Below are 144,179 nucleotides of genomic sequence, written 5' to 3'. Positions count from 1 at the left end.
GGCATGAAAAATTCAGCCTCGAGTGAGATGTATGACTTAGGCTATCTTTATAGTGTTGTGTTATGGTTTTTCGTATCAGTGTTACCTCAATTGATGTTTCAAAGTGCATTTGGAAGCATTCTCCTTTGAATCGTATGACTCAGGATGTATTTAGAGTGTTGTCTCGTACTTTATCTTGTCAGTGTCAGCTCCCTTTATGTTTCAGCTCCCTTTAAGTGCATTTTTTTCATAGGAAACCTATGACTCAAGATACTTTTATAGTGTTGTATCATGATTTACCATGTCAGTGTTACCTCTGTTGATGTTTCAAATTGCATTTTGGAAGTTTTATCGTTTGAAAAATATGATTCAAGATATTTTTTTGTAGTGTAGTGTCAGGGTTTTTCTTGTCACTGTTACCTCAGTTGATGTTTTAAAGTTCCTTTTGGAAAGTTTCTCGTTTGAAACGAATCACTCAAAATATTTTTCTATTGTTGGGTCAGACTTTGACTCGTCAGTGTTACCTCAGTTGACGTTTTAAACTGCATCTTGAAAGTTTCTCGTTTGAAATGTATGATTCAGAATGCTCTTGTAGTGTTGTGTCGTGGTTTATCATGCCAGTCTTACCTCATTGGATCCTTTCAAAGTGCATTTTGAAAGTTTTTTCGTTTGAAACGTATGACTTGGGATATTTTTGTTGTGATGTGTCGTAACTTTTCTTTGTTACCTCTCTTGATGGTTTCAAAGTGCATTTTTTTTTATAGGAAACGTATGACTCAAGATATTTTTATAATGTTGTTTCATTTTTTATCATGTACCTCTGTTGATGTTTTCAAATTGCATTTTGGAAGTTTTCTCGTTTGAAACATATGATTCAAGATATTTTTCCTTAGTTTTGTGTCGTGCTTTATCTTGACTGTGTTATATCTGTTGATTTTTCAAAGTTCATTTTGGAAGTTTCCCGTTTGTACTTCTAAGAGAAATTTGTCATCTTCGACGGAAAACTTAATGCTATTATAAAAAATTGTTACTATTAAGAAAAAGCTGTTACCACTATGAGAAGTTTGATCGTATTCAGTAAAAATTAGTTAATATTAAAGAAAAAAGTTATAATTTCTAAGAACAATTTGCTAGTGTTAAGAGAAACCTGTTAGTTCTAAAAGAAAGCACGTTAGAATTAGTTGAAAGTTGTTACTTTAAGGGAAACTTGTTGACTTTGACGGAAAACTTGCTGCTATTAGAAAAAGTTTGTTACTATCAATAAAAAGGTGTTACCTCCGTGAAAAATTTGATCGAATTAAGTAAAAATTTGTTAGTATTAAGGTAAAAGTTGTTGTTTCGAAGAGAAAATTTGTTAGAATTAAGAAATATTTGTTACTTCTAACAGAAAAATTATTAGCATTAACGGAAAATTGTTGTTTCTAAGAGAAATTTGTTATCTTTGACGGAAGACTTGCTTCTATCTGAATAAATTTTTTACTATTAAGAAAAAAGTTGTTACTTCAAAGAAACAATATGTTAGAGTTGAGAAAACTTCCTCTTCTAACAGAAAACTTGTTAGCATAGACAGAAAATTGTTACTTCTAAGAGAAATTTCTCATCATAGACGGAAAACTTACTGCTATTAGAAATTTTTTTTTACTATTAAGAAAAAGTTGTTACTTTCAAGAGAAATTTGATTGTTTTAAGTAAAAATTTGTTAGTGTTGAAGAAAAAATTTGCTACTTCTAACGGAAAACTTGGTTGTATTAGCAGAAAATTGTTACTTCTAAGACAAAATTTGTAATCTTTGAACGAAAATTCGCTGCTATTAGAAAAAAATTTTTACTATTAAGAAAAAATTGTTACTTTCAAGAGAAATTTGATCGTATTTGGTAAAAATTTGTTAGTAATAAGGAAAAAAGTTGTTACTTCGGAGAGAAAATTTGTTAGTGTTAAGAAAAAGTTGCTACTTCTAACTGAAAACTTGGTAGCATTAACAGAAAATTGTTACTTCCAAGAGAAATTTTTTATCTTTGACGGAAAACTTGTTTATATTAGAAAATTTTTTTTACTGTTGAGAAAAACCTGTTACTTCCTAAAGAAATTTGATAGTATTAAGTAAAACTTTGTTAAACTGATAAGATAAACTACGATGCAACGCTACAAAAATATCTTGAGTCATGTGTTTCAAACGAAAAAATTTCCAAAATACCCTTTGAAACATCAAGGTAACAGTGACAAGACAAACCAGGGTAGTACAAAAATATCTTGAGTCATATGTTGCAAACGAAAAAAAAACAATTTCCGAATGAACTCTGAAAGATCAACTGAAGTACCAGTGACGAGATGCCATGACACAACACTATTAAAACATTCCGAGTAATATGTTTCAAATGATAAAACTTCCAAAATGCAATTTGAAACATTAACAGAGGTAACACTGACATGATAAACCATGACACAACACTATAAATACATCTTGAGTCATACGATTCAAACGACAAAACTTCCACATTGCACTTCGAAATCACCAAGAAAGGTAAAAAAAAAACAAGTCACGACACATTACTATAAAAATATCCTAAGTTATACTTTTCAAACGAGAAACCTCCAAAATTCACTTGAAAGCATCAAGTGAGGTAACGGTGACAAGAAAACCAAGGACAGTACAAAAATATCCTGATTAATAGGTTTCAAACGAGAAAAACGAAACACTTCAAAAATGAACTTTCAAACATCAAAAGAGGTGACACTGACATGATAAATCACGACACAACACTATAAATATATCCTGAGTCATGCGCTTCAAAGGAAAAAAACTTCCAAAATGCACCTTGAAAGCATCAAGGGAGGTAAAAAAGATAAGTCACGACACATCACAACAAAAATATTCCAAGTCATGCGTTTCAAACGAAAAACATCCAAAATGCACTTTGAAAGTATCAACTGAGGTAACACTGGCATGATAAACCACGACACAGCACTACAAGAACATTCTGAGTCATACCTTTCAAAGGAGAACTTCCAACATGCAGTTTGAAACATCAACTGAGGTAACACTGACAAGACAAACCCCGACACAACACTAGAAAAACATCTTGAGTGATACGTTTCCAACGAGAAAATTTCCAAAATGAACTTTGAAACATCAACAGATGTAACACAATCAACATAAAGCACGACACAAACTACAAAATATCTTGAATCATATTTTTCAAACGAGTAAACTTTCAAAATGCAATTTGAAACATCAATAGCGGTAACACTGACAAGATAAACCATTACACAATACTATAAAAATATCTTGAGTCACACGTTTTCTATGAAAAACTCCAAGTCACGACACATCACTACAAAAATATCCCAAGTCATACGTTTCAAACAAGAAACTTCCAAAATGCACTTTGAAAGGATCCACTGAGGTAAGACTGGCATGATGAACCACGACACAGCACTACAAGAAGATTTTGAATCATATGTTTCAAACAATAAACTTCCAAGATGCAGTTTGAAACATCAACTGAGGCAAAACTGACAAGTCACAGCCCGACACAACAACAGAAACACATCTTGAGTGATACGTTTCAAACGAGAAATTTTCCAAAATGAACTTCGAAACATCAACTGAGGTAAAAGTGGCAAGACAAACCCTGCAACACACTACAAAAACATCTTGAGTCATAGGTATCAAACGAGAAACTTCCAAAATGAACTTTGAAGCATCAACAGATGTAACACAGTCAAGATAAAGCACGACACAAAACTACAAAAAATATGCTGAATCATATTTTTGAAACGAGAAAACTTCCAAAATACAATTTGAAATATCAACATAAGTTACACTGACATGATAAACCATGACACAAACACTATAAAAACATCTTGAGTCATACATTTCCGATGAAAAAATAAAATATACTTTGAAACATCAAGAGAGGTAACACTGACAAGATAGAGCACGGTACAACACTATAAGTGCATCTTGAGTCGTACTATTCAAAGGAGAAAGCTTCCAAATGCACTTTGAAACATCAATGGAGGTAAAACTGATACGAAAAGCACGACACAACACTATAAGGATAGCCCAAGTATTACGTCTCATTCGAGGCTGAATTTTTTCATGTTCTGGATTCATTAACCCCCAGGAAAATAGTGGAAAATAGGTAAAAATAATAAGATATGGAAAATGATATCTTAAAATTCTCAAACTCGGTCCATAGGCCCTAGAAAATATTAAATATATGAAGTAAATGTTAAAATGTTGAAGATAATTGCTTAAACCCTTAAATGCTTAAATATTCATAGTAAAAATTTCCCCGCAGTAGGCCGAGCACGTAATGCCATGGTGGTGTGATGTATTTTGTGGAGCATCATGAATGGCTTGGCTTGCAAAAAACATGAATTAATGGGTTGAACCATAAATTTTAACAAGAAATGTCTGAAAAATGTCTTAGGAATGATGATATGATGTCAAAGGGTGCTGTAGAGCAATAGTAGTGGCGTATTGTGGCCTTAATTGGTCGGAATATCACGCTCTAGCAAAGAAATGGTGACTTTTCGTCTTTCAAAAATATACCGTTTAGTTTAGATTCTCTAGTTTATTTTCGGAGTGAAACGGTTGAAAATGTCCTAGGGGGGATGAGGGGTGGTGCCACGTGGATGACCGAGGTGGAGGTGTGTAATGCCACGGCGGTGTGAATTGACATGGTGTATCGTATAGGGATGGGTTGGGAAAACTTGAATCACCAGATTGAGGCATAATTTTTAACAAGAAATGTCTGAAAAATTTCTTAGGAATGATTGTTAGGGGGTGTGGGGGCAGTTAAGTAATGGTACTGTGGTGTGAATTGCATGGAGTAACGTGTTCTTTAGTTTGAAAGTTCAGATGGAGGTGTTGAAGAATTTTTACCTTGGAGGGTGGGGGGGGTCAAAAATCCAACTTACACTCAAAGAAACGCTGTGTTTTCTTTAAGGGTTCCCGGAAATACCTCAATAATGCCTAAAAAACTGCGTCTAATATCAATCCTGCCCTATGGAAATGATTGCTAGGGGGAGTTTTAGAACTCCAACTTCAGAGTCCTGTTTTAAAGATTCTTTTAACTAGATTTGCAATTTATAACCGATTTGTATCATTTTGAGGGTAGATTGCTAAAACATAAATAATTGGATTTAAAAGCATATTTTTATAATGAAAATATCTTTAAATGCCCTTGGAATAATAAGAGTGCCAGAGGATGCCCTACGCAATCCATAGTTCACCAGGATGCCGTGTATTGCTTTGTAGTAATATGGTTTCATACCTCAAAATTTTGGGGTGGGGTGTATTGTCAGAATGGTGTGAAATCTAACATCCCACTCAAAGAAACGATGCATTTTCGTTAAAAAGCTCTTAATAAGGTATAAATTTAACTCTAATATCAAAACGCCCTCTGGAAAAGATTACATAGGGGAGGGTGGTGCGTATTGTCAGGATATTGTGAAATATTCATAAGTTTAGCTCAAAGAAAACGGGGTGTTTCCTTAAAAGCTCTTAATATGTCTTAAATTTCCATGTAATATTAACCTTTTCCTCTGTAAATGATTGCTAGGGGGAGGGTGGGGTGTATTGTCACGATGGTGTGAAATCTAATATCCCACTCAAAGAAACGATGCATTTTTCGTTAAAAGTTCTTAATAAGGCTTAAATTTGTATCTAATATTAGGCATATCTCCTAGTATTGCATGCTCGGATCCCCGACATTCTATAATGCACGGTTCTTTTTGCATATACTAAGATAAACCTTTTTTCATGTTTTATTTCTGTTTGTCGTGTTTTTTAACTGTTTTTTCTGTGTTTTTAATGTTGTTTGTAAATTTGTTTGAAATAGTAAAACTTTTATTTACAAAGTTTGTGTTTTTAATATTTATTTTTTTCCACGATCAAGGTGTTTACACAATTTAGGCACCCCTTAGTCTTTATTACTAAAAATACATTTAGAGCAATTTGGTCTAAAAAATATATATTTCCTCTGTGTGTTTTGCATCATCAATTTTACACCTGGGCAGGAGAAGACTGGCTATATGAGCTTGCAATCCTGTCAGACGTGTCATGGAATAGTTAGAGGTGTGTCTTGTGACGTCACGGAAATGGGATATTTCTCGAAAGTATTTCCCTAATACAGTTAGTCGTGTTGCTTGGCGCGCTTTCTCATTGGAAGAAAATTGACCTTTCAAGTCCTAGCGAGGACAAAGAACTAGAGAATAAAAAAAGAAATAGTTTGAACATCTAAGGCAAAAAATAAAATTCCAAAAAAGGTATTATGTGACAGTGATGCGCGCCGTCAATAAATAAAAGTGTGTGCTGACCTGACATAAAGTGTGCACCATCATTAAGTTAAAAGAAAGAATAAAAATGCTTTGAATGTTTCGGTCGAAAAATAAAATACCAAGAAAGTATAACGCGACAGTGATGGTTGCGCAATCATTACGTAACATCACATAAGGTGTGTACTGTCGTTAAGTTACAATCAGAGATTCCCCATGGGTCCTGATGCTAGGTTACATCAAACTGTGTCATCCATATTAGACCTGACCGTCTAAAACGGGGTGTGTCGTGCGATGTCATTGAAGTCTAGAGGGGTGTGTCGTGGGAATCTTAGCAGCCCACCGCTAGAAGAAGGGACCGTCTTACACAGGTGCGAGGGGTTAGCACCTCCCCTCTCTGACCCTTTAAAATCCCATGTTAGTTAGTACGAGGTTGTGTCCTGACGTCAGAGGCCTCCCATAGGAATCCCATGTTTATTTTTCTATTTGAACATTTAAAAATACATGTTAATTTCCAATCTAACCGTTTAAAGGTGAGGGTGTGTCGTGTGACGCCAGAGGATGGGAATCTTGCTAGCTGGAAACAAAATATCGTCACCTGATCACGGAAAAGGAACGCGCCGTTAAACCTTCATCTTGCACCTTTAAACCATTGGAAGAAAGGAGTGGTGGCTATGGGTCCCTTGAAACCTGAAATGCCCCCACTAGTATCGGCAAAACATGATAATTTTGAAAAAAAACTAAGAGAAAAATTCAAAATAAAGGTGAGTGGGTAAGGCCCGAGCAGCTGTGGATTCTCAGATGGAAAATTCTTTAGTACACAAGATATTGTACAAAAAATGCAAATGCAGACGATCAAATTGACATTGGTTACTAGCGCTGCAATACAAGCTTCAAGTAAAGCAGTATGCATAAAACCAGGCTATTTCAATATTTGTTGCTTCAGGCCCGTCTCGAAGTTAGTTGTAGAGTTTAATATAAGGTGCAAAATGAGTTCTTGAGTTTAAGAAAACGAATACTCTGTCAGTGCGATTACTCAACGAGTTCTATCGAGATTTGTACTCTGGGACAGGGATAAAAAAAAAGTACTCTAAAATCTGCGAAAATGTATACAGTATTTGTTTTCTCTCATGAAACAACAGGTTGGAATAAAAACGCAGCGTTTTAGAGAAAAAATATGTCAATATGAATTTCAAGAGAAAAGAAGGGTAGAAGTCGTTTCAATTTCCTTTTTTGTATCTAGTGATGCAGATAAGTGCACAGAATTAGGTTCAGCTAGGGGGGGGGGGGGGAGTACAGCATCAGAGAAAGCCCAGTAATATGTAAAATACAAAATATCTAACACATTTCAAGATTTTATAGATAGGACACGAACCCACAGCCCTCTTCTCCCCACATGCATGCATTCCCTGGTCAGTCCTTTTACTGCGAGTACCATCCGTCAAAATAAATAAAGAAAAACAGGTGTGCGTTTTCTGAAGACTATTTAGTGATACTACACGTAACGATTTGTTCACTTTTTTTTCAAAATAAGTTTTTCTCCGTACCAATTGGCCTCATAAAAACACACATGGCATACATATACGCAAACATATAAAAAAAACATATTTGTATGCATATGTACATTATACATGCTATAACCCCTTGGATGATTTTAGCGGGTAATTTTTACCTTAAAACTATTCCTTTTTATTAATAAATCAATATTATTATTATTTATTATTAAAACCAGTAGTTTTTACCTTAAAACTATTCCTTTGTATTAATAAATTAATTTTATTATTAGGCTATTTATCATTAAATGAAACGATAGACAAAATTACGAAAACCGTTGAACCTTAAATATTATAATACTTACGTTTATTCTCAAGGATTTGGAAAAGAATCGCGTGAATACACCTCATGATATAGCTACAAAAGAAAATTGATTTACATATGACAAACCTCTTGTTTAGCCCGTATTTTCACGTTTAGCCGTGACTGTTGAATAATGGTGTATTTTAGACTGAACGTCTGATACGGTAATTTTTAATTATGAACATGGAGAGGTTCGTCTGATTTACGTAGTAAATTAATGTTAAGAAGGATGTAAAAATTAACTCTAATTTCAGGTTGGTTTACAAAGAAATGGGAAATGAGACCGACATTAACATACCTTTTAAATATTTGCTGAACAATTTTAATTAAAGTTCGGTTTTGGTTTAAATTTCGGTTTTGGTTAAAGTTCGGTTTTGGTTTAAATTAAAGTTCGGAAGTTTGAAGTTTGGTTAATGCTAATGAAATAAAACAAAGTATGATAAAAATATTAGAAATAAATAAACTATTAGAAATAGTTTAGAAATAAATTTGGGCTATATATTTGCACATTAGGGGGGGGGGGGTAAAGCATAGCATATATTAAATACGTAACCTAAACTAACATAATCTAACCTAGTTACCTTTTTTGCCCCTTCAACCCCAAAAAACTAAAGTTTGAGCAATAACTCACTAGACAGCGAAAACCTGTTTTTCATATAGCAACTTTGAGATTTCGATGCTGTTCTCCTCGCGTGTTTATTGGATACTAAATAAGTACCAATAGTGTAAAAATTTCACTTCAGAATACGATACATTCGAAATATGTAAAGAAACATTATAGCCTACGTTTTTTTTCTTTTAATTATCATTACATTAACATATAATTTTATCTTTTTCATTTCTTGCGGATATTTTGATTTCATAGTGTTTGGGGATTGTAAGTTTGATGCCCCTTAATGAATTGTCTCTTATAAACCTAAGGTGCTCCTGACGTTTGTAAGCCTATATAGAATGGTTGAGATCGGTATTGGTATTGCATTGCAAGTGTTATATCCATCATTTCAGTACCGAATATGATAGCTTAAAGTAATACCGAACTAGATTTACATTGCTAGGGCAACGTGAAGGGTAACAGTACGTAAAGTTGTTACGTAAAGATGAATGTTTTGGAAGAGTGTCAACAGGGAGCGAGTATTGGTTAATTGTGCGGATGTCTTTTAGAGGAATGCGTGTGCTGCTAAATAGTTGTGTAAGTTCGTTCCTACAGGGACTATACATAGGGAATTATGTTTGAGGGGATAGTTTTTCACGGTGTGTAGGCGTTGAGACTTACCATGTTGCTGTTGTCGGGTAAAAATGTTCACCTTGTTTTGTCTCTTGGTTTGTATTATTTAAAGTCGTATTTTGTTTTTAGGTGTTCTTCGGGCTTTTTTTGTATGCTGCTATACCCCATGGGCTTCTACAGTAAAAAAAAAAATTATTACCCCTGCAGCACCATTCCTCGCCGAAACTTTCGTATATTCATTCCCTATATCAAAGTAGTGTCGCTAACCCACGAACGAAGCCATTTCATTTCAGGATTGCTTTGTGGGTCACTAATACCCCAGCAATCTATATTGAACTATTACTATCTTCTTTAGGTTATAGACGACCAAAAGAAACGCATGATAAGACAATTGAATATAATATAGCCCTATCATTTATAGGTATCGCTATTGTGCGGCTTGTGATAATACTGGAGAAGAGCATGCCTTTTTCAACTTCTTCTTTAGAAATTAATAGGAATTAATCCCACAGTAACTGAAAGTTGAAAAACACGTTTTGAAAAAAAATTACCTAGTGAAAAAAATTGCCATGTAACACTAATTCAGGAAAGGTAACTTTTAGTTCGGTTTGTCTTAAAAGTAAAAGTTTATTGCAAAAAGAAATTTATGGTGATTTCGAAAATAAGCCTGAAACCCCTCAAAAATGGTGTCAGATAAAAATGAAAGTTGAAATGACCATTGAAATCAGCATGGTTGAAAACTTGAAAATGGGAAATTATAGTTCCCCTCCTTGAACAACAAGGAAAATCCCTTGGAGGGCAACTAGCCCCCCCACCTCCCTAAGGTCCTCCACCTCCCAAAGTCATCCAATCACAAGTTCGAGATAGCCATTTTGTTCAACATAGTTCAAAGGTCAAAATCTTTGGTTTTGGTGATGACATGACCTTCCATAGTCCCTGGGGAAAGGGCTGCACGCTGTATGGGTATCGGACGTATTTATATCACGCGTATTGGTATGAGCGTGTTGTTATTGGGCATATTGGTATCGCAGGTATCTAGGCAGATTTTTAATAGCTCATATAAAAGATATTTGTCATATCTACGTCCAGTGGTAGAACTTCGTAAAAATCCTGGGGGGGAGGGGCAAAGCGGGAACCAATGTTCCCAAATCAAGTGAAAATGATACTGAAAACTGAAAAATGAGCCATATATTATCATACAGACAAAGATATACTATAGAAAACTGGCCTGTTTCTTTGGATGCTTGAATTATGAAGGCTAATCTTCGTTTTGACGAGATTTTTTGCAGAAACTAAATTTCTGCTGGGGGAGAGGGGGGGCTCAAAATGAGGTCAAGGAGGGGGGGGGCAAACTTATGTCTGGAGGAGGCAGTTGGCCCCCACCCCTAGCCCATAACAAATTACACCCCTTTCTACGTTTTTCCTATAAATTACACCATCAGCAAATTCCAAATGGTACCATAAAGGGCATTTTTGGTGCCATGTCTCTAGTGGAAAAGCTGGGCTAGTGGGCTATTAGTAATTTCTAGAGCGACCTTTAATGACTCATTTGAAAGCTATTTTTCATATCTATGTGATGTTTATCAATTCTACCATCTATAAGTGTAATATAGCACTAAAAACAACACTTTTGATGTCACTTCTTAAGTAGAAACGCTAGGAAGTATAAAACAATATCATCATTGTAATAATTATGGTCAAAAACCCTTAACCGGAGGTTTTGAGGAACACCTCCCGTATTTTCCTCCTCCGATCCCCCTTAACAAGCTAGGCAATTAAGGTACAAGCACTAATATATCAAATAGGTTATTAGAAGTTTGGTTCTCTTGGTAAAGCATTCGACTTCGAATTAGAGTAGCTTGCGTTCAACTCCTGCTTGTTTTTTTAAACCTACGTAAACCTCCTCTAATGTGCAAATATATAGCCCAAGTTATATATTTTCAATGCATTATGTCACCCGTAACTTGTTTTTCCAGCTTTTGTTTCGTCAAAGTTGACTCCATTTACAGGTATACGGGTTGAAACAAGAGATAACGCATTCTGAGAATAGCTGGAAAATATATAATTTGGGCTATATATTTGCACATCAGGGGGGTTGCGGGTAAAGTGTAGCAGGGCTGCATGCAAAATGTGAAGCAACTCCCATGATTTGCTTTCTTTACCAAATAAGATAAAGTGTATTTAAAGCCAAGAAAACAGCCATATGCAGAAATAATATGAACTTACATCAGCGATGTTTATTCTTCTAAATTCCTATCAAAAAGAAAAACGCATAAATAAATCATATAGATGAAACACTAGTATTAATCAAGAAACTAAGACTTCCTTTTAACTCATTTTCGAGATGCGTTGCTATTCTACAGATAATTTGTGAAGAGGTACTTCTAATGACATCTGGAAATATCAACTCAATTTTCTGAAACATATAGAAGCAAGCCTTATAGAAGTAACAATCAAATTATCAAATACCACTAAACTGACATTAGTTCTGTTTTGTTATGCGGCACCGTGCGGTAGTATCAGTTGTGGATTAAAAAGTGGTGTTTACCCCTCTCATGGAGGCATGGGCTCCCATAAGCTGAATTCCAGGGGGGGCAAACCTCATCTAATTGGCACTTTTAATGCTATATAATAGAAATCTCAGAACAAAAATATAAAAATAAGGTCGCATCATTCATCCTGGGGGGGGCGGGAGACCCCCCTCCCTCTGCCCCCCCCCCATATGGGCGCCCATGCATGGAGGCAGTTTACATTTTTTAAGTTTGCACTTGCATCATTTAACAGAATCTATTGAGTAAAAGAAAAGTCTAGATAGCTCCCCTTCCTTCTCCAAATCTTGGATCCACCACTGAAAAGCCCAGAAAGCGACAATACCTTTAAAATATTGTTTCTTTTTTCATTATGATTGCCCATTTTGAACCTTTTAACATGTTAATTCAAACTTTTTTCCATACGCATAGTAACCTGGTCAATCTAACAAGAACGCAGAAAAATGCTCTGGCCATCCAATAATTTTTCGAAGATGCAGCTTCAAATCTCACCCTGCTAAATATTTTCTCTTTTTCATTTCTTTTCTTTCTTTTTCTGGTTTCTGTTTTTTTTTCCATCGTCACTTAGTTGTTCTTGCAGTAGCTAAATGATTTTTAAATTAAGATGTTTTTTCGATAACGCGAGTTCCAACGTTGTTGTTTTGATTGTTAATTTTTTTTTTTAAAGGCGGCGGTACAGGGGGTTAATATGACTTTTTAGACCAAACTAGTGGTCACCAAATACACGAAGTTGAGTCCTTACATACTAGGATTTTTATGTAGCAAGAGCAATGGGGCCAGAATTTATTATAGTGTTGGCAATTGAGTTCGAGTTTAGCTTGACCCTGTCTGATAGATATTCCAGTTTCGAGTTAAATCATGTTGTAAAAGTATTGAGTGTACTGGTCTAGAGCTGGAGCTTTTCTTGTTTCAACTTGAGCTCAGATCCAGTTCAAATTAGGCCTCATATTGATGCTGCCATCCTTTTTCTAAGATCACTAAGTTAAGCCAAGTAAAAAAGAGCAAAAGCTTGAAAATTCTGGTCTGAAATATCCTTAGCGTTTTAAAGCTTTCTACCATTGCTTTTTCCTCTTTAAGAAAGCCAACATAAATAAAAAAAAAATGGTGATCTGGGTTTAGGTATTAACTTCTCAAAAGCAGTAAATACAACAATCTTTTGCTCAATCCCCGAATTTCAACCAATAAAGAAGAAAGGGCATGGTATGTCTTTGTTTTGTCCTTCGTAAATCGTTTAATGTAAAGTCTTGAGAGAACGGTTTAACATTCTCACAAAAGTGTCCCGATCATTTCGGTCATTAACTTTATAACCCTCACACTGACAGATTTATTTTTTGTCGTAACATCTTACTAAAACCTTTACTATTGAAAAACTCTTAACTAAACAACCCTGCATTTATCTCATTGTCACCTTTTTATTGTTCAAGAACGAAAGAGAAAAGACCCTAGATGTAATCACTACTGGGACGGGTTCGTGTTGTAAGCAGTGTCAATAAAGTACCTTTCTAAACTGTTCTTTTCTAGTTGATCACAGCAATCGCTTGTCTCGAGTTAATGAGATGTATGGTATAGCCCTTTTTTATATCATGCTCGTGTAGTCCAAGCTGTAGATGGATTACCTCCTCCCCCTTTAAACAAAAATGTCGCACACTGGAATTACTAAATGGCCCATACAACTTACGCAAAGAATTTATGATCCTTTCCTTTCTATTAAATTTATTATAAATTCTTTTCTATTAAAATTATATTCCTTTCGGAAGAAATTATGATCACAGGTAAAAACTTTCATATTTCGTAAATGCTTTCATTCTTAAAGTTAAAACCAAAAGATTTTTAATAAATAGATAAATATAAATAGTATCTGAAATAAAAAAAGAGTAGTGAATTATGTACTTGAATTACATTTTTCACATTAGAGAGAGAGGAAGGACATGATCGCATCAAACCCTGTCCCTGACTACATCACGAATTCGGATTGCAATGCAAGGCCGTATCCAGGGGGTTTTCGTCCAACTCGCACCTAAATTTTCATCCAATTCGCAAACATGTAACAATAATGCATGGAAAAAAATTTGATTCGTTTTTAAAAGTTCTTTTGTAAGGACATCGACAAAATCGACAACATCGACAACATCCGTCATAACATCGACAAAAAATCCGTCAGAACCACTACTCGTCACAACATCGACAGTCATAACATCGACGCTCAGTTCATCGATAGTCACAATCGCTACCCGTCAGAACCTCGACAGTCATAACTCGACACGTCATAACATCTAAAAAAAATTTCATAACGAAAATCCGTCAGAACCACTAACCGTCAAAACGTCGACAGTCATAACATCGACACGTCATAACATCTAAAAATTTAGATGTTAAAAAGATATGTTATTACTGTCGACGTTCTGACGGGTAGCGATTGTGACTGTCGATGGACTGACGTGTCGATGTTATGACTGTCGACGTTCTGACGGTTAGTGGTTCTGAGGGATTTTCCTTGTCGACGAAATGACGTTTAGTGCTTGTGACGGTTGTTCGGAACGGTAGCACCCCGAATTAAAATCTAGGGCAGTTTGAACGGCTTTGTACCTAACGAGCATCTTCGCCTTTGAGTGTCACGTAACAACCCTTACATTCTTCAAATGTCAGCTTTTGACTATTCCAGAAGCTGATAAAAGCACCCCTGATGCAACAGCCTTCTGGATAAACTTGAGCGACACTTAAAGTTGAAAGCTGGCTATAAATTGGCTTTTAGACTGTCAGCCCTACTATATTCAGCAGTTCAATAAATCCAAAAAAGTGACAGTAGTATTCAATTGGACTTGCTAAAATAGCTTTTCAAGGGGATGGATTTGAAATTTGGTACTTGTGCATTATAACTAAACCAGCGCTATACACGAAAGAAGTCAAGTTTGGTTAATGTTAATGAAATAAAATAAAATAGGATGGAAATATAATTGTTTAGAAATAAATTTGGGCTATATACTTGCACATTAGTGGCGGGGGGGTGGGGTGGGGGTAAAGCATATCTTATATTAAATACGTAACCTAACCTAGGTACTTTTCCCCCACCCCCCTAAACTCCAAAAAACAATCGCTTAAATATTGTAAACTCAATGAGAAACCACGCTTTGCAATCCATCTATCTCTTGCAAATAGCCATTTGTCGGGTTTCGTGTCTGGTTTCCTTGTACAGTCTATAGCGCTGGTTTAGTTATAATGCACAAGTACCTGAAATTTTTATCAGGAGAAAATCCCTCTTCAATTTTTCTTTGTGGGATTTTCTTACCTTACTTAGGGTGTGAAGATTAAAACAAAATTATAAGTTTTTTGGAAAACTTTTCTCTTTGGGCACAGGTTTTCTGGAATTTTGAATTTACTCTATTTTCACTTACATGTTACATCACATGTTTTCCGATATGCGCTTTATTTAGTATGGGTACATTTTTCATTCTAATAAATTTAATTGTTACTCATATCTTTTCCTTTTCTTTAAGAGGAATGAACATAAAATTTCTCGAATTGTAACTCTTGTTTTTATTTTGTTTTTTCACAGTAATAACAATTTAAACCAGAAATTGGTGAATTCCTAACCATAAGAGAAAGATAATGACTCCAAGGAATAATTAAAATCAAAACTGCTTAAAACTAAAAGCTTTCTCTAAAATTTGTTATATAGCTGTGTAGATCTATTCCACATAAAATAAGTGCATTTCATCGGTACTTGTTTAGTATCCAGTAAACACGCGATAAGTGAAATTTCGTTAATTTTAATGAAATGAAAACAAAATAGGATGAAAATATAATAGTTCAGAAACAAATTTGGGCTATATATTTGCACATTAGCGGGAGGGGGGGGGGGGGGTAAAGCATACCATTTACTAAAAACGTAACCTAACCTAGGCACCTTTTTTTGCCCCTTCAATCCTAAAAAAATAAAGTTTAAATCTTTGTCACGGAGTGAACAATACCTCACTAGGCAGCAGAACCTGTTTTTCATACAACATCTTTGAGATTTCGATGCAGTCTTTCTCGCGTGTTTACTGGATTCTAAACAAGTACCTTTTCGTCTATGAGTATGCTATTATTTGGAAGAATCATTGGTACTTGTCGGTAATTCGAAACACACCCAAGAAGTGAAGTTAGGTTGATCCTAGTGAAATATAACAAAACATGATGATAAAATAATACTTTAGAAACAAAATTAGGGAAATTTAACCTTACCAAACCTAACCTACCCCCTCCTCTAATGTGCAAATATATAGCCCAAATTATACAAGTCCAGTGCATTGTATCATCCATCGCTTGTTTTCGTAGCTATGAAACCAGTTTTCTGAGATGTAACCTAAGCGCAATTCTTGAACGTGTTTCCAATAACCGACAAGTCCCGAATCACTGTTCTAAAAAAATGTCTTTTATTACACACGCATTAGCGAAATAACTGTCATTTTTGATTTTTGATTTAGTGTTGTTGATTTGTATTTATCGCTTACTGTTCAAACATACGAGTCAATCTTTTTCAACGTCTCTGCTAATCAAGCAGATGTTATTACCAGTTTTTAAAGGACCTTTAAAGGTAACCGCCCCTATCAACTGATGCTGATGGTACTACAAAGTTTCTAACGGAAATACGGGACCCAAAACATCTGCCCGGAGCAATGTATTATTCCTAAGCCAATCGACCGTTGCTCTAATGAATCGAACTGACTTGTTCTAGAGCTATTAAAAACCGATACCTTTATTTGAGAATAGATCAGTTTACTGAATCAAAACTCACTGAAAAATTAGTACGGTAACAGAAAAAAACTGCCATGAATTTTTCAGGTTAGATCATATTAGGTTGGGTGTTTTCAGGCTGCAATTTGTTTGTGGATCAGTGAGAGCCAAGTAAGACTTTCTGGGATAGGAGCCGTAACCAGTCCCCCTACAAACTATATAATGGTAAAGAACTTCGTCTGCTTACCATCATTACCACAAAGACTGTATTTCTTGGACCATGTTTAGGAACTTGATTCAGGTCCATTGCCCCTTTTCTTGGCAGTAGTTACATGATTTTGTCAGACAAAATAGGTTTGCTCTACTAAAAACAAGAAACGGCAAAATTTATCATTCCATTTGATCTACTTTTTCTTACATCTTTCGGATGAAATTATGGACAGAAACCGGTACTTGTGTCTTGTAGCTACCACACTCAAGATATTGTATCGCGAAAATGAGACAATAACCGGTTGCTAATAAAATGAAATAGGATGAATATATAATAGTTTTGAAACAAATTTGGGCTATATATTTGCACATTAGTGGGGGGGGGGGGGTATAGCATAGCATATATTAAATACGTAACCTAACCTAGGTACCTCCCCTCCCCCCTAAACCCCAAAAAACAATCGTTTAAATATTGTAAACTCGATAAGAAACCTCGCTTTGCAATCAATTTAGATAGTAAATACCCCTTTGACGGGACTCCATGTCTAGTTTGCTTGTACAGTCTATAGCGCTATGTGTCATATAATGCACCAGTACCCAGACAATATTAGCAACGGCCCGGTGGGAAACTAGATTGTAGCTATATTCAAATTAAATATTTGGTTGGTATTTTGGTTAGGCTAGTGCGGTCTGGGCGGCCCCCTTTCCATAATTCTTTGTTGTAGTTTTTATAATTTAGTTCATAAAGTATTATATTTCCATCATATTTTGTTTTATTTCATTAGCATTAACCAAACATCACTTCTCGACGGAACTAGTGTGCTGGCTATAAGACACAAGTACCCAGAAACCTGTCTATCACTAAATGTAATTCTAATAATCAAACAGTTCGTGGTAACGAACTGTAAGTAAGGAGCAACCCGGCTCAATGGTAACCAAAATTGTAAAAAACGGAATTTTGATACCAATAGATACATAAAAAGAATCAGATTTTAATTTTGATTTCAAATATATAAGTTTCATCAAGTTTAATTTTACCTGTCAAAAGTTACTGAGAAAATTTGGCTGATTTTGAAAAAAGGGGGAAAGACCCCCTAAAAAATTTAGAACCTTAATGAAAATCACACCATCATATTCAGCGCATCAGAGAGCCCTACTGTAGAGGTTTCAAGCTCCTATCTACAAAAATGTGGAATTTTCCATTTTTTTGCCAGAAGAAAGATCACGGATGTGTTTTTTTTTTTTATTTTACCCAGGGGTGATCGTATCGACCCAGTGGTCCTAGAATATCTTGGGAGGGCTCAATGGAACGGAAATTAAAATTCTAGTGCCCTTTTTAAGTGACCAAAAAAAATGGAGGGAAACTAGGCCCCCTCCCACGCTCATTTTTTCCCAAAGTCAGCCGATCCAAATTTTGAGATAGCCATTTTGTTCAGCATGGTCAAAAATATTACAACTATGTCTTTTAGGATGACTTAATCCCTCAAAGCCCCCAGGGGGAGGGCTGAAAGTTATGAACTTTACCCAATGTTAACATATAGTATTGGTTATTGGGAAGTATACAGATGTTTTCAGGGTTTTTTTTCTGGTAGTGGGGGGTGGGGGTGGGTCGGGGGTTATATGGGAGGATCTTTTCATGAAGGAAGTTTTCATGGAGGAAGGGACATTGCTATGAAGGGGGCGCCGGATTTCCCATCATTATTTAAAAAAAAATCAGAAATTAAATTAAAAAACAAGTTTTTTGACCGAAAGTAAGGAGTAACATCCAAACTTGAGACAAACAAAAAAATATTAGCTATATGATTGGGTTCACCTTGTAGTCAATGCCTCGCTCTTTAAGCCAAAGATTTTTTAGTACTTTCATAAGAGCTATTTATTCTAATTAAATAACCAAACAACATCTACGAAGTGTCAGTATCAAGCCGCAGCTTCCAAGGCCTTTGTGATTAAGGGGTTATTTTTAAAGAATTGGAACAAAATTCGAACTTTAGCTTAAAGAGCAAGGTATTGACTAGGAGGCAAATCCCTTAATTATACGTATTAAAAATATATGAATATAGAAGTTCGTTACGTAAGTTAATTCGTAAGTTACGTATATTTATTACTAATAAAAACGTTCTTAAACAAAATTCAACAGGTTTCGAGAAAGCCATTTAAGCAAATAAAAGTAAAATTAATATGCAAATTTCGTTTTAATTATTCATGCACGGTGAGCCAAAATCAACCCTGCATTAATTACAAAACGTTCACAAATGAAATAAAATTTTTTTTTTTAACTGAAAGCAAGGAAAGACGTTAAAACTTAAAACGAACAGAAATTATTCCGTATATGAAAGGGGCTGTCCCCTCCTCAAAGCCTCGCTCTTTACGCTAAAGTTTGACTTTCTCACAACTCAATTTTTTTTAAACAATAAAATTTTGTTTTAATTGCTAATTTTTTTAATTAACTTTAACGAAATTCACACCATCAGATTCAGCTTATCAACGAACATTATTAAAGAAGCTTCAAATTCCTATCTGCAAAAATGTGGAATTTTGCATTTTTAATTAGCTTTAACGAAAATCACACCATCACATTCAGCTTATCAGAGAACCATTTTAAGAAGTTTCACGCTCCTATCTGCAAAAATGTGGAAATTTGCATTTTTTTGCTCGAAAAAAGATCACGATGCGTGCCCTCAAAAAAATGGAGGGCCCCCTCCCACGCTCATGTTTTTCTCAAAGTCACCCAACTAAAATTTTGAGATAGCCATTTTGTTCAGCATAGTCGAAAATATAATAAATATGTTCTTTTAGGATGACTTAATCCCCCACAGTTCCCAGGGGAAGGGCTGCAAGATATGGACTTTGCCCATTGCTTACATATTGTATTGTTTATTGGGAAGTATACAGACATTTTCCGGATGTATTTTTTTTCGGGTGGGGGGGGGGGCTGGAGGAGGGCGTTTCTCGAGAGAATCTTTCCGTGGAGGATGTTTCTTTGGGGTAAGGGACATTTCTATGAAGGGTGCGCCGGATTTCCAAGCATTAAATTAAAAAACGATCAGAAATTAAATTAAAAAAAAAACAAGTTTTTTCAACTGAAAGTAAGAAGCAACATTAGAACTTAAAACGAACAGAAATTATGACGTATATGAGGGGGCTCTCCCCCAAGTCAATACCTCGCTCTCGCTATAGGAGCGACATTAAAACTTAAAACGAACAGAAATTTTTCCGTATATGAAAGGGACTGTCCCTTCCTCACCGCCTCGCTCTTTACGCTAAAGTTTGACTCTGTCTCACAACTTTATTTTTAAACAATAAAGAGCGAGGCGTTGAGGAGGGGACAGCCCCTTTCATATACGGAATACTTTCTGTTCGTTTTAAGTTAATGTCGCTCCTTACTTTCATTTAAAAAAACTTGTTTTTTTTTATTTAATCACCCTCAAAAGCGAATACTGACCAATGTTCAGTTGCTGAAAAACGGAATGGTGTATATTTTTGAACTAAACAAATAAGAAAACTAAACAAGTGTAGGAGGAGGTGCAAATGGAGAAAATTATACAAGTCATGAGATTTCTACTTCTTTTTATAGTTTCAAGAAAAAGCCAAAATAGCTTTCAGTGGTTGTATGTAATCTATTCATATTTTTGATCAGGTTAAAAATACATAGCTATACTTTTCTAGGTATTCATTCAAAACCTACTTAACTGAGATTTCAACACTAAAGTTCGTTTGAAAGAATTCATTGAATTGGAACAGTGAGTTTTGCTAAACAGGCTTCTTAAGGAACCCAATAGGGGTCATATCTCCTATTGAATAGAATGGTATACTGTTTACTATACAATAATTTCAAGGGCCTGCTGTGACGGCCTGTTGTATATCCTTTTGACAGGAAGCAGCATTTTGATATCAGGACATATCGCTGACTAGAGGAATTTAAGAAGTATAATAAAGGGAATGGATCAAAAATACTCTTTTATTAATATATCTTCCTTTGATAGTTTGTATGATTGATTCGAGTTTTCTGTGAAAGACTCTAAATGCACAAATAAATGAATTAAATTCATTTAAAAAATATGCAGAGAGCTTCAAAAATGTACTCTCGCTAATGATAACAAAACATTCATACAAAATGTAAGAAAAACAGATAATTGATGAGAATTTGACAATCGAAGCAACAAATTGGCTAGGGCTTGCGTCATGGAATTCCTTAGAAAGGTACTTAAAAGTATGTCTAAATATGTAAAACGAAAGTCATAACTTTTTAGGATCAATTTAAATGGGGATCTTTTTAGGATCAGCTTGAAACTCAATTCCAATTTGTCTTTTTTTCCAGAAAGATGAGACAACAGGGGGCTATTTTTATTCATTTTGTTGGTGTAACTCAGCACCTTCTAGTCCGACATTTTAATTTCTCTCTTCTTTAATTCTATATAACCTTACGTTTTCTTCAGCGTTTTTATAAGTGTAGGCAAACTCCTTCAAGACAACCTCTATTTTTAGGCTTATACGAAATGGTTTACTCATCCATGTTTGCGTTTTTTTTCCAATTTTATTTCATCTATAGAATAGGTCTTATTTTTCATGTATATTTATTGGAGAAAAATTTATTTTATATTTTCGGTATGTGTTCGTAACATCCACCTAATCACTAATCCGAAAACAATCAAATGATACAAAACAAAGGGTAACGGAATTCTCTGGAGTATTTCTACCATCAGCGTCAGCTGGTTTTCCAGAACTTAAAAGAAAGCATATCTTTTTTCTTCTTTATTTGGTCTGAAGACTAAATACAAGCTAGTATATCTCTTTATAGAGATTGTATTCATTTTTTAAGTTTCATAAAGGGAATGGAGTTTATCCGTAGTTTATAAGTAAACCTTGTTCTGTCTCATGACAGGGGCCGAGTCGAAATTTCCAGGAAAAGCTTTGTTATCTTTTTTTTGGGATGGGGGAGACTTCGAATTTTATATTTAGTCAAATTAATTTTTCTCTGGAGTTCACAAAAGAGTATATAATACGGTCTTTCTCTTTTTTCTGGCTGTCGTCCAACATTTTCTTAGGTTAGTTATGCATAACACCATTACAAGTGCCATAAGAGAAATGGTTAGGATACTTTTCCTCTGCAAGATTCTAAATATGATCGAAATTATTCATTCCAAAGTATACTAATCGATTTTAATAGTATTTTTGAATGAAAGCCCCCCTATATGTTCAAGGTGGTATAAGTTTCCAAAAAGACAAAGTAAGCAGTCTCTTTGGGAACTCGCTGTAAAAATGGATAATGAAAACACTGATGAATATATAAAAAACAGACAAGTGTTAGTTGGTATTGCTTCACGCGAGTAAAAATTTTAAGATACAGAGCAAATTTTTTAACCAATATTAGCTCAAAGCGATGGATGATCACCCAGTCCCTACCGTTTCATAATAATTAAGCTTGATCGATTAGTGAAAGTAATCATTTCCATAAAAGTTAATAAAAATCAGAGATCTGTGACTAGGCTATTTAGTAAATATGAAGCTAACAAACGCTAAAATGATGACCTTCTAAGGCAGGAATTTACGTCCTTTTAAAACACTGGTACTCCTTTGAATCGTATATTCCGATGTGGTATACCTCCGATCGCTTCCCCTCCTCTTATAAAAGGTAAAAAAAATCTGAAATTCCGCTTTGTAGAAGTATTTCATTACGTTACAATTTCCGTTCTAAAACCACCCCTATGGCGTACATGCAGACATGACTAAGAGCCTCTTGTTCTAGTAACTACTTGAGTAGGCTAAAATTTTGTCCTTTTAAGACAGATAAGGATGTATTCCTCGATCGTGCAGGATTAATAATAGGATAATTATTTTTATTTGTGTCCCTTAAAAAAAACGTATCTCTGTGACTTACGCTACCTCGTAAGAGGCTGCTGTAGTAGCCTCTTGTATTTGACTTCAAAAGGAAACCAACTTTTTTACCTGAAGCTGGTGACCCAGGAACATTTCGAGAGGGATTCGGGGGCTGACTTTTCCTGCCCCGAAATCCCAAAATTTCCTAAATTTATGGGCGCTGTTATTCGTATTGTTAAATTAAAGTGTGTTTTTAATTAATTATTGGCTCTCCCCGTGCAAAAACAAAGTGTGAATACGTACCTGTTCTTGCTAATGACATTTCAGAAAAAAAGCTGATGGAAGTGATCAAAACCACTCTTTTATTGTTTGAACTTCTCTATTCAAGCTGTCCATGGTAGTAAACCATGGACGGAGGCATTTTCGAACTTCCAAAAAGGAAGTTCGAAAATGGTATATACATTAAAAGAATCTAATTTGGGATGTTACCGATTTTTTTGTGAATAAATCCCATGTTAAGAGTTATTAGTATGAATAAAGTTGAGCAATTTATTAGACAAAAGGAGAAAGTACACACAATAAAAATTCGGCTTGCTGTTAAAATCAAACCTTCAAAATAAGTCATGAACATCATACCTCCAAAATAAGTATGTTCCATAACCATAAAGCAGAATTTTAAACCTTTATCTAAATTAAAAAAAAAATTGTAAATTACAAAACAAAATTCAACAGAAAATATTCCATATTGCTTTTACTTGTTTTTTTTTTCCAAAGATCGCATAGAATCTGTAATCATTGTAAACCAGGGGAGAGTATAGGGCGTTTTTTAAGCAACAAAAGAGGTCTTGCTAAAACAATGTAACACTAATAACGGTAGCGTTCAACTAATATTCGAATTAAACATACCAAAAAACTGACTTTAAGACTTTAACTTCATATGACTTTAAGGATTCAAATGGTATATCGAATAGTTAAATGACTATGAAATCCATTGACTAAATCCTTTTTTAATGAAAAGTGAAGGGATATACCCCTTGAAACGACTACTTCTGGTATAGAATAGAGTACCCCCTGAAACGACTACCCTATAGGAATAGAGCCTTCTGAATTTCTAAAATATTTCATTTACTTTATATTTTAGCCTTTTCTTTCTTCTAAGACAGGCCTGCTACTACTACTACCAACAACTCATCACAGACCAAGCCGCCTGAAGCTAACACAGCTACGCAAGATCCTCCTCCATCCCAATCTATTCAAAGCCTCCCTCTTTATACCCTTCAAAGAAGCTACCATTTCCCTTAAGTCTTTACTTACGACATCTTCCCACCCCAACCATGGACAACCTGCTTTTCGTTTAGTCCTTGACGGTTGGCCGAATCTGTCATACAATTTTTGGCAATCTGTTATCCTTCATCCGCCTAACGTGCCCTAGCCATCTCAACCTTTCTCTCATTATAGCCTTAGAAAGCAAGATTGAACCACACTTTTCGTACAGCCTACTGTATGAAACATGGTCAATCAGTCGGGTATCCAAAACTATCCCTAGGTAATTTCTCTGGAAAATATCTAGCAAATGTTGCTCCGTTTTTCGGAGTGCCCCTGCGTTAGAACCAAACTTGACCACTGTCATCACTGTAGCTTCCAATATTCTAATCTTGGTTCGCAGACTGATCTTCCTATCCTTCCAAACTTTTTTCAACTGCGAAAAAATACACTGGGCCTTGGCTATTCTGCTTTTAATATCTTCACTCCACCCACCATCTTTACTAATAATACTACCTATCTAAGTGAAGCTGTCCATTCGATCGATCTTTTTGTTACCCAACGTCCCCTTTTCAAACAAGTAAACGTTCAAATGGGAATAAGTCCATTTATTAGAAAGTGAAAACAGACACAAAAGTCTGGATATTTCGACCACATATACAGCAATCCTCATTAGCATAAATTACTACATCATCAAAATCAAAACTAACATACTTAAACAGAACAAAATAATAACTTCTGGGTCATTTACTAGATTTGTCTGAGAGAGTTCAATAACTGGGTTCATCCAAAATTTTGAGTTGTAAATTTTCTTCTCTAATATTGCCTAATGTAAGCTAAATTTCTAATGAAGGCGGCAAAATCTTCTTCTTCTTCTGTTAAAGAGAGAGAGGCAGAACATTTTTAGAATATACTAAACTGGGATGGAGTTGCAGGAAAAGATATAGAGGAAAAAGAAAAAGCTTGTGATACCTTGGATGTGAAGGAAGATTTGTTTTGTGAGGAAGAATTAGCGACAGCACTAAAAGGATTGAAAAATAATAAAGCCCCAGGTGCTGATAGTATGGTAAATGAGTTTCTTAAATATTGTGGCTCTGAGGTTAGAAATAAGTTACTGAAGATTATGAATAGGGTTTTTGAAAAAGGGGAAGTACCTAATGATTTTAAGAAAACCTTAATTAAACCACTATATAAGAAAGGTGATAAGAGTGAGTGGGTTAATTATCAAGGCATTAGTCTGGTCTCTGTAGATGGCAAATTACTTAGTAATATAACACTTTTTAGACTGAGAGTTGCCGTAGACAATGTTTGAAGAGAAGAACAGTGCAGTTTTAGGAAAGGTAGAGGATGTGTGGACCAAATTTTCACTCTTAGGTTAATTATTGAGAAGTGCCTGAATTGTCAAACACCCTTGGTTCTCATTTTTATAGATTACGACCAAGCGTTCGATTTGTGTTGATAGAAGAGCTTTAGTAAAGGTTTTATTCTTGTATGGTATATCAGATAAATACTTTAAAGTGATTTAGGTAGGAATTGAGGTTAACAGCAGGTTTTGTATTAAATCAGGAGCTAAGCAGGATTGTATTCATCCCCCTTTATATGGATTATTTTGATGGACTTTGTCTTAAGGAACACAGGAAAGGCAATGGGAGACCACGGAATCAAATGGGGAGGAAAAAGTCTCCTGGACTTAGATTGTGCTAATGATTTAAGCAACCTAGATGAAAGTGTGAGCAAAATGAATGAATTTTTAGAGGTTTTGCGAGTTCAGGGTGCTAGAATAGGTTTGAAAATTAATGTTAAGAAGACTAAGTCACTAAGGCTAGGAATAAGTGAAGATTAAAAGGTGACGTTGGGTAATGAAAAGATTGATCAGGTCAGCAGCTTCACTTGCCTTGGTAGTATTATTAGTAAAGATGATTGGAGCAGTAAGGATGTTAAAAGTAGAATAGTCAAGGCTCAGGGTGTTTTTTCACAGTTAAAAAAAATTTAGAAGAATAGAAAGATAAGTCTGCAAACCAAGATTATAATATTAGAAGCTACTGTGATTACAGTGGTCAAATATGGCTCTGAAGCATTGGCGCTCCGAAAAGCGGATGAAGATTTTGCTAGATGTTTTCCAGAGAAATTGCTTAAGGATTGTTTTGGGTACCCGGCTGACTAACCGTATTTAAAACAATCGGCTGCACGAAAAATGTGGTTCAATATCGCTCTCTAGGGCTAGAATGAAAGAAAGGTTGAGGCGGCTAGGGCACGTTGTGCGGATGAAGGATGACATATTGCCGGAGATTGTTCTTTTTGGCCAACCGTCTAGGGCTAAACGGAAAGCAGGTCGTCCTCGTTTGGGGTGGGAGGACGTCAAAAATAAAGATTTAAAGGAAATGGGAACTTCGTGGGAGGGTGTAAAAAGGGAGGCTTTAAAGAAATTTGGATGGAGGAGGAGCGTGCGTAGCTGCGTTGGCTTCAGGCGGCTTGGGGATGCGATGAGTTGTTAGTAGTAGTAGCAGTAGTAGCAATATCCATTCTTTTGTATCTTTCTTCCCTGTGTAATGAATGGACTTATTCCCATTTGAACGTTTATTTTTTCGTCATAGAAAGGCAGTGTACTCTTGAAAAAAAATAACATAATTTAAGATATTATGTCGAAATTACGTCACCTTTTCACCTTCTTTTATTCCTAGCCTTAGCAACTTAGCCTTCTTAACATTAATTTTCAAACCTATTTTAGCACCCTGAACTCGCAAAACCTCTACAAGTTTATTCATTTGGCTCACACTTTCATCTAGGATGCTAAAGTCATCAGCATAGTCTAAGTTCAGAAAAGTTTTACAAGTTTATTCATTTTGCTCACAATTTCATCTAGGATGCTTAAGTCATCAGCATAGTCTAAGTCCAGGAAAGTTTTACAAGTTTATCCATTTGGCTCACACTTTCATCTAGGATGCTTAAGTCACCAGCATAGTCTAAGTTCAGGAAAGTTTTACAAGTTTTTTCATTTGGCTCATACTTTCATCTAGGATGCTTAAGTCATCAGCATAGTCTAAGTCCAGGAAAGTTTTACAAGTTTATTCATTTGGCTCACACTTTCACCTAGGATACTGAAGTCATCAGAATAGTCTAAGTCCAGGATAGTTTCACCTCCCCATTTGATTCCGTGTTCTTCCATTACCTTTGCTGTGCTCCTTAAGACAAACTCCATCAAAATGATCCTTATAAATGGGAATAGAACACAACCCTGCTTAACTCCTGATTTATTAGGAAACTGGCCACTAACCTCATTTTCTACCTCAACCGCAGCAATGTTATTTTCGTGCATAGCACTTTAATGTATATATCTGATATACCATACAAGGATGAAACCTTCGCTAAAGCTCGTCTATGAGCTGAATCAAACCCTTGCTCATAATCTATAAAACTGAGGACTAAACGAGTTCGATGACTTAGACACTTCTCAATTATTAATCCAAGAGTGAAAATTTGGTCGACATATCCTCTACCCTTCCTAGAACCGCACTTTTCTTTTCTTGAAGCTTTGTCTACAGCATCTCTAAATCCAAAAAGTATCGTCATATTAATCTATTTTCTACCTACAAAAACCAGGCTAATACCTCTATAATTACCACACTCACTCTTATCAACTTTCTTATACAGGGATTTAATTAGGGTTTTTCTAAATTCGCTAGATACTTTCCTTTTTTCAAAAATCAAATTCATAATCTTCAGTAATTTATTTGTAACCTCATAACCATCATATTTAAGAAACTCAATTGCCAGATCGGAAAATAAATGGGAATTATAAAGCACATCTTGAAAAATATTATTTATGAATCTTCATTTGGGAATAAAATATAACAAAAATAGAAAAGGGTAATTTTTTTCTCAGCTCTTGTTTGCAAGAAAAAAAAACTACTGAAGACAGAAGGCACAAGTACCCCACCCCCTCATAACCAAGATTGCTGAAAAGAACAAATGAATTTGGATTGAGGGTTTAATAAATACCGATATTCATTCCTGGAAGTCTTGATAAATTAAAATTTATTAAAGTCATAGAAGAAAAAACGTTCAAAACGTATTTTGTTTCTTTTGTTCGTCACTGACCAATATGCTAACAAGAATACTATCTTGCCATTCTTGGAATGTTAACAAGAAACTGTGGATTATTCGGCCTACCAAAGGATACAGGCTACCAAAGGACACAAGTATAAAAAATCCAACCCTAAAGAGGGGGTAGGGCCACTTTCTCTTTGGAGGGAGAAGAAAGAATCCAGCAACAGTGCTTTTTTTGCCACTATTTTTCAATTTTTAGACTCCCCTTTTCTTGAGCAGGGACAAACTCATCCTCATATTTTTATGAAAACAAGGGCTACATTCTAGAACTTGATCATCATTAATAAGAGAGAATTGAATTATGTGTTATTGTTTTTATATCAAGATACAAATTATAAGCAAATAATACCAAAAAATTATAGGCAATTTATGTTACTGCACGTACAGAACAGACTACAGTGTTAGCCCTTTTTTGTATTACAAACATTTTTAGGGGCTAAAATTCCCGTTTCTAGCCATTTTTGGTTGAAGGTAATAACTAAAATTTAATTCTCTTATAATTGAGCTCTAGAAAACACTCAAAGCTACTGATTTGGACACAGATTTAGATCCTCAAAGACTACAAAATTTAAGGTAACTGAAATGAAGTAACTACTAAAAACTACTATTCAAAAGCTTAACAATTCTTTCAGACTAGGGTTTTATTCATAAGGCTGTATTAGAATTTGATATAGTTTCTACTCTTTAGTTTTGAGATTCAGATTAAGTTCCCCGTCAGCCCATAAACCTGAAGCTTTTAACTGCGGATACACATATCCTCGTGGAGCGATATCAAGAACGGGGGGGGGGGGAGTATTTTGGACAAATCTTATCGGAATTGCTTTGTATGGAACTTATATAAAGTAGTATTTCAGCAAACAATCGTTTATCTTGTTCCAAAGGAGGCACACAATCGTTTTATAATATTCAAAAAGAAGAAATCAGGTAACAGATTTAATCCTTTGCTACGAACTATTCAGTAAATTTTCATTCTAATGGTGGTTTAGTAAAAAGAAGAAGACGCTTTAATTCGAAAAGTTCTGGTGAAACTGAAACAGAAAACCGAGTAAAAATAGTCTATTGACAAATATAATCAAGTAGAAAATAGAATCAAACTCATCATAAGCAGAAACTAAATGTGACAGTACTTTAATCTGTTAGAAATAGGACGAAATAAAAATATATAAAAACGGGTACAACATTTCAAATAAGACAGTGAAAGATAACAAAGGAACAACCTTTTTTAAAACTAATAATAATAAAAGCCAGAATATTTCGGCTTTACGACCGGAAGCCTCTATCGACGTAAAAAAACGAAAGCTAAATTAAATGAAACATTTAAAGAAAATGAAGAAAAAAACCCACAAACGACGAAAAGCTCATATTTTAAAGACTTGACTTGCTTTATTTACTACTAATTACAAAATAAACTATATACAAGCAACCGCCCGGGGAAGGCTCAAAAAGCCTGATGAAGGACGGCTGCAATCCTCTAATTCTCAACCTTTTACAAATAAAGGTGTCCAATATGATAATATTCACCATGCTAAGAAATGGTTTAGTAGTTATAAAAATACCTTCGGTAAGTCCGATGAATCAATTTGAAGATACATTAACATGTAACAAATTAACAGTTTAAGAAATTAACATTAATTATTTAGGTTTTTCCCCTTAGTTATTTTACTTTTGATTTTTTGGCCGCTTGGCTGTATGCTCGTTTTTGTTTACATATTTGTATAGAAAGTTAAAAGACAAAATATAGATGGTGCGACGCACGTCTTTAATGCTAAGCTGAGAAAATACCGTTAAACCTGAAAACGAACCTTAAATGTATAAAAACAAGTTTAACTAAATTAGGTGTGGTACTAAAAGCAGCAGTATGAACATTTTATTTAAGAAATAGAATAATATATTTATCAATGCCTAATGTGTGAAAATCTCTGCAAAGAAAGGATTCTTGGTTATAAACTGATAAGTGCAGCGTTTTTCAACAGTGTGTTTCACAGACTTGGACTGATCCATAGAGATCTCCTGATCCGTGTCAAACTTGCACAAGTATTTACGTTTAAATTATTTTTTTGACCATTCTGATACAATGACCGTTGATGCGAAAGTAAATAAATGAATTATTCATTCTGTCTATTTAATTAGTCAGTTTTCAGTGCATCATTGTTTTCAATTTTCATGTTCTCGTCCTTTTTTTACTCTTAAGTAAAGATTCGACCCTTCAGGGCTAGTGATAGGGATTATTGAAATAGATATCTTACCTTGGGCAGAAGATCCTTCTTATTAATAATCTTTTCAGCTATGTGCACTTGATCACACCGAAAAAGACGAAAAGATAGAGAGTTCTTCCAACCTTACTATAATTTCCAGTCGTGAGATACAATAAATGTTTGATTTTTCTATTCTAGATATGATTAAAAAAAAGTAAAAATCGAATAGATGTTACCTCAAGTTTAAATTAATATACCATAAATTACAAAATCCCGTAAAATAAAATCCTACTCGCACCTAAAAGGATTTAGGGCTCAGCTATTTATTACTCTTATAATTGTGCCTCAATTGAATGCTTAAGGCCCATTTGACATTTGAGTCTAATTTAAAAAAATGAAAAAGTTATATAAGTAGTTAGACCGATGTACTTCTTTAAATAAAGGGATCTTAAAGAAAATTAACTACACATACTTTTTTTTAGAGAAACGAATTTTCATCTCAAGTATTAATAAAATATTAAATACAAAATAAATGGCATCGTGACACTTGTGATAACATTCTTAGGTAGTTAAAAAAAGTATTAACAGTGTATCATACAATAACAGTGTATTCAACGCCATGAGATTATTTACAACTCTGAATTATCCTTTAGATAGTTTTTTTCTTAGATCAGAGCCAATGCAATAGCGTTGTCATAGTCATTGTCACGCACTAGCGTTTACTATGTAAAAAAGTGACTAGTCACTTATTTGATTGTGGGCAAAACGGTTAGATTTAGTCAGTTTCACATGCAATTTATTAGTGGAGGAAAGATACGGAATAAAATGGTCAAACATCGGGGAACTGTCATAGAATTTTACACCTAAATGTTAAAAAAATCAGTTTATTTACACAAAAAAAACCACCCATATCACCCTTGCACAAGTATCGGAAAATTGCACTTGAATGAGGAAAATGAGAGGGGCAAATTGGTGTTTATAAATATTTTTGAGTTTAAGTAGTCGTTTCCTATCAAATCAAGAATACTGACACCAAGTCTGAATTCAGGTTTTCATTTTTCTGTACGAAAATTCGTACTATAACAAAATAGTACGAATTTTCCGTACTATTTCCACCCTAAGAGGATGTGGAGGGGATTAAAATTCAAAATTAAGAGGTGGTGAGGCTGTTTGGTTGTTTGTATGAAATCAAATTAGTTTCCTATGCGAATTCAAAAATTAAGTTAAAAACTTGAGTTTCGGTAGTAAAGTACCTCCTCTTATCTAAAACAGTTGTGAAAGCTGACCTACATGAATTAGTTATTTTAATAATTTCTCCCCTCCCCCTCCAGTTTGCGGCTTCCATTCTATAGTGAGATAGATGAGCTGGTCGACTTTTATGTTGTCAATATACCAAAAGCCACCTCATCCGGGAAAGTCAAATATTCGTTTTTTGCTATTGATTAACCACAACCTAAGCGACATCTCCTGTGGTAATCTACACTTATGCATGCTAACAAGCGTGCTAGTCAAGCTGGAAAAACTCTAGTCATTACCTTTGACCAACCACTTTACTGCAAGGCAAAGTGTATCGTCGATGCAAAGCCTGCCACAACTGCTTTGAAAAATTCTATTGTTGTCCCAGGTGGATTTCACACATACATGAGTTTCCAAGGAGCCATTGGCTTCCTTATGGCTTACTCGAGACTTTTGGAAATCCTAAGTCATTGAAATAGTTCACAATGTTCAGACTATGAAATAGTTCATAGTGTAAGAGAAGGATTATCCGGGTCCAAAGCTGCCCGGCTTTGATTTTAGTATCTGGGCCTACTTGGAGTCCTGTAATGAAACTTGAGAGCTGAACGAAGTGGAATGCTTGAGGTTTTATCAGTTGTTGTTAGAAATGCTTCCTTACTTTGCTGCTTCCGGCCACAATCTTTACACGAAGTCTATTTGGCTGTTCGTGCAGTCGATTTTCAGTCGAGGAAAGACAACCCAGAGCAGTATGGAACGTTACAGGAATACCTGTTCATTCTGAGAACTGAAAACTACCGGCCGGTACTTTCTCCTGATCTGGTGACCGAACAAGCTTTAATGAGAAGTATGAAAATGAGTGGCGGTCTGGCGATAGGTAGAGACATAACTGAATTGCAGCGGACACTTTGGACAACTGCTATGCCTACTTTGATTCTCGTTAACAAACGCATGCAGAATCTGACTGGTCTCGCGGAGTTGACTATGAAAAATCACGCAGAAGCGATACCTTGGAGGAGAGCTAGAGATCTGGCGAACATTTAAAAGATAATTCAATGCATTGAGCCCCTAGAACTTACAGGCAGGATTTACAGATGCTGATCGTGGTTACTGGTGGCTGCACTTCATCATGTGTAAACGCTGATGATGCCAAATCTGTGGGAAAAACGATTCTGAGAGACACGGATGCAACAGACGTTGGCAAATATATCATAGGCAGCGCGCTAGCGCTGCCTAAGTAAAGAACGATGTGGCCACGTTTTTTTCTTCTTTCTTCGACAGGCACTTCGTATCGAATGAGTTGTCGTAGAAACTTCGAAAAGGGCTCATTCGAATGGAATTGGGGTGGCTAGTGCCCTTTTTAATATTCGAAAGTGATTGGAGGGCAACTAGCCCCCTCTCCATGCCCTTTATTCCCCCAAACACATCCAATCAACATTTTGAGATAGCCATTTTGTTCAGCGTAGTTGATTTTAGATAGTAAGTATCTTTTTGAGGAGGACACTCCCCCACAACCCTTAGGGCAAGGGTTTTAAGTTATGCCCTGAGAGCATATAAGAACAATGTTGGTTCAATTTACCCTTTATTATTTTTTTACTTTAGAGCAGGGCACTTCATATGGAAGGGGTCGTCGTAGAGACTTCAAAAGGGACTCACCCGATTGGAAATCGAGAGTTCTAGGGCCCTTTTTAAAAGTCGTAAATGATTGGAGGGCAACTACCCCCCCTCCCTCCCAAGCCCATCATTCCCCAAAACACATCCAATCAAAATTTTGAGAGAGCCATTTTGTTCAGCGTAGTTGATTTCCAGATAGAAAATGTGTTTTTAAGGAGGACACTCCCCCACAACCCTCAGGGCAAGGGTTTTAAGCTATGCCCTGGGGGCATATAAGGTTTTTATAGGAGGTGTTGTCGTAGAAACTTCAAAAGAGATTCATTCGATTGGTAATTCAAAGGGCTAGTGCCTTTTTTAATAGTCAAAAGTGATTAGAGGGCAACTAGCCCCCCCCGCCCCACATTCCCCCACACACATCCAATTAAAATTTTGAGATAGCCATTTTGTTCAGCGTAGTTAATTTCCAGATAGAAAATATGTTTTTGAGGAGGACACTCCCCGACAACTAGACCCCGAAACCGCGCCGATGAGGGAAGAACGGCGGCGGTGGGGCAAAAAACAGCACGCCGCGCCGTACCACCGGTACGATGCCGGCGGCGCACCGCCGGTAAGATGTCGGCGGCGCGCCGCCGGTGCGATCAATGTTGACCTCAAACATTAATGTTTTCATCAGTCTTTCTCAAATCACAGCTTAAATTTGCAACAGATTCGAGCCTATTCATGAGTTTAAAAATTCAACCGCTGCTGGCTGGAAACTGGTCTTCTTTGTTAGCTATTAAGATACATAAAACCGGGGCAGGAACGAAATGTCTCGGGTTTTTCGGAACAACTGCATAGTAAAAGTAGTTAAATCACCTATTAGCTATTCCTTCTTAATATATACATTTTTCACAATTAATATTAATTTTCATGGAGTATTTCTGCATATAAAACTTCAAATACCGCATCACAAAATTCGTCAGTTATCTGGGTAAAAACTTTGAAAATAACTTTCAACTTAGAAGCTTAATTTTTTCATAATGCCCTTTGCCTATATCTGTTTTTTCAAATTTAAAAAAGTTGAAATGGGCGACTTTGATATTGATTGTTTTTTTTTTTGCTCTTTTGGATTCCTAAGAAGCCTTCTTTTATTAAAAAATTGTTTTTAATTAAAATTTTAAAAAAATTAATTTTAAAGTTTTTTTTGGCTTCTTTATAGAATATATTTCATGTAGGCTAAGGCTGAAATGCTGCTTTTTTATCGGTTTTGGCTGCTCTTTTGGATATCATTCATTTTTACTTTTGGGGATTCATTCCAAATTATAAACCCTAATATCAGTCAGATTATAAACTGTATCTAAAAGGAGTAAATTTATCAAATTGAAAAATAAATGATGAACACTTCACATGAGAACACTTCAATTCCAATGACACAAAAAACACTTAATAGTTGATTGCCTATTAAGAAAAATGAAGTACCATCTATTTTCTTAGGTAAAAAATGAAAAGCTTGTCCGTTTTAAGTGTAATTAAATGAAATAATATGCAGACTGAAGTAGTTCCAGGAAGATGTTGAAATGTTCATCCTAGTTCGTCGCTTTTAATCCAAGCAAAATGTTAGGACACTTAGTATCAGTTATTGAGTTTAAGCTTTGATTTCCAAATGCTCACAAGAATGACCAAATTTAAGAAAGTCGCAACAATAAGTCACCTGTGGTCAAAATACTTAGACTCTTAGACAAAATACTTAGGAAATTGGAGTGGCTAGTGCCATTTTTAATAGTCGAAAGTGATTGGAAGGCAAGTAACGCCCCTTCCACGCCCCCCATTTCCCCAAAGACATCAACTCCAAATTTTGAGATAGCCATTTGTATCAGCGTAGTTGATTTTTAGAGAGAAATTACGTTTTTGAGGAGGACAATCCCCCACAGCCTTCAGGGCAAGGGTTGTATGTTATGCCATGGGGGCATATAAGGTTTTTATAGAAGGCGTTGTAGTAGAAAGCTCAAAAAAGGCACGTTCGATTGGAAATTCAAAGGACTGGCGCCTTTTTTAATAGTCGAAAGTGATTGGAGGGCAACTAGCCCCCCCCCCCACCCATCATTCCCCCAAACACATCCAATCAAAATTTTGAGATAGCCATTTTGTTCAGCTTAGTTGATTTCCGGATAGAAAATATTTTTTGAGGAGCTCACTCCCCCAGAGCCTTCAGGGCAGGGGTTTTAAGTTATGCCCTGGGGGCATATAAGGTTTTTATAGAAGGTGTTGTCGTAAAAACTTCAAAAAAGGCTCATTCAATTGGAAATTCAAAGGACTATCGGCCTTTTTAACAATTGAAAGTGATTAGACGGGAACTTACCGCCTTCTCACGCCCATCTTTTCCCCAAACCCATCCAATCAAAATTGTGAGATAGCCATTTTATTCAGCGTAGTTTTAAGTTCTATAAATTAGGTCTTTGAGGAAGAAAACCCCTCAGAGCCCTCATGTCAAGGGTTGTAAGTTATGCCCTGGGGGTATATAAAGTTTTTATAGAACGAGTTGTCGTAGAAACTTCAAAAAGGGCTCATTCGATTAGAAATTGAAATGACTAGTGCCCTTTTTAATAGTCGAAAGTAATTGGAAGGCAAGTAACACCCTTTCCAAGCCCACCATTTCCCCAAACACATCCCATCAAAATTTTGAGATCGCCATTTTGTTCCACGTAGTTTAAAGTTCAGGAAATTATATCTTTGAGCAGGACACTCCTCCAACAGTTTTCAGGGCAAGGGTTTTAAGTTACACCCTGAGGGCATATAAGTTTATATTGAAATATTTGTCGTATAAACTTGAAAAGGGCTCATTCGATTTGAAATTCAAAGGTATAGTGCCCATTTTAATAGTCGAAAGTGATTTGAGGGCAACTAACCTCCCTCTCTCGCCCAACTTTTCCTCAACCACATCGAATCAACATTTTAAGATAGCTATTTTTTCAGTGTTGTGGATTTCCAGATAGAAATTATGTCTTTGAGAAAGACACTCCCCCAAAGCCCTTAGGGCAAGGGCTTTTAAGTTATGCCCTGGGGGCATATAAGGTTTTTATAGAACGCGTCGTCGTAGAAACTTCAAAAAGGGCTGCTTCGATTGGAAATTGAAATGGCTAGTGCCCTTTTTAATAGTCGAAAGTGATTGGAAGGCAACTAACACCCCTTCCACGCCCACCATTTCCCCAAACACATCCAATCAAAATTCTTAGATAGCCATTTTGTTCCACGCAGTTTAAAGTTCAGTATATTATACCCTGGAGCAGGACACTTCCCCCACAGTATTCAGGGCAAGGGTTATGCCCTGGGGCAATTGAGGTTTTTATTGAAATCTTTGTCGTAGAAACCTGAAAAAGTGCTCATTCGTTTGGAAATTCAAAGGACTAGTCCCCTTTTAATAGTCAAAAGCGATTTGAGGGCAACGAACCCCCCTCTCACGCTCACCTTTTCCCAACACACATTCAATCAAAATTTTTAGATAGCCATTTTATTCAACGTAGTTGAAAGTTTTGGAAATTAGGTCTTTAAGGATGACAACCCATCCCCCCTACAACCCACTGGGCAAGGGTTGTAAGTTATGCCCTGGGAACATGCAATGTTTTTATAAGAAGCGATGTTGTAGAAACTTCAAAAAATGCTCATTAGATTGGAAGTTGAAAGGACATGTGCCCTTTTAATAGTAAAAAGTGATTGCAGGACGATTAAACACCCTCTCACGCCTGTCATTTTCCCATAAATATCCAATGACAATTTGTAGATAGACATTCTGATCAACGTAGTAAAAAGTTGTGGTAATTAGGTCTTTTAGGATGATAACCCCATCAAAGCCCTCAGTGCAAGGGTTGTAAGTTATGCCTTGGGGGCATATAAGGTTTTTAATGATAGAGTTGTCGTAAAAACTTCAAAAAGGGCTCATTCAATTGGAAATTGAGAGGGCTAGTGCCCTTTTTAATACTTGAAAGTGACTGGAGGGTAACTAACACCCCTCTCACCCCACCATTCCCCCAAAAACATCCAATCAAAATTTTCAGATAACCATTTTGTTCAACGTAGTAGAAAGTTCTGAAAATTAGGTCTTTGAGGATGACAGCCCCCCCCCCATCCCGCAGGGCAATTGCTGTAAGTTATCACCTGGGGGCATAGAAGGTTTTAATTGAAAGCGTTGTTGTGGAAACTTCAAAAGTGCTCATTTGATTGGAAATTGAAAGGGCTAGTGCCTTTTTTAATAATTAAAAGTGATTGGAGAAAGACTAACACCCCTCTCACGCCCACCATTTTCCCATATACATCCAATTAAAATTTTGAGATAGCCATTTTGTTGAACGTAGTTGAAAGTTCTGGAAATTAGGTCTTTGAGGATGACAACCACCCTCACAGCCCTTAGAGTAAGGGTTGTAATTTATGCCCTGGGGGCATATAAGGTTTATATAGAAAGTGTTGTATTAGAAAATCAAAAAGGAGCTCATTCGATTGGAAATCGAAAGGGCTAGTGCCCTTTCTAATAGTTGAAGGTGATTGGAAGGCTTGACATTTTTATAGTAAAGATCGATGTGGGTATAATGTATTGTTTTTTTTGTTGTTCTTGTTCTTTAGACCAGGGCACTTTGTATCGAAGGAGTTGTCGTAGGAGCTTCGAAAAGGGCTTATACGATTGAAATTAGAAAGGGCTGATGCCTTTTTTAATAGTCGAAAGTGATTGGAGGGAAAGTAATACCGCTCCCACGCCCACCCTCCCATTTTACTTTATGTTTAAAAACTAAATGTTGCCATAAGATTAAATCAAAATGTACCGTGTCAATGCTATCTAAATTAAACACTACTATTTGTGTCCAGATTTTAAAAGGGTGCATGTTGTTAAAAATTGCTGAAAATTTTTCTCCAGTATACAAAAAGCAGGCCAAACTTTAAATTCTTAAAAAAAACGAAAAGATTTAAAGTATTATTTTCTTTTTCTCTGAAAAGACTATGTCAATATGGAACGAACAGAAATTAATTAAAAAAAAACTTTTTCCACAAAATAAGTTTTTCAAAGAAAAGTAAAGAACTCATTTAAACAAAATATGAGCAAAAATAAAATCAAATAATCTACCAAGCGTGAAACTACAACAAATCAGCATCGATAAATAAGTGAAACGCAAAACGAACAGAAATTACAATAAATAACCGAGTCAAACTCAAAACGAGCAGAAATTAACATAAGTTGGGCTCAAAACCCCTATGCCTTCCCATGGCCAGAACATAATTTGCACTTTGCTGAAAAAAATACAAATAAATGTGCATTGTCATTTTAATATGCGTATACTGATATTTAGAAATCAAAATGTTAATATTATTTGATTTATTAAAGTTATAAAAGTAAAAACATTCATATTTTTTCAGTAAAGTGCAAATTATGTTCTGGCCTTGGGAAGACTTAGGGGTTTTGAGCCCAACTTATGTTAATTTCTGCTCGTTTTGAGTTTGACTCGATTATTTATTGTAATTTCTGTTCGTTTTGGGTTTCATTTATTTATCGATGCTCATTTGTACTTTCCCATCATCGCTCTTTAGTTCGTTTCGAGGTGAAAAGGACAGCCGAGAAACCCTCCCTAACAAATGCGCTGATGGAATTTAAGCGGATCGATGGTCCAGTGACATTGCCAACCTCCCAGATAGTTTTGGAGGGTGACTGGCTAGTCCACAAAATCCCACGGACTGTCGGATCCACACACTCTGAGGTGAAAGGACCTTTTGTAGATCATGTCACAAGACATTTTTGCCAGGCAGTGGTATTTCTTTCTCTTACACTGATATACCAACGATGAGAAATTGCACACAGCTGAAGAGAAACAACGTTTTGTCGTGTCCAACAATTGAATTCTCTCCTAACATAAAAATCTTCAAAAGTAAGGAGAGATTTTTGAGAAATCCCCCCCCAAAAAAACAAAAAAACACCAGCCTACTTACTGAGGGGCAGGTGAACTCAGGAAGTAAAGTTCTACAAGCTCAGGATGATGTCGATGTCTTAGTTGTACAAACTGTAGTCAGCTGCGCTGAAACTTTGTGGAACACTTTAATTGGTACGATACAGACCTATTAGTCCTTCTGCTGTACAATGGCAAGCTTCATTCATGTGATGTCTTTATGCTGACAGACACGCATGAAAATAACCGATGAGTGTATGATATAAAAAGAATAAAGGAGAAGCTAGGAACCGAAGCAGCAGAAAATCTACTCGTTTACCACACAATGTCTGGCTGCAATACAACATCTAGACTTCACGGCGTAGGGAAACCGACAGTGGTTTCCTTGTCACTTAAAGATGGGATTTTTTAAGGATATTTGCATGATCTTCATGATACCAGGATGTAACCACTAGGAGATCGCCAAAGCTGGAGAGAAAGCTTAGCACCGCATATAGAAAGGGAAAAGTAATGAGAAGGACCCTTAAGGATGTCCTGGCGTGAGCATTTATGATGCGGAATACAGTTGCAGATGCTTTCGTTCAGGCAGATTTGCTTCCACCAACTCCGGCTGCCGCAAAGTACCACTTTTAAAGGTGCTATTTGCAAATAATAAAGTGGCAAGACACGTCCAATTCGCTAAAGCCCAAATAGTGGGGTTGGTGCCTTTCGTCGTCACGGAATTTATATCTTCCTATTATGACAGCTGCTTCACCAGCACCGAAAAATATGACGTCTGATTTGGATTCCTCGTGCTTGATTTGATTGAAGCAAAAAAACAAGTTTTTTTAAGTGAAAGTAAGGAGCGACATTAAAACTTAAAACGAAAAGAAATTATTCTGTATATGAAAGGGGCTGTCCCCTCCTCAACGCCTCGCTCTTTACGCTAAAGTTTTTTATTGTTTTAAAAAATAAAGTTGTGTGACAGGGCCAAACTTTAGCGTTAAGAGTGAGGCGTTGAGGAGGGGACCGCCCCTTTCATATACAGAATAATTTCTGTTCGTTTTAAGTTTTAATGTCGCTCCTTACTTTCACTTAAAATATCCTTTTTTTATGTAATTTCTGAAAGTTTTTGAATTAATGTAGCTTTGATTTTGGCTCACCGTAAATGAATAATCAGAATGAATTTTGCATATTAATTTTATTTGTTTTGGCTAAATGGGTTTCTCGAAATTTTGTTCTGACGTAACTTACGAATTAACTTATGTAACGAACTTCTATATTTGTATGTTTTTATTACATATCTTAGGGAATTTACCTCTAGTCAATACCTCGCTCTTTACGCTACAGTTCGAATTTTGTACGAATCACAAACCCCTGAATCACAAAGGCCGGTTAAATTAGAATAGATAGCTCTTTTGAAAGTACTAAAAAAAACTTTAGCGTAAAGGGCGAGGTATTGACAAGGGGGCGAACCCCCTTTACGTAATACTTTATGTTTGTTTTAAGTTTTAGTGTTGCTCCTTACTTTCACTTGAAAAAAAACTTGTTTTTTTATTTAATTTCTGATTGTTTTTTAAATAATGCTGGGAAATCCGGTGTCCCCTTTATAGCAATGTCCCTTTCCCCAAGGAAGCATCCTCCATGGAAAAATCCCACTCTGTAACTCCCTCCTCCGACACTTTCCCCCACTGAAAAAAATCTTTCTGAAACGTCTTTATACTTTCCATTAACTTTCCATACTGTATGTAAACAATGGGCAAAGAACTTGCAGCCCTTCCCCCGGGAACTGTGGGGGATGAAGTCATCCTGAAAGACATATTTATTAGATTGTAGAATATGCTGAACATAATGGCTATCTCGAAATTTTGATTGGGTGAATTCGGGAAAAAATGAGCGTGGGAGGGGGCCAAGTTGCCCTCCAATTTTTTTGGTCACTTATAAATGGCAATAGAACTTTTAATTTCCGTTCATATGAGCTCTCTCACGATATTCTAGGACTACAGGATGGTGCGATTTTCATTAAAGTTCTATGACTTTTAGAGGTTGTTTACCCCTTTTTTCGAAAATAAGACAAATTTTCTCAGCCGCGTAAATTTTGATGGGTAAGATTAAACTTAATAAAACTTATATATTGGAAATCAGCATACCAATCTGATTCTATTTATTTATCTATTGGTATCAAAACTCCGGTTTTTAGAGTTTTGGTTACTATTGAGCCGGGTCGATCCTTACTTACAGTTCGTTACCGCGAAAGAATGAGCCCTCTTCCGATATTATAGGACTACTGGATCGATACGATCACCCCTGGAAAAAAAAACAAATAAACACACGAGCGTGTTTTTCTTCTCTTTCACGAAGAAAGATCTGTCATCTTTCTTTTGGCAAAAAATACAAAATTCCACAATTTTGCAGATAGGAGCTTGAAACATCTACAGTAGGGTTTTCTGTTGCGCTGCATTTCATGGTTTAATTTTCATTAAGATTATGTCACGTTTAGGGGGATGCTTCTCCTTTTCTTCGAAAATAAGGCAATTTTTTCAGACTCGTAACTTTTGATGGGTAAGACCAAACTTGATGAAAGTTATATATTTGAAATCAGCATAAAAGTCCGATTCTGTTGATGTATCTATTGATATCAAAATTTCGTTTTTTAGAGTTTCGGTTACTACTTACCCAAGTCGCTCCTTACTTACAGTTCGTTACCACGAACTGTTTGATAGGAAACGACTATTTAAACTCCAAAATATTTATAAAAATATTAAAACCGATTTTCCCCTCTAATTTTCTCCCTTCAAGGGCAAATTTGGGACACTTGTGAAAAAGGGATTTGGTTGGATTTTTTTTGGTGTAATTAAGCTGATTTTTCTGAACATTTTGTTGTAAAATTAAAATCTGTGACAATTTTCCCGAGGTCAAACCGTGTTTTCATCCACTATATGCATATTCATTAGATAAATATCTATACCAGATTTTCTCGCTCAGATATTCCATCGATGTCTCTGAAGGAACTAACATATAAGCAATTATATGGGGGGGGGGGTCCTTCACGAACTGCAAATGTTCTAAAGATTCCGTTTTTAGAGTTTTAAAGATTTCGCTTTCAGAGAAACTGTTTCAAAGATTACGCTTTAGAGGCTACACTTGATCTTATAGAGATTAAATAAAAAGACAACTTTTTCTTTTAACAGAAAGTAAGGAGTGACATTAAAACTTTAGACGAACAGAAATTATTCCGTATATAAAAGGGGCTGTCCCCTCCTCAACGCCTCGCTCTTTATGCTAAATTTTTTTATTGTTTTAAAAAATAAAGTTGTGAGACAGAGTCAAACTTTATCGTAAAGAGCGAGGCGTTGAGGAGGCGACAGCCCTCCTCATTTAATTTCTGAACGTTTTTGAATTAATGCTCGTTTTGAAATTAGCTAACTGCAAATTAATAATTAAAATGAAATCTTCATGTCATCTTTACTTTGTTTTTGCTAAATGGCCCTCCGAAAATTCTTATCGTACGAATTTGAGAAAAAAAGGCGGGGATGGGTGCCTAGTTACCTTCTATCTTTTTGGTTCATTATTTATTTATACATTTAAAATCAGCATTATAAGCCCATTCTTATGGTATATTTGCTGACATCAAAATTCCGTTTTTTAAAGTTTCGATTACTATTGAGCCGTATCGCTTGTTTTTTTATTACATATATGTTATTACGTATATGAGGAGGTTCCTCCCCTAGTTTACGCTAAAGTTAGAATTTTGTTCGAATCACAAATCCCTGAATCACAAAGGTCGTTTAATTAGAATAGATAGCTCTTTTGAAAGTACTAAAAAAATTAGCGTAAAGAGCGAGGTAATGACTAGACGGTGAAACCCCTCATATACGAAATAATTACTGTTTGTTTTAAGTTTTAATGTTGTTCCTTACTTTCAGTTGAAAAAACTTGTTTTTTTTATTTAATTTCTGATCGTTGTTTTAATAATTCTGGGAAATCCGGCGCCCCCTTCATATAAGTGTCCCTTCCCCCAAGGAAATATCCTTCATGGAAAGATCCTCCCACGTAACCCCCTCATACGACCCCCCCCCCACCCGAAAAATCCCTCCTGAAAACGCCTATATACTTCCTAATAACCAATACTATATGTAAACAATGGACAAAGTTCACAACTTGCAGCCCTTTCCCTGGGAACTGTGGGGGATTAAGTCATCCTTAAAGACATATTTATTAGATTTTCGACTATGCTGAGCAAAATGGTTATCTCAAAATTTTGGCTGGATGACTTCTGGTAAAAATGAGCGTGGTAGGGGGTCAAGTTGCCCTCCATTTTTTTGGTCACTTAAAAAGGGCACTAGAACTTTTAATTTCCGTTCAAATGAGCCCTGTCTCAATATTATAGGACTGCTGGATCGACACGATCATCCCTGAAAAAAAAAACAAAAAAACAACAAAAACACATAAACACGCGAGCGTGTTTTTCTTCTCTTTCACGAAGAAAGTTCTGTGATCTTTCTTTTGGCAAAAAATACAAAATTCCATATTTTTGCAGATAGGAGCTTGAAACATCTACGGTAGGGTTTACTGTTACGCTGAATTTCGTAGCTTGATTTTCATTAAGATTCTATCACTTTTAGGGGGATGCTTCCCTCTTTCTTCGAAAATAAGGCAATTTTTTCAGACTTGTAACTTTTGATAGGTAAAACTTAACTTGATGAAACTTATATATTTGAAATCAGCATAAAAGTCCGAATCTTTTGATGTGTCCAATGCTATCAAAATTTCATTTTTTAGAGTTTCGGTTACTATTGAGCCAGGTCGCTCCTTACTTACAGTTCGTTACCACGAACTGTTTGATTACACTTGATCTTCCTTTACTGCTTTTGAGGACACTTTTAATCATATTAGGAAGTTTATTAACTTATTAGTTTATTAACATATTAACTTATTAGGAAGTGAGACTATGTAAATTTACTGTTTGATTTTAAACTGAAATATACTGATTTTTTCTGTCTGATCCTTCCTCCCCTAGAATACTTTTCAAACTAAAGCTGGTTTCCGACAAGAGTTCATTTTCACTTCAGCAGCCGGCTTCCACGTTACTCAGTGAAAATGAATATCAAAGCAGGGGAAAACTCGGTTCACTTCTGTTCCAGTTTAGAGTTTTCAAATTCGTTCTTTGGTTAGCAAAACCACTTTTAGTTTCAATACAGACTTTCTGTTCACGAACTGGTAAAGATTTGCTATCCTTTTTTAGACGGCCAATAAAAATGTGTTTTTTCTCGAGACTTTTCCAGTAACATTAGAGATTTCAATCAGACACACGAGCCGAAATTTTATACGGTACCGTTTCTTGGTCGTTCATAGTTTATACAATTTGGCACCTTCTTTCTGTACCTATTTTAAACTTTTACAAAACAAAAGACCAAGTGACATTGCTGTATAAATTCCGGTGGTGTCTCTACACTCTACACCTGGTGTCTCTAATAACTGGCAGCCTCTACGATTTTACTTCAAGAAAATTCCACAACGATTATGGAAGAAATTCTATATTAGCTTTTCTGATATTAAAGTAGTATTTACAACCTTTTTTGATTTGTATTTTTTGTAAGAAGCTTAGGTTAGTATTTAACGGTACAAACAAACAAACGTATTCTATTTTATATCAGTTAACTTTTAACTGTCTTTAAGATAAATTAAAGTTTTTTAAACTAAAAGTTTTTTAAATTAAATGTTTTTTTTTCAATAAATTTCTTAGTATCACTTCACAGAATTACAATTTCAAAAATAAATACACGCTGGCGGGAACTCGGGTAGCCTTTCTCGATTGCTTAGGATCACGTAGCCGTAACCAAATTATTTAGTTGTTTTCGATTGAAAAATTTTACCGCCTTCTATCAGAATTTAAGATTTAAGGTTTCAATTCCAAATAGTAGCATTAAAAAAATAAGGCCTTATCAAACCGGGTAACCCCCCCCCCCCCTCCTGGATACGGCCTTGTCAAAAGCATTAGAAGGTTAAAGCCAGCGGCACAGTGTGAGTGACAGCTATGAATACTAAATTTTTATATATACATTCTTACATTATAAGGGATCTAAACTCCACCCCCTCCTAAATCCCTGACAATGTTAACACATGTGTCATTACTGATGAATAAGTAAAAATAGGTTTGTTAGCGATTAATTTATTATTGGGGAAAAGAATATTCGTTAGAAAGACATGTCGCACAAAATTCTTAATACTTCATCAGCGTCTTAGGTTTGTCGGTCAATTTCATTAATAATGTATGGGATAATATCCACTGTATCTGTAGGCATAAGGTGAGTAGCCAAATGGTGATGTGTAAACATAAGAACGACCTGGGTAGCCATAACCGTGTCCATAATAGCCATAAAATGACTCTGATGAGCTCAAATCCTGAGTTGGCTCAGCTACTTTTTCTTCTGCTGTGCACAATGCAGCTGCTAATATAGCAACAAATATGAATATAACCTGAAAGAAAGTCAAGTTTCATTACCATAGGCAAGGCCGAACCCACGATTTTTTTTCGAAAGGGATTTTATTAAAAAAAAAAGATATTTGGGGGGGGGGGAGGGTTTACACAAAAAACTTCAAAAACGCATACAAAATTTGTTTATATCCATTTTTGTTACGTTTTTACGAGTCAGACAAATATTTCGATGGGGGGAGGGGGTTTAAAACCCCCCCTAATCCCCCCCACTAGGTACGGCCTTAACCATAGGATCAAATTTGACTAATTGAAAAACTGAAGAGACCACCGTTTTGCTTGTTTTTGAAATACGCTAAATGATTTAATTATATTTTTGTTTTTAACCGTTTTTAATCAGAACTGAAAAGTGAACGTAATCTATCCTCAATTCCTTTGTGAATATGTTCAAAATCAAAAATATAAAGAAAAATGGACTTTCTATGTTAAAGACCCTTCGAAAACTTCAGTAAGTTTATGTACAAGAAAGCAAAAATAGTATAATTTATCCTCAATTCTTTTGTGAATGTGTCCAACATAAACTATAATGAAAAATGGGCTTTCTATGTTAAAGACAATTGAAAAATTCAGTAAGTTTAAGTACAAGAAAGCAAAAATAGTACACAATAGTAATAAACAAAATTGTATTCCTAAAACGTTTTGACAAAAGTGCACGCAAAGTTTGAAAGGAAAGCCAGACCAGGCTGGATCAAGATTATAAAATGACTTTAAATTTTCGAAAATTTCTCGGAATGTGGCCAAAGCAAGAGCTTCGGAAATGATAAGACTGAGGAAGATTGTTTACTAGTTTATCACCGTGGGTCTACTTGCGGTAAAGTAGCTTTTTAGTAGTGGAATTTCTGATCTAAGCTTGACTTACTTTTGCATCGGAGTTATAAAGCCATATTTTTATTATTTTATTAGACTTTTATCATCTTTTAAAAAAATGGTTAGACAAAGAATTAGTAAGGAGTGTGAGTCGATCGGCTCAGTCATAAAGTTTGTCTCACTCAACCATATACATTTCACTATTCAACACTCCTCAGTTCAGATTCAACATCGTGTGTAATTGCTGTGGCTATGAATGCAAAAGCGGAAAAGAGCTAGCTATTGAACCGCGACTAATATAGATAGCAGCCTTGTACTTTTCCAAAAAGTAATATATTATATAACTTTCTCAAAGTTTAAGAGCTTAAAAACATATTCACTCTTTTACCTCAAATGTGTGCAATAAGGGTTTATTTTTCCAGACAATTTGATTTTCCGTAATCAGGGAAATGGTATGACACAAATCCTTTGATTGGAATTGTAAATAACTAAAAAATGTAGATGAATAATAATACAATAATAGATTATTGCATGTCAATTATCAGATAATACTAATTATTGGGAAAAGAATTGAAGCTTCTCAGTAGTTTCATTTCTCGCATCAATATGCGATGCATTTTAAATTAGCCAAAAAAGTGGCTCTTATTGATTTTTTAAACGCTAATTTTTGGCTAATTTAGTCTTTCTGTTTGTGCTCTATACTGCTCTATATCATATTGTTCTTATGGAAATCTTGCCAACGATTTTGTTTGTAATTCACTACAACACTAGATAATGTCGTTTTGGGCTGTCTAACTGGTGTAAATGTTATTTTTTTGTCCAGATTCAAGATGGGCAAGGGGTCCTTGTCGCCAACATCAACACGAAATTCTGGTTCAGCGTGGCCGATAGCAGAAGAGAGAGGTGGGAACACATCCATCAGGTTCCAGCACCTCCTTCGACCATGAGTGTGCCCTACACCCCTTTACTGAGTCGTATAAAAGGTAGAACATGGGAAATGCCAAAACATTAATTCACGCATCTTCGGCAGTGCTCTGGATCCATATTGTAGATGTCCTAATTCGACAAGGATTTCTGGAATACACCGTATAGAACGAATTCTGGAATAGAGTGTGCTTCGAGCAGACGTTTTTAGTGTAACCTAAAACTATTATGCAGAGAATGAGGCTTCTGAAACTGCCTATTGTCTAATGTTTTTTTGGTATTGAACGGCTTTTAATAAAGAAAGATAAACGCTTCTAAAAGGCTCTGATTCAATGAAACCTATACTTGAATTCTTTGTGAGTGAAGACAGAGGGTCGAGTTCTCTTGTCGCTGGTTATTTGGCTTAGAACGTCAGTTGCTTGCCTCTGTATGCTCAGGCAAAGTCAACCCCACTCTAAATGGGTACCTGGGGAAATCTAAGGAAGGTAAACAAAAAGGATGTGCGAAAGTACAGGATTCCTGGGCCACAACCCTCACATTGCACTTCCTGACTGAAGAGCCACGAAACTGAGATCAACGTCACCGGCGAAAGTCCAGTGTCATATTTTTTGTCTTTTTTTGCCTTTAACTATACTTTCCTTTTGAGCAATTCAAGGCGGTCCTGATATACCACTGCTATTACTAACAACTCACTGCAGCACCAAGCCACCTGAGGCCAACACAGCTACGCATGTTCCTTCTTCATAACAATCTATTCAAAGCCTCCCTTTTTACACCCTCCCACGAAGTTCCCATTTCCTTTCAATTTTTCTTTATGACGTCCTCCCACCCCAGACGAGATATCATTAGCATAAAATACCTTTTCCAGTTCGAGAATTTGTAAAGTATGTATGAACAACCATACCTTTTAACTTCACAGTCGAAGAATTCAAACGGTTGATTTCACGTTATTTTACCATAATTGTCTTGCTCAACGTTGCTTAAAAATAACATAGGAAAAAGAAGATACGAGATTCGGAAAGCCCTATCTGCGTTACTTATGCTTAAGTTGTACGATTTAATTTCTTCTGGTATGTGTTTAGAAATTTAAATTCCAAATCAGGAATATAAACCTTTTCATTGTAGAACATGCATAACTGTAGAAAATCCATAAAGTAAGGCAAGGGGCCTCGGAACAACTGTAAAGCAATGCCACCGTTCTGATGCTCTATATATTCCACGTTTTCCGTTAGACATTCTTTTGCAGATGAAACAGAAATCACATTCAATTATATCGTCGAAGCTTATAGGAAAAAAGCCAAAAGTAGCACTTACCAACTTTTGCATTATTTAACCTTGCTAGTTGAGATTCTATCTTGCTATTAAACTGTAAGACTTAGAGGATATCTGAATTGTGCAACTATTTATAGGCCATTTGCAGGGTGGTTCTATTAGCACTTCCGAGTTCCTTGACTTCTCTGGTGCTGAAATTTTGCTCTTTAGAAAAAAACTAAACAACTTAAAAATGTATTCTTTGTACTTTTTCACTCAAGCTTTGAGTTTTTTTAATACAAAGCAATTATTTCGAAACCTTTAGTTGTCAAGTTATTTGTTTGAACGATAGTACTTAACTTCAAACAATACCAACATAGTCTTTTGTTTTTACTTTTTTAAAGTGTTGAGAGGAAGAGATAAAGAAAAAGAGAGGAGACAAAGAAAGGGAAATTAGAGAGAGATATAAAGAAAAAGAGCGAGGGGAAAGAGAGTCTTTATAAAGTCATTACACGATATTAATATTTCAGTCTGTCACTCATTCTATTCTTAAAATTGTATTTTTTATTTTAACTGACCAGGGAGCAAAAGTTTTTTTGTCCGTTTCTGGACCCACTAGTCCCTGCTTAAATTGTTCTCCATTACGAGCGGAGCTGTCATCCCGTAGTACCTACATTACAGACTTATTCCAAAAATATTCTTCGGAGTGAACGGAGATTAGGGCGGGAAATCCCCTCTGCCTTCTTCTATTTTTATCTGAAAGATCACTGAAATTTCGAAGATCTGGGCCTAAAACTTGTATTCAAGACTTTAGACCCCCCCCCCTCCCAAACAGAAAGACCTACATATTCTATGTGTAGCCTAATTGAATAAGCCCAAATAATTGAAGCTACATTTATCGTTTATTTTGGAGACTACATGTATCTTTTGGTACAAATACGCCACCGTGCAGTCTCTGAAAGTAGAAAACTGGATATAAAGCTTCTCGATAGTTCCAAGTCGATTGGCTGTGTCGAAATTATCCCGAGATTGTCTTTCGGCTCACTTTCAGGCAAAATTGTTATTTAACACCATGAAATGGCAGAAAACACCAATTTGTTGTGGCGTTATTTCGTTTACATTTTTAAAAAGAAACGAGATACTCCATTTCAGGTTGAACGATTCCTCTTCTGATATTCTAGGACCTATGGCTTTACACAATCACCCCTGGGGAAAGAAAAACAAAACAAACAATGAAATAATCACGCATCCATGATCTAGCTTATAAAACAAAATAAAAAAAAACTTATTGTGCAAACGCAGGCTTTAAACGCATGTAATAAGATTCTCTGAAATCCTGAAGTTGATGGTGTAGTTTTCATCACAATCACTCCACTTCTTGAGAAATTACTTAAAGTTCTATATGTTGAGCCATCTACAATAAAACTGTTTATCAGTTTTATACTATTCTCAACCAAATATCAATAAACAAGTTTGATCAGGTGTCGTGGAGGTTTACTACAGCATTTCTAGGACGAAGATCGAACTTTCAATTCAACAGGTACTAGAATTTTCAGTTTCCAATTGAGCCAGTTCCATTGCAAACTTCTACAACCACTCTTTTTTAAAGTGAAAGGAGAAATATGTATATGGGTGGAGCATTACTCTTTACTAAGTCATTGCTATTGTGGTGACTCTGATGAATGCTTGAGGGGGAGAAAAAGAGACACAAATGCGAAAAATTTCAATGGATGAATGTAAAATCAGCGATCAATTTGAATAATATATATAAAGTATGATGGATGGATTCGTTTGAAACTCTAAAGTTTTAAAGTCATTCAAAATCACCCCCAGGGCCGTATCCAGGAGGGGGGGGGGTACCCGGTTTGACCCCCCCACCCCACCCGAAATTTTTTTCTGACTCGTAAAAACGCAACAAAAATGGATAAAAAAAATTTTCCATGGGATCTTTGAGGTTTTTTTGTAACCCCCCCCCCAAAAAAAATTTTTTTCGGGTAAAACCCATCCGAAAAAAAATCCTGGGTACGGCCTTGATCATCCTCTATGCTTACAGACAATATGTCAATTTTTTTATTACGTAAAAGAATTAGCAAAATACCTCCCTGTTTTGAGTTTTATATCCTACGGAACTTTATGCACTGGCCATAAAATAGGCTAACATCTGTTTTACTAAAGAATATCGCTAGTGTTCTTCGCTAACTTGATTTAGATAGAATGTTAATTCTATACTTAATCTTTTTATTTTTCAGTGACTTATTTGTGCAATGTGCCTATCACGATACCGATGAAAAGATAGTTGGCGGAGAATTAGCAAATCGAGGAGAACACCCTTTCATGGTATTATGTGTATAATAATCGACTTAATTGCAGTTCAATATTGCCATGCTGATTATTTCCTATAAGTCCCCATTTCCAAGACATCATCCCTGGTTACATAACCTCCATACTGATTCATACGACGAAAGATAAATTTAACACATATAACCTAACATTCAAATTGTTTAATTAAAACTGAACTTCCTTCTATTTCTCGCCGCAATGTATAAGATTGTATTCTAAAAATGTTCATTTTTCTGATCAAGGTCAATAATGAGGGGGGTGGGGTCTAATCGAAAGTGATCCTCTAGAGGTACTGACCATGTCTGAGGTCAATGACAGAAACGTGACAACTCGAGTTTTTTTGTTGACAGCAATGCAATACCCTTGTACGCACGGACTTGTCCCTCCATTGATTGGTATGACGTACCTTACAATTTCTGACATTATCCATATAGTTCTCCTATTTTTGGCAATATTTTCAAAGCTGTAGTACCCCCCCCCCCCCCCCTGAAACAAAATCTCTTGGCATGCCTGGTAACACCATTCATTGAACATATTAAAGCTAAAAACAGTATATGAGAACTAAATATTTAGATTCATTAGTACTTAGATCGGCTAACCAAGGCAGGTTTATGATACGATGCCAGAGAGCCTAGACCTTATAAAATACCCTCTTTTTGAAATAAGTTGTCCTGTTTATGGTCCATTGTTTTGGATAATTACCACCTCCTATGTTTTTGAAAGTTTACTTTTTTAGGCTTTTTTTTTCGTCTCAGATCCATCCCCCCCCCCCCTGATAATAGATTCGTATAAATTCATCTTTTTTTTTAAACCCGTTATACTTGATAGATTCTTTCAGTTCAGTTACAATTGAATTTAATTCCCTCGATACCTTGATTGCAGTAGTTGCTGCAGCTTAGTAAAGATCGAGCCATAGCCCATAGTGACAAAAATATAAAAATAGTTTTGGAAGAGACTGTCTGGTGCGAGATATTTGTTAAAGGTTATTATTTTTGAGAACTTTATAATATTAATATTTCAAGATTCAACTTGATAATTTTTAATACTAAAAAAGAAATTTGTGAGTGTTTCGAAAAGGAGGCTAAAATCCTTCGAAAGCGGCGTCATATCAAAAAAACTTTATCATCTGAATCCTTATTTTTGAGAAACATCGACCATAGACTTATACTTCCCCATCAAACATGGACTTTTGTTTTGACAAACGGTGCTTGAACATAGGAGAACAGAATAAAAACAGGTCCCCTCTGTTTCTGTTAGAAATTTAAAAGAGACGTTTTTTTTCTATTTTTTGGTAGTATGAAGACAAACAATTCTTGTAGATATGAGAGAGAGTCATTTATAACTTAAGAGCCATCTATAAAGAAGAATAAATTGAAAAACGTGTCACAGGTACACCCATTCACACGGCAAAGGTACTAAAGTCAGCAGCTTTTGTAGACGACACAGCTTTCTCAGCAATGTAAAAAACATCTTGACTTCAAGATGTTCTGGAAATACCCCTGACCTGAGATGGTACAAACAGCTTTATAATATAAGGGTTTACAAGAAAGTGCAATATCTTACCTCAAAGTGATAAAAAAGAATTGGAAAAACCTGCTTAGAAAATGTCTCGGTTACTAGTCATGTCGATCACGATAATTCTTGGAGTAAGCATTGTCACAGAGAGAAAAGTCTGGCAAAAAGCATCGTCTAAGAAAGTAGCAGAAAGGCAGTACACGTTACAGCACACAGTACACAGAGTTGTTTATTCGAACCTTAGAAATTACCACTTAGAAACATGGCCTTCCCAATATCTTGGCCTTTGTCGAGGGACACTCCTCTCTCATAATACCAGCGATCGAAAACACCAATTCGCTCGGCAAACTAATATCAGGTATGCTAAGATGTTTCAAAGCGATTCGTTGTGACTTGAGGAACTGAATGGGTCACCAATCTGAAAACAGTAACTTTGACTTCTCTCATTGAACTTGTTTTAATTTAATTTAAAATAAAGGGACGGAAACTTACTATATAGACAAGCATAGTCATCCTTTTTTACAAAATTAAATTAAAAAAACAAGTTTTTTTAACTGAAAGTAAGGAGCGACATTAAAACTTAAAACGAACAGAAATTATTCCGTATATGAGAGGGTTCGCCCCCTAGTCAATACCTCGCTGTTTACGCTAAAGTTTTTTATTGTTTAAAAAAATAATAGGCATTGTTTTTTTTAGTTAATTTCTGAACGTTTTTGAATTAATGGAGCTTTGATTTTGGCTCCCCGTAATTGAATAATTAAAACGAAATTCGCATATTAATTTTCCTTTTTTTTGGCTAAGTGGCTTTCTCGAAATTTTGTTCTGACGCAACTTGCGAATTAACTTATGCAGCGACTTTCTCTATTCGTTTGTTTTTACTACGTATATTAGGGAGTTCGCTCCCTAGTTAATACCTCGCTGTTTACCGTAAGTTCGAATTTTGTTTGAATCACAAACCCCTGAATCAAAAAGGCCGGTTTATTAGAATAGATAGCTCTTTTGAAAGTACTAAAAAACTTTAGCGTAAAGAGCGAGGTATTGACTAGGGGTCAACCCTCTCATATAGCCTAAGTAACAATTTCTATTCATTTTAAGTTTAAACGTTGCTCCTCACTTTTAGTTGAAAAAAACTTGTTTTTTTATTTAATTTCTGGTTGTTTTTTAAATAATGCCGCGATATTTAGCGCACTCGTCATAGAAATGTCCCTTCCCCTCAAGACATACCATCCATAGAAAGATCCAGCCCCATAGGCCGGACCCCTACTCCAACCCCGCCCCCCACTAGGAAAAAATTCCTCCTGGAAACACCTGTATACTTCCCAATAACCAATACTATATGTAAACAACGGGAAAAGCTTATAACTTGCAGCCCCTCCCCCAGGAACTGTGGGGTATTAAGTCATCCTCAAAGACATATTAATTAGATTTTCGACTATGCTGAACAAAATGGCTATCTCAAAATTTTGATTGGGTGACTTCGGGAAAAAAATGAGCGTGGGAGGGGGCCAAGTTGCCCTCCAATTGTTTTTGGTCACTTAAAAAGGGCACTAGAACTTTTAGCTTTCGTTCGAATGAGCCCTCTCACGATATTTTAGTACAACTGTATCGATAAGATCAACCCTGGGGAAAAAAAAAAAAAAACAAAAAACAATAAAAAACGCATCCGTGATCTTTCTTCTGGCATAAAATACAAAATTCCACATTATTGTAGATAGGAGCTTGAAACTTCTATAGTAGGGTTCTCTAATACGCTGAATCTGATGATGTGAATTTCATTAGAGTTCTATGACTTTTAGGGGTTGTTTCTCCCTTTTTTCGAAAATAAGGCAAACTTTCTCAGGCGCTTAACTATTGATGGGTAAGACTAAACTTGATGAAACTTATATATTTGACATCAGCATAAAAAAAATGATTCTTCTGATGTATCTATTGGTATCAAAATTTCGTTTTTTAGAGTTTCGGTTACTATTGAGCCGGGTCACTCCTTACTTACAGTTCGTTACCACGAACTGTTTGATTTCACACCTTTTCTTTCATCTACCGTCCCATTTTTCCAATAATACGATATTATGTGTATACAGCCACCCATCAAATCTCTTGCAAATGCATACTAGTTATTTGAGACATTTCGAAACTAAAACATTTTTTGGCATCAATTCATGCTATGAACTCAAAATCATTGGTGTTTCGGCAGGGTCTTGAGTTTCTATAGGGCTGAGGGAAATTGCCCCCCTCCCATGACCTTCGTTTAATCCGTCCTAGCGATAGCACAGTTTATTAAAGATAAACCAGAAACATTTTCATAATTTATGTTCAAAAACATGCATCAATGATAATACCCAGGGCTATTGCCTGTACGGGACTGACTTAACAACATTACAAAGAACAATTCAACAATTCAAAAACTGACATTTGTTTGCCCCAACAAACCTTCGTTTGCTCCTATTCCCATACTAAGGTTCGGAGGCTGTCTTATTAACTTTCCCCCCGCCGCTGCATCAGACACCCTTTTAAGATTAATTATTTCCTAGTTAATGTATGTCAGAGGCAAAAGAAAAGAAAAATCCACATCTTAATGGTAGCTCTAACAACTTTCACGGCGCTTTGAGCCAGAAAATACTGTTCTAGGCTATGCATCAAATTCGTTTAGAGAAAAGCAATGATAATTTATACAAATGTCATGTTTGAAAGCAAACATGAAAAAAAATGAAATAAGCAAACGAAATTTTTTAAATACTGAATTTCTAAGAAACTTAGACCATTTGCCGCACCAAATTTATCTAATGTGTTCACTTCTCTAAAATTGGGGCTTGAAGGGACGGAAATACAAGGAATATTACACATTGAGTCGCTTACTTCTAAACTTTCTGCTGCTTTACAGCAGAAGATGCTTTGGAAACTGAAATTTAAGAAATTTTGCAATAGCTCAACTTTTTGTAGATAAGAGTCGACATGCTGTTGATTTTGTCAACGCGTTTTTGTGATCCACTCCCAAAAGAAAAGGGACACCCTTTTCCATGACTAACTATAAACGGTAAATAAATTCAAAAATACTATCTTATTCACCCCTTCTCCCCCTCTCAAAATTTCGGATTGAATTTCAAAAGATTCAACCACCAGAATTTTTCCAAGTTTGTGCTACTGAATTTAAGGAAATTACTGAAAAATGGAAAGATTCCCGGATGGTCGGCCGAAGAAAATGCCTCACAGACTAAGGCCTTTTATTCGTATAGTTTTAAGGCAATTTTGATAGAGTGGCCGACGCTGCAGGAGCTTTTGATTGTTGAGAAACCTCTTGTGGCCAAAAATAACAGGAGCAACCTCTCCTCAATGAACTCACCATAGCCTCAGGAGCTTCAACTATACAATGCCGAGTCGAAATAGGCTTATCTGTACGAAAAATACAGATACAAGTCAAAAGAATAATATAAACAGACAAATCTTAAAAACAAACATTACGATAAAACAGGCCGTTTCTAAGCAACGGGCGAACGGGCAGGTTTCCCTTGAGCTGCTTGAAAAAGACCTCTTTTATCGTAGTGTTTATTTTTCAGGTTTGTCTTTTGAACTTTTCTTTCCTATTTTTTTATTCTTGATTCTGCACTGAGGATGGTTGATCGGATTTTTCAATCGAAATACTTGCATTCTTTTTTTTTCTTCCCTGGCTATGATTACCCTCGTTTTTCTTCTTCGTTGCAATTTTTTCTTTTGTCATGATGAGCCAGGGTTTCTCAGGAATCGTTTATCCTTTGATAAAAAAAAAAGTTTTAACAGGCTTGTTTTATTTTGAAAATCCATGTGCTACGTAACGTTGTCAAACAAAAAATAAAAAAAAAAAATTTGGAGAGTAAAAACAAGTAAAAAAAAACACACAAAATGGCTGTCATAAAAACAGAAACAGAAAAGAACAGGGAAATTAATAACAGGTCATATGTTTCAGTTCTTTTTCATTGTACAAAAAAAAAACGAAACAAAATTCAAAGAAAGTGGTATTTTAGGACGTAGGACGAATTTTTTTCTTGTCTCTTATTTTTTTTTCTACCCATGCAAGCAGCCTAACAGATGGTGGTAAGACTGTGGTGGTTCAGGACACATGCTAAAGACAAATTTTACCTCGTGCTTTTTAAAATGTTAAACTGACACTGGAAGGACAAAGTGACACAAGGACAGAATTAAAAAGGCGTTAAAAATCGCAATGGCATAGTAACGAATGGTGAATGGAGGCTGGTCTTTGTCAAAAGGAGCCAAGATCGTAAAAATCAGAATTTTGATAGGAATATGTACTCAGAACAAATGGTATTTTGCGCCTCTCCGGGTAAAAATTGCTGTTTTAATGGCAGAATTTGGCACTTTCCTGCCGTGTTATGACCTGTTTTGTCAGTTACAACGCTCCAACATAGCAGACAGTATATAGCCACATGTCTTCCATGTGTTATTCTTCCTCCCAACCCCCCACCAACCCCCGCTCCTACGTATGAAAGGGTGGCTATATGAACTTGGAAGGGGAATCATCCTGTTGGATCATCGAAAGTTCTAGTGCTCTTTTAAGAGTCGAAAGTGATAGAAGGACAAACAGCGTCCCTCCAGTTCAACAATTCACAATAGTCGAGAGGTCCAACAAATATGCCTCTGGGGAATACATTGTCGCTAAAGCCCTTGGGGGGGGGGGTATATTTGCAAATTGCCAATTGTTTAAAGATATGTGTTATATAGAAAAAGAGGTATATGTTTGATCTTGAATTTATTATCGGTTCGAATTTTTCAGGGATCGTTCTCTGGGTCAAGAGGACCACACGTTTTATGGGGTGGGGGGTATTGGGAGGCCTGGAAATGGGCCAAAAATCTGTTTTTTCCTGACTAGTTTGAAACTTACAGCCGTGAGTCCTCGGGGCAAGGAAAATACAATATAAGAAAAAACTGTTTTTGGGGCACGGGCCTCCAAAATAGGGCCTAAAATGGAACAAAAAATTTTTCTTTCTGATTGACTCAAAACATACGCCTATTCCTAGTTAGATGGCTATGGGAATCCAAACGTAAAAATAAAATTTGATGAAATATTGGTTCCCGCGAAAACAGGACCCAACTGTTTTTTAACAAAATCTTTTTTTCTGATCGACACGGAACTTAAAGCCATAAGTGCCTGGGCTAGAGGGATCAAGACGGCGAAAGCAAGAGGGATCAAGGCGAAACTTACGCCTATTCCTAGTTGGATTCCTATGGGAATCCAAAGGCGAAAATATTTTTTTTTTTATCTTTTTTTTCTGATCGACACTGAACTTAAAGCCACAAGTGCCTAGGCTAGAGGGATCCTGATACAAAAAATAACAATTTAATTTTGGGTAAAATAATAAATCGCAGAAATAAATCCTTAAAAAGGGTCAAATCTCACTCCAGCATGAAACTTATTCTTAAGCTCTTGGATGATCGGGACCTTGAATTCGGATCCCCTGAAAATAGGGCACCAAAAGGGCTAAAAATGCAAGGGCATAGGCCCTCTAAAAATGGAGCCAAAAAAGCTCTAGTATTTTTTTTTCGATTAGTTTGGTACTGTCAAGAATTTGTTGCCAGGACTGTGGGGATCAAACATTTATCTGGCAAGAAGAAGGGTGATTGTTCTGTTTCAATCAAAACCAATATTCTTAAATGCTTGGGCGTAAATGACATTTTACAAAACTCACATTTTCAGCCACTCCCTCAGACAAAGCAAATTCAATCAGTATGTCGAATTCGTTTTCTCCTATCTTGTTTGGTTCTCCATATGTCTGGAAGCGTCTGTCTTTTTTCCGATACGCATTATATCCTTTTCTCATATGTGTCTTGAATCACAGCTAAAAACCCTGAAAAACATTTAATATTTTTTCCAGATTCCTCTAAAATTTACGTGGCATGACATAATGTCTCTTGAGTTACTACACGTACTCTGATAATTTGATATCGTCAGGCTTAATTTGAGAAAAATTAGCTATTCCTTCCGCCTTTATCTTCGTTCATATTTTTCTTATATAGGATGCAATTTCAAATTGTAGGGAATATATGTGAAGAAAAGCCTTAGAGGGGTGTTTTTTCACCGAAATACCTGTATAATGATTTAAAACTAAAGAAATCGAAAGAAAAGTTATTTGCAGTGAAAAGAGGACAATATTAAAATTACTAAAATAAATAAAAATAAGTGAACTGATTGTCTAAGCCTTTTGAACGAGTATGTTAGATTAATAGCACTTATATTCGAGAGTTAAATATGAAATTGGGATCCTAGGATACGCAAGTAAAATTTTTCGAATGCAATACTTTTTTATTTCAATTTCTGAGATAAAAAAAAACCCTTTCAAATTTAATTTGACGTAATGTTTCTTTTGATTACTCCAATAGGTATCGCTACAGAAGATATCTCAAAAGGGTATGAGAAGTCATTTCTGTGGAGGAGCTTTGATAGAGCCAGGTTACGTTGCAACAGCTGCACATTGTGTCATGAGGTATGCTCCTTAATTTTGTCAACCCTACTAAAACGGCTTTCGTTAATAAGCTAGAATTGAAAATTGAAATACCTATACTGCCGTTTTTAAGAAAGTTGAAGCCAGACACTGGCTTCAACCTTTGAGATTTTAAAGCTAAATTTGTCTCAACCTGGCTTGAACACATCTTACAGAACAGGTGGTAGGCCTTGGGTCACAATGGTAGCTTAAGGGTTGTTCTATGCAAGTCAACGTCACGTTAAAGTTGTGCGAAAAAAATGAAGTGTTGACATCAATTGACGAGCTAAAAAGAGAAAATACTATGAAAACGTTTAAAAACTGGAATACAATTCTTAATAGAACGTAAAAGTGATCAAGACTTCCTTTTATGCCCAAGTCACACTATAATCACACCTAGAGGTAAAAAACCAGGAAAGCGGAAAACTGGAATGTCAAGGAAGTGGATTAAAATATTGTATCAACACTAATTTGTTCCCAACTTTTGCCTACTAATGTTATGTCTTTGTATATTTTGCCACAATGATCTTACAGATTGGAAAAACCACTATTTCAGGCTTCCGTCTTTTCTAATTTTAAAAAATTATGCCTTAAATCTTTACTCTGACTGGTCGATCACAAAGATTATGCCTAAAAGTTAAACGATGTTCAACTCAACAAATTACGAATCGAATTCATAAATGGTGTTGTATTCGTGAATAATCATGACTTTATACATAGTATGACATAATGGGACACAGGCATTAATATAAATTAATTAGTCAAAAAGAATATATAATTTTAATTCACCAATCAATTCCATTTCTAAGTGCTTTTTGTTGCTCTGTCGGCTATGCAGAAGTATTTGTAAACATAATTATTTGTACATATGCATCTAGTTGTAGAGACTCCACAACGTAGAGAACTTGGTGCTGTTCTATGTTGGAAAATACAGCTTTTGTGAATCTAAGGAAAGGAGATTTGTCAGTAATATTATTTTACCTTAAGTTAGTAGAGGTGTTTCCAACAAAGCTGTGAATTTTTAAATGAAAAAAATAAAACGGTTAAATACATAGTTTGGGTGCTTAAATGTGGTTTTTGAAACCATGTTACGGTATTTTAGCGATATATAATTAAAACAAAATATCCCGTTATTCTCCCTAAATCTTCAAGTGACAAAAATACAACATCAGGATTATCTCTGAAAATTGATAAAAATTTTGTAAAAAGAAATTCTTTTTTCAAACGGAAATATTTCAAACCAAACATAGTATTAAAAAAAACGAAACGAATGACTGATTCCTTTATTAATACCGCAACAAATATGAACTCAAATAAAGGCACACCCATTTATAATTGTAAAAAATCATGGAATAAACCAACCGAAACCGACAAGACCAATAGAATAGCCAAGAGGTTGTGATTACTAGTAGTAATGACACATTGAAGCATTAAGCTGCACGAGGTCAGCATTACTGCGCACACTATTCCTCCACACAAGTCTACTAAAACCCTCATTCTTTAATCCCTCAATAAAGTTCAATTTCCTTTCATTTTGCCTCTTTAATTCTTGCCACTTTCGAGTGGTCTACGTCAATGACCATCGTTGCTCATATTCAAAAAGAATTTAGAGAAGACGGTTCTTTCGGCTTACATTAGTGGGCTGTTCAAATACATTGTATATTTTTTGGTGATAATCATCCCTAAGTTCAGTTACTCTTTTTCTCCCATTACCTCCCCATAATTTTTATTTTTTTCTCTTCTTTTTTTTGAGAAGTGAATATTTTTTTCTGTTGTTCTTGTTCTTGGTTTATTTCTTGTGTTGAAAGAGACTATCAATTTCTACCTTTCCTTGTTATAAGTTGATATGTATAATATATATTATGTTAATTCAAATAAACTATTCAGCCTCAGGTAGACAGTCAAATGGTCAGTAAAATGTCTGTCAAAATCTGGCCTGAACTAACCTTTCTTTTATCATAACCCTAGAAAGTAGGATAGAACTAAGTTTTTGACCAGCTTATTGTAGAAATGTGGTCAGTCAAACTATCCTTAGAATATTCCTCTGGAAACAGTTAGCATATCTAATGGGTTGCCACCCCTAGTGATTTTTTTATTGCTTAAAGTAAAAAGTCACTAAATCAGCATATACATTCTAGATTCTTGAAGAAAACCACTAAATCAACTGCAAAATGACTAAAATCTAGTGATTTTTTTCACCGACCGGCAATCCTGCTTACGGGTCGTATTTGATAAGCGTGATAAGCGTAAAGAGACCAGGCATATAATATCAGAATGCTTTATAGAATAAATACACTATGTAATTGAAAATAAAAACATGGATGAACAAATAAATGCTAGCATTTAATGGCTGTATTAGTTTTGGCATTTTGGACCTGCTGAGATTATGTGAAATTGGTCTTTTTTTGAAACTGCTACTGTACTAATAGAGTTATTTGATTCTAGGACAACTGCAGGTGCAGTAAGAGTACTTGCAGGATTGCACGATTTGAACAAAAAGGAATTCTACACTCAAGAAAGAGCAGTCGCGGAGATTAGTATTCATCCTAACTATTCATTTAAAAAAATGTCGCACGATATTGCAATCATCAAGGCAAGTCATTACGAAGAAAACTATTTTTTACTTCTTAGAACTGGTTATGAGTATGATACAAAATGGGGCGTAGCCAGCTTTATTTCCCAAAATGAAAGAGATGGGCATTTTTTTTTTTTTTTACTGAAATTATCGTTCGTTATAGGAAGTAACTGAAAACGTACAGCAGTACACTTCTAACTTTATTACAAATACTCGAAGACCTTACCCTCCGGCACAAGTTGTTTTGGCGTCGAGATGATGCTATAGCAGGGACTTTTTGGGATATCATATAGGGCTTCCTGTGACTACAATTTCATTTTTTATAGGGACTCGTTATCTAAAGTGTGCGATTTTTTAAATAGTAACTTTAATTTTAGAAATAAAGAGTTCAGACATATAAAACAAAATGTTTTATTGTTATTTTGCATGGCACATATGCTTTAGCCAGACTATCACGTGCTTTTTCTGTTCTAATGAAATTTTCCTATAGAAAAATTGTAAGTTACACAGTGAAGTTCCAATCTTTAGGCTATAGTTATTTGAAATGAATCCACTAAACATGCAGTCACTTAGACTATTTTGTGCACTGTCACAACATTCGTCTAATCTCGGCAAATAGGCCACTTGGACATTCTGGGACGTGCTTGTTGACGTCAATAGCCTTCCGGATAGGAATCATCTTAGTTTTATTCCTGACTCTTCTGGACCGCAGGAACACTCATAGCATTAAAGTAGGCCGAGAGATTTAATCTTTGCAAATTCATTGGAGCATTTTACATGTTTTCATAAAGTAACATCGAATATAACTCAAATTTTACGACAACCATTTGTTCGCTGATATCATTCATAAAAAAAAGAAAAACTTCAACGATTTTAAATTTGTTTCTGCTTATTACATCTTAATATTTGCCCAGAAAAATAATTGAACCATAAAACTTTTAACATCCATGCTATTTTGGTCAAGTCTTGAAAAGTGGCGTCAATTGAAGGGGACTTGCATTCTGTTCCTCTTTGATCTACTTGAAAACCCCCCCCCCCCGTTGTATTTTAAAAATACCATTTTTGGGGTATTTTCATTGAAAACGCTTTTTTTAGTATTTTCATTGAAAGAATTGAAAAAACAGTAAGTTTTCTCAGATATTGAGAAACACATTTTGACCCCCCTCCCTCCTCCCAAATTTTCGTAAATTGAGGCTACTGACCATGAATATCTAGTAATACTTGGTATAAACTCAAAGCCAAAGGGTTTCACCTTTTTAAGTTAAATTTTAAGATGTTAAATACTGTTCACTTTGAATGTGGTTACACTCTCAAACTCAATTATTTTTGGGAAAAACTAGATGGCATAGAGGCATTTTTATTGAAAATGATAACACTTTACACTTGCAATTATTTTTGGGAAAACTAGATGGCATAGAGGCATTTTCATTGAAAATGACAACTGCTAGAATTAGTAGCACAGTCTATGTCTGAAAATTCTCACAATTATCTGTCACATCATTGCCAAAATTGACCAAGTTGCTCTCGCCATGTAACTTAAGAGGGCCATGTTTTGTGTTGTGAAAAAAGACGACATAAAAAAGGATCTTGACAATTATCGGTTAAATAGTATTATTATCAAGCTATCTTCTCTCTATATTACCAATAAAACTTGTCAGGGAAAAATAGGAATTAAAAATAAGAAAGGAAGTTTTATTACAAGCAGAAAGTAGTCAAGAGAAAAGTGTAAAGGGTTAAAAGAGGAAAGAAAGAATAGTGGAAAGAAGAGAAAGAGAGAAAAAAACTAGAGACTCGTTTGCATTTCAGAAGTGTCTACGGGTATGGAATACTGCAACGAGTTTTTTGTTAGTATTTATTGCGCTTTAGTAGTATTATTTTAGTAGTTTTAAGATTATGCTTTAGTCTCAAAACATCCTGCCATATCAGTGGAGAAAAGTTTCCTATATCAATCTATATGAGTTTTAAAAAGAGCAGGTTTTCTTCGAACACCAGAATTTTACATGCTCTCATTTCTATTTCTTTAGCTCGCAGCCCCTTTTCTTCTTGGAAAGGTTAATACAGTTGAGCTTCCAGAGAGTTGTGGTGAACGCGAAGATGATCAAAATTGCACAGTCTTTGGCTGGGGAGCAACATCGGTAACGTATATTTTCTCTATCAAAGGCTATGAATCTATTTATCGCTATTTTTCACACGGCCACCTCCTATGGAAAGCTTGGTCGTAACTTTTTATTTCTTTTTGGAACTTACAGCCGTAAGTCCTTGGGCCACGAGAAACCTAACGTAAAAAAAAATAATTCTGAGACACTGCTCCCACCTGAAAAAAGAGGGCTTGAAAAAGAGCCGATATAATAGTATCTGTTATCCTTATGTTTGATGTGCTTTATTAATTTTAATTTACATGCGTTTTGTGTTTCACTTATTCACTGATAATAATTTCTGTCCGTTATATGTTTGAATTAATATATTAGCTCGTTTCGCATTTCCCAAAGCTGCAACTTAGTACTAAAAGGATTAAAAAATAATAAGGGTCCAAGTGCTGATAGTGTGGTAAATGAGTTTCTTAAAAATGGCAGCTCTGAGGTTACAAATGAGTTACTAAAGATTATGAACATAATTTTTGAAGAAGTGGAAGTACCTAGCGATTTTAGGAAAACCTTACTTAAACCACTGCATGAGAAAGGTGAAAGAGTGAGTGTGGTTCAAGGTACTACCCAAATTTTCACACTTAGGTTAATAATTGAAAAGTGCCTGAGTTATCAAACATCGATGAAGCTTATTTTCTCCGTGCATATAAACTCGTATCATAATAGTGATTATAGTAGACAAGTTTTATCTTCATTAAAAAGGACGTAATTATAGATAATTTATAGCTCTAGCGACACCCTTACATGCCTCTAGTCTTAATAATTATCATTTTCTGACTGAACTAGTCTTAAAAGAGTTCAAATAATGCCTGGTGGTCAAATGGAGCTCAAAGTTCCCGCCGACAAATATACTTGTCAAGACAATTAGTGCGAGTAACCTCAAGACAAGAAGCATGAAAAATTTTCAAGGGTAACGCATAAACTTGCAGAAAACTGACACAATTGTTAGGTCAGAACACTTCTGTCACGCATAACCAAAGTAACCAAAGGGCAGATATCTTTGGGTATGATTTTTCAGTACCCTATTAGGACTATTTCAGTCTACTGCACCCCTGGAAAAAAGAAAAAGAAACCAGACTCAAACTTAAATCTGATGCAGGAGATACACAGTGAAGGAATAGAACCATCTAGGAGAAGAGTTTTATAACTCCAATAGATGATTATATCCTAGGAGACGGGTTTTATAAATTTAAATAGCTCTCACTTTTCACAAAAAGATGGGATGAACCAACTCTACTCACAAGGGGGGGGGGGGGAATCTGGATAAGAGATCCAAGCATAAATAGATTATTTCAAATCCAAGAATTTTGAATCAGTCAAATGAGAAATATTCTTCAATTAGTAGAAAAACGAATAATTCAAATCAAACATTAGTCTTGTTAATTCATTTTAAGCCTTATTGCCCTATAGGCAAACCCTTCTTGAAGTGTTCAAACTTGAATTTTATCATCTTAGACTAAACAGAATGGGAAAATAATTGGAGAGATAAAGGTTTCTGTAGAAGCTTTTTTAGACACCATAATACTGTGGTCGTCAAGTGCACATTCCTTATACAGATAAACTTAGTTTTCAGAATAGAAAAATGGCCGACATGGGCTTTCAACTGTTGGTCATACATAAGAATATTGAACCTAGAAATTTTAAAGAAATTTCCAAAAATTCATCCTTACAAAGGTTAAGCAGTTAAGCAGGAAAACCCGCAATGGGTTTGTTTTTACTTATTCGTCCTAACTGATAAAATTTTGGTCATTTACTTGCTTTCATTTGATTTTTAGATAATGAAAAATATTAAAACTTTGGTATAAATATCTGTATATGTATATTAAACTAACAATCCACGGTCATTTGTTTTTTATTCAGTAAGGTGCAGATTATGTTCTGGTCTTGAGAAAGCATGGGGTTTGTCAGCCCTACTCATGCTAATTTTTGCTCGACTTTTTAAAAAGGGGGTTAGAATTTCGATTTTACACTAAATGAGGCTTCTCCGAAGTCTTTATGACCATCTTTTCCAGAAAAACCTTAAACGTTAACAATGGACAGCTAGTATAGCTTATAGCCCTTACCCCGAGGTCCATAGGGGGTGGGGTTGTCACCCCGAAAGGCATAATTACTGGACCTTTCAAATATGCTTAACAAAATGGCGACATCAGAATTTTGATTTGATGTGTCTGAGGAAATGATGGGCGTGGTTGGGGGGAGGGGGCTGGTTGCCCTCCAATCACTTTCGAATATTAAAAAGGGCTCTAGCCCTCTCAATTTCCAATCGAATGAGTTCTTTTCGAAGTTCCTTCGATAACTCTTTCTATAGGAAGTGTCCTGGTCTAAAGAAAAACAAAATAGATAACACATTGTGCCCACATCGCTCTTTACTAAGGCAGCGCTATTGAGCTGCATATGATATGTTTTAGATTTGCTTTGCTTAAATAAAACATATAAAATTCTCCATCGGCGCTAAAACAACTTAAGTTCAAGCTTCGGTATTTTAATTTACTAATGATGCACAGCTAAACATCGTCCTGGCATCCAGTCCTAAATCTTAACTACGAATGGGGGTTACAGTTTGGATGCCACAAAATTGCAGAAAATAATGGTACTTACCAAATTCAGTGCTCAATGGAGAAAATTGAATGATGAATCCTGAATCATCTTCCCTTATTAGTCTCAAATTTTAACAAACATAATTCCAAATAAATCTTAAAAAACTAATTCTTATTAACGGAACTGAATGCTAAAAACTAAATTATGATTCTAAGCCATTAAGGGAAAATTATTTATTTTTAAGTCAAAATAATTGTGAATAATAAAGAGGACTACGACACGTTTTTGACGCAGCAGGGGAAGGGGGGGTATTGCGACCAATTACTTTGCCTTCAAAAGATCTATATTTAACGAAAGTTTTGTTGTGAAGTACGAAAAGTAAAGTAAAGGCCTAATTTTTAACTATGGCACTTCAGAATCATTGTTCATTTGATCGACATTATAATAAGAAATCTGAAAACACGAATATTTGTTTTATCTAATTTTTATTAACCAAAAAAAGATTTTTGATTTAGTTGAGCACAGCAATTCAATTAGTGAGCCTTATATCAAACTCCGAATTGACAATATTTTGATAAGTACATTCTGCCAAGTTTAACAAACTTAGTATTAGTTTTCTTAAATCTTTCCGTACCTTCCTCCATCCTACTCCACCTGAGATGACCCTGACTAGTATTAAACTTCTCGGTAATCTTGTATCTAGTCGGCTTAGGCTGAATCTTTGCAGTACAGAGGGGGGTGCTACTCCGAACAGTACATAATTTATGCATGTTTTTATGGTTTTCTCAGTGAGAATGAAAAAACAGGAATTTTCTCACTTGAAAAAACAGGAATTTTCTCACATTTATGTCTGTTTTCATGGATGGTTATGTGTGTTGGTCGATTTATTTGATGTTTTTCATGGTTGTCAAAATCAAATTATGGATTTTTTATGGTTTTTGTCAGTGAGAATTTGAAAAACAGGAACTTTCTCACATTTATGTCTGTTTTCATGGTTTTTGTCAGTGAGAATGGAAAAACAGGAACTTTCTCACATTTAAGGATGACAACAGCAATTTATATTCCTGTTTTATGTCTGTTCGTTGTCAGTGAGAATGGACATGCTTGACGCGAATGTTATGAGATTGTTTGGCTAACCTAACCTGAGAAATTGATTTACATAATCGCTAGGGAAAATTATTGATTCACGAAGGGGAAATTAAGAAACATTAAGGCTTCTTTAATCTTAGGTCTGTGGGATAAACGTTCTTTAGGTCAGAGAGAAAAATTAATATTCTGTTTTTAAATAGGGCTTCATTGATCGTTAGTGTCAGGAATTATAAATGACATCATTTGTTATCTTGGAATTATGCGGGAGTCTAAAGAGATAGAAATTCTATTTTTAAATACGGCTTCACGGAGCTTTAAGTCGGAGAGATAAATTGATATTCTAACGAAACCCTAATAGTTTAGCTAGGAAAATTTATGAGATGAAGAGATTAACGTAGGAAAGGGTTTCCTAGAAATTTGAAATGCGTTAGCGCAGAGATGCCAAACAAAAGGAACACGCTGAAATTACGTTTAGGGATTATTTGGGCGAAACCGTTTTATCCATTTTATGGGATTATTTCGGCGAAACAGTTAGAGACATTTTGAAAGAAGATTTTAGGAAAGGTTTTAGAAGAGAATTTGAGGGTGAAACTCTGTGGTCGTTATAATACACAAGTTCCATTTAAACAGTGTTGTGAGGTCCTCTACCCCAACCCCAAAGGGTTCCGATCCCTTTGATGTTTTACCTTTGAGTTTCAGTTAGAGTTCTTGTTTAGTTTTAGTTAATACAGAGTTTTACCTTAGAGTCATAGCTTAGAGTTTTTGTTAGGGTTCTAGTTTAGTTTAATTTTACTTAAGAATTTGATGTTTTACCTTTGAGTTTCAGTTAGAGTTCTAGTTTAGTTTAGTTTTAGTTAATATTTTAGAGTTTTAGATTAGATTCTTATCTTATAGTTTTTGTTAGGGTTCTAGTTTATTTTAATTTTTTTGAAGAATTTTATGTTTTACCTTTGAGTTTCAGTTAAATTTCTAGTTTTGTTTTGTTTTATTCTAGAGTTTAGAGTTTTTAGCCTAGAGTCTTATCTTAGAGTTTTTGATTAAGTTCTAGTTTAGTTTAGTTTTAGTTAATAGTTTAGAGTTTTAGCTTAGAGTCGTATCTTAGAGTTTTTTTTAGAGTTCTAGTTTATTTTAATTTTATTTTAGAGTTTAGAGTTTTAGCTTAGTCTTAGCTTAGAGTTTTTTTGTTAGAGTTATAGTTTAGTTTAATTTTAGTTCATAGTTTGATTTTTTTAAATTTTAGTTTAAGTTAGAGTTTTAGTTTATTTTTATTTAAGAGTTTTGTGTTTTAACTTAGAGTATTAGCTTATATTTTTAATTTGAGTTCTAGTTTAGTTTATTTTTAGTTAAGATTTTAGAATTTTAGCTTAGAGTTTTTTTTGTTAGAGTTCTAGTTTAGTTTAATTTTAGCTAAGAGTTTGATTTTTTTACCTATGAGTTTCAGTTAGAGTTCTAGTTTAGTTTTAGTTAAGAGTTTAGAGTTTTTAGCTTAGAGTTTTTATTGAAGTTCTAGTTTAGTTTAGTTTTAGTTAAGAGTTTTGAGTTTTACCTTAGAGTCTTATCTTAGAGTTTTTTTTAGAGTTCTAGTTTATTTTATTTTTATTTAATATTTTTATTTTTTACCTTTTATTTTCATTTATATTTATATTTTATTATAGTTTTAGTTAAGAAATTAGAGTTTTTATATTAGAGTCTTATCTTATAGTTTTTGTTTGTGTGTGTGTGCAAGTTTTTGTGTGTGTGCTAGTTTTTTTTGTGTGTGCACATATCAATTATATTTTACTATAATAATATAAAATTTTATTGTGTTTATTTGTGTGTAATAAGTTTTTGTGTGTGTGTAAGTTTTTGTGTGTGTTTAAGTTTTTGTTTGTGTAAGTTTTTTTGTGTGTGTAAGTTTTTTTTTTGCTTGTGTAATTTTTTGTTTGTGTGTAAGTTTTTTGTGTGTACGTAAGTTTTTTGTTTGTGTAAGGTTTTTGTGTGTGTGTAAGTTTTTGTGTGTATGTAAGTTTTTGTGTGTGTGTGAGTTTTTGTGTGTGTGTGTAAGTTTTTGTATGTGTGTAAGTTTTTTTTTGTGTGTCTGTAAGTTTTTGTGTGTGTGTAAGTTTTTGTGTGTGTGTAAATTTGTTTGTGTGTGTGTTTGTTTTTGTGTGTGTGTAATTTTTTATGTATGTTTTTTTTTTCGTGGGTGTGTGTTTTTTTTTATTTGTTTGTATTTTTTTGTGTGTGTGTGTAAGTGTGTGTGTAATTTTAGTTTGTTGTGTTGTTTGTTGGTGGTGGCCTTTAAGTGGGTTTTCTCTTTTGTTTTTGTGTGTGTGTAAGTTTTTTTTGTGCTTTTGCTTTTTTTTGTGTGTGTATGTTAGTTTTTTATGTGTGTAATGTTTTTTAGTGTATTTTATTTTTTTTTTTTATTCGTTTTTTTTTTATTTTTTTGTGTGTTTGAGTTTTTGTGTGTGTGTAAGTTTTTTTGCATGTGTAAGTTTTTGTGTGTGTGTAAGTTTTTTGTGTGTATGTAAGTTTTTTGTGTGTGTAAGGTTTTTGTGTGTATGTAAGTTTTTGTGTGTATGTAAGTTTTTGTGTGTGTGTAAGTTTTTGTGTGTGTTTAAGTTTTTGTGTGTGTGTAAGTTTTTTTTTGTGTGTGTGTAAGTTTTTATGTGTGTGTAAGTTTTTGTGTGTGTTTGTAATTTTATGTGTGTGTGTGTGTGTGTGTGTAAGTCTATTTTTGTGTTTAAGTTTTTGTGTGTGTGATATTTTGTGTGTGTGTAATTTTTTTTGTTTGTGTTAGTTTCTGTATGTTTGTTTTATTTTTTGTGTGTGTAAGTTTTGTGTGTGTGTAAGTTTTTGTGTGTGTGTAAGTTTTTGTGTATTTGTAAGTTTTTGTGTGTGTGTAAGTTTGTGTGTTTGTGTAAGTTTTTGTGTGTGTGTAAGCTTTGTGTGTGTAAGTTTTTTGTGTGTGTGTAAGTTTTGTGTGTGTGTAAGTTTTTGTGTGTGTGTAGTTCTGTGTGTGTGTAAGTTTTTGTGTGTATAATTTTTTGTGTTTGTTTTTGTTTTTTTGTGTTAGATTGTTTGTGTGTGTGTATTAGTTTGTGTGTGTGTGTATGATTTTGTGTGTGTTTTAGTTTTTGTGTGTGTGTAAGTTTGTGTGTGTGTGTGTGTGTGTGTGTAAGATTTTGTGTGTGTGTGTAAGTTTTTGTGTGTGTAAGTTTTTTTGTGTGTGTGTAAGCTTTGTGTGTGTGTAAGTTTTTTTTTGTGTGTGTAAGTTTTTGTGTGTGTGTAAGTATTTTTGTGTGTGTGTAAGTTTCTGTGTGTGTGTGTTTGTTTTTTTGTGTGTGTAAGTTTTTTTGTGTGTGTAAGTTTTTATGTGTGTGTTAGTTTTTTTGTTTGTGTGTGTAATATTTTGTGCGTGTGTTTAAGTTTTTGTGTGTGTGTAATTTTTTGTGTGTGTGTAAGTTTTTTTTTGTGTGTGTATTTTTTGGTTTGTTTTTTAGTTTTTGTGTGTGTGTTTTAGTTTTTTTTTGTGTGTTAGTTTTTTTGTTTGTGTAAGTTTCTGTTTGTGTGTAAGTTTTTTTTGTGTGTGTGTATGTTTTTGTGTGTGTGTAAGTTTTTGTGTGTGTGTAATTTTTTGTGTGTGTTTAATTTTTTGTGTGTGTGTGTAAGTTTTTGTTTTTGTGTAATTTTTTGTGTGTGTGTAAGTTTGTGTGTGTGTTTAAGTTTTTGTGTGTGTGTAAGTTTTTTTGTGTGTGTAAGTTTTTGTGTGTTTAAGTTTTTGTGTGTGTGTGTGTAAGCTTTTGTGTGTGTATGAGTTTTTGTGTGTGTACCCATATCAATTCTATTTTCCTAAAATAATATAAACATTTTCACTTCAATTCAGATTTTTCTCAAACAGATGAAAGAATTTAAAATACTTTTATAAATTTTTCATAGAAGATAGAAAAGTTCAATTTCTCTTCTGAATTTTAACAAAGAACATAATTCAATTCTAATTTCTCCAGAGAAAATAAAAAGCTTCCACTTCAGTTTTAAGTTCACCAAGACATGAAAAATTTAAAGTTCACTTCTAAATTTTTCCGTAGAAGATAAGAAAAGTTATACTATGATTGTGATTATTTTCCATGAAGATAAAAAGTTTCACTTTAATTCTAAATTTTCTCAAATTCAATTCCGACCTTTTTCAAAGAGATGAAAAAATTTAAAGTTCTGTTCCAAATATTTTCCCGGAAGAAGAAAAGTTCAACTTCGATTCTGAATTTTCTTAATGAAAATGAAATAAGTTATTGATCAAATCTATTTTCCCAAAATAATATAAAAAATTTCCACTTCAGTTCAGATTTTTCTCAAAGAGATGAAAAAATTTAAAATAATGTTCCAAATTTTTCATGGAAGATAGAAATGTTCAAGTTCTCTTCTGAATTTTACGAAAGAACACAATTCAATTCTAATTTCTCCAGAGAAAATAAAAAGCTTCCACAGATTATTTTCCATGAAGATAAAAAGTTTCACTTTAATTCTAAATTTTCTTAAATTCAATTCCAACCTTTCTCAAAGAGATAAAAAATTTAAAGTTCTGTTCCAAATATTTTCCCGGAAGAAGAAAAGTTCAACTTCGATTCTGAATTTTCTCAATGAAAATGAAATAAGTTATTGATCAATTCTATTTTCCAAAAATAATATAAAATTTTACACTTCAATTCAGATTTTTCTCAAAGAGATGAAAAAATTTAAAATACTGTTCCAAATTTTTCTTACAAGATAGAAAAGTTCAAGTTCTCTTCTGAATTTTACCAAAGAACATAATTCAATTCTAATTTCTCCAGAGAAAATAAAAAGCTTCCACTTCAGTTTTAAGTTGACCAAGACATAAAAAATTTAAAGTTCAGTTCTAGATTTTTCCTTAGAAGATAGGAAAAGTTATACTATGATTGTGATTATTTTCTGTGAAAATGAAAAGTTTCACTTTAATTCTAAATTTTCTTAAATTCAGTTCCGAGTTTTCACATAGAGATGAAAAAATTTAAGGTTCTGTTCTAAATTTTTCATTGTATATAGGAAAAGTTATACTTTTATCGTGAATATTCAAGTTCTCTTCTGAATTTTACCAAAGAATATAATTCAATTCTAATTTCTCCAGAGAAAATAATAAGCTTCCACTTCAGTTTTAAGTTCACCAAGACATAAGAAATTTAAAGTTCAATTCTAAATTTTTCCGCAGAAGATATAAAAAGTTGTATTATGATTGATATTATTTTGTATTAAGATAAAAGGTTTCACTTTAATTCTACTTTTTATTAAATTAAATTATGACTTCTCACTATGAGATGAAAAAATTTTAAGTTCGGTTCCAAATATTGTCCCCGGACGAAGAAAAGCTCAACTTCGATTCTGAATATTCTCAATGAAAATGAAATGAGTTATTGATCAATTACATTTTCCCAAAATAATATAAAAAGTTTCCACTTCAGTTCAGATTTTTCTCAAAGAGATGAAAAATTTTAAATACAGTTCCAAATTTTTCATAGAAGATAGAAAAGTTCAAGTTCTCTTCTGAATTTTACCAAAGAACACAATTCAATTCTAATTTCTCCAGAGAAAATAAAAAGCTTCCACAGATTATTTTCCATGAAGATAAAAAAAATTTTCCATAGAAGATAGGAAAAGTTATACTATGATTGTGATTATTTTCTATGAAGACAAAAAATTTCACTTCAATTTTAAATTTTCTCAAAGAAGTGAAGAAAAGTTCAACTTCAATTCTGAATTTTTGCAATGAAAATGAAATAAGTTATTGATCAATTCTATTTCCCCAAAATAATATAAAAATTTTCCACTTTAGTTCAGATTTTTCTCAAACAGATGAAAAAATTTTAAATACAGTTCCAAATTTTTTCATAGAAGATAGAAAAGTTCAAGTTCTCTTTTGAATTTTACCAAAGAACATAATTCAATTCTAATTTCTCCAGAGAAAATAAAAAGCTTCCACGTCAGATTTAAGTTCACCAAGACATAAAAAATTTAAAGTTCAGTTCTAAATTTTTCCATAGAAGATAAGAAAAGTTATACTATGATTTTGATTATTTTCATGAAGATAAAAAGTTTCACATTAATTCAAAATTTTCTTAAATTCAATTCCGACCTGTCTCAAAGAGATGAAAAAATTTAAAGTTATGTTCCAAATATTTTTCCGGAAGAAGAAAAGTTAAATTTCGATTCTGAATTTTCTCAATGAAAATGAAATAAGTTATTGATCAATTCTATTTTCCTAAAATAATATAAAATTTTCCACTTCAATTCAGATTTTTCTCAAAGAGATGAAAAAATTTTAAACATTGTTCCAAATTTTTCATAGAAGATAGGAAAAGTTATACTATGATTGTGAATATTCTTCATGAAGATATGGAGCTCCACTTTAATTCTGAGTTTTCTCGAAGAAGTGCAAAATGTACAAGTTTTCTTCTGAATTTTCTTAGAGAAGAGAAAAAAAGTTAGCTCAATTCTGAAATTTACCATTGAAAATGAAAAAGCTTCCATTTCAGTTCCTAATTTCTCAAAGACATAAAAATTTAAAGTTCAATTCTAAATTTTTCCTTAGAAGATAGGAATGGCTATACTATGATTGTGATTATTTACCATGAAGATAAAAGTTTCACTTTATTTCTAATTTTTCTTAAATTCGGTTCATTCATCTAACCACCAAAAACAATAGGTTAGGTTAGGTATAAATAAATATTAATAAATAATTAGAAACATTTCTCCGTGTTTAAGTTAGGTTAGGTTAGGTAAACTTATCACGAGCGCTCATGATAAGCTAACCTAACCTAACTTAAACATGGTAAAAATATTAAATTAGGTTAGGTTAGGCTAGGTTAAGTTAGGTTAGGTTAGCCTACGTACGCGCGCGTACGTAGTCTCACCTAACCTAACCTAACTTAACCTAACCTAACTTAATCTAGCCTAACCGAACCTAATTTAATCTTTTTACCATGTTTAAGTTAGGTTAGGTTAGCTTATCATGAGCGCTCGTGATAAGTTTACCTAACCTAATCTAACTTAAACATGGAGAAATGTTTCTAATTATTTATTAATATTTATTTATACCTAACCTAACCTAACCTATTGTTTTTGGTGGTTAGATGAATGAACTGAATTTAAGAAAAATTAGAAATAAAGTGAAACTTTTTATCTTCATGGTAAATAATCACAATCATAGTATAGCCATTCCTATCTTCTATGGAAAAATTTAGAATTGAACTTTAAATTTTTTATGTGTTTGAGAAATTAGGAACTGAAATGGAAGCTTTTTCATTTTCAATGGTAAATTTTAGAATTGAGCTAACTTTTTTTCTCTTCTCTAAGAAAATTCAGAAGAGAACTTGTACATTTTGCACTTCTTCGAGAAAACTCAGAATTAAAATGGAGCTTCATATCTTCATGAAGAATATTCACAATCAAAGTATAACTTTTCCTATCTTCTATGAAAAATTTGGAACAATGTTTTAAATTTTTTCATCTCTTTGAGAAAAATCTGAATTGAAGTGGAAAATTTTATATTATTTTAGGAAAATAGAATTGATCAATGACTTATTTCATTTTCATTGAGAAAATTCAGAATCGAAATTGAACTTTTCTTCTTCCGGAAAAATATTTGGAACAGAACTTTAAATTTTTTCATCTCTTTGAGAAAGTTCGGAATTGAATTTACGAAAATTTAGAATTAAAGTGAAACTTTGCATCTTCATTAAAATAATCAAAATCATAGTATAACTTTTCTTATCTTCTATTGAAAAATTTAGAACTGACCTTTAAATTTTTTATGTCTTGGTGAACTTAAAACTGACGTAGAAGCTTATTATTTTCTCTGGAGAAATTAGAATTGAATTATGTTCTTTTGTAAAATTCAGAATAGAATTTGAACTTTTGTATCTTATATGAGAATATTTTGAACAACATTTTAAAATTTTTCATCTGTTTGAGAAAAATCTGATCTAAAGTGGAAAGTTTGTATATTATTTTGGGGAACTAGAACTGATAAATAACGTATTTCATTTTCATTGAAAAAATTCAGAATTCAAGTTGAACTTTTCTTCACTTCTTTGAGAAAACTTAAAATTGAAGTGAAACTTTTTATCTTCATAGAAAATAATCACAATCATAGTATAACTTTTCCTATCTTCTATGGAATTTTTTTATTATCTTCATGGAAAATAATGTGTGGAAGCTTTTTATTTTCTATGGAGAAATTAGAATTGAATTGTGTTCGTTGCTAAAATTCCGAATAGAACTTGAACTTTTATATCTTAGATGAAAAATTTGGAACAGTATTTTAAATTTTTTCATCTCTTTGAGAAAAATCTGAACTGAAGTGGAAATTTTTGATATTATTTTGGAAAAATAGAATTGATCGATAACTTATTTCATTTTCATTAAGAAAATTCAGAATCGAAGTTGAACCTTTCTTCTTCCAGGGAAATATTTGGAACAGAACTTTAAATTTTTTCATCTCTTTGAGAAAAGTTGGAATTGAATTTAAGAAAATTTAGAATTAAAGTGAAACTTTTTATCTTAATAGAAAATAATCACAATCATAGTATAACTTTTCATATCTTCTACGGAAAAATTTAGAACTGAACTTTAAATTTTTTATGTCTTGGTGAACTTAAAACTGTATTGGAAGCTTTTTATTTTCTATGGGGAAATTAGAATTGAAGTATTTTATTTTGTAAAATTAATAAAAGAACTTGAAAATTAACGATAAAAGTATAAATTTTCATATCTTCAATGAAAAATTTGGAAAAGAACTTTAAATTTTTTAATCTCTATGTGAAAAGTCGGAACTGAATTTAAGAAAATTTAGAATTAAAGTGAAACTTTTCATCTTTACGGAAAATAATCACAATCATAGTATAACTTTTCCTATCTTCTACGGAAAAATTTAGAACTGAACTTTAAATTTTTTATGTCTTGGTCAACTTAAACTGAAGTGGAAGCTTTTTATTTTCTCTGGAGAAATTAGAATTGAATTATGTTCTTTGGTAAAATTCAGATGAGAACTTGAACTTTTCTATCTTGTAAGAAAAATTTGGAACTGTATTTTAAATTTTTTCATCTCTTTGAGAAAAACCTGAATTGAAGTGTAAAATTTTATATTATTTTAGGAGAATAGAATTGATCAATAACTTATTTCATTTTCATTGAGAAAAATTCCGAATCGAAGTTGAACTTTTCTTCTTCCGGGAAAATATTTGGAACGGAAATTTAAATTTTTTCATCTCTTTTAGAAAGGTAGTAATTGATTTTAATAAAATTTAGAATTAAAGTGAAACTTTTTATCTTCATGGAAAATAGTCAGTGGAAGCTTTTTATTTTCTCTGGAGAAATTAGAATTGAATTATGTTCTTTTGTAAAATTCAGAAGAGAACTTGAACTTTTCTATCTTCTATGTAAAATTTTGAACAGTATTTTAAATTTTTTCATCTCTTTGAGAAAAATCTGAACCGAAGTGGAAACTTTTTATATTATTTTGGGAAAATAGAATTGATCAATAACTTATTTCATTTTCATTGAGAAAATTCAGAATAAAAGTTGAACTTTTCTTCGTCTGGGGAAATATTTGGAACAGAACTTTAAATTTTTTCATCTCTTTGAGAAAGGTCGGAATTGAATTTAAGAAAATTTAGAATTAAAGTGAAACTTTTTATCTTCATGGAAAATAATCAGAATCATAGTATAACTTTTCCTATTTTCTACGGAAAAATTTAGAAGTGAACTTTAAATTTTTCATGTCTTGGTGAACTTAAAACTGAAGTGGAAGCTTTTTATTTTCTCTGGAGAAATTAGAATTGAATTATGTTCTTTGGTAAAATTCAGAAGAACTTGAACTTTTCTATCTTCTATGAAAAATTTAGAACAGTATTTTAAATTCTTTCATCTGTTTGAGAAAAATCTGAATTGAAGTGGAAATTTTTATATTATTTTAGGAAAATAGAATTGATATGGGTACACACACAAAAACTTACACACACACAAAATCTTACACAAACACAAAAAAAAACTTAGACAAACAAAAAAACTAACACACACAAAAAAATTTACACACACACAAAAACTTACACACAAACAAAAACTTACACACACACAAAAACTTACACACACACATAAACTTACACACACACAAAAACTTAAACACACAAAAAAAAATACACAAACACAAAAAAATACAAAAACAAAAAAAAAAAAAACCAAAAAAAAAAATTAAACAAACAAAAAAACTTAAACAAAAAAATAAACTTACAAACACACACAAATACTTACACACACACAAAAAAACTAACAAACACACAAAAACTTACACACACAAAAAAAAACTTACACACACAAAAATATTACACACACACACAAAAACTTAAACACACACATTAAATTACACACACACAAAAACTTACTCACACACACACAAAACCTTACACACACACACACAAAAACTAACACATACACATAAAATTAAACACAAAAACACAAACATACCCACACAAAAAAACTTACACACACAAAAAAACTAACACACACACAAAAAATAACACACACACAAAAAATCTAACACACACACAAAAACAAACACACACAAAAAAAAACTTACACAAAAACACAAACTTACACACAAACAAAAACTTACACACACACATAAACTTACACACACACACAAAATCTTACACACACACACACACACACAAACTTACACACACACAAAAACTTACACACACACATGAACTTACACACACAAACAAAAACAAACACACACACAAAAACAAACACACACACAAAAACTTTCACACACACAAAAACTAACACACACAAAAAAAATAAAACACACAATAACTTACACACACACAAAAACTAACACACACACAAAAACTTACACACACACAAAAAACTTACACACACAAAAAAACTTACACACAAAATTTTACACACACACAAAAAAACTTACACACACACAAAAACTTACAAACACACAAAAACTTACACACACACAAAAACTTACAAACAAACAAAAACTTACACACACACACAAAACTGACACAAAAAAAAACAAACAAAAACAAAAAAAAAATAACACACACACAAAAACATAAAAACAAACAAAAACTTACAGACACATAAACTTACACACACACAATGACTTACACACACACACACACACAAATAAACTTACAAACACACACAAAAACTTACACACACACAAAAACTTACACACACAAAAAAAAACAAAAAACCACAATAACAAATAAAAAAACAAAAAAAATAAAAAAAACAAAAAAAATTAAAAACACAGAAAAACTTAAATACAAACAAAAAAATAACAACCAAAAAAAACTTAAAACAACAAAAAAAAATTACAAAAGCACAAAAAATTAAACAATCAATAAAAAAATTACACACACACAAAAACAAACACACACATAAACTAAAACACAAACAACATACACACAAAAACTTACATACACACAAAAACCTTTCAAACACAAAAAACTTAAATACACACAAAAAAACTTACACACCCACAAAAAAAACTTACACACACACAAAAACTAACACACACAAAAACTTAAACACACACAAAAACTTACACACACACAAAAACTTATTACACACACACTTACACACACACAAAAACTTACACACACATAAAAACTTACACAAACACACGAAAACTTACACACACAAAAAAACTTACAAACACACAAAAAATTACAGACACACAAAAAAAATAACAAACACACAAAAACTTACACACACAAAAAAACTAACATACACACAAAAAAAAACTTAAAAAAACAAACAAACTTAAACACACACAAAAAAACTTACACACACAAAAAAACTTACATACACACAAAAACTTACATACACACAAAAAACTTACACACAAACAAAAAACTTACACACACACAAAAACTTACACACGCACAAAAAAAACTTACACACACACAAAAACTTAAACACACACAAAAACTTACACACACACAAAAACTTATTACAGACACATAAACACAAGAAAATTTTATATTATTTTAGGAAAATAGAATTGATATGTGCACACACAAAAAAACTCGCACACACACAAAAACTTACACACACAAACAAACAAAACTCTAAGCTAAGACTCTAAGCTAAAAACTCTAAATTCTTAACTAAAACTAAACTAAACTAGAACTCTAACTGAAACTCAAATGTAAAACATCAAAATCTTAACTAAAATTAAACTAAACTAGAACTCTAACAAAAACTCTAAGCTAAGACTCTAAGCTAAAATTCTAAACTATTAACTAAAACTATACTAAACTAGAACTTCAATAAAAACTCTAAGCTAAAAACTCTAAACTCTTAACTAAAACTAAACTAGAACTCTAACTGAAACTCATAGGTAAAAAAAATCAAACTCTTAGCTAAAATTGAACTAAACTAGAACTCTAACAAAAAAAGCTCTAAGCTAAAATTCTAAAATCTTAACTAAATCTAAACTAAACTAGAACTCAAATTAAAACTCTAAGTTAAGACTCTAAGGTAATCAATCAATCAATCAATCAATTTATTAATACTAAAAAAAAAACAATACAATTACAAACTTAAAAATTTAAACACGCCCAAGAAGCTAAGATTGTACAGGGCCAACAAAACAAATAAAACACTATTATAAAGCACTAAAAAAAAAAAAAAAAAAAAAAAAAAAAAAAAATTAGATAAGAGACATTTATGAAAATAGGAGAAATAATAAGAGAAAATAGGAGAATTATTTGAAATATATTGAATGAAAGAAAAAAAAAGACATAAATGTGGATAGAAGGCAAAAAATGAAGAAAAAAGGGGGAAAATACTATACTGGAAATACCCAGCGAGAAAGTGCCTTTGCAGAAAGAGATAGAGGGACATCAGGAGGGATGGAGTTCCATAGTAAAATAGATTGATAAACAGGAGACCTCTGACCTGCTGTCGATGAACGCTTAGGTAAAATGAACCTGCGATAAGAGCCACGTAAAAAAGAAGAGTACCTACCTGAGCCTGACAGAAAGAAAAACTGCTGCAGAGATGGTGGGAGTCTACCTAGAAAAGCAGAATGTGCTAAATAAAGGTAACTTTTACCCACAATACGATCCAGCGGAGCTATTCCAGTATCATTATAAAGATCAGAGGAAGGGTAAAAACGAGGAAGAAGAAAAGTAGCCTTCACTGCCCTATTTTGGGCTCTTTGAAGTGAGCAGAGAAGAGATTTATTAGTACTACCCCAGACAGAACAGCAATAAGAAAGGTAAGGAAAAATAAAAGCATAATAAAGAGAAAGCATAACATCAGGGGGAAGAAATGAGTTAACCCTGTATAACATTGAAGATTGGCGGAGGACAAGGGACCGGGTATGAGTTATATGGGGTTTAAAAGAAAGAAAACAGTCAAGATACACACCAAGAAATTTCACTATAGTAGCTTGCGGTATAATATCATTCCCATAAGTCAGGATGGTTGGTTCTCCTGCGTCTCTCATACGATAAGGGGTTCTAAAGTGTACAATGGCACTTTTTTGGCTGTTGAGAGTCATACCATTTGACCAGCACCAATGTTTTACTTTATCAAGAAGACCTTGAGCTAGGGAAATGGCAGATGGCAGGTCCACTGCAGCAATGAAGAAGTTACTGTCATCAGCAAAAAGTATAGGGTGCACAAGGGGATGAAGACCATCAACAAGATCATTAATATAAATTAAAAACAAAAGTGGTCCAAGCACAGAGCCCTGTGGGACACCTTTCAAAATAGGCAAGGAAGAGGAAGAAGTACCATAAACCTAAACATGCTGAGATCTCCCTGAGAGGTAAGACCTAAACCATTCAAGTGGGACTCCATGCACTCCAAATGAAGATAATTTAGACAACAGAACAGAGTGAACGACCGTATCAAATGCCTTTGAAAAGTCAAGAAATAGACCCAAAACACACAAGCCCTTGTCAAGATTAACACGCACAAACTCTGTTGCATCTGAAAGTGCATGCAAGGTAGAGAAACTGGGACGAAAGCCATACTGATGGTTAGTTATGAGAGAATTACCTGCAGTCGTATTAGTACTAAATACAAATGAAGAGAGTCTACAATACACTACTTTTTCAACAACCTTAGAGATTACAGGAAGGAGAGAAATAGGTCTATAGTTTGAAATTAGAGATGAATCACCTTTTTTAAACAAAGGTACAACATTAGCAACTTTGAATAAATGAGGAAAAACACCAGAAGAAAGAGAGAGGTTAGTTATGTGTGAGATGGGGTTAGAAACAAACTGACCAATTTTTTTAAGAACATTACAGCTCAAACCAAAACCATCAACTGTACGGCTACTTGAAAGCTGAGAAATAATGTTAGAAATTTCCGTATCACTGCATGGAAAAAGGAAAAATGACTTTTCTGCTAAGGGAAAACTACTTACTCTGCTGTAGGGTGGATTAGGAACTGAAGGAAGTGAGGTGAAATACGAATTGAAGGCAAGGTAAACCACTAAACTCTTAACTAAAACTAAACTAAAACTCTAACTGAAACTCAAAGGTAAAAAAATCAAACTCTTAACTAAAATTAAACTAAACTAGAACTCTAACAAAAAAACTCTAAGCTAAGACTAAGCTAAAACTCTAAACTCTAAAATAAAATTAAAATAAACTATAACTCTAACAAAAACTCTAAGCTAAGACTCTAAGCTAAAACTCTAAACTATTAACTAAAACTAAACTAAACTAGAACTTCAACAAAAACTCTAAGATAATACTATAAGCTAAAAACTATAAATTATTAAATAAAACTAAACTAAACTATAACTCTAACTGAAACTCAAATGTAAAACATCAAACTCTTAACTAAAATTAAACTAAACTAGAACTCTAACAAAAACTCTAAGCTAAGACTCTAAGCTAAAACTCTGCTAAAAACTCTAAACTCTTAACTAAAACTAAACAAGAACTCTAACTGAAACTCAAAGGTAAAACATCAAAATCGTAACTAAAATTAAAGTAAAATAGAACTCTAACAAAAAGTGGCGCATCCCTGCGGCGCATTCCTGCGACGCTTTCCTGCGGTTCATCTCTGCGACGCCTTTCTGCGGCGGATTACCCGACCCGTGGCGCATCCCCCTGCGGCGCATCCCCATGCGGCGCCTTCCTGGCCCGCGGTGCTTCTCGGTCCCGGGGGACCTTTGAGGACCGGGGGGAGGGCCTCTGGGGTCCGGGGGTGGGGGGGCGGGGGGCCCTTTGGGGGGCCGGGGGCCCTTTGAGGACCAGAGGAGGGCCTTTGAGGGTCTGAGGTGGGCGTTTGGGGGGCTGGGGCTCTTTGGGAGCTTGGGGGGCCTTTGAGTACCGGGGGCTTCCTTCGGGGTTGGGGTGGTGGGGATCGGAACCCTTTGGGGTTGGGGTAGAGGACCTCACAACACTGTTCAAATGGAACTTGTGTATTATAACGACCACAGAGTTTCACCCTCAAATTCTCTTCTAAAACCTTTCCTAAAATCTTCTTTCAAAATGTCTCTAACTGTTTCGCCGAAATAATCCCATAAAATGGATAAAACGGTTTCGCCCAAATAATCCCTAAACGTAATTTCAGCGTGTTACTTTTGTTTGGCATCTCTGCGCTAACGCATTTCAAATTTCTAGGAAACCCTTTCCTACGTTAATCTATTCAACTCATAAATTTTCCTATCTAAACTATTAGGGTTTAGTTAGAATATAAATTTATCTCTCCGACTTAAAGATCAGTGAATCCGTATTTAAAAATAGAATTTCTATCTCTTTATACTCACGCATAATTCCAAGATAACAAGTGATGTCATTTATAATTCCTGACACTAAAGATCAATGAAACCCTATTTAAAAATAGAATATTAATTTTTCTCTCTGACCTAAAGAAGGTTTATCCCACAGACCTAAGATTAAAGAAGCCTTAATGTTTCTTAATTTCCCCTTCGTGAATCAATAATTTCCCCTAGCGATTATGTAAATCAAGTTCACTGGTTAGGTTAAAGATCAAACAATCTCATAACATTCGCGTCGAGCATGTCCATTCTCACTGACAACTAACAGACATAAAACAGGAACATAAATTGCTGTTGTCATCCTTAAATGTGACAAAATTCCTGTTTTTCCATTCTCACTGACAAAAACCATAAAAACAGACATAAATATGAGAAAGTTCCTGTTTTTCAAATTCTCACTGACAAAAACCATAAAAAATCCATAATTTGATGTTGACAACCATGAAAAACATCAAATAAATTTACCAACACACATACCCATACATGAAAACAGACATAAATGTGAGAAAGTTCCTGTTTTTTCAAGTGAGAAAATTCCTGTTTTTTCATTCTCACTGAGAAAACCATAAAAACATGCATAAATTATGTACTGTCCGGAGTAGAAGCCCCCTTTCTACTCTTTGCGTTTCTAATATGCCTAAACGAACAAATTCCTCCATTTCCCACCTTGAGCTGTTAAATAAATTGACCTATCCCTTTTGCCAATTCCCTCCGCATGTTTGTGCCATGTGTCAAACCGCAGATGCAATATGTCTATCTTGTGCCGCATTTTGGCCGTTCTAATTTAAATTTCCGATAAAATTGAAGAAAATCAAAAGCGTGCCCTAAAAATCGTTTATAAATAGGGTAAAATTATTTACTCTTACCCGATAAAAAAGGCTCAACTGATGACTTTCAAGGAAAAGGATTATTCTTTGCTCAAACTTCGGAAAGTCAGCGTTAGTTAATTATCAAACCAATATATTTTCCCCGGTTTCCACAATACCCTTGAACATTTATGCTTGTAAAGAAAAGTTGGAGAAAGTTTGATACCCTCGGTAACAAAGCTCCTTAACAATAAATCCCCTTGCTCTCCTTATTTTGCAGGCTCATTTCCACCCTTCGTGCTTTTTGTCTGTTTTTTTTATTCTTTACTTTACAAAAAGAATTTTTACTATATTTAGTTTTCAGTTAATTTTAGAGTTATCAACTACTCTTTTTCTTTTTTCACTGTTACTATTTTAGCATTTGTTACCTCTCTTTCACATTTTATCCTTCTTTCCTCGTTTTTCAAGCTTCTTTACCAATTATTTCCCTTTTCTTTTCGTTTTGACCAATTTTATAGTTCATTAGTATAGACAAGTATTATGTACATAAACAAGCCTGTGCTTTAGGTTAGTTGGTGTTATCAAGCTTTCTATTTTCATTTTTTTTGGCATAGAACAAAAATTCTGCAAATTTTGTCTGGGATAACGGTTTTTTTTCAGTATACCTTATAATGTCTTAATTTGCTTTGGTCACACACAATTAAAACACAAATTTATTCTGTTGGGGGAAGGGGTCGAAAACATAAAAAGTGCGTTTTGGTTCGAGCTTTTCTTAAAAACGTTTCGGCGAGAGAGTCATTTAGAGCTCTCTTGAAGAGATTTCTATCCCCCTGCCCCTCCCTGTTTACAGACATGTGTGTTTGAAACTTGTATCTGAAAGTTTTTTGATGGAAACAATAAAAAAACAGATGTTTTAGAGATATCATTTGTTTTAGAAAATTATTTTAAACCAGAGGTAGGCGAGACGAACTCTTGAGTGAGTAAGAAGAAAGCTATTTTCTGAAAAACGAGGGCCCTTAAGAAGAGGTCCCTTTGTAGAATCTTAGAGACTAATTGCACTAAATTTGACTCTTAATTACCTTTTTTCTCTTGATAAGTTCACATAAATGACACTAAGCCCCCCCCCCTTACACGCACACAAAAAAATTGCTCTTGCCTTCAGCACACCGAATTTATGGATATAGCCTACCCTATCTCTAAGTGCCTTGATGACCGAATGAGGCGCAGAAAACGGAGTGATGAAATCGATCAGGCCCGCTTTGTCGGGGTGGTGTATGCCTATTAGTTTGACAAAACCTTAAAAAATACATTTTTATTTTCGCATCAGAGATAAAGGCTGAATACTTCCTATACGACAAAAATCTGTCCAGTGAGTAAATTACGGCTAAAAATCTCAAGATCTTAAATTTTTGATTCAAGGCCATCTGCTCATCTACTTTGATTTTAAGCAAGTTATAACATATATTTCTTTTTACTTCATTATCATTTTAGGAATCTGGAAGAATTGTGAAAGAACTTCAAAAAGTGAAAGTTCCTTTGTTTGATAAAAAAAGTTGTTCTACTGCATATTCAACCTTGAACTACACACTAGATGACACTATGCTCTGTGCAGGCACTAAAGAAGGAGGTAAAGATTCCTGTCAGGTAAGCAATAAAAAACAAAAAAAAGAAAATAAAAAAAAAATATTGGAGTTTTAGACCGTCCCAATCAAATTATTAAGACCAATATGATCACTAACTTCTATTCCCCCGTTGAATAAAAAAGAAAACAAATCTAAAAAAAATAATGAAGTTTAAGGGTGTCCCAATCAAATTATTAAGACTAATATGATCACTAACTTCTATTCCCCTGTTGAATAAAAAAGAAGAAAAAGAAAATAAAATGAAGTGAAAAAGCTCCTAGGGAACAGACTACCATCTTACGAGCTAAAATAAAGATTTATAACGCCTGTATCTTTTCGATCAATGAATCAGTCAATTAATTTATTGCATTAAACGAATAAATACAGACTGCAAGTAAAATTCTCACCCCAGAAAAAAGCTTATGTAGGAGGAGGTAAACAAATAGATCAAGTTAAAAAAGAAATTTAGGAATATAGATTGAAAATGAGAAGAGATAGGATATGCAAAAGCGGAGAAAGCATAGGAATTAGAAACTAAAAGGAAAAACAGATTAGCGTTAAGAAAAAAAGTACTACTAAAAGAACAATTCAAGTTAGCATTAGGGGCGACTGAATTCTATGAATAACTATCACACACTGTGATCGATTTTAAAGTCTCAGCAATTAACATTTAAAAGAGAAGAAAGCAACGCAACGTGGCAAAGATTACACAGATAAAATGAAGGGGGGGGGGACTAAAGATGAGGATGAGAAAAAGCAGCTTACACAGCATAATTTTGAGGACGCTACATTAACAGTAGGAAAGACAAGGGTCAGTAAAAGTTTAATAAAACGTGCTTAAAATATCGAGAAAGAGGAAAGAATCAACCCTACATAACATACCAGATCGAATTGCAATAAAAAACAGGTTTGGTTAATTTGTCTAAAAAAGAAAGAAATGAGTCTATATAAATACTAGAAAACTCATTAACTACTGGTTACCTCGGGGAGTACTATCAAACTAATGGCATCTTCTAAGAAGGTTCAGATCTAAGATAAGGTGACTTAAATTAATTAGAAGAGATTTCTAGCTACAGCAATACCGTTAAGGAACACTAATCACTCACTCACCTTATTTAGAAGATTTGGGGCAAAAGTAAGGGATGGAGCTGAGGGCAGAGTCCTGCGATCAGCGCAATAACGCTGCCCAAGTAAAGAACGATGTTGGCACAATGTATTATTTTTTTTTCTTGGTTTTAGACCAGGGCACTTCGTATCGAAAGAGTTGGCGTAGAAACTTCGGAAAGGGCTCATTCGATTGGAAATTGGAGTGGCTAGTGCCCTTTTTAATAGTCAAAAGTGATTGGAAAGCAACTGGCCCCCCCGCCACGCCCATTATTCCCCCACATCACATCCAATCAAAATTTTGAGATAGCCATTTTGTTCAGCGTAGTTGATGTCCAGATAGAAAATATGTTGTTGGGGTGGTCACTCCCCCACAACCCTCAGGAGAAGGGTTTTAAGTTTTGCCCTGGGGGCATATAAGAACGATGTTGACACAATGTATTATGTATTATTTTTTCCTTTAGACCAGGGCACTTCGTATCGAAGAAGTTGTCGTAGAAACTTCAAAAAGGGCTCATTCAATTGGAAATTGGAGTGGCTTGTGCCCTTTTTAATAGTCGAATTTGATTAGAAGGCAACTAAAACCCCTTCCACGCCCACCATTTCCCGAAACACATCCAATTAAAATTTTGAGATAGCCATTTCGTTCAGCGTAGTTGATTTCAAGATAGAAATTATGTTTTTGAGAAGGACACCCCCCCACAGCCCCAAGGGCAAGGGTTGTAAGTTATGCCCTGGGGCATATAAGGTTCTTATAGAAAGCGTTGTCGTAGAAACTTCAAAAAAGGCTCATTCGACTGGAAATTCAAAGGGCTAGTGCCCTTTTTAATTGTCGAAAGTGATTTGATGGTAGCTAACCCACCTCTCACGCCTACCCTTTTCCCAAACACATCCAATCAACATTTTGAGATAGCCATTTTGTTCAACGTAGTTTTAAGTTCTGGAAATTAGGTTTTTGAGGATGACAACCCCCCTCACCCCAACAGCCCTCAGGGCAAGGGTTTTACGTTATGCCCAGGGGGTATATAAGGTTCTTATAGAAAGCGTTGTCGTAGAAACTTTAAAAAGGGCTCAGTCGATTGGAAATTGAAATGGCTAGTGCCCTTTTTAATAGTCGAAAGTGATTGGAAGGCAACTAACACCCTTTCCACGCCCACCATTTCCCTAAAGACATCCAATCAAAATTTTTAGATAGCCATTTTGTTCCACGCAGTTTAAAGTTCAGAAAATTATATCTTTGAGCCGGACACTTCCCCCACAGTCTTCAGGGCAAGGGTTATAAATTATGCCCTGGGGGCATATAAGGTTTTTATTGAGATCTTTGTCATAAAAACTTTAAAGAGCTCTTTCGATTGGAAATTCAATGGGCTAGTGCCCTTTTTAATAGCTGAAAGTGATTTGAGGACAACTAACCCCCCTCTCACGCTCAACTTTTCCCCAAACACATCCAATCAAAATTTTTCGATAGACATTTTATTCAACGTAGTTGAAAATTTTGGAAATCAGGTCTTTAAGGATGACAACCCCCCCCCCCCCACAGCACAGGTGTTTTTAGAAAGTGTTGTCGTAGAAACTCAAAAAGGGCTCATTTGATTGGAAATCAAAAGGCCTAGTGCCCTTTTTAATAGTCGAAATTGATTGGAAGGCTTGATATTTTTATAGTAAAGATCGATGTGGGTATAATGTATTATTTTTTTTGTTGTTGTTGTTGTTATTCAGACCAGGGCACTTCGTATCGAAGGAGTTGTCGTAGGAACTTCGAAAAGGGCTCATTCGATTGAAAATAGAAAGGGTTGATGCCCTTTTTAATAGTCAAAATGATTGGACTGCAACTAATCCCCCTCCCACGCCCACCCTCCCTTTTGCCCAATATGTTTAAAAACTAAATGTTGCCTTAAGGTTAAATCAAAATGCACTGTGTTAATGCTAACTCCAAATAAGGTATCTCATTAGTATCCCAAGAAGGACTGAGGTTATTATGATCAAACTTTTGGGGCTACTGCTCTTAAAATTTAGCCAAATCAAAATAGCGTAAGTGTACCCAAGCTATCAAAGAAACTAAACAAATTTTTTTGCGAATGGTATCAAGTTTTCCATTTCAGGTCATCTAGAGAAGGTATGAAACTAAATTAAACACTACTATTTGTGTCCAGATTTTTAAAAGGGTGTATGTTGTTAAAAATTGCAGAAAATTTTTCTCTAGCATACAAATAGCAGGCCAAACTATAAAGTCTTAAAAAAACGAAAAGATTTTAAGCTATTATTTTCTTTTTCCCTGAAAAGACTATGTCAATATAAAACGAACAGAAATTAATTAAAAAACTTTTTCTACAAAATAAGTTTTCCAAGAAAAGCAAAAATAAAATAAAATAATCTACCAAACGTGAAACTACCACAAATCAGCATCGATAAATAAATGAAACCCAAAACGAACAGAAATTACAATAAATAACCGAGTCAATCTCAAAACGAGCAGAAATTAACGTAAGTTCGGCTCTAAGCCCCTATGCCTTCCCAAGGCCAGTGCATAATTTGCACTTTACTGAAAAAAAAATACATATGAATGTGCATTGTCAGCTTAATATACATATACTGATATTTAGTAACCAAAATATTAATATTATTTGATTTATTAAAGTTATAAAAGTAAAAACATTTATACTTTTTTCCAGTAAAGATCGAAGGTACGAAGACCTCAAGAGAACCCATGGAACAACTCATTAGGCTACTATCAACGATTGTAAGATAGAAAATCAAGTGGTAAAACTATTTTTATCAAAATCTATTTTAACTAATTGAGACTTGGAGATATCTTTGAAACTTGACTTGCTTCTAACGCTTTCCACATTTTGTTCTTTTTCGTCTTGGATTGACTTCTTTATATCCTATTACTAGCCATCATCTTTTTTCTCATCTTATCTTCACTGTTTTTCCTTTACTATGGGAGAACACATTGCTTTTGGATAGGTAAATATTATTTTCTTAACCACACAGAATTTGCCTCACAACACAAAAAGTGTTAAGAAAAGTGAGCAGTTATGATACATGCTTTGTTCTTGCTATCCTTCAGGTGTCCAATGAATCAGTGTACACGCCACCTAGTTTTTCCGATTAACCACGAAATATAGTAATTACCTTTTCTTGCATTCAAAGACTGCAAGAAAATACTTACAAGAAAAGAAATTGATGATATGATAAGACTTTAATTACTAAATTCTTTACTTTTTTTATTGAACTGAGTGTTTAATATTTTATGCAAGCACAGATGTAGTAAGACTTAGTGCCATATCAGTTGCTTGGGCTTCGTAAAGTATGTTATAAAAAATGTATGGGCGAATAAGTCTAATAAGTGAACACATTTACAAAGTGAAATACTTTCAGTAAAAAAGAAAGAAAAAAGAGAAACGAGAAGTGACAGATTAAAGTTTTTTTTTCAGGGAGACAGTGGAGGACCTTTAGTTTGTGGTAAGGTTCTCACTGGAGTGGTATCCTGGGGATACGGCTGTGCCCGGGCTGGTTATCCCGGAATATATTCAAAGGTATGCAGATTTGTCCAATGGATCAAAAGTATCACCCATTCAAACGAACTTGAATTATTGATTGGACCGCAAATAATATTCAATAAATGACAAAAGATTATTGCTTTGTCTTGATTTATGTTGGAAATTAAACTTTAAATATTTGTTGGAATCTAATTTGACGTTCAGGACTGAAAAAGAGTAATCCAAACGTGTATTTAAATTTCATCTCCGTTCTGCTTTCAGTTTGTAATTTTTCTTTAGTTCTCCGTTTTTTGTGTGACGTTTCCTTTTAGAGTCCGCATTACATTTTATAATTCACCATTGTATGCAGATATAGTTCTCTTTTTCTGAGGGGTACCTTGTTGCTTATACAGAGACGATATTCACGATGTATTTTTCTTCATGGAATGTAACTGGCCTTAAATCCCTTTTCTTAGTTCCGTCGTGATTGGCCAGTTCCATTTTACATTTTACATCCATCTAACTTCGTTTTTTTTCTACGCTTTTATTTAACTTCGTCTCTGTTGGTAAAATCAAATAAAAAAAAAGAAAAAAAAAAAAAGAATCGTATCAACCCCTTGACTAATATAACTCGGGTTTGGCCATTACATATTTTTTCAATCGTTGTCAAGAACTAAGCCTGTTCTTAGTTTCGTTTAAGTATTAGTACGTTTCAAATAGCGTTAAGTGTAATATGCGACATTTTACTCCAAGATTTGCAAAAGGCCAATTCTATGGAATAATTACTATTATGAATGATTAACATCACAAGTGTATCACAAGTGTTGTAATTATGAAGGGTGACAAAGCATGTATGCAGTTTGTAAGCGTGAATTATTCACTGTCCGTACCATTAAAAGTTAAAGCAAAACAAAACAAGGTTAAAAAAACAGCATATTTTTTATGTCATGAGTTTTTAATTTAATCACTTAAAAGAAGTATTGGATGAAAAGATCTAAAAACAAGACTCCAATTTTACAATTATCAAGTTTGTAAAAAGATTTAGAAAGAGTCGAAACGCGATTTATATACCCCTCATGTCCACAATGAAACTGAGGACTTGAACTTATCCACAATGAAATTTCACCAATACCGAGATTTAGCTAGCGGCTAATTTGAGCCAATCAAATATTTCATAGAATTTCCTGATTGGCTCAAATTTGCGCTAGCTAAACCTCAGTATAAGTAAAGTCTCATTGCGAATGGGCCTTCAATGATATAATTATAGTCTCTAATGTCAGCTAAAAATCGGTATAATTTTAACGAACAGTTTTAATAATTAACACAATTAACAAATACTACTTAATACAGTTACTACTTAACAAACACTAATAAGTTACTACTACTACTCCTACTACCAACTCACCGCAGCACAAAGCTGCCTGAGGCCAATACAGCTACACACGCTACTCCTCCACTCCAATCTGTTTAAAGCCTCCCTCTTTACACCTTCCGATGAAGTTCCCATTTCCCTTAAATCTTTCTTTACGAAATCCTCCCACCCCAATCTGTCATCCTTCATCCACAGAATGTGCCCTAGCTATCTCAACCTTTCTCTTATTATAGCCCTAGAAAGCAGGATTGAACCACACATTTCGTACAGCCTACTGTTTGAAATACGGTCAGTCAGTCAGGTGCCCAAAACAATCCGAAGGCAGTTTCTCTGGAAAATATCTATCAAATCTTCCCCCGTTTTCCCGAGCGCCTATGCTTCAGAACCAAATTTGACCGTTGTCATCACTGTAAATTCCAATATTCTAATCTTGGTTTGCACACTTATCTTCCTATTCTACCAAACTTTTTTCAACTTAAAAACATCCTGATCCTTGACTATTTTACTTTTGACATCTTCACTGCACTCGCCGTTTTTACTAATAATACTACCAAGGTAAGTGAAGTTATCCACTTGATCGATCTTTTCGTTACCCAACGTCAACTTTTCATCTTCATTTGTTCTAAGCCTTAGCGAATTAGTTTTATTAACATAAATTTCCATGCTTGTTCTAGTATCATGAGCTCACAAAACCTCTAAAAGTTCATTCATTGTGCTCCCACTTTTATCTAGAATGCTTAAATCATCAGCATAACTTAAGTTCAGGAAAGTTTTTCTTCCGTATTTGATTCCATCTTCTCCCATTACCTTTGCTGTGCTCCTTAAGACAAAGTCCATCAAGAGGATATAACACAACCTTGCTTAACCCCTGATTTTATACGAAACCAGCTACTAGCCTCATTTTCTACCCTAATAATAATTTGCGTTAATATTTACAGCGTTAGCAATTAAAAGGCTCGAAAAAGAGCTGCATATTTTGTAATTCGTTTTTAATTTTCATTATAATTTAGAATGTAATGAGGTTTAAAAAGTGGCGGGAAAATTATTTACATATCGCTCAGTGGCATAATATCTAATACTCACTAAAAAAAGGAATACTTATCACAAGAAATTTTAATAATGAATACATCTAACAAATCATGCCATTAGCTTAATACTGCTTGAAGTACTAACGACAGTGAAAATAAAGTCTGATTGTTTGAATTATTTATTTTTATTATTTAATTAATAATTAATTAATTAATAATAATAATTAATTATTTTTAAACAAATGAATTTTGCCTTATATGCGTTTCTCGATGTTGAAATTCCTGAAGAAGTGATCGAACAATGGCGGAAAATGTTCCGTTTTCAGAAGTTGTGATGAAACCAAGGCCGTATCCGGGGGGGGGTGTTACCCGGTTTGAACCCCCCCCCCCCGAAATTTTTGACCGATTCGAAAATAAGTCGAAAATTAGTAAACCGAGGTAAAAATCAGTAAAATTAGCCAAAAACTAAGTCAAAAATTAGTACCCCCCCCCCCCTGAAAAAAAGTCCTGGATCCGCCCTTGGATGAAACGTCTCTGGAAGACGGAAATCATAACGAGAAGCTTGAAATTGCTTTTAGTCCTTCAGTTCTTTCACATTCCGCAAAAATTGTCATTTATATTCAAAAAGATTTTCAACTCTTGCCTAGTTCTTCTTATCCTCTATCTGAAAATTGGAAACCAGTCTTCATACACAAAACTAACAGAGCACTACAAAAAAAAAGAAAAAAAGAGCCCTATAGCCTACTTTCTAGGACGAATTGGTAAGTGTTAACTTACATAATCATGTAAATCTTTATACTTCCAAATGCAGTTATTTAGTTTTCGTTAGTAGCGGATATAAAGTTAAAAAAAGAAACATGGCTGAAAAATCCGCAAGAAATAATCTAAAATCATGCAGCTTAATAAAATCATCACAGCTTAATGAGGTGCAGATTTCTTTGGAAAGTGTCGCTACCTTTTGGACTCAACAATTTGTTAATACTTGAATTTTTACTGACAAAAAGCTTTGTCAGATTTAGCTAGTTAGTTTTGCCTATATATTTTCACGGTTCAACATGGTAGCACAGACGATAATGAGTACTGCACTACAAACTTCACAATTTTGAAACAAGTCACTGAAAAATCTTGGATATCACATCTTTCAGGTATGAATAGACTTAAGATGGGTTCAATCGACAGAGGTTGTTTTATTTTAATGTCCTGGATACTTTAATAATAACCTAGCGTTAGTATGATGTATGAAGGCGAAGATTGACATTAAGATCTGTCAATGGTAAACAGTATTGGAGATTTAACGTTAAAATGACGATGTCTGAATATTTGGAAATGCATCAATGACCTTTTCGTACATACTGCTCTCGTTCTTCAAGTTTTATCGGATCCCACTTTACAATCTAAGGCTCATTAAACAGGTTCGTCAAAAAAAAAAAAAAAAAAAAAAAAAAAAAAAAAAAAAAAAAAAAAAAAAAAAAAAAATCTAGGTAATGCAGCTAAAAAGAAAAATGTACTCGAGGCTCACTGGCAATATACCATGCCAGACGAAACAAGAGACGGACCTGGCGAAACAGCCCCACGAGTAATCCCACGAAAACACTTTTATTTAAAAAAAAATACTAAAAACTAGAAAAACATTCAAATATTTTGAGACTAAAAATTAAAGCGTGTTGTGATCATGGGCATCCTATAGCTATCAAAGGACAACTTTTATCTCATGACCCCCCTATGCTTTCATTTTCAGCCTTAAAAAGTGCAGTTTTTCCTAGAAGCAATAAAAGAACTGTTTATAGTTTTTAGTACGCTTTGAAGTTTAATATTCTTATCAAAAGTCCAGATACACATAACTTCACAAGGAAAAAAAAGAAGCAAATGTAAAAATTCTTAGATAATTTATCATTTCAAGAGATCAAATTAAATTTGAACAGAAATAACACTAAAAAAAAAAAATACGAGTTTAAAACAGTATATTAAATATTACAAAATACAAAAAGTAGAAAACAAATCGATTTTACTAGTAGTGTCAGAAACTATCTCCTTTACCAGGATACACAACCTCATCAAGGACAAAGTCTGTTTCCGTTGTGGGAACACTGTCAAAAATGGATTCTTTAAAAGTCAAGCCAATCGTATAGGGCTCTGATTTTAGTTTTGTATATGAGGCCAAAAATCTGTCATAGAATCCTTTACCACGGCCGACGCGTCTCCCATCCGTTGAAAACGCCAACCCGGGTACCAATATAAGATCCAAAGGAACTGAAAAAGAATTTAATATTAGTTATTATTATCACTTTTACCCAAAGAATACAGTTAATATTCTAGTATCTCCTTCTCTGGATCAAAGCGAATCCCCAACCGTTTTCCGGGTTAGCGCCCCGCTCAAATCGTTTTTAGTGTTGTTCCAGAAATCTTTCCTCGTAGCCTCTGTTTCCCTGTAATGGTTCATTCATCCCCAATTGAGTGATTTAATCCATATCTATATATATATATATATATATATAAATTATAATCATTTTACCTTTTTTGAAGCTAGATAATGCTTGTGTCAAAATAGGTCAAAATGTAATGGGCTACAAGCCTAGGGTATACCAATTCCAAGCTCACCAGCAATCTACTACACTGATGATCCAAGATTCAAAATATATAGTCCGTTGGACCCCGTCCCCACTAGGTAGTCTACAGACAAATGATCGTTTTCAAATCCAAGCATTCCTGGGGTTGGAAACCTACCCTCAACCTGGAGATTCGACATCCAAATTTTTCCTCGAGACCCAATTAGACCTCGGTAGGATGTAGTTTAAAAATACAAGCCTTATATAGGCTTTAAACCTAGCTAAAAATACAATAGCTAATTTTAACGCCTTTTAGAGCAGTTTCCCAGGCACTTGAAAATATTATTTTTCGCATAACCTAAGTGCACACGAAGAAATGAGCTTCTGGTAAAAGAATAGGCTTTTATTACCAGACATGCTCTTTTCCTATCTAATTCTTGATATCCAAGGATTATTGATATCCAGATACCAAGGTCCTGAAATATCCTGATACCTGATACCAAGGTATCTTGATATCAGGCGTACAGAAGTTATAGTACCAACCTTTACTGGCAAAAGCATCTTCAAATGTTGTATCAGGATCAGGTTGAAGAATATGATATGGATTGTCCCGAGGAAGATTATACAGATCATCCAACGTCGGGATCTTCACCATTGTCATGAAGTGTGTTTTTGCATCAAACCTTAAAAAAAAATAGTTGACTTATTTTAGGCGATTGAAAAGCAATGTAAATACATATTTGAACCATTTACAGGTAACTGTTTTCTGTCTTAAGGTTCTATTTCAAGTCACTGTAAGGTCAATCTCAATTGCTTTAAATTTGGTCACTGTGCGTTCTATCTCACATTGAAATTTCATCCTGGCGAGTGATATTCTAAATTGTCTTTAATGAAGTTTTTCTTAAAGTCTTTAGAAATCCTTATCTTCTCTCTCTATCATTATGTTCTCTTTTCGTTGTCCCTTTCTCACTCTTGCCTTAGCTTTTATTCTATTTGGTGAGATGGGATGCATGAGATCCGTGTTTCTACCTTTAATTACTGTAAGAAAGAATTAATAGTATTTTAAATGGTATTGGCCAATGCGAGTTTTAAAATTGATCAAAAGCAAAATTCACCTATGACCAAATTTTAGAAAAAAAAAAATCCAAAATTGGGTATGTAGATATCATTTCAATAATAATGATATATTTTTTTTCCAGTGCAGATTGCACACATTAAAAAAAGAACTAGTATTTAAAAGTGAAATAGGTACTAAGCCGAAAATTAACCTGCCCCCTCTCAGCCCCACTAAGTTTAGACAAAACATACCAACAGACAATTTACTCCACAAAATTTGACCAAAATTCTTGAATTCCATTGGAATCGGGAAACACCATCACTAGCATTGGATATAGTTTAATAGATGCAACTTTCTCCTCTTAAAAACATTTTTTCTTTGTATTTTGTCAAGGTGGAGCTTGAATATTCCTCTTCTAGCTCTGGATATGTTTATACTACACAAGTTAGTTATCTTTATTATCACAAAACACAATCCCTGCCCCTCTCTCAAATTCTGCATACCTTATTAAACGTTGTAAGTGAGAGAACTAACTGCAAATCGATCATGCAATTGTTAAAATTATATCACACAAATTGTTTAATTGATTTTCAATTAAGTTCAACCAGTAGCCTAAAAAAATATATCTGTCACTTTTTGTTAAAATTTAGTTGTTGAGGATATCATAGTTTTCACAGCCTGCTGTTACTGTTGCTCAAAATCCCAAATATAGTTATAACATTTTGTATAAAGATGAAATTAGATTAATTATTGAAACTCTGTATTACAATTTTATATATTCTTTGTGCATAAGATAATCTTGCAATCGAATTAACGCACACTATGCCATTCATTTTTCATTTTTGCTTATTTCATCAAAAAAAGGTCCTATTGTATACGTTTCAGATTGGTTTCCGGTTTTGATTCTAAATAAAAAGTGCTTGAATTCAGCAAGACGTCTCTTCGTAAACAAAATGTATACAGATTGTCAGAAGATAGTAATTCAAATCAAATTTTAGAACATAGCTTGCAAGGGTTAAAAAACATCCGAATTAGCAGGGAACCTTTTGAATATCAAAATTAACAAGATAATGACAAAAATTGCTCAGCTAAACACGTATAGCTAATTAAGACACGCAGAAAATTAATTAAGTACCCTGTAATTTCCAAATCCTGCCCAGAAAATTTCCAAAAACTGGAGAAGAAACTGTTTGGTTGTGCCAAAATATTGGGAAAACTGAAGGACGTCATAAAGATTTTGACTCCCCCCCATGATGGCCGATATCTTCATGTTGGTTTACGGCAGTTGCTTTCGTTTCTATTCGTGCTTTCTTTTCCACGAGTTAAATGTTTCAGTCATGGAAAGTTTAAACTGAATCTTAAAAAGCAATCTTTTTGACATAATTGTTTTGAAAAATTGACAACCTTTTTTTTACTCTCATTAGCTTTCACTGCATGTCTGAAAGAAGCATTAAACCATAAAGGCTCAAGCAAATATTAAAAGCTAGCCTAATCCTGAAATTACACAACTGCTTTTTCTGACACAAAACACTTAATGCATAACCGAAGAATAAAAAGCATAGATTTTTTCAAGCTGTCATATCAAATGGATATGCGATTAATAAAAATATAAAACAAACAAAACAAAGTACGAATTTGGTTAACGTTAAGTGCCAAGGACATCAAAATAAAAACATTTTTTGTCCCCTGGCCCCATTTTCGGTCTATTCATACCTGGAAACCGGGATTTTCTGCGATTTTTCTTTGGTTGTTATACAACTTATTCGTGAAAGAGACAATAAACTTTTTTTGCTTAAAAACAAGCCCAAACAAGGTTTGCAACACCAGACATACGCCTAACAATACAATAACCAATAGGAAGATACACCCATTATGTTTAGTTGGGTTATTGAACAAATATAGGCTAGCGGGAGCATTTAAAAGTTAAATAATAAAAGTGGCATCTTTAAACTGGAAGAAAACAAGGATTCTATTTACGTGTCAATAGTCAACTATAGGGATAAATATAAAATAATATGTTAGCCTAATTGGTCTTTCTAAAAATATATTTTTCCATGGAAGTCAATTAACTAATAATTTCAAGTTTTTAATCTTGAATAATGTTAATAATATCCATATAAATGCATAGCTTAGATTTAGGGAAGTGTTTGTTCTTTGCTTAAACAATCAGGTAAGCTATACTTCTAAAGCTCCATGATACATTCTTTTCGCTCATTTCTGCTCATCTAATAGTAATAGTAGTAATGTGATTAACGACGCTTCTTGACTACTAAGGTCCCTGCGTCGGCCCTTTAGTGTGTTGATACAGCTGGGTTCGATCTCTAAGTCCTGTATTACCAGACTGAGGTCAAACCCACCGTACCATTACAGGACTTTCGGCTGATCTTTCAACCACGTTCCTTATTTTCAAACTTGGCGCCTACTAAGCGTAAAACTACCTAACTACACGTGGAGGCCTTTTGCATTAAAAACTGAGTCTGGAGTTCCCCTAATTTTTAAAGACGCATATACATGTGTAAGTTTCCACTTGACCAATTTAAAAAATTACTTTTCATTTTTAGTGCCCTTGGTGCTTGAAGTTTGCAAAAGAATCGAGGTAAGAGTAATTGGCATTGGATATTTGCCAGGTATCTTTTACATTTGCATCCTTGGACAAGAAACCTTAAAATTATCAATATTTATAACCTTGCAGACGCAAATCAGCAGTAACAAATTTTTAACCCCCTTTCAAAGGTATGTTTTCCGCCCAAGGTCATCAATTTGTTCTTATTGACGTAAGGTATATGAAGAGTTTTTTGAAGTGATTTTTGTAATGTATTTGAATTTTCAATTGTGTGTTTGTGTCCTTTGTTGGTTTCATCTTTAGTGCTTACTCCGCCTATTGTTTATTTTTTTGACGTGTAATAATTGAAAAATAATAATAAATAATAATAAAACGACATTTTATCAAAGAAGATTAGATAATTTTTATGTGATAAAAACTTTAATCTCAAATTAAAGAATCAAATTTACAAAAACTTAAAACATATAAGCTACTTCTGCATTTCGAAGGCTAATATCGAACTGCTAAGGTCAGTAGTTATAAACCTGAGCAATAGTATAGGAAACCTTATGAACCAGCTTTCAGACCAGACATACAAATGTTTATTTCTACTGCCTATTTGGGGCCCAGAGGCAACCTGTCACGTTCACACAAGTGTGAAATCACAGTGGGTTTTACAGATAAGAACATAGCCCAACAAATATTACAAGTAATAGAATAGGGCAAAAACTCGCACCTTGAACACTAAAAGGCTCCGCTGTGACCTTGAAAAGTTTTACCCAAAAGTTTCTCTAACTCGACAGTAACTTTGAATTTTGTTTCCCGCATAATTTTCCTTGGTTCCCTTCTGGAATCGTTCTATAAGAGTTACGCTAAGGACGTGCCATTTTTCCTTTTATCGTATACCTACACGTACAAGCCAAACTATCCTTCCTACCAATATAAAAAACCTCCACATGTAGCAATCGTTAGGGCATAATCGAAATAAAAAATAAAACAAAATTATGCAGGAATGGTACCTTCTTACCGAGGAACAAAGCAAGATTTAGATTTCGCATAGATGTCAGCTATGATATATTTTGTTTGTATTTCATCTTCCAGACTTACATAAACACCAATAGCATTTGCCTCCGAATACCTTCTGTGGCCAAGAATCTAAAGAAAAAAACATAGCAAGTGTTAAACGTTAGTGCTCTTTAAGAAATGTTTGGAATGACTTTTAATTGCAGTACACGCTGATTGCCGTGGAGACATGGGTGCCAAATATTAAACGCAATAAAATAACAAGGTAAGTTAAAGTCAAAATTCAAAATAAAAAACAAGTAAAAGTGAAGTGGAAACACTGGGCAGTAAGTTTTTTGTTTACAAACCTTACTTATTTTTTTTAAGTAGCACAGAAAAAGTAAAGCAAAAATGCTGGTAAATAATTTTCCATTTTTCAAAAACCAGGATTTTTTTTCAATAGAAAATAAGTTTTATCCGAATATTTCGATTCATTTCGAAACAGCTTTCATATTCTTTGATATATATATATATATATATATATATATATATATATATATATATATATATATATATATATATATATATATATATATAATTTATATATATATATATACATTTTTTTTATATATATATAAAAAAAAACCTAAATGACGTTGTCTTTTACGAACCTAGTCATAGGTTTATAAAAGAAAAGTAGAAAGTAGAAAATGGTACCAAAAACAATCCCCTCCTTCTGTATACTCCACCTCACAGTCCCCTCAAAAAGTTTCATAAATCGTCTGCTGACTAGTAAAACTAACAGGCGACTGCAACATGGCGAAGATATATTTAACGGCTCAATTCAAAGCTCTTGGACATATCAACGTGCTTTTCGTAGATTCATCTTGATAACGCCATCATAAAGCGCCACATGCACTTTTTGGTGCCATTTCTGGAGTTGAAAGCATAAAAAATGCACCATGATAATCTATATGGTTTTATTGTCCTTCACTAGTCTAAAATCACGATATTCTACAGATTTAACACAACAATATTTTTATCCATAATAGTAGATTTGAAAGTTTCGAAAAGAGCCTGAAACCCCTTAACCATGACAAAGTAAATCCGCTGTAAAAAAAAGAAGGCTATTCTTGTTTACTGTGTGAAAATCCAGCACATGATCCATAATCAACTGTTAAATTAATTTGTAATCTCGATTAATTTGTGTTTCGGATAAACTATAGCAAATAGGGATATGTGAGCAATGACTTTTCATAAGATTAGTCACCAGTTGGCCTATTCTGCCGGAAACATGCTATACAAATAAAATTAACACTATTAGATTGATTATTTTATGATATTTATAAATACTGTGGTCATTTTTATGACAATGCAGCCCCCCCCTGACGGTACGGCCCTAATCATATATTTTCCTTTAATTGATCTCGTGATGCGTCTTAGGTTTAAATTAGATTTTGCTGTTTAAAAATGACTTTAAAATTAAATAATAAAAGAAAGAAATTTGATTATCTAATTAATAGATGTTCATAGCTTGCTAAAACTAATTCATAGCTTTTTACAAAACATAGTGTACTTGCTGATTTCTTTCTTCTGTTCCAGTCTAACACAGTTTAAGAGAATAAATATCAGTCCTTAAAAATTTTAAAAGCTTCTGCATTCTGTTTCGAGTAAATCTAGAATCAAAATAATAGTTATGGTATTTCAAGAGAGTCCAAGTTGGAATTTGAATTTTTAGTTTTCCCAAAAAGAGCCACCAGAAAAGCGCAAAAACAAAGAAATCATTTGATTTCCCGTGATTATTATTTTTATTTTATTTATTTATTTGAATGTAAAAACAGTGGAGTCCAATTCAATAATGCAACCCACCTGCACAAAGAAGCGACTAAGAGCCCATGTTAGTAATGGAGTCAAAATCACCCCAAAATAAGGAGGGGGGGGGGTCTTTTATACCTATAATAATAATAATAATTTATTTATTACCCACTATAAAAAAGAAGTGGAGTACATCAAGAACAAAAAAAAAAAAAAAAAAAAAAAAAAACAAAATAAAAAAAAAAAAAAAGCAAACTCGCACACTTAACAAATATTTACATAAAACGACGTAAATTATGGTGTGCAGTAAGACATGCCGATAACGACAGCTTTCCCGCAAGCACAGTCACTTTTTCTCGCAAATCAAGAAGGCCAAATAGCAATATTGGATGCCGGTTTCGGAACCACGGAGGGAGGCACAAAAGGTACCGAGAAAATTTAAAATAATAAATCCAGATAGATTTCAGATCTTTGGGCTTCAGAATTGGAAGAAAACCAGATAAAAAAAGAATAGAATGACCGCAAAATTAAGAATATAATTTCCCCAGCGCTTTTCTATTGTACCTCCCTCTATTTGCAACAATTTTTGAATATTCTATCTGATTTTTTTTTTTTGCATTAGAAATTGTCAGAGCCCGAAGTGTGTTAAGATTATTAGTAATGTGAAGACCAATCCACCGAAAAGAAGAGACACAGGGAATAGAGAAAAAAACACAGTTAAGAGGGAGACTCGCATTCGAATTAAAAGAAGTAGATTCGCAGTTATCAACGTTCAAAATAAGCCCAATCCGTCTGAACTGGTCTGAGATCCAGCTGACAGAATGTGAGAGCCCAGCCCTGGAAGGACTGACAAGGAGAACATCGTCCACATAAGCGAGATACGAGACATCAATTCCATCAGAAATGAAAGTCGAAGGCAAAGATGAAAGGATAGGAGCAATACATAACTTAAAATAGTTGGAGAAAGCACACCACCTTGGCAGACCCCACGCCGGAGAAACACATTTGAATCAGAAGCTACTCCATTACCTTTTACCCGAATAAAAGAGTTAGAAAACCAGTACCGTAACAAAACAACAATAGAAAGGTTAATACTATTAGATAAAAGTGAATAGAGTGCGTGTGAGTGGACTATACTATCGAAAGCTTTCTAAAGATCAAGAGCACAGATATGAAGAGGAGATTTATTATTAACAGCTTGCAACAGGAGGGAAGCTAGAACCCGATGTGCGTGCTGACATCCTAGCCTTTTTTAAAGCCAAATTAGTTTTCACCAAAATTAACATTTTCTGAAATGAAAGGGAGAAGAATATATTCAAAAATTTTGCTAAGATTGCACGAAACAGTAATTGGTCGATAAGAACTACACCCTGACGAAGTTTTTCCACCCTTCAAAACCGAAGTGACTGTGTCACAGAGAAAACTGTCAGGAATCATAGAAGTAGATAAATACATCTGAAACAGTAGCTGAAGGTGATCTATCAAAGTTGGGCAAACTACTTTTAGATGATAAGAAGAAATTCCGTCTTGATCAACAGAGCTAGATTTCATGTTCTCAATAGCTTGACCAATATCAGCAGTAGAAACTGGTAATACATTACTCTGAGAAATACGATTAGGCAAACACGACTCAAGAAGATTACTAAAAAGCTTTTGAATTTCCTGGTTCACCTTGCCGAAAATATCATTATAATACGACACCCAAGTATGAACTGCTATGGAACTGTCAGAAAACTCACTACTAAGCTTATCCGAATTCAGAACATAAGACCACTCCTTTTTCAACGCAGGAAAATCAAAACCAGATACCCCAGACTGCCGTAAACGTTTTTTATATGCACGCTTGGTACTTTGCTTCAGATCGAAGACAACTCCTCGATTTGGCTGACCGCAAGACACCCATATTCGTAGCCAAAACTTAGCTTTATTCTTTACAATTTTTAATTCTGGGTCCAAACCCATTCTGGTTTTCTAGTTTTAACTTTAATCTTTTCTAGAGGAACAGCAGTCACCTCTGCTTATTTTAAGCACCAAATTATTTTATCATAATATTCATTTAGAGACTGCTTATCATTTGAGAAACGGTCAGTAACTTGAAGCAAATGGTAAGGAACTTTTATAGAACCCAATAACGTGGACAACGTAGTAATATAAAGTGCAAACTTAGCTATACTCCAGTTATTCCTTTAAAACCACTTAGAACTTTGTGTAAATGGTATAGTAGAACGAAAAGCGACTAGTGAAGCAGAGAACGAAATCGGGAGATGGTCAATATGACGATCGTCTTCATGAACAAGAACAGTCGATACATTAATATTTGGCGAGGTAACTACATGGTCAATATTAGACAAACTTCTAGATTGGTGAATTTACGAATAATCAACACTTTTCTCAACTATTTTATAAGCAGAAAAAGCATCAAGGACTATATCGGATCGAACTGACTGACTTGTAATATCTGTGTTGAAGTCACCAACCACTATGAAATCATAACCAGTCGATACAACAGATGCAAGAATAGCCTTAAGATTTGCCAAGGCTTTCATATACACGTTTAAAGCGGAAATAGTATTTTTGTTACACGGGAGATACACATTTATCAGCACAGTATTATCAAACCGAACCCCAAGGATGAATTTATCACTATAAAAACACACTGGAGAGAGTAAACTCAGGTTATTCTTACCAATGCACGCGAGGCCTCCAGAAGGTCTACCAAAAGTGACATCAGCATTAGTTGTAAAAACGGAATTATTGTGACTTCTTTTTAACACGTTAATCCTAGTAGAAGTTAGGAGGTGTTCTTGAAGGAATACTATGTCAAACCGGTCACACAATTCATCAATCATATGCTCCTTTAAAGGAATGTTAGGGTATTTAGCCACCAATATTATACCTGTATCCCACCGCTGCCACCAATGTTAGGGTATTTAGCCACCAATATTATACTGGTGGGCCAAGATGCCACCAGTGTTATAGTGGTAAGCTACAATGCCACTAGTATTGGCGTGATAATGTACGGGTGTCACCACTTATTGGAGGGGAAAGCCCGGCCCCAAATTATAATTTGATGCCCGCGTCTACCACACCGGTTCTGCAAATGCCGGGTTTGGTACTTCCCTATTTACAGTATACCCTGTCCCAGGGTTTGATAACGTGATCAAGTGGTCAAATAACCACTTTTTAAAGCCATGTGTATCTACCCTTGGCTACCACTGAAGATCCAACTCTCTCCTTGGAGTAACAAACCCCCTGTCAATATAATAATGACGGTATCTCGTAACTCTATTCCTACCCAGCCTGGGTCCCGGGAAAATTTAGTACACAGTTTGTAGAAAATCTTACTTGTATGGTTCCAAATGATCACATATAACAACCAAACATATATGCTTCCCCGAACTAGGTCTAAATGCAGACTAACTCAAAAATAATATTCTTTACAGTAACTGTTCATAGGGATGGACCTTCGCCTGGCCCAGCCAATCCTCTCAATCCCCATTCAAAATCCATTCTACTTTCTTAGCTTTATCTTTCAATGACTCAAATCAGGAAGTCCCAAAATAGAATTTAGTTCAAAGCTTACTTATTGCAAAACAACTATAGCTTAGCAACGAGGATTTAAATTGTCATTTTACTATAGGCAAATCTAAGCAAATGTAATTACGGAACGAAAACAGGTCATTTATCTGAAAAGAAAAGAAACAGGGGTAGAACCCCAACAAGTACCATTTATATTAAGCGAGATAATCGAAAAAGGCACAATCATTTCTTCTTGGCAATGATATCTCTCAGTACTTTGCATCTAAGACTAATGGAGGCGTGATTTTCACCACAATTGGCACATCTTGCATCAAACTGGCAGGGAGAATCCTTGGTGGAAAAATGAGGCGTGCACACATCAAGCAGCGTGCATACTTCGCAACCAAACTTGTACAATCAGCTACTCTATGGTCTGGCGAACGGCATTTGAGACAGCACCGAGGTGCCGACAGATATTCTTTCACAGATAAGTATTCATATCCAAGTTTAACACCATTTTGCATAGACTTGGCTTTTGACATGGAGTCACAAAACTAAAGCTTAACCGTGCCAGTGTCACCGAGCCGCATAACTTCCGCCACACCTGGATATCCTTGAAAGAATGAGAGGTCTTTCAACATTAATTAGCCATTTGTCACTTCGCAAACTCAGCTTGGTAACTGCATCGTGACAGCTTACTTTATCGAGCACTTCTTTGCGTTTTATCGGATAATTTAGTGTTTTCGGTACTTTAGAGACAACAACAGTGGTGTGAGTCAGTTGACGGCGTCGCACGGGCAGGCAGTGGTGGAAAGTGATTATCATACGAATCGAACATACTTGAAACAGTCTTTAGGAAGTGTTCCATTTTATTCAATTTTGCGTTCAAACTCGAATAAACAAAGCACGGATGACAGGGACATCATTTGGAGAACGAATTACAAACGTCGGTAGGTCTATGTCTTCATCGTCACACATTTCAAGAATATACTTAACATATCCTTCAGATGGCTTTCCAAAGCCTTCGTCCTCTGTCTTCTCGGAAGCTCAGTCCCAGGTACGGCCGCATCGTAGAGGAGTTTTTTTTTAGCATCGATTACACTCGGCAAAAAACTCCTTTCCAAACTTCAGTATCTCGTTGTCATTCACTCCATTATCACGGTTAAATTGCAAAAAATTTCAAAACCGGCGAAAAAAAAAAGTCCATTATTCATTATTCACTGTACGTATCATAAGGACCAGATACCAATAAGCAAGGGAAGCGTAGTTTCTTGCTACCAGATCCCCGAAATTTAAGGGAGTAACACTACCGGCAGGTACAACGGCCCTTGCGACAAGAAACTCCCCCCTTCTGCTCGCTTATTAGCAAAATTGAATTATAATCAGATTATTAAATCGAATTTAAAAGATAGTAGAATAATAGAGCACCTTAAATGAGTGAGTAAATATATCCAATGGTAAAATAGTCCGTAAATGTCAATTTATTATTGCACTTATTTCGAAACTATTACCAGGCATAATGCAAGAAAGGCCTGACAAAGGTTCCAAAAAAATATCCTGGTTTTTGTGAGTGTTTTAATAGTTTTTTATGCTTTTCCAATGTTTGTGCAAATCATAAAACAAAGTCAGGAATTTTGTCTTAGAGTTCATCACGTTTCAATTTATAACAGTTTTTTCTTTTAATTTATGAAGATAAATGATCAATCTGCGATAAGCCCTATATTCATTTGACTATGTCTGGGGCCATCAGAGGGAGGACGCATTGTCAGAAAAGCAACCAAGATATTTGGAAATAGTATAAAATAGTGAATCTAATAGTAGTATTTTCATTTGAACAGCATGTTTCTTTCAGAATATGCCAACTGGTGACTAATCTCATGAAAAGTTATTACTAACATATACCTATTTGATATAGCCTCTGCCTCACTCCCAAAAAAATAAAATAGCAGACTTAACAGAATTCACAAACAGAAATGCCACGTAAGTGAAGCAAGCTGGCAGCACTTCTGAGCCCATGGGAAAATGCCCCTTTTTGGTTTAATTTTTCTACTTATTTCAAGAAATTATTTTAGAAATCGGTTCAGGAGACCCTTGCAAATCTTGAGCATTTTCAGATTTCGATCTGACTTCAAATTTAAACTACTGTTTGCTAGTATGCCGGCTTGAACAGAGCTTTCCACTTAAAACCAGAAACATTGCTTGAAGAAGCAAAATCTTGGCAGAACAACTTCAGACAGTCCTCCCCGACATAGACTATAAATACCAACATAAGCTCAGACTCTTTAGGCTTTGGCTCAAAATTGACAAGCATAGAGCCATCCTTTTTGACCCAGGCAAGAACTATGTGCAACTTTTCAAAATTTAAAACAATATTCATCAATCCAGCCAGAGGTCCACACTTTCTGGAAAAACCACAAAGACTAGACCCTTACTACTTTCTCGCAACAAACTGAAATTAGAGGTATAAAAAAAGGACAAAACGTAAGTATTGCTTCCACAATCCGTTAAGGTGGCTATTAGATAAATTAAAAATGTGCACTATTTTAAACCTATTCATATTTAAGTAAAATAAAAACAAAACATTGTGCCAGACCTTAACTGCAAAAACCCTGTTAAAAACTATTAAATGACAAGTGAAGAATGAAAGAAAAAAACAAATCGTGCAAAAGGGATAACGAGCAGTGGCTACCATGTATTTACCTGTTTCGTTACATCTTGCGATTGGTCACGTATGCTTTCTTTAGTGATGTCTTTTAGACGTCTTCTCACTTCTGTTCTAATAGCCTGTTTTGAACCCATGAATTTAATAGTTTATTTCCTATAAGAACAAACTTCAGTTAGCTAAAAACTAAATAAATAACGAAAAGAATATAAAAGGAATTAAAATTAATTTGATTGTGTATTTCAATTACGAGTCCCATCAATAGACCCAGAAGGTTCATACCAAACGCAGATTTCTTCCACCATTTTCAAAATGTGCATCTACACTAGTACATTGGAACACAATGACAATTACACAATGACAACTTCATATTTTTAGACCGGAAACACAATTTTCCCTCTTAATGAGTTTTTAGTTTAAAATTTTTTATTATTAGCCTGTCTAATCAGAATCAAGAAAATTACAATCTCATAGTTAGAATGTGCATACGGGTGATAAGATATATCTCACTATAAGAGAATTACTGTTGCATTGAGGTTCTTCTTTACTTGATGGAAATAAAATGATTCAAAAAGAAGATTAAAAAACATAAGAAACACAAGTCCTCAAATAAATAAGAAAATACGATTAACTGAAAAATTTCCCTAAATATGAGGGAGCTGACGTACTGTGAAAGCGTAAATGACGCAATACACTTTAGAAGGTTACAGTAGGGTGCAGGGGGAAGGGCAGTAACCAAACTGCTTTTTGCAGTAATTTCTGATCAGTTTTAGGTTTCACTTGAGTATTCACATTAATTTCTACTCGTTTTAGGATTTAACAATTGATCTACATCAGTATCTGTTGACTTTATGTTTGATGTTATTATTTATTTTAATGTCTATTCTTTTTGGGTGTCATATATTCTTTGATGGTAATTTCTTGCCGTTTTAAATTTGAGTTATTGTACGACTTTATTTCTGCTCGTCTTAAGCTTTAATTTCTGTTCATTTTTGGTAGCTAAAATTGTATTATTGGTTAATATAATGAATGTTTCTCCAGTTTTTCAAATTTTCAAAAATATCAGATACTAAATTAAGTTCTTAAGTTGCATCAGGTGATCTCATCAATTTCTTTGATTGTTTTCAACATAGTTAATGCATAAACTTTGTTCAATTTGAAATCAAGGTTTAGGATGGTTCTTGAACTAAGCTTTCGATATGTCGTTTTGATAACCTGGATACTTGACCTGACTTATGTCCCATCCGTCCTTGAAGGTCGTTTTGGGGCCTCTTCTTTAACCAGTTCATTGATATGCCTCCTGTAGGTGCTTCTGTTGTCGGCCAGGCGGCAGAGTTGTGGCAGGTTGTAGGATGAGAAGTTTTCTTTCCATTTCTTCGGAGGACGACCTCTGGGGCGAGAACCGTGTACTCGTCTATCGAAGTTTATCTTCGGGAGACGAGCGCTTGCCATGCGTTGGGTATGTCCAAGCCATTTGAGTTGTTGTAGTTTTATTTTGTCCAGTATTGTAAATTTGACTTTCAGATTATGGAGAAGCTTGGAGTTGGAGACTCTGTCGTGGTAGGTGATACCAGCGATGTGTCATAAGGATTTGGTTTCAAAGGCAGCTAGGAGACACTTATCGTCTGTTTTAAGCGTCCGGGATTCACAGGCATAGATGGCGATCGGAATAATGATCGGTAGAGAAGAGTCTCGTTTTGAGAGTTGTTGTTAAGTTCTTATTCCTCCAGATGGGCATCAGAGCTTTAAAACTGGAGTTTGCAAGTGTCAGGTGTCTCTTGATGTCTTTGAGTTGGTTGTTATCAGAAGTAAGTCATTAAAGTTAAAGAAGGGGTTTCTTGGCTGGCTTCGGGACAGCGGTAAGCTACTCCTCTCTGTCCCTAGCAGGGGCCGACTGTATCTATTACCGATAGTGCGCCCTTTTGGTGTCCTGCAACACCAGCTATTTGACCCATTGCTGGGGGAAGATTTGTGACTGACGGGACGTATCTATACGCCGATGGGCCCTGCCCAGTGCACATTAGAGGGGTCATCCTCCTCCGTCTGAATTTAAGGCCCCCAGACGAGGGTGCTCCAGCTATGTTTCAAGACCCCCAGAGACTGGGTCCCACCTTGGTCCGCGCCTCACTACCCATGAGGTACCCTGCATATCTGCAGGGCGTTCCCCTATCCGCCACCTGGGGGACGCGCTGACTGGCCTGGGGGAGGCCCCTACTGAGAACTCAGAAGTTCTCAGTAGTACATATAATGTCTTTTAATTTAGTTCAACATCTCCCTTAACATCCCCTGAAATTTTCAACTTAATACCCATAGCCATTCTTGAGATCCATATAAATACACCCAGATACACCCTTTTGACACCTCGCATCTCCCTCAAGATTCCCTGAAAATTTCAAATAAATACCCCAAGCCGTTTATGTGATATGCCAGATACATTTTTTTGAAACACTGGACACATCTAGTGTCTTTTTATTTAGTTCAATACGCCCCTCGACATTCTTTGAAAGATTCAACTTTATACTCTAAGCCAGTGGTTCTCAAACTTATTTAGACACTCTACCCCTTTTTACCCATAAAACATTTTAAGTACCCTTTATCAGTTACCAGTACTAAGAAAACTATAGCTAAAATATAAATAAAATTGCGAGTCCTAGAGTTAAAGGGTTGTTTTTATTTGTTGCCCAGCAGCGTACCCCCAAGGGGTACGCGTACCACAGTTTGAGAACCACTGCTCTAAGCAGTTCCCGATATATTGTAGATACACCCTTAAAAGAAAATGGACACACATAGTGTATTTTGATTTAATTCAGCATCCCCCTTAACATTCTCTGAAATATTCAATAAATATTCAATTTCATAACCTTAGTCATTCTTGATATATTGCAGGTAACCCCTTTGGAAAACCTGGATACACTTAAACTCTTTTAATTTACTTCAATAGTAGTAGTAGTAGTAGTTGCAGTAGCAGTCACAATCGCGTTATTAGTAGTAGTACTCGCAGTCACTTTAACAAGTAGTCGCAGTTGCGGTCACAGTCGAAAGTATTCAGCAGTCACAAGTAGTCTTAGTCGCAGACGCAAGTAGTCACATCAGTAGCAGTAGCCCTGAAAGTTTCAAGTTAATATCCTAAGCCGTTCCTAAGGTATTACAGATACGCCCTTTCGATAACCTTAGCCTTTTTAGAGACCCAGGATTGAACATGCCTCCCTTTCCAAAGAATAAATCCTACATAGAAACAATTAGCACATTGCATAACTTACAGTCCTTTTCCTAGGAGGGTCGTGCAGTCCCACGAGGCACAGTTGTTTGACCTTTAGACTATTTGAACAAAATGGCAAAATTAAAATTTTAATCGGATCTCTTTGGGGGGTGGGGGGTGGGGTCAGCAAAACGGGGCGTGGGAGGGGAACTGGTTGCCTCCAATCACTTTTGACTCTTAAAAAATACTAGAACTCAAAATTTTCAATTGATTGAGCCCCCTTCGATGTTTTTACAATCAATCCTTCCATATAGTAGCTCTGGAAAAAAAAATATAAAGGCTTATGGTTCTTGACTACAGGTAACATTAGAGCGTTGGCTCTGACAGGAAGTGTAAGCACTACTCCTGTTTGTGGTAATTTCTGTTCTTTAAAGTTTGACTTGGCTATTTGTTGTAATTTCTGTTTGTTTTGGGTTAGATTTGTTTATTGATAGTGATTTATGCTTGTTTTACGCTCGAATTATTATTTAATTTTATTTCTGCTCGTCTTTGGTTAAATTCCATGAAAGTTTCAACTTAATACCCATAGCGTTTCTGAGATTTTGCAGATAGACGAAGTCCTTTTGACAACCTGGATGCACCGAGTGTCTTTTATTGTCGAGAAAAGTGTTCTTGTATTTTAATAAGTTTTCAGTAGAAAGCAAGTAAACTTTATATGGAAACAGTAGGGGCTGGGGCAGTTCCCATCATATTTAGGGTGAGTTATGTTGCTATTGAGTTTGAGCCTAGCTCTTTGCATTCAGCTTGATGCTTCCTCCTCTATACCCCGCGCTTTACGATAAAGTTCGACCTTTCGTCCAGATTTTTTAAGAACGATTCCTGAAACAAAAGGGTCGTTTAATTAGAATCAGAAACTTTTTTTTAAGTACTAAAAAACTTTAGTGTGAAGAGTGAAATATTGAGGAGAAGGCAGCCCCCCTTATATACGGAATAATTCCAGTTCGTTTTAAGTTTTAATGTTGCTCCTTACTTTCAATAGAAAAAGCTTATTTTTTATATTTAATAAACAATAGACACAGATCAATCAGGCATATAATTAAGTACAAGTACTTGGCTTTTACTAAAATTGTCAGTAATGAGTTGGTGCAGACAACGTAGTGTGGTGTAAACAAACTTTCAGGTGGGTGATGGCGAATTTCATATAACCTCGGCTTTTTTTCCAGCTTCACCACTAATATTAAAGTGCCTATTCCACTTCCCTAAACTCCTGCGCCCAGCACTTGAGACTAATTCTCACAGCTGAACTACGCGCTATTCCAACAGCCCCGTGCATCGCGTCATTAGTTCCAGCGATTTGAAAATGGCGTCGTAGCAAACTAAAACGTACACTCTTTGAATCACCATTGTCAAAAATTTCCACAGGAGAATTACGACCCCCCCCCCTCCTTGAACGCCATTTTTTTTCAAACAAAAATAGACATAAAGGACGTTATTCAAGGAAAAGAATTCAGTGGACAAATTTCCCCTGGAAAATTCCCACCACTGCTGCAGAAATTCTCCTCAGTGGAAATCCTCCCAACACTTAAAATAATGACCATATTTTTAGTTTTAAGTCTTAAAAATAAAAGTTAGAATTATTAACTTACTCATCAGGCATTGTTTTATAAAAAACATCCTGAAAACTCGAATAATTTTTGGCAGCATTGCAACAGAAACTTTGCATTAATCAAAATTTGCCAGGGATACGAATCGGAGGGGGAAAATTGGCATTTAGATTTGAAAATTATCTTCCCCTTTGTATATTTGTTTAAAAAAAAACTAGAAAAATAAAAAAATTTTTATTGTGGGAATTAAGACATGGGGGGGGGGGGAGGGATATATATTCCATTGGGGGGGGGGTACACTAAATATCGTTTTTATGTCTGAAATTCCCTTCGCCAAGCGAAGTTCGGTCCATTTGTACTGCCAGTTAAAACTGATAACAATAGAAAAAGAGCATAGATTGATACTGCTTATATATGAATACAAAATTTCGAAATGTGAAAAAAATAAACACGTACTGACCAAATTCAATTTATCCTACTTGCAGCAGACATTTCGAACAGCATGCTGATAAAGATAAATATCCCAAAAGTAGCGCTGGCGATGCGTGAAATGCGACTAATTTCGGTAATAATCCTGAGTATATTTATGTCAACTCTTTTTTTGAAGCTGGTTAAACGAAATATGTAGAAAAGCGAAAATAAAAAGAAGAAAGCATGATATCATAGTAAAGAACGATGCTGGCACAACGTATTATTATAATTATTATTTTTTTATCTTTAGACCAGGGCACTTCGTACCGAAGGAGTTGTCGTAAAAACTTCGAAAAGGGCTCATTCAATTGGAATTTGGAGTAGCTTGTGCCCTTTTTAATAGTCGAAAGTGATTGGAAGGCCACTAACACCCCTTCTACGCCCACTATTTCCCCAAACACATCCAATCAAAATTTTGAGATATCCATTTTGTTCAGCGTAGTTGATTTCCAGATAGAAATTATGTTTTTGAGGAGGAAACTCCAACGCGACCCTCAGGGCAAGGGTTGTAAGGTATGCCCTGGGGGCATATAAGATTTTTTATAGAAGGCGTTGTCGTAGAAACTTCAACATGGGCTCTTTTGATTGGATATTGAAAGGGCTAATGCCTTTTCTAATATTCGAAAGTGATTTGAGGGCAACTCACCCCCCTTCCGCGCCGAACATTTCCCCAAACATATCCAATCAAAATTTTGAGATAGACAATTTATTCAATGTAGTAGAAAGTTCTGAAAATTAGGTCTTTGAGGATGAAACCCCCCCCCCCCCCACAGCCCTCAGGACAAGGGTTATATGTTATGCCCTGGGGACACATTAGGTTTTCATTGAAAGCGTTGTGGTACAAACTTCAAAATAAGCTCATTCGATTGGAAATTGAAATGGTTAGTGTCCTTTTTAATTGTCGAAAGTCATTAGAAGGCAACTAACACCCCTTCCACGCCCACCATTTCCCCAAACACATCCGAAATTAGGTCTTTAAGGATGAAAACCACCCCCCTCCTCCACATCCCCCGGTGCAAGGGTTGGAAGTTTTTTCGTGGGGGCATATAAGGTTTTATAAAGCACGTTGTCGTAGAAATTTCAAAAAGGGCTTATTCGATTGGAAATTGAAATGGCTAATGCCCTTTTTAATAGTCGACAGTCATTGGAGGGCAACTAACCCCCTTCTCACGCCCACCATTTCCCCAAAGACATACAATCAAAATTTTGAGATATTCATTTTGTTCAACGTAGTTGAAAGGTCTGGAAATTGGGACTTTGAGGATGACACCGCCCCCCCCACACCCCTCAGGGCAAGGTTTGTAAGTTACGCCCTGGGAGCATATATGTTTTTCATAGAAAGTGTTGTCGTAGAAACTTCAAAAAGGGCTCATTTGATTGCAAATTGAAAGGGCTACTGCCCTTTTTAATAGTCGAAAATGATTAGAGGGCAACTAACCCCCCTTTCACGGTCACCATTTCCCCACACAGATCCAATCAAAATTTTGAGATAGTCATTTTGTTCATCGTAGTTGAAACTTCTGGAAATTATGTCTTTGAGGATGAAAACCCTCCCCCCATAGCCCTCATGACAAGGGTCGTTAGTTATACCTTTGGAGAATTTAACGTTTTTATAGAAATTTTTGACGTAGAACCTTCAAAAAGGGCTCATTTGATTGGAAATTGAGAGGACTAGTGCCTTTTTTATTGGTCGAAAGTGTCCAATCGAATCAAAATTTTCCAATCAAATCAATCAAAATTTTCCAATTCCAATCAAAATTTAGATATAGCCATTTTGTTAAGCCTATCAGAAATGTCTGGAAATTATGTCTTTGAGGATGGCAAATCCCCCCAGCCCTTAGGGCAAGGGTTGTAAGTTTTTCCCCTGGGGACATATAGGGTTTTATAGAGTGTGGTCATATAAACTTCAAAGGGGGCTCATTGGATTGGTAATCAGACGCTCTAGTGCCCTTTTTAAGAGTCAAAGTGATCATAGGGCAGCTACCCTCTCCCCCCTACACACACGTCATATTGTCCCGAAATGTGTCTAATAAAAATTTTGAGATAGCCATTATATCCAAAATAGTATAAATATCATATAAAACGATTTCTGGGGTTGAAACGAGCCCCAGAGATTAGGGGTAAGGGTTGTAAGTCATGCACTGGGAGTTTAAATGGTTTTTATGGAAAGGATGGTTGTTTAATTTTATAAGAGGCTCAGTCTTTCTTCCTGAAAAAGACTATATAAAACGAAAATAAATGAATTAAAAAGCTTTTTGCACAAAATAACTTTTTCAAAAAAAAAGTAAAGAACTCCATTAAACCAAAAATGAACAAAAATAGAATCAAATAATCTACCAAGCATACAACTACCACAAATCAGTATTAATAAATAAATTAAACCCAAAATAAACAGAAATTAAAATAAGTCAAACTCAAAACGAGCAGAAATTAATCTGAGTAGGGTTCTAAACCTTATGCTTTCTGAAACCTAAAATTTGATATGTACTTTACTGGAAAAAATTCTTTTAAATGTTTTCACTTTTATAAGTTTAAGAAATCAAAAATTAATTAAGATTTAAAGGAATAAATATCAGCATATGTATATTTGTTGGTTAAAATGTTGAACCTTGGTGTGTTTCTTTTTTTGTCGTTTTGTTGTTCTTTTTTCTTTTTTGATTTTTATTATCTAAAGTTTTATTTTGTTCCTGATCTTTGTTTGTAGACTGTATTATGTGTTGCTATGGCCCACAGGCTTTTTGCAATAAATATTATCTTATTTATGCTGAACCAAATGTCTATCTGAAAATTTTGATCAGATGTCTTTGGGCGAAAAAAGGGGCGTGATAGGGGGGCTAATTGCTCTCTGGGTACTTGGTCATTTAAAAAGGGCACTCGAATTTTTTATATCTGTTCAAATGAACCCTCTCCCAATTTTCCAGGACCCGAAAGTTTTTTGATGTGTCTACTATTATCAAACTTCCGTTTGTTGGATTTTGATTACTATTGGGCCGAGTTGCTCTTTGCTGAAAGTTTGTTACCATGAACTGTTTGATTCAGCTGTCTCCTACTTGTGCATCTCTCAATGCACCCTGTTTGCATTAACTTTAGACTTTAAGATACTAGTCAATACAGCCAATGGTAATTTCTCTGAGATTTGTTTTCATAGATCATTTATTTGCTAGCAGTAGAAATGACTTCTTTCTCTTGTGGTACAGTGTTGCTTCACAAGCTTCTAGAAATTTCTCCTAGTTAAGTGGTACTTAGATAGGGAAGAAGCTACAAGACCGGGATTGATGTTTTTAACATACTCGTAATTTTGTGGGTTGAAATGATATCCAAACATTTTCTACGATAGGTGAATGTAGGGAAGTGGAGCTACTGCAGACATACTCTAAAAAACATTTCTTGCATTCAACTGACCTTATTGTTTCTATGTATTGTATCTATTCTTGAAAACGACATCCAAGCTAAGAGAGAGCCCCCCTTAATATGCCATCAGAAGGATTGGGTGCCCTTTAGTCCCCACTCCTTACAATAAAGTTTATCTTGTGGATTATTAAAAAGTACTAGAATTAGTGTTGTAACTGGTAAAATTGGGCATTTTAAGTATTTTACCGTATTTTTACGGACCCCCATAAAATTAGTATTTTACCTATTTTACTTAATTTACGTATTTTACGTATTTTACCGCTATTTTACGTATTTTACCGGTATCTTACATATTTTACGACGCCTTGCAATTTTCAGAGCACAAAAGTGCGAAGAGGCTGGCAGAAAAAGGATTGAATATGATTTTGTTTTGTGTATAGCTGAGTTCCTCGGTTTAAAAGGTGGTTTGTCTGACTTGGCTCTCTTGTTATCAGAATGGTAAAATCTGTTATAGTACAGGTAATTTTAATTTTTAAATGGTGAAATATTAGCTGAAATAAAATTACAATTGTTCTGCGAAATGTTATAGACAAAAAGGACTAGAAACAGGATTGACATATGACAAACAAGAAAAAAGTAATAACATTAAACAGCCGAGAAAAATGAGAGTAATGTCAGCCAGCGGACAAAAATGAAGTGAAAATAATAGAGGCAGATATTTCGTCTGGGACTTCTGCCCAGCTGTCTTCAGTGTTCAAAAAAAGGAAAAGTAACCCTTTGAATTAACTCTAATTGAGCAGAAGAAAGACTGAATCAAACAAACCAAAAAACCAAGCCCGAATAAATGAGACTATTCACCGGCTAGATTGAGCACGAATTCTCCGCCTAGTGATTGACTTAGCTTGTCTACTGACCTAATGTTCATTAAAAGTGTGGTCAGATGATCTTAATTTTAACTGAAGAAAAATGTTATTTGACTCTTTTAATTTTAAATAATTATAAATTGGGTTTATAGGAGTATCTCTATTTAAAGCAATGTCTCTATTTTTGGATTTCAATTACCTTCCTAAAAGAATAGGGGAAGCCATTTGCTTCAAATATTAAAGCCTGCCTCATCAAAAAGAACTACATGATCTGGATTTCCAATAATTGAGAAAGTCGAAGCCGAATCAATATCCTCATTTTTATTTTAAATTTCATATCTCTGAGAAAACTTATATCTTTGCCGTCTTTACACTGGGGGTCGGTATTTACCCCCCTGGAAAATACCCCCACGGAATATTCCCCCTTCCCCATGGAAAATCCCCCTATTTTGCCTTGGATAATTCCGGATTTTCATTAGAAGGCAAATTGAAATTTCTACTCTCCTGTTTAAGTCAGGGGCAATCGTATTGCATTACCTATAGAACCCATAAGGGTTCAATGTATTAATATTTGTTCATTTATTTTTTCCCAGAGGCACTTCACGTGGAAGGGGTGGTCGAATAAGCTTTGGTGGGGGCTCAGTAAGTTGGAACTTAAAAGTTCCAGTGCCCTTTTCTAAGACCTATCTTGCTTTTCAACATATTGCAACCAAATGAGTTGTTACTAACTACAGTGTCTAAAATAAATTCTTATTCTAGTTTAACGGCCCTTGTCTTTCAGCAGTTGTTTTGAAAGAATCTTCAGATAAATACAGAATTAGCTCTAAGGAAGAGACAATGGGAGGGTGGAGGTAGACATTGATATATAATCCTAAGTGTCGTATCCAGGACTTTCGGTTAGGGGTTGGGGTTTCAGAACAGGCAGTCACCTGAATCAAAATCTAAGTCTGAAGGAGAGGAACTAGATTTGCAAGCAAATCTGATCAAAGACAGTCTTAATGACTTTGAAAGTGACTGAATGTTCTGCTCTTATGATCCAGTACTTCAGTGCTTAGTTAAGTCATCAAAGTGTTACAAACCTCTCTTTTAATTGTATTTGGTACTTTTATACATAAATGAAAAATAACATATATATATATAATATGAGGAATGTGGCTGAATAAGCCACATAAATATACAAGTCTGTTAGGGTATCAATTCTTAGGTTTAATTGTAAAAAAAAAATGACTAATAAAATTTTACTCCCACAAAAACAGTAGATTTAATTCATTTTTTTATTTACAAAATGGATGTCCAAAATTAGGCAGTGTTCAAGTGCTGAGGTACTACCCTAGGCACAAGATTACCAAAGGGATAAACTAGGCTATAAATCAAACTGATGAAACTATATGAAGGGGTATTACCTTTTATAAACTTAGGAAAATCAGAATCATCATAATATTTCATTAAAAGCTGAAAGTGATGCTTAAAAAGAAATGCTCAACAAGTCTTACAGCTGCAAGACAACTCTAAAACACCAATCTTAGCCTGCATTTCCTAGGGTGTACCTTATTTTACCAAATTTACCTTATTTTACCAATTTTTATTTGTAATATAATTCGTTTTCAGTTAGTCGCCAGTGACGCAATAGACTTTTGGGTTTTATTTATAGTTATGGAAGGAGGCAGTGCCCAAATGTTTGTTTGTAGTGAAGTCATATTTGTCTTAAAAAACTTTAGAAAGAACTAGTAAATTAGACTGAATATTTGATGTATAATGATATTAATTGCTGAAAGCTCATTAGTTCAAAATTTAATATAATTTTAATGTTTATTTTCAATATTAAGTACAAAAGAAAATATTTGTAATAAAATTGGTCTTCAGTAAAGCGCCAATGACGCAGTAGGTTTTAGACTTTTACAGTGAGAGAAGGAGGCGATACCCAAACTTTTGTATGCAGTGATTTTTGTTCGTTTCATGCTTGATTTGCATGTTCAATTTAAGTTTCACTCGTTTTAAGATTTATTTATTCATTTACATTAATATCTATTGTATGTTTGCTTGCATTGATTGTTTACTTAATTTCTGTTTGTTTTAAGTTTCATTTATACTTCAATAGAAAAATATTTTTTTTGTTTTAAGCTTGATTTTCATATTCGATCAAAGCATTACTCGCTTTAAGATCTATTTATTCATTTATATTATAACTTGTTGTATGTTTTTTCCTAAGATTGTTTATTTTATTTATGTTTGTTTTAGATTTAATATATTATTTAATAGTAATTTCTGGTCGTTTAGAGATTGAATTTTAACAGGTATTTGTATCTGCTGATCTAACATTTGAAATTACTTTTTCTTTTCTTTAAAAAACGTATTGATAGGAGAGTTCTTTTAATTAATTTCATTAAAAGCTGAAAGTGATGCTTAAAAAGAAATGCTCAACTGGTCTTGCAGCTACAAGGCAACTCCAAAACAACAATCTTACCCTGTATTTCCAAGAAGGTACCTTATTTTACCAATTATACGTACCAAGTTTTTATTTTATGGCAATTTTACAACACTAATTAGAATCTAGTAAATGCAGTAAGCAGGTAAATATTAATAATTTTTATCCTTTGACTTTTGACTACAAATGATGCATTTCAAATGGATTTCTGGAATGTTAGGACTGAAATCAAGTAGTGCAGCCTGGTCAGTTAAATGACACTTTAAGATCACTGGTTGAGTATGGGGCTGATTTAGCTGCCTATTGGAAGTCCAAATACCAGAGTGTCCAATACTTAATTGTAAGAATCATTGTGGGCTATACTGTCAGAGCCAGCTCAAGAGCTTTTGGCAAAATAGGCTAAAACATTGCTAGGTGCAAGTCAAATAGTTGATTAATTATTTTCTGCAGACTCAACAGTTTAGCATAATTAGCTAAAACTGAATTTGTGTATTATCATTACCTTTTAGATTAAACTTAAGCACTCCCAAAATCATTGGATATAAAATTCAGCTCAGGATTGAAACACTAAATTTAGATAGGCTAATAAAGTATATTTAGCACACCTTTCTCCTAAGTGTTGATTAAGAAAAGGTTTGACAGTTCTACTTTCATAAAAAGAAATACCAATTAAAACAAAATTGAAAACAAAAACTGATATTTATTTTGACAAATTTTGATAAAACAATATGTAACAGATAGACCTTTTCTCATGACAAGCTGATTCTTAGCAACAAAAAAGTACTAGTTGCAAAAGGCCAATGGAAAGCAAAGCTGGCTTATCAGGCTTACTAGTGAAAATTATACTGCTAGCCACAAATATAAGCGAAAAAACAAGTTTTTTAAAATTTACCATGCTTCCATTGTCATAATCAATTTCTATGAACAAACTAGTGTTAATAGTTCATCCCTGTCATTATGTTGCCATGTTTTCATACTACTCAGTTGTTGAAGTAATTGATAAATGCCCAAAGAAAAAAGTAAAAATTGGAAGTTTATTACAGTTACAAGGACAGTAATTTGAATTTAACACCAACAATCATTAGCAAGAAACACTTCCATGAGCAGGCTGCACTTACTTTCCAAGACTAGCCAATTCTTGTTTCTTCACAAATAACATTCTGGCAGCTTTCTATCAGTTGTAAATAATATAAATCAGCAATAGAAAGCTAAGCTGGCTCTGCTTTCTGACTTGCAAAAAAGGCCTATAAATTCAACATACTCGCTCAATTAGGAGAGCAGATAAACTAATCAGAGTACTTTGTCCATAAGGGGAAGCAGGAAATAGGCCTGGCATTGAGCTCCATCTGTCACTAGAAATAGACATTTAAACCCTTCAAGGGTACAAGGGGAGTGGAGACCATAATGTAGCCTGAGTAGTAATAGTCAAATTGAAGAGTGAAGTGAGAAACCCTTACACAGATGAAAAGAGAAAAGGCTCAAGCTGCAGTGATCAGGAATATAGTAAGCTCTGACATAAAAATACCTAGGCCTACAAAGAGAACAGGACATAATCAACGGTCTAATTCCTGTGAAAATTGGAAACTTATTATGTACTGCAAACAAAGGTAAACTCCTAGTGCATGACTGCTTTAAAAGGAAACATGGTAATAAATAAGAGTAGTACAGTACCATTAAATTCCTTATTTTATTCTCTTTCTAAATATCATAGTTACTTTTCTGATGATGTAACTTACCCCTACTGTCTGGATGGTTCCAGATATAGGAGAGATGGTCTGATGAAAACATATGACAGAAAATCAATGAAAAAAGATCCATCTCAGTCAGCAAAAATTATTAACCAGTTGCTAAGATCCATTGAACCCTTCCCAAACATTTTGGCTAGTGACACCTCTGCCTAGGATATATACAAAAGTAAAAGAAAATACTACATCAATGAAATTTGTAATTTATAGTTATTTGAAGTAAATTATAATTATTGAAGTAATTTATAATATTTGAAGCTACAGTGGTGACATTGGTCAAATATGGTTCTGAAGCATGGGCACTCTGAAAAGCATATGAAGATTTTCTAGATATTTTTCAGAGAAATTGCCTACGGATTGTTCTGGGTACCCAGGTGACAGACTGTATTTCAAACAGTAGGTTGTATGAAAAGTGTGGTTCAATCCTGCTTTCTAGGGCTATGAGAGAAAGGTTGAGATGGCTAGGGCATATTCTACAGATATCAGATTGCTGAAAATTCTCCTTTTTGGTCAACTGTCTTGGGCTAACTGGAAAGCAGGTCATCTGTGGTTGGCGTGGGAGGATGTCATAAAGAAAGATTTAAAGATTTAAAAAAAAGATAAAGGAAAATTGGAACTTCCTGGGAGGGCCCGAAAAGGTAGGTTTTGAATAGATTGGGATGGAGGAGTGTGTGTAGCTGTGTTGGCCTCAGTCAGCTTGGTGCTGTGGTGAGTTGTTCATAGTTGTAGTATTAGTAGCATGTTTGTATTTGTCAGATTATCATGTTTTGCTCTATTATTATCTACATTTTAAAATCATTCTGGTAAAATTCTACAAGAAAGCCTTTTGTCTATCTTGGAGGGTAGTTGAGGAAGGTGAATGCAGTTCTCAAAATGAATCCAAAACCTCAATGATCCCATTGGGAGGTCTTTCAGGTACCTACCTCTGTTTTTTCCCTCTCTTAAGGATATTGACCTTTTATAATTTTTGTGCAATATAAGTCAAACATTGAGAAATAGACCTACTGCTCAAATGAGGTGCAGAGAAAGCATTTTGAACCTCTAACCTTTTCTTAATCCTGACTTGTAAGGTTTTAAAGACTTGAAAATATATTTATTAAATTTAGGAAAAAAGAACATTGATAGGGTTAAAAGTCATGCTAAAAAATAATTGTACTTTCAAAAAACTAAAAATCGGTGAATACTTAGTGGTAGGATACTTCAAAAGGAAACACACTAAACAAATAAAAGTAATACCATTAGACACTATATTTAATGTTATTTCCAAATATCATGGTCACTTTCCTGGCAATGCACACCAACCCTCTCCACCTCTGATGATCTCAAATATAGCCATATGAGGAAGACACAAAAACAACAAACATTTTACCTTATAACATGCAGAATGTTTCTATTAATCAAATTATCACTTTTCCACAAGTTTCAGCATTGTTTTCCAATTTATAAAATAATTTCAAATAACATCTTGTCTATATTTCATTTTATTTAGTCAGTTGAAACTGAATTTCACCAAGTCAAGACTGCAGAAACCCAACAAAGAACCTATGACCTATCAGTTCAATCAATGGTGAAATGTGTTATTCGGGCTGCATCTGGGACCATAAGGCACAGGTGTACTGTCAGAAAAGGGACCATGATCTGGTTTGCAGCGGTAGCTAGCAACCTAGTAAGAGACGATCACGTCCAATGTTAAGAAATATAAAAACCCATAGTTCCTAAAAAAGGAGTCAGATCAAAAAAAAAGTACACCACTAGAACCGTCTTGTCCGAAACCCCTGTGTAGAAAACTTTTTGTCCATTGGCTTGAACAGCAAGGGAAATATATTGGCTTGAAAATCAAGAAAAGTGGCAGCTACTACAACATTCTGCCTAAACGGCATATTTTTTTCTTTTTTTTCTTTCTTTCTTTTCCACAGATAGCTTGGCGCTGGAACATCGTAGAGAGTTGTTCAATAGCTCATTTTAAAGGAAATTAATTTGGTTTAAAATCTTTAGTAACTAAAATAAATTATTTCTAAGAGAGAATAAATTTTTCCACCAAAAACTGCATTTTTTACGTCTTTTCATACTGGAGTCTTTTCAAAGATATTTGATTTTTGTACATATAAATCATAATACATTAAAAGACGGTCACTGAAATAACAAACCATTCCATACATTAAACTTAGTTAGCTACTTGATTGTTTGAGTTTTCCGGGTTGCAGCGGTAGCTAGCAACCTAGTAAGAGACGATCACGTCCAATGTTAAGAAATATAAAAACCCATAACTCCAAAAAAAAAAAGTCAGATCAAAAAACAAAGTACACCATTAGAACCGCCTTGTCCAAAACCCCTGTATAGTAAACTTTCTGTTATTTGGCTTGAACAGCAAGGGAAATATATTGTCTTGAAAATCAAGAAAAGTGGCAGCTACTACAACGTTCTGCCTAAACAGCATATTTGTTTTTCCCCACAGATAGCTTGGCACTGGAACATCGTAGATAATTGTTCAATGGCTCATTTTAAAGGAAATTAATTGGGTTGAAAATCTTTTGTAACTAGAATAAATTATTTCTAAAAGAGAATAAATTTTTCCACAAGAAACTGCATTTTTGATTTATTTTCATACTGCAGTCTTTTCAAAGATATTTGATTTTTGTACATAAATCATAATCGTATACCAGCGGTAAGATTTGAACCCATGCCTCCGAAGGGACTGGTGGCTAACACCAGCGCCTTGGACCACTTGGCTGTGCTGCCTCTCATAACTATATATGTGAATCCAGGTTGCAGCAGTAGTTTATATTAAAGAACAAATTGTTGCCTATAGTAAATGATAAATTTACTAGATTTATATTAAAAGACGATCATTAGGATCCGGGTTGCAGCGGTAGCTAGCAACCAAGTAAGAGACGATCACGTCCAATGTTAAGAAACATAAAATACACTAAAGGACAAACTATAGCCCATAGTAACTGGAATCCGGGTTGTTACATTAAAGAATTATAGCAACCTAGTAAGAGTCGATCACGTCCAATGTTAAGAAATTTAAAAACTCATAACTCCTAAAAAAAAGTCAGACAAAAATTATATAATTAGAACTGCCTTGTCCAAAACACATATATAGAAAATTTTCTGTCATTTGATCCGGGTTGCAGCAGTAGCTAGCAACCTAGTAAGAGACGATCATGTCCAATGTTAAGAAATACAATAACCCATAACTCCTAAAAAAAAGTCAGATCAAAACAGAAAAGTACACCATTAGAACCACCTTGTCCGAAACCCCTGTATAATAAACTTTCTGTTATTTGGCTTGAATAACAAGGGAAATATATTGGCTTGAAAATCAAGAAAAGTGGTGACTACTACAACATTCTGCCTAAACGGCATATTTTTTTCTTTCTTTTTTTTTCTTTTCCACAGATAGCTTGGCACTGGCACATCGTAGAGAGTTGTTCAATGGAAATTAATTGGAAATTAATTAAAGGAAATTTAAAGGAAATTAATTGGGTTAAAAATCTTTTGTAACTATCCGGGTTGCAGCGGTAGCTAGCAACCTAGTAAGAGACGATCATGTCCAATGTTAAGAAATACAATAACCCATAACTCCTAAAAAAAAGTCAGATCAAAACAGAAAAGTACACCATTAGAACCGCCTTGTCCGAAACCCCTGTATAATAAACTTTCTGTTATTTGGCTTGAATAACAAGGGAAATATATTGGCTTGAAAATCAAGAAAAGTGGTGACTACTACAACATTCTGCCTAAACGGCATATTTTTTTCTTTCTTTTTTTTTCTTTTCCACAGATAGCTTGGCACTGGCACATCGTAGAGAGTTGTTCAATGGCTCATTTTAAAGTAAATTAATTGGGTTAAAAATCTTTTGTAACTATCCGGGTTGCAGCGGTAGCTAGCAACCTAGTAAGAGACGATCATGTCCAATGTTAAGAAATATAAAAACCCATAGCTCCTAAAAAAGGAGTCAGATCAAAACAAAAAGTACACCATTAGAACCGCCTTGTCTGAAACCCCTGTATAGGAAACTTTCTGTCCCTTGGCTTGAAAAACAAGGGAAATATATTGGCTTGGAAATCAAGAAAAGTGGCAGCTACTACAACATTCTGCCTAAATGGCATATTTTTTTATTTTTTTCTTTCTTCTTTTTCACAGATAGCTTGGCACTGAAACATTGTACAGAGTTGTTCAATGGCTCATTTTAAAGGAAATTAAATAGATTAAAAATCTTTTGTAACTAAATTAAATTATTTCTAAGAGAGAATAAATTTTTCAATTAAAAACTACATTTTTGATGTTTTTTCATACTGCAGTCTTTTCAAAGATTTATAATAAAGAATGATCTCTTGCCTATATTAATTTATGTTTAAGTTATTATATTTAGCTAGGAGGTAGGGAAACTAAGTTTATTTTTTAAATCTTAAATTTAAGAGATACTACTTTAAATTCAATATATTAAAAAATTTGTCTGATGGGGAATTGAACCCGTCTTCCACATGACAGACAAGGATAGTGACCACTGTACTATCAGAGACTTATAATATTTACATGTAAGTCATTATATTAAATTTGTTAGTAAATCTTTGTACATGTTTTATATATTTAGAAAGAACATAAAATAAGGAATCTAATGGTACTATTTAAATTTTTTGGGTGTACTTCCTTCCAGTGGCATCATTTGGGAAGGGTAGTTGCCCCCCTCCCTAATAAAAATGCTGGAGCTATGCTCATGTTTCCTTCAGAAGTAACCAGCCATTAAATATTTTTCTTATAACATCTTCCAGAGGTGTATTTCAGACCTGGATTTATTCCTGAAAGTTTTATTCACCTAACACAGCTACTTCCTATGATAGCAAGAACTTTGGGAATATTTTCCTTTTTAATATAGCTATATTTAGCTAGGAAGAAAGTGAATACGCCACTTGATACCTTTCTAACAGGCTATATTAATTAATACCTTCTGGGGTCAACTCTATTTTGAGCCCTTAATGGGGCATCAAAGGTAACTTGGTACTGGTTAAGAAAGTGGTAAACAAGCAATAAGTGAAGTTTCATTAATGCTAATGAAATAAAACAAAATAGGATGAGAATATAATAGTTTAGAAACAGATTTTAGCTATAAATTTTCACATTAGGGGGTGGGGGTTTGTAAAGCATAACATATTGAAGTTATCAGGTCTTTTGCAGTACGTTGCATCAAGACATGGCCAATTGTAGAAAGAGAAAAGGCAAGACATTTTTGTTTGCTCAGTTGAAACTGAATTTCACCAAGTCAAGACTGCAGAAACCCAACAAAGAACCTATGACATATCAGTTCAATCAATGGTGAAAGATGTTATTGGGGTTGCATCCAGTGGCGTAAATTCAGAAAAATTCTGGATGGGGCAAACTTAAAAAATTTTTGCCACCTCGCGGAAGAAAATTTGCAAATTTTCACTTTTACTTTGTGAGGAAAGTACAAAACTATGCTGATTATATTCTGTTAAAAAAAAAAGAAAAAAAGTTTGAATTGGTGAAAGTTTCTAATTCAGAGCTAGTGGATGGCTTGGAAAGAGCATTTCCTGCGGCGAAGTAGCGGATATTTTTGAAATACTATTAAAAACTGTATTATCCCTTATATTGGACCTCTTAGACTCCTTTTTAGGGAAGAAAATCACTTAAAAACATATATTGTGCTGTGAAAGATCTAAGCCAAAAAAGAAAATTTATAATTAGGAAATGTCATTTTGTTTTGTTAAGAATTGAATTGAGTGAAGGCCTAGAACAGGGTTTTCTGGCGCGAAGCGCACTGGTGGAAATTAAAAAAAAAACCTGGGGAGGGGCAAATTCCATGTCTCAATAGGCAGCCTCAAGTGGGTTGAATTAGCAAAAATCCAAGGGAGGGGGAAATCAAGCCAAATTAGGCGGTAGCCAACTTAAAATTCTTTGGATAACAAAGCTTAGAACACAATTAGATATACAAAAATCCAAGTACATAAACACAATTAAGCAAATAAATCATAAATTTGTTTGCATCACGAATGAAGTATCCAGAGAGAGCTACTATTCTAATGGGAAACGTCGTTGCTTCAGGGAAGCAAACTTGTCGACGGCAATGTTATAATCTATCTTTTTCGCTTTTTCTGGCTGGGTTGCTATAACTAACAAATCGCTAAGTCGCTCATCAGTCATGGTTGTTCTGAGATATGTCTTAGCCCTCTTAAGCGTTGAAAAAATCTCTCGTTAGAGGCAGTTGAAACGAGGAGCGTCAAAGCAATTTCGAAAGCTTACGATATGACAGCAAAGGCGTCTTTGTTCATGTAGAGGTAGGCAAGAGCTTTTTATGGGGATTCTGGTTTCATCCTTTGTAAATAAGATTTTGCCAAGGCTATCTCCGACTCAAACTTCAACTCGTTTACTAATAATGTAGGAAAGTCACGTACAAAGTCTTGTATTAGACGTGCATCCAGGAACTTCGGTGAACTTGGCTCAAACGCTTCTAAGCCTTGGATTACTGAGGAGTTTTCACCAACCCTTTGTCTCTGCTCCGAAGTTACTCGGTTGACTATGAAGTTTAAAATGTCCGACCTATAAGTTTGAAAAATGTCACGATCCTCTTCTGTTCGATTTCTTGCTCTGGCACCGACAGTGGTTTCGACGTAAAAATCGAGAAGCCGCCTGTTTATAGCAACCGAGCGTATTGGCTTTTCTATTTGGATTGAGTACTGCTTGCATAAGCTTTTCGTTGCTTCGACCATCTTAAACCAACGCTCTTCAGATCGGAGCTCTAGACCCTGTTGTTGAACTGCTTGAAGCAGAGAATTTACGCCTGAAAGAACGAGGCTCTTGGACTGGAGTTGTCTGGATGCAATATCTATCGGACCAAGGATACTGCTCATTATTTCAAAAATGAGCAAGAATTTGGCATCAATTGTTGCCAACAACCCAGAAGCTTCAGAACGGTCCTCTGTTGAATTGGCTTCATCCTAAATAACCCTTAATGTTTCGAGAATAGCACCTAAACGTGTCCAGATCTTCTGAATTGAGCAAAACCAATAGCACCATCGAGTGTCGGCTAGCCGCTCGAGCTCAATCTTTTTTTCTCCGCGTTCTAGTTGGGTTCGAAGGAAAAGTTCGTGACGTGGCGCACTTCCGCTGAGAAAGACATATAATGCCTGAATGCAAGAAAAGAAGTTTCTAACCTCCGGACAAGAAGCTATTGACTGCACAAGCACAAGATTTAGGCGATGGGCGTGACAATGAATATACCTAGCTTGTGGTGCGAATCCTTTAAGAATAGCCTGAACACCATTACATGCGCCGCTCATGACGCTCGCACCATCATAGCATTGAGCCACACAGGTACTCCAATCCAGTCTGTGCTTTTCAACAAGATCCTTGATTGCATTAGCAAGGGATGCTGCATCTAATTGTTCAAGATGTGTACTTCCGAAGGAAGTACACATGTCTCCTCGCGGATGATAGTATTGCTATCAATAAACTAAATAACTAAATTAAGCTGTTCTTTCTTCGACAAATCTTTCGTTTTATCTGCACAGATAGCCCAATATTTCTTAATAGAGTATTTTGATTGTTCTTGAAAGAGTCAGCTAATATTCTTATAAGACTCTGTCGTGAGTCGGGACTCAAATAGCTTCCATACCGAAGTTTTAGTTTTTGCTGAAGATCTGGGTTTCCCTCTGTCATCATTTCTCGTATTTCTATAAAGTTACCTCGATTGTGTGAGTCGTCGTGTTCATCTTGACCTCAAAATGGGAGCCCTTTGCGGGCTAGGGAACGTGCCACTTTCGCAAGTGTGACTAAATGCATGCGATTTTCCGCTATGGCTTCCTTCTGATTTGAATGGAGAGTTGTAGCTATTGACTTAGATGTGCCACACTCAATTGCTTTATATTTGGTCCAGCTGCGAATTTGCTTCGTTATGAGCTTCTGAAGCCTCGTGTTTTTCAATCCTTTCGAATAGCTTTATCCAGTTATTCATTCCTGTGTCGACAAACACTACATTATCAGAAGTATTTCCATGATTTCTTGTTAAGGAAAAGTGCCAACAGCAAAAGCAGTAAATGACGTCTTCTTTAATAGAGCATTCTACCCATGGTTTTTTCTCATAGACTTTAGCAGAAAAACGGCGACCGTTTGTTTTGGGGTATTCGGCTAGCTTTGGCTGGTTGGGTGCCTCCCTTTTATGGTGGGAGATGTCAAGATTGCCTCTCAATATCGTATCCGATGCTATCGTACACTTCCACCCCAAAAAAAAATCCAGTGCTTTCGCTTTTAAACATTTTAACTTTATTCAGAGGCCGATAGCTCTGAAAGAGTTGTTCCCTTAAATATGTGTCTAGGAGACATAAGGAATAATAGACTTTCTTAGTAAATATTTCTAGAATTTCCAACGCTCCTCAGCAAAAAATACTGTTTTCAAGCCATTTGCTTCCATTTCTACATAAACTTTCGCCCCTCTAAACCTTTTTTCCGTTGGGACAGTTTTGGTTTTGTTTGAAAACTTTTGTCGTGCTCCTCCCCCCCCCAAAAGTGATAGTGACGCCTCTGCTCCTAGCTTCTAATTAGCTTTTCTGCTACCGTTTAGTGTTACGTATTGGCATTTTGCCCTTAATAGTTTTCGTTTTTGTTATTTCATGATTAATAACAGGGTGGTCTATTAAATAGGGTGCTTTTTCTCTCATTTATAATAATAGCTTTATTTCCGCCAAAATTGACGATAGCATACAAATATCTTTTTACTGATCATTTAATACGCTCTAGCATCTTCTGCATGTTTAAGCGCCTCCAAATACTCAAATTCTCAGATTTTAGAATTTGGTAAAATAGTCTAAGCTAGTCAACTGAAATTTAAAAGGGTTAAAACATATATATCGTTTTTTGTCAGTTTAACTACGAGTAGAATTTCGTAAATTAAACGATAACATAATCCGAAAAAGAAACTTAGCAACTCAATACAACAAAATTCTCGTACTTATCTAGCTTATCACCAAAATCTAGGAGGGCAAGTCATAAATTTTGTTTTGGATGAAGCACACTGACGTGAAGCGAATGCCTCCTAATAACAGCCGATTTAACTTTAAAAAGTAGAATTTTGTCACGAAGCAGCAATTTTTATTTATAATAAAACTGTCAATTAAAATGTATTTTAGGTCTTTTTCATTCCCTTTTTGCGCCATACCCAGTTTCTAGGGTGAGAATATAACAAGAGGTATAAATAACGGTGAGCGGCCGCCTAGCAAAAGTGGCTGGGCCTTAGGAAAGCATTTAATGCTCTTTCATTCTCTAAAGCTCTTCCAAAACTCTTTGCCATAAATTATGTCTGATAAATTAGGCTGTAGTCCCTGTAGTCATCTCTGAAGTCCTAGCCTGCCCCCCCCTCCTTGAATGACACCTCTATATCTATAATTGTTTGTTATATGCTCGGTTATATGATTTTCCCCATAAAATTTACGATTTATACATTAATCCAAAGTTGTAGCGTGATATTAAGATCTTACTTCTGTAGGCTAAACTTTAGTTCGCATGGAATTTATTGCATGAAGCAAAGGCTATAAGTTTATATTAGTCAAACCATAAATGGCAAAATTACACACCTTACTTCGGCCAGCTTCTGTTGCTGCCTCGGTTGCTGCTACACTATCCACCAACTTAGCTTTTTTAGTCGGTTGGCTAGGTTTAAAAATATTGATTATTTTTCTCTGACTCATCGCAAACTCTTATTTAACTCAAAAAATTAATTCATTCAATACTATCTTTACTTGACAATGCTAGAGAAAACATGAGGTTCCGGGTTACTATCTTTACTTGACAATGCTAGAGAAAACACGAGGCTCCTGGTTACGCGTCATTTCGTATAAGATTTTGTATTCGATAAAATTTGTATTTTTTATTCGGATGAAGGATAAATAAGGGTATAATCTAAAAAAATCTGGGGGGGGGCAAAACGAGGTCTGGGGGGGGGGGGGCAACTTCCCCCCTGCCCCCTAGCGATTTACGCCCCTGGTTGCATCTGGGACCATAAGGCACAGGTGTACTGTCAGAAAAGCATAGCATGTATTAAATATGTAACCTAACCAAGGTACCTTTTTTCCCCCTACACCATGGGGGCCCATAAGCTAAAATTTAGGGGTGGGGCTTACCTGATCTAATTGGCACTTTTAATGCTGTATAATAGAAATCTCAAAACAAAAATATAAAACATAAGGCAGCATCAACCAGCCAGGGGGGCTGGAACCCCCCTCTGCCCCCCCCCCCCACCATATGGGCAACCATGCCCTAATTCCCAAAAAACAAAAGTTGGTAAGTATTTACCAAATCATATTATTGACTTACAACTAAAGTGAATATACCACTTGATGCCTTTTTTTATGTTCTTTCCAAATATAATAATCATTTTTGTCAGAAATGAATTTTACCCCCACCCGTATATATACCAATTCAGGGTATATATTTACACATTAGGGGTGGGTGGGGGCAAATTTTATTTCTGATGTAAATGGGAGGTAAGTTTAAACTTAACCCCCAGCCCCTGCTAATGTAGAAATATATACCCTGAATTGGTATATATAAGGGTGGGGTAGAATTCATTTCTTACAAAAAGTATTATTATATTTGTAAAGAGCATAAAAAAAGGCATCAAGTGGTATATTCACTTTACTTGTAAGTCAATAATATGATTTGGTAAAAATTTACCCAAAAGTCTAAATGTTGTAAATGCAGTGACAAACCATTGTTTGCAATCCAATTCTCTATTGAAAGAAACTGGTTTGACTAGTTTCTTAAGCATCTTCTATATACAATATATTGTGTGTTTACTGCTTTCTTAATCAGTACTAGTAACTTTTTTACAGTTTTAGATTGAGACAAAAATAACAAAACTAGTTAGAAACCAATTAGGCTAGCCTAGATATGAAAATTAATTTTATATCATTTTTAGATGATATTCAATATCCGACAGTTCTTATATTCCTTTGCAATCAGGTAGGGTGAATACTTTGAGGGGATTAGAAACCCATTGACAAAGAAAAAAAACATCAGGAGATGCAAGACAATGGAGGAATGAATAATTCATGCCTATATCAGGTACCACCAGAGCGGAGTGAATTGTCAAAACAGTAAACATAAAATTTGGAAAGAGCATTAAATGAGGAATCTAATTTTATTAGTATGTTTCCTTTAGAGTTTGTCACCTGCTACAAGCTTACTTAAATAAATTCTAGCCTGTTTTTCAATTGGTATGTCATTTTCTATCCTAAAAAGGCCTAACCTTCACTGAAAGTATTATCTGAGAAGCAATTATTTATGCTACACATTTTCTAGAGGAGGTAACCTACGTTAAGAATTGATGAAGATGATGATGATGATGAACGAATTAAAGACCCCTCTTGACTGTTCGGTCACTTCGGTCTTCTTTCAATAAATCTGGGTCCCACTTTAGTTAGTCAATCATCAATAATCTGCTATGTCACATTAATTAATCATAATTATTCTTCCCATCACATCATCCTATCTCTCCCAATGGCAGTTATAAACTGTACAACCAGCTTTAGGATCTATATATTGTCACTATCATTTGCAAATCCTTCCAAAATCAAATTTCCACTCAACTGTTTTCTTCTTTCATGAAAAAAGGCCTTGATATGCTGTCTTTGGAGAGTGTACTTATCACAATCTATAAGAAGATGTACCAGACTTTCTTCTCTGTCACAAAACTCACAGTTACTTGAATCTCCATAAAACTTCGGCCTGTATAATTTTGTAACAGGTCAAGCAAATGACGTAGAAGAATGATTGCCTTTGCAATTGGCACATATATATGATTTGGGCCTTGAGGTACTATCAGTGTTTTTGAGATGGCACATATCAGATGAATGATTTCCTGAATATCTTAGGCATGTATGAGCTTGAGCTCTACAAACATCCTGTTTATGACCATATTTAGAAATGATTATTATATTTTGAAAGAGCATAAAAAAAGCCATCAAGTGGTATATTCACTTTATTTATAAGTCAATAATATGATTTGGTAAAAATTTACCCAAAAGTTTAAATGTTGTAAATGCAGTGACAAACCATTGTTTGCAATCCAATTCTCTATTGAAAGAAACTGGTTTGACTAGTTTCTTAAGCATCTTCTATATACAATATATTGTGTGTTTACTGCTTTCTTAATCAGTACTAGTAACTTTTTTACAGTTTTAGATTGAGACAAAAATAACAAAACTAGTTAGAAACCAATTAGGCTAGCCTAGATATGAAAATTAATTTTATATCATTTTTAGATGATATTCAATATCCGACAGTTCTTATATTCCTTTGCAATCAGGTAGGGTGAATACTTTGAGGGGATTAGAAACCCATTGACAAAGAAAAAAAAACATCAGGAGATGCAAGACAATGGAGGAATGAATAATTCATGCCTATATCAGGTACCACCAGAGCGGAGTGAATTGTCAAAACAGTAAACATAAAATTTGGAAAGAGCATTAAATGAGGAATCTAATTTTATTAGTATGTTTCCTTTAGAGTTTGTCACCTGCTACAAGCTTACTTAAATAAATTCTAGCCTGTTTTTCAATTGGTATGTCATTTTCTATCCTAAAAAGGCCTAACCTTCACTGAAAGTATTATCTGAGAAGCAATTATTTATGCTACACATTTTCTAGAGGAGGTAACCTACGTTAAGAATTGATGAAGATGATGATGAACGAATTAAAGACCCCTCTTGACTGTTCGGTCACTTGGGTCTTCTTTCAATAAATCTGGGTCCCACTTTAGTTAGTCAATCATCAATAATCTGCTATGTCACATTAATTAATCATAATTATTCTTCCCATCACATCATCCTATCTCTCCCAATGGCAGTTATAAACTGTACAACCAGCTTTAGGATCTGTATATTGTCAGTATCATTTGCAAATCCTCCCAAATTCAAATTTACACTCAACTGTTTTCTTCTTTCATGAAAAAGGCCTTGATATGCTGTCTTTGGAGAGTGTACTTATCACAATCCATAAGAAGATGTACCAGACTTTCTTCTTTGTCACAAAACTCACAGTTACTTGGCTCTCCATAAAACTTCGGCCTGTATAATGATTTCCTGAATATCTTAGGCATGTATGAGCTTGAGCTCTATAAACATCCTGTTTATGACCATATTTAGAAATGATTATTATATTTTGAAAGAGCATAAAAAAAGCCATCAAGTGGTATATTCACTTTATTTGTAAGTCAATAATATGATTTGGTAAAAATTTACCCAAAAGTTTAAATGTTGTAAATGCAGTGACAAACCATTGTTTGCAATCCAATTCTCCATTGAAAGAAACTGGTTTGACTAGTTTCTTAAGCATCTTCTATATACAATATATTGTGTGTTTACTGCATTCTTAATCAGTACTAGTAACTTTTTTACAGTTTTAGATTGAGACAAAAATAACAAAACTAGTTAGAAACCAATTAGGCTAGCCTAGATATGAAAATTAATTTTAAATCATTTTTAGATGATATTCAATATCTGACAGTTCTTAAATTCCTTTGCAATCAGGTAGGGTGAATACTTTGAGGGGATGAGAAACCCATTGACAAAGAAAAAAAAAAATCAGGAGATGCAAGACAACGGAGGAATGAATAATTCATGGCTATATCAGGTCAACCAGAGCGGAGTGAATTGTCAAAACAGTAAACATAAAATTTGGAAAGAGCATTAAATGAGGAATCTAATTTTATTAGTATGTTTCCTTTAGAGTTTGTCACCTGCTACAAGCTTACTTAAATAAATTCTAGCCTGTTTTTCAATTGGTATGTCATTTTCTATCCTAAAAAGGCCTAACCTTCACTGAAAGTATTATCTGAGAAGCAATTATTTATGCTATACATTTTCTAGAGGAGGTAACCTACCTTAAGAATTGATGATGATGATGATGAACGAATCAAAGACCCCTCTTGACTGTTCGGTCACTTGGGGCTTCTTTCAATAAATCTGGATCCCACTTTAGTTAGTCAATCATCAATAATCTGCTCTGTCACATTAATTAATCATAATTATTCTTCCCATCACATCATCCTATCTCTCCCAATGGCAGTTATAAACTGTACAACCAGCTTTAGGATTTGTATATTGTCACTACCATTTGCAAATCCTCCAAAAATCAAATTTACACTCAACTGTTTTCTTCTTTCATGAAAAAAGGCCTTGATATGCTGTCTTTGGAGAGTGTACTTATCACAATCTATAAGAAGATGTACCATACTTTCTTCTTTGTCCCAAAACTCACAGTTACTTGACTCTCCATAAAAATTTGCCCTGTATAATTTTGTAACAGGTCAAGCAAATGATGTAGAAGAATGATTGTCTTTGCAATTGGCACATATATATGATTTGGGCCTTGAGGTACTATCAGTGTTTTTGAGATGGCACATATCAGATGAATGATTTCCTGAATATCTTAGGCATGTATGAGCTTGAGCTCTACAAACATCCTGTTCATGACCATATTTAGAAATGATTATTATATTTGGAAGGAGCATAAAAAAAAGGCATTAAATGGTATATTCACTTTATTTGTAAGTCAATAATATGATTTGGTAAAAATTTACCCAAATGTTTAAATGTTGTAAATGCAGTGACAAACCATTGTTAGTAATCCAATTCTCTATTTAAAGAAACTGGTTTGACTAGTTTCTTAAGCATCTTCTATATACAATATATCATGTGTTTACTGCTTTCTTAATCAGTACTAGTAACTTTTTTACATTTTCTAGAGGAGGTAACCTACCTTAAGAATTGATGATGATGATGATGAAGGAATTAAAGACCCCTCTTGACTGTTCGGTCACTTGGGTCTTCTTTCAATAAATCTGGATCCCACTTTAGTTAGTCAATCATCAATAATCTGCTCTGTCACATTAATTAATCATAATTATTCTTCCCATCACATCGTCCTATCTCTCCCAATGGCAGTTATAAACTGTACAACCAGCTTTAGGATTTGTATATTGTCACTACCATTTACAAATCCTCCCAAAATCAAATTTACACTCAACTGTTTTCTTCTTTCATGAAAAAAGGCCTTGATATGCTGTCTTTGGAGAGTGTACTTATCACAATCTATAAGAAGATGTACCAGACTTTCTTCTTTGTCACAAAACTCACAGTTACTTGACTCCATAAAACTTTGCCTATATAATTTTGTAACAGGGCAAGCAAACGATGTAGAAGAATGATTGCCTTTGCAATTGGCACATATATATGATTTGGGCCTTGAGGTACTATCAGTGTTTTTGAGATGGCACATATCAGATGAATGATTTCCTGAATATCTTAGGATTTTATGAGCTTGAGCTCTACAAACATCCTGTTTATGGCCATATTTAGAAATGATTATTATATTTGGAAAGAGCATAAAAAAAGGCATCAAGGGGTATATTCACTTTATTTGTAAGTCAATAATATGATTTGGTAAAAATTTACCCAAAAGTTTAAATGTTGTAAAAGCAGTGACAAACCATTGTTTGCAATCCAATTCTCTATTGAAAGAAACTGGTTTGACTAGTTTCTTAAGCATCTTCTATATACAATATATTGTGTGTTTACTGCTTTCTTAATCAGTACTAGTAACTTTTTTACAGTTTTAGATTGAGACAAAAATAACAAAATTAGTTAGAAACCAATTAGGCTAGCCTAGATATGAAAATTAATTTTAAATCGTTTTTAGATGATATTCAATATCCGACAGTTCTTAAATTCCTTTGCAATCAGGTAGGGTGAATACTCTGAGGGGATGAGAAACCCATTGACAAAGAAGAAAAAAAAAAACATCAGGAGATGCAAGACATTGGAGGAATGAATAATTCATGGCTATATCAGGTACCACCAGAGCGGAGTGAATTGTAAAAACAGTAAACATAAAATTTGGAATGAGCATTAGATGAGCAATCTAATGAAACTAATTTTATTAGTATGTTTCCTTTAGAGTTTGTCACCTGCTACAAGCTTACATAAATAAATTCTAGCCTGTTTTTTAATTGGTATATCATTTTCTATCCTAAAAAGGCCTAACCTTCACTGAAAGTATTATCCACAGTTCATATAATTATCCAGTATGATCATTATCTATCTCACCCATTATAAAAACCCGGACCGGGGTGCGAGTGCTCCGGAGAACTTTTTTGCAGATATAAACATCGGCGAAGTCAGATTAGCGGGAATTCATGTTAGTCTGTTTCCGATTGTTTACAACAAGGTGCATTTAAACAAACGGAAACATACTAACCCGCATTACCGCTAATGCAGAAATAAGTGGGAGGAGCTTTTTGTTCGCACCGAGAACGAAGACCAGAAATGATCTGCGATAAGCTTACTGGTATATTCTGTCTACTGTGGTATTATCTGAGAAGCAATTATTTATGCTATACATTTTCTAGAGGAGGTAACCTACGTTAAGAATTGATGATGATGAACGAATTAAAGATCCCTCTTGACTGCTCGGTCACTTGGGTCTTCTTTCAATAAATCTGGATCCCACTTTAGTTAGTCAATCATCAATAATCTGCTCTGTCACATTAATTAATCATAATTATTCTTCCCATTACATCGTCCTATCTCTCCCAATTGCATTTATAAACTGTACAACCAGCTTTAGGATCTGTATATTGTCACTATCATTTGCAAATCCTCCCAAAATCAAATTTACACTCAACTGTTTTCTTCTTTCATGAAAAAAGGCCCTGATATGCTGTCTTTGGAGAATGTACTTATCACAATCTATAACAAGATGTACCAGACTTTTTTCTCTGTCACAAAATTTCCAGTTACTTGACTCTCCATAAAACTTTGCACTGTATAATTTTGTACCTGCAGGGCCTGATCTAAGATAAAATGCAAATCTTCCCTCTTTCCTACTTAATTCTTGGTGCACATGCCTCTCAAACTTTCTTGCTACTTTTCGGATAACAAACCAATTTCTGGATTGATTTCTGCTATCCTCAAAATCATACATTCTTACTGATTGTATCAATTGATCTAATTGCATTGCAGATCTAGGAGTTGAACCACTAGTAAATACACTTATTGTTTCGCATGCCATTTTAGCACCTGTGTCGGCACTCTCATTCCCCTCAATCTGAACATGGGCTGGTATCTACTGAAGACATAATTATGGTAGCTGTTGACATAAATGATACTATTTCCGTTTAGCACAATACAACTTCTCTTGAATTTTTCTCATTGTGATCAAAATTGGCGAGTGCCTCCAATGCATTTTTTGAATCAAACAACACTACAATGATTCTTTGGTTGCTAAGATTTTCTTTAGCAAATACAATTGCTTCCTTTATGGCTATTACTTCAGCCTGGAAGATTGTTGCCTCTGAATGCAGTTTAAATGACTTTGACACTTGTATCAATGGAATGACAAAGGCGGCAGAAATTGGGTTACTTTTCTTAGATCCGTATGTATATATATCAAGGAATCCCCTGTATTTCTCAGCCATTATTAATTTAAAGTTTATCCTGGAATCATGGTATCCATTTGTTTCAAACTTAAGATTGCATTGTAGCTTAATTGTCTCCCAAGGAGCAGGTAATGCAATTTCTGGAACTTTTAACATATCTGTCATTTTTAGTGTCACTCCGAACTGTTCACTGATACGACAAGACATTTCAAATATATTTTTTTGGTTTCTCTTTTTACACTTATTTGATGTAACAATTTTTCCTGGTTTAACTATTCTTGAGCTAACTGGGTTTGTATTATCTGTTGTCCACAATTTTTTGATATATTTCAGGACATTTACCTTTCTCCTGGTTTCCAGGCTTTCAAGTCCTGACTCTGACATTAAAAACACAATAGGGGTAGTCTTTCTGGCTGCAAAGGCAATGCGTATAGCTGCATTCTGTACGGAATTCAACTTTGCTAGGGTTGTGTCACTGCCTGAGGAATAAATCACGGAAGCATATTCTATCTTAGACCTAATATATTTTATATAAAACTCCATCATAAAACTGGGTTTTTGCCCCCAGCTAACAGTTGTAAGCATCTTCATAAGATTCAGCCTTTTAACGCAAGCAGCCTTGGTCATTTCAATATGTGGTTTCCAATTCAAATTTTTTTCTATATTCACACCCAGGAACTTTGTTTCACTCACAAACTCAATCTGCTGGCCATAAAATCTAATTATTGGGGTAACTTTCGTTGTCTTCCGAGTTATTACCATGGCTTTTATTTTATGTGTTGAAAATTTGTGATCAATATCAGTCGTCCAGTTTTCAACTTGCACTAATACTTCTGAAATAGCTTTGATTCCCTCTTCCAATGTCCTTGCCGTAACCCACAAAGTGTTATCATCAGCGAAAATTCCCGCGTTTGAATCTCCTTCTCCAATATGGATATTATACTCTCCCATATTGTAAAAATCAGGTCCCAAGGTGACCCTTGGGGAACTCCATTTCTTCCTCCTACTAGGGCTGTTGACATTGTTTTTCCTACTTTCACTGTAACTGCTCAGTCTTCAAGATAATTTTTACATAGCAGCGACCTTCTACCTATAATTCCAGCCTTAATTATTCCAGACAATATTTGTCTATATACAATGTTATCAAACGCGCCCTTGACGTCGAGGAAAACTGTAATCATTACAAGTCTATTCTGGAGAGCATATAAAACATCCTGTTTAAAGAAAAGCAAATTTTCTAGGATACTTCTATTTTTCCTGAAGCCCCATTGTATATCTTTAAGGCCACGCCTTTTTTCTACTTCATAGTTAAGTCTTTACTTAACAAGTCGTTCATATACTTCCGCTAAAACTGGGAGCAAAGTTATGAACCGCTGGTCTTCCAGTTTTGAATTGTCCTTTCCTGGTTTTGGGATCATAATTGCTTGGCCCCTTTTCCATGCACTTAGAAAATATCCATCATTCCAAGCCAAATTGATGATGGCAAACAACACCATAATCCACTGCTTTGGCAAAGCTTGAACAAACTGTGGATAAATCATATCTTCCCCTGGTGAGGTAATAGGGAGATTTCATATTACACTGTCAATTTCAACATTAGTAAATGGCTGATTATAAGGGCTCTGCAAATCCTGATTTGCCATTCTTTTAACTTTAGCTGTCATTCTGGCCACTTCTGTAGCATTTGGATCAGTAATTCATATTTTCTTTTTACTATAATTAGCTCTTGCTATCTCCTTATTTTGTTATGTATCTATTCCCTGATTATGGGACCCTCCCGGGGGGCGGGCTTGTCCGGGCGGGGGTCTGTTTAGTATTTGTTCGATGAAAACACAGACCTTACTTACTGGTTTCCGGAAATCCTAATTTTTAATAAACTCTTCCCAGCTCTTTTTCTTGGCTTGTGAAATCGCTCTCTTAAATGCTGCATAAGCTCTTTTCTCCTCGATATATTTGTATATTGTTGTTACTTGTTCATACTCATTTTTTATTCTTAGATATTTCTTTTTAGCTGCATCACAATCTTTGTTCCACCATATACATGAATTCCTTTGTCCCTTATATTTGGCCTTCAGCGGAACAGCTTTTGTTGCTGCTTCAATTATGCTGTCCTGGAAAACCTTCACTTTATCATCAACACGTTGCTCCCTTTCTACTACAGCCAAAATGTCTTTTTGTTCAAGAAGTTCTTTAAACTTTCTCCAATATGCCTTCTTGATTTGAAACTTAGTAATCTTGTTTGTCTCTAATTTATCAGAAATCTCAAACCGACCATCACAAACATTTAATAAAATCGGGGCATGGTCACTGAACAAAGATGTATTTACTAAGGTTGACATAGTTGCTGATGCCACTAGATCTGGGCTAGTGAAAGTCAAGTCTGTAGTGGCGGAAATTACTTTGATAGGATTTTTTCGGGTTGGAAGCCCTTTTGGTGTAATTAAGCATATATTATTTTCCAGTAACATATCTTCAAGGCTTTAACCTGAAGCATTAATAAAATCACAATTACACCAGACTTTACTATGGGCATTAAAATCTCCTATTAAAACCACCTGTTCTGCATTTGGTATTTTATCAAGTAGTTCATTTATAATACCACCAATGTCTTTATTATTCCCATTCGAGTTGTAAACATTTATAACATTGAGGATTTTACCATTTCCCAAATGGAGCTTGAATCCAACTATTTCAACATACTCTTCATAATTGTCACCTAATTCAATATGCACTTCGGTGTAGTGGTATTTTTTTCTAATACCTATCAACAACCCGCCTCTTCCTGTTTCAATTCTCCCCGCATTCAGTTAAGCTTATTTCAATAATTGTAATAACTTTTTTCAATTTTTAGCGTTCATTTATTTATTACAGTTATTGCTATTGCGTTCGTTTGCACTCATAATAAGCTATTACAATTATTATTTGCTTATTGCACTTAAAAGCTCAATAAGCTGCAATAAGTCCCTTCTAGATAGAAAACTGTTAAAGCTTTTTTTCTATGAGCATGAATTTAAAATATATATGCTCAGACCGCTGATCAGAGCAGAATGATGAAATACGTTTGCACAAAAACGACCAAAGATGTAAGATCTTTGTTCAAAGATTTCACTTTTAAGCGTTTTCTGACAAAAGATGTAAGATCTTAGCACATTGATGAGTGAAAAAACAGGCCTATTGATTAGCCCAATGTCTATGAGGAGCTTTTTATTAAAGATCAAATGGTAGGTAAGTTCTTTTGCACAACCTTTTCCTTTTTTCAAAAATTTAAATAATGTATGATATTTTGCTTTTGTATTTTTTGGCAATTTCATTTATTTATTTTATATACTCATTGATTTCAAGGGAACTAAATAAAAAATTAGGACACATCCGGGCAGGGGTGCCCCAAGGGGGGGGGGAATATAAAAATGAATTGAATAAAAAGCTATTAAAAATTTAAAAATGTCAAGGGCTATTAACCCACCCTGTAGCCTTTCTTTCCTAGGTAGGTCCTTCTATTTTAAATAATTTCTTCTGTTTTAAAGCATCTTAAAGACATTCTAAGCCAATCATGGTCATATTGCTGTCACAATAGGCCCAGATGAGCTAGTGAAAACAAATAGAAAATATAAATTTTCTTTTTTTTATTATTTCAAGACTAAAATATCACAAAACTAGGCATTCACAGTGCTTGATTGTTTTGTAATTAATTAAAATCACTGATGGAGTTTTGTTGGTACCTGTCTTAGAAATAATTTGTCTAAAAGAAAATATTGTTTATGAGGCAGTAGTGAAAATGGCAGCAACTATGACTTGAGTTTTTTTTTCAATATTTTCTTTTTTCAAATAAATGTTGTTCTCTGGTCACGTTTTTTATTAAGTGAGTAGCTGTAGTCAGATAAATAACAAGGCTAGCTCTATAACTGCTTCTAATTTTATTTATTTATTTATTAATCCACATAACGGTAAGCTAAAAAGCTTGTCGTACTAATACAATATATAATAAAATGAAAGGCAACACAAAGGTCTAAACTGAAAAGGCACTTGTGTAAAACTAGCTATCGACAAACATATTCTTAAACGATTCAACTGATCCGGCTTCAACAACTTCTGGCAGTAAATTATTCCAAGAGTCTGTGACCCTATTAACAAATGAATTGTGTCCGATTTTCCTGTGGGTTCTTGGTGGGTAAATTTTATAAGGATGCTGTCGTGTCAAGTGGTAGTGGCTGAATTCGAAAAATTTTCTACCTCAATATCGTCCACGCCTTTGATTATTTTGAATGTGTTTATGAGGTCGGTACGGCGACGTCGGAAATGCAGTGAAGGAAGTTGGAGCCTAGTTAGTCTTTGTGCGTAAGGAAGGTGTTTCAAATAAGGGATCATTTTTGTCGCCCGCCTCTGAATCTTTTCAACTCGGTGCTCGTCTGTTACATTCAGAGGAACCCAAACAGAAGTATTATATTCAACAACTGGCCGAACAAATGATTTATAAAGTAACATAAAATTCTTAAGATTAAACGTCCTGAAATTCCGTTTTAAAGTGAGGAGTTGGTAATTTGCATTTCTTACTACAGTCGAAACATGTCTATCAAATTTTAAATGTGTATCAAAGTGAACACCGAGGTCGCGTACAAATTCTTCTGACGGTATCTGTGAGCTAGATAGGGAGTATGCACGGCTGGGCTGATTTTTATTCCGGTTATGAAGCACTGCACATTTTGATGCATTTACAAACATCGAGTTAGACTCGCACCATGGTTTTATTGAATCAAGATCTTCTTGAAGTATAGGCTCATCATCGGTAGTTAGTATTGGTTGGTAAATTTTAGCATCATCAGCAAACAACTTCACTGACGAATGACGAACACAAGATGGTAAATCATTGATGAAAATACAGAAGAGTATAGGGCCCAAGCAACTACCCTGGGGTACCCCACTCAGGACATCAATTGATTGAGATGCTGCTTCACTGACAACTACCTGTTGAGACCTACCACGCAAATAATCAGCAATCCAATCAAGAGTTCTTACACCAATATAATAGAGTCGATATTTTTAAACTAGTTGTGACAATGAAACTTTGTCAAAAGCTTTGGCGAAGTCTATTTAAATTCAATCAAACGGTATACCAAGATCAGCATAATGCTGAAAATCAACAATAACTTCCAGAAGTTGAGTGTTGCAAGACCTTCTCTTACGAAAACCATGCTGGGCAGGATTCCAAAGATTATTTTCATCAAAATAACTTTGGATTCTTGCAACAATCAGCTTTTCCATAACCCGGCAAAATATAGATGTGATGGAAATCAGACAGTAATTTTTAAAATCTGATTTTACACCGGCTTCGTGTAGGGGTTTAACCATCGCCTTCTTCCAACCTAAGGGACAGGAACCTGTCGCAAAGGCCTTATTGTACGGGAACGCAAGAAGTTGTGCAATTACATCAGCTATCTGCGTTATCATAGTGTTAGGAAATCCATCTATATCTGGGGACTTAATTGTATCAAGCTTTTTAAGTATTTGATGAACCTCTGCAACACTAAAGTCTATATCATTACATGATAAAGTCCCACTTTGTATTCCCTGAACTAAATCTTGGTCATGATGTGTCTGGTAAGCTAATATT

The 144,179-nt window shown here is 34.7% G+C and overlaps 3 protein-coding genes and 1 long non-coding RNA gene across 8 annotated transcripts; 1 reads left to right on the top strand and 3 right to left on the bottom strand.

Moving 5' to 3' along the window:
• Positions 1 to 45,085: 45,085 nt before the first annotated feature.
• On the bottom strand, positions 45,086 to 48,615 carry LOC148949504 (uncharacterized). The gene is made up of 2 exons (XR_016142092.1): positions 48,471 to 48,615; positions 45,086 to 45,409 (listed from the first exon to the last, which is right to left on the bottom strand). It is a non-coding gene; the product is annotated as an uncharacterized LOC148949504 (long non-coding RNA).
• Positions 48,616 to 50,612: 1,997 nt separating this feature from the next.
• LOC148949503 (trypsin-like) lies at positions 50,613 to 90,114 on the top strand. Its single transcript, XM_089092999.1, has 6 exons — positions 50,613 to 50,744; positions 58,632 to 58,735; positions 61,178 to 61,325; positions 63,332 to 63,442; positions 85,202 to 85,354; positions 89,874 to 90,114. The coding sequence occupies exons 1-6, from the start codon at positions 50,622 to 50,624 to the stop codon at positions 90,063 to 90,065; spliced, it is 831 nt and encodes a 276-aa protein (XP_088949125.1). The 5' UTR covers positions 50,613 to 50,621; the 3' UTR covers positions 90,066 to 90,114.
• Positions 90,115 to 94,270: 4,156 nt separating this feature from the next.
• On the bottom strand, positions 94,271 to 137,261 carry Mthfs (methenyltetrahydrofolate synthetase). 5 transcript variants are annotated; one of them, XM_089092994.1, is made up of 5 exons: positions 137,179 to 137,261; positions 107,500 to 107,617; positions 99,491 to 99,618; positions 95,408 to 95,547; positions 94,271 to 94,568 (listed from the first exon to the last, which is right to left on the bottom strand). In XM_089092994.1, exons 2-5 carry the CDS (start codon positions 107,596 to 107,598, stop codon positions 94,336 to 94,338), a joined length of 600 nt encoding a protein of 199 aa, XP_088949120.1. In that variant the 5' UTR covers positions 107,599 to 107,617; positions 137,179 to 137,261; the 3' UTR covers positions 94,271 to 94,335. The 5 variants fall into 5 exon arrangements, with proteins under 5 accessions (XP_088949120.1, XP_088949121.1, XP_088949122.1 ...); XM_089092995.1 differs by lacking the exon at positions 137,179 to 137,261 and adding an exon at positions 135,017 to 135,583; XM_089092996.1 differs by lacking the exon at positions 137,179 to 137,261 and adding an exon at positions 122,489 to 122,616.
• Positions 137,262 to 138,310: 1,049 nt separating this feature from the next.
• LOC148949501 (uncharacterized) lies at positions 138,311 to 139,522 on the bottom strand. Its single transcript, XM_089092711.1, has one exon. It carries the CDS (start codon positions 139,520 to 139,522, stop codon positions 138,311 to 138,313), a length of 1,212 nt encoding a protein of 403 aa, XP_088948837.1.
• Between the last annotated feature and the right edge of the window lie 4,657 nt (positions 139,523 to 144,179).

This window comes from Artemia sp. Qi Xiang Cuo, chromosome 8 (assembly GCF_049724085.1).
Source record: "Artemia sp. Qi Xiang Cuo chromosome 8, ASM4972408v1, whole genome shotgun sequence".
Lineage (NCBI taxonomy): Eukaryota > Metazoa > Arthropoda > Branchiopoda > Anostraca > Artemiidae > Artemia > Artemia sp. Qi Xiang Cuo.
This window is presented reverse-complemented; position numbering and strand designations above follow the sequence as displayed.

Excerpts from the sequence above, each read along its gene's own strand:
- Mthfs (XM_089092994.1), bottom strand. The coding sequence starts at position 107,598 with ATGGGTTCAAAACAGGCTATTAGAACAGAAGTGAGAAGACGTCTAAAA. Across the intron at positions 99,619-107,499 it reads CGCAAGATGTAACGAAACAG|ATTCTTGGCCACAGAAGGTA; the intron begins GTAAATACATGG and ends TTTTTTCTTTAG. Across the intron at positions 95,548-99,490 it reads AAATCTTGCTTTGTTCCTCG|GTTTGATGCAAAAACACACT; the intron begins GTAAGAAGGTAC and ends TTTTTTTTTAAG.
- LOC148949501 (XM_089092711.1), bottom strand. The coding sequence starts at position 139,522 with ATGGGAGAGTATAATATCCATATTGGAGAAGGAGATTCAAACGCGGGA.
- LOC148949503 (XM_089092999.1), top strand. The coding sequence starts at position 50,622 with ATGTTAATTCTATACTTAATCTTTTTATTTTTCAGTGACTTATTTGTG. Across the intron at positions 58,736-61,177 it reads GCTGCACATTGTGTCATGAG|GACAACTGCAGGTGCAGTAA; the intron begins GTATGCTCCTTA and ends ATTTGATTCTAG. Across the intron at positions 63,443-85,201 it reads TTGGCTGGGGAGCAACATCG|GAATCTGGAAGAATTGTGAA; the intron begins GTAACGTATATT and ends TTATCATTTTAG.